Source organism: Pituophis catenifer, unplaced genomic scaffold (genome assembly GCF_029215685.1).
Source record: "Pituophis catenifer annectens isolate HBS135680 unplaced genomic scaffold, rPitCat1.0.hap2 SCAF_13, whole genome shotgun sequence".
NCBI classification, from domain to species: domain Eukaryota; kingdom Metazoa; phylum Chordata; class Lepidosauria; order Squamata; family Colubridae; genus Pituophis; species Pituophis catenifer.
Genome location: NW_027256893.1, coordinates 7751267 through 7864236, shown reverse-complemented (window position 1 = coordinate 7864236; position 112970 = coordinate 7751267). Strand labels below are relative to the sequence as shown.

General features: G+C 42.9%; 3 protein-coding genes across 5 annotated transcripts; 2 read left to right on the top strand and 1 right to left on the bottom strand.

Moving 5' to 3' along the window:
• Positions 1-20371: 20371 nt before the first annotated feature.
• On the top strand, positions 20372-56261 carry LOC139323734 (galanin receptor type 1-like). Its single transcript, XM_070953200.1, has 3 exons — positions 20372-21061; positions 36436-36501; positions 55944-56261. The coding sequence occupies exons 1-3, from the start codon at positions 20372-20374 to the stop codon at positions 56259-56261; spliced, it is 1074 nt and encodes a 357-aa protein (XP_070809301.1).
• Positions 56262-63259: 6998 nt separating this feature from the next.
• DDX28 (DEAD-box helicase 28) lies at positions 63260-65999 on the bottom strand. The gene has a single exon (XM_070952793.1). The coding sequence runs from the start codon at positions 65982-65984 to the stop codon at positions 64305-64307; it is 1680 nt and encodes a 559-aa protein (XP_070808894.1). The 5' UTR covers positions 65985-65999; the 3' UTR covers positions 63260-64304.
• Positions 66000-67593: 1594 nt separating this feature from the next.
• DUS2 (dihydrouridine synthase 2) lies at positions 67594-95809 on the top strand. Of its 3 annotated transcripts, none has more exons than XM_070952736.1 (16): positions 67594-67630; positions 69857-70014; positions 72016-72061; positions 72685-72776; positions 73626-73669; positions 76376-76436; positions 78429-78476; positions 80286-80351; positions 80534-80604; positions 80839-80925; positions 82095-82263; positions 84427-84548; positions 85592-85735; positions 90344-90431; positions 92183-92256; positions 95262-95809. In XM_070952736.1, the coding sequence occupies exons 1-16, from the start codon at positions 67594-67596 to the stop codon at positions 95491-95493; spliced, it is 1539 nt and encodes a 512-aa protein (XP_070808837.1). In that variant the 3' UTR covers positions 95494-95809. The 3 variants fall into 3 exon arrangements, with proteins under 3 accessions (XP_070808837.1, XP_070808839.1, XP_070808838.1); XM_070952738.1 differs by having other exon boundaries at positions 67601-67760; positions 72019-72061; XM_070952737.1 differs by having other exon boundaries at positions 67601-67760.
• Positions 95810-112970: the final 17161 nt, after the last annotated feature.

Below are 112970 nucleotides of genomic sequence, written 5' to 3'. Positions count from 1 at the left end.
ATGCCCGTGTGTGTGCCTGAACCCCCAAAATGCAATGCGTGTGTGGCCCCTGCACCTGTGCCCCCTGCATGCATGCCCCCACATGCACCCCTCCCCCTTCACATGCACGTGGCCCCCCACATATGCCCCAGCCCTCCCACATGTGCATGCACATGCCCTGCCCCTGCACATGCGCATGCGCCCCCCCACACCTACATGCGGCCCCCTGCACATGCCCCATGCCCCATGCATGTATGGCAGAGACCTGAAGATCTGAAGACTAGCTGGTTGGTGGGAGGCGTGTGCGCATACGCAGCAGAGCTGAACTGGGGCGATGGCTCACGTGTCCAGAGAGAGGGCTCTGTGTGCCACCTCTGGCATACGTGCCATAGGTTCACTATCATGGCCCTAGACTAATCAAAGTCCAAAAATGCTAGAGAATTCCTGGAAGGCACGCATTCAGACAAATCGGCCATCAACAGGCACATAGAGATAAACAACATCTACATACCATTCAAAAGAGATAACCAAAAAGACGAAAAGGAAACAAAGAGACCAAAATACCTCATCGCCAGCAGTTAACACCCAGATAATTACCATTGATTAACACCAAGATTAACACTTGACCCACAACCAAGCTGTAAAGAACATGCCAATCAAGAAACTACCAACTTAGGCAAGAATCAAACAGTAAACCACAGCCTAATCACCAAGACCACTCCCACCAACACTGATAGGGTAATCCACTTGTATGTAAACCAGTGGTGGGTTGCTCCTGGTTTTGACTGGTTCACAAGAACTGGTAGTAAAACCGGCGGGAGGCTCCGCCCACTGACCCAGACATCATCAAAGTTGATCTGTGTACACAGGCACAATGCAAACCGGTAGTAAAGGTAAGTAGAACCCACCCCTGATATTTATTTATTATTTATTTATTTCTTTAAATTTCTATACCACCCTACTCCCGAAGGACTCAGGGCGGTGAACAGTCAGAGGATAAACCACATAAATACAAAAATTTAAAATAGAATAAAAACGAATTAAATAATTTGGCTGAATTTAAAATACCCCATAATTTAAAAACAAATTTACATTTACATTTAAAAAGGGGAGAGGATTTAGGCCAGGCCAGCTTGATGAAATAAAAAAGTCTTAAGCGCGCGACGGAAGGTGCGCAGATCCGGGATCCGCCGTATCTCCGGGGGGAGCTCATTCCAGATTGTAGGTGCCCCCACAGAGAAGGCTCTCCCCCTAGGGGCCGCCAGTCGACATTGTTTGGCTGACGGCATCCGGAGGAGCCCCTCTCTATGGGAACGTCCTGGCTGGTGGGAGGCTATTGGTGATAGCAGGTGGTCCCATAGATAGCCAGGTCCTAAGCCATGGAGTGCTCTAAAGGTGATAACCAAAACCTTGAAGCGCACCCGGAAGACCACCGGGAGCCAGTGCAGCTCGCGCAGGAGAGGTGTTACATGGGAACTCCACGTCGCTCCTATAACCACCCGCGCGGCCGCACTCTGCGCCAGTTGGAGTCTCCGGGTGCACCTCAAGGGGAGATATAAACAGAGAGCAACCCCACACCCTTCTAGTACTAATGATCTTACCTAGTCAGGTAATGAAATGTCTGCAAGAAAGCAACCAAGTTCAGAGAGCACCAAGGACTCCACTCACTGGGGTAATCCAGTATTATTATTATTATTATTCCTTAAGGGCAGCTGGAAAGAAGAGAAATCTGAAGATTTTTCTTCACTCCATCCAAGTTCATCTTGAAGACTGCTTCAGGGGGGTCTTTCCATGCCTTTTAGTCACCTGGCTAGACACAAGAAAGATGTTAGGCAGGTAAGGGTTGAAAGATGGAGGAAGTGAATGTGAAATACTTACGATATACCATCTTATTCTCATCTATAATAATAATAATAATAATAATTTTATTGTCATTGTACGTGTATACACAGTATACCCATACAAAGAAATTCACTTCAACACTCAAAGACCAGGTCCAACACACATAACAATCCACAAACACCCCCCCACCCACCCACCACAAATTCCCCACACCCAAACCACCCAAACATCCACACAACAGACCATATACCTATTTCACAGAGCAAGTCTTGGAGGAAATATTCAGCCCCTGTCTTTAATGGGTTTCTTGGAACCTAAGAAAGAAAAATGTAGTCGCTTGCAAACTATTACAAGCAAGAAAGCTCACAGATTGTTTCTTTTTATTCAGCAAAATGGGTAGCCAATGGGTGGTTAGTAAGAGGATTAAGAAAATCCCCCCTCCCAATGAATTGAGAGGTAAATTTTTGTAAGTTAATTCCTTATTCCTTTCAATAAGGAGGTTAAATAAATCTGCCTTTTGTTGTCAGCAGTTGTTTAGGGCTTAGCACTAACGTTCTTCCACTGTTTTTCTTGGCTAACAAGCAAGGAGGTTAATCCTTTCCTGCTTACTATTTCATATACTCCTCAGAGACACGTGCTCCTTCTCATGCCTCCGATTGGGATCAGACAGGTTACCTTCCATGAAGATAATTGCCCATCTCCATCAGGCGGGACTCGGGCAGCGTGCCTTTTCTGCTGTGGCTCCCTCCCTCTGGAACAGGGGTCACCAACCTTTTGGATCCCAGGGATCACTAAATTCATAATTTTAAATCCCGCGGACCACTAATATGATATGCCTAATGACCTGCTGGGTGGGTGTGGATAGGCGGTCATGTGACTGGGTGGGCGTGGCCAACTCGATGTCACTCATGTCAAGGGGCATCTCGCCAGCCTCTACTCACCCCCCCCCTCCCAGCCACTCCTCGCCTGCCCACCCGGGCTCCTTAGGGCTCCAACAGGAAGCAGTTGTTGGAGCTAAGTAGCCACCATGAGAAAGAGTTGGCAAAACAGCTGGCTCAGTTCAAATTAGATCTGGCCGAGAAGGAGGCCCAGCAGAAGCACCTCACTGAGGACTATGAGCATAGGCTTTCTAAGCAGAGGGAAGACCTGCGGGAGTGCAAGACCAGGTACCAGTGCCTGGAGGCTCAGCGGGCTGAGATGGTCAGCCAGTTCCAGGCCATGAGGCAGTCCCACTGGAACGAGGCCCTTCGGCTCTTCGCCACCAGCGGTGCTTCCCTCCAGCCTTCACCCAAAGCCCCACACCAGGAGGCTGAAGCAGACTCTAAGTTGGAATTTTTGCTCCAACCCACATAAAAAGACCCCGAAGGGGGAGATTCTCTGCAGCAACACAAACGTTCATTGCACATATCTGTCCCAGGGACCGTAGTTTGAGGGTCCCTGATTTAGTGCAATATAAAAAATGCAAATAATTTTTCTGCGGACCACCAACATTTTCTCACGGAACACCCGTTGGTGACCACTGCTTTGGAACATCCTTCCCCCTGGGGTGTGGTTAGTGCCATCTTGGTTAGCTTTCTGGAAGACCATGTGACGACACTGCAGAAGACCATTGTTATTTGTAGGAGTTTAGTGACATGGCTTTGATTTCTCCTTCTCATTAAGAAAAGTTTAGAGCTCATTCTGCACTCATCACCTGCTTGTTTTTCATTCTTACTTGCTGAATAAAGGAGAAATCAGAGGGTGTCTTCATATAGCTCCAAAGCTGTGAATGTATCAGATTTTTGATTGGGTGGGAGACCATTAGAAAACCCCGGGGGCTATAACCTGGAGTCACTTTCAACTCAAGCACACCTTTATACAAGAGTTGGATGTCCATTGACTATTCATTTTGGAAGAAGGAGAAGGAGAAGGAGAAGGAGAAGAAGAAGAAGAAGAAGAAGAAGAAGAAGAAGAAGAAGAAGAAGAAGAAGAAGAAGAAGAAGAAGAAGAAGAAGAAGAAGAGGGAGAAGAAGAAGAAGGAGAAGAAGAAGGAGAAGAAGAAGGGTGATACCAAGTTCAAAGGGTTAATCTAGGATGAGAAAGATACAGTTGAAGCCCCCATTCAACTATGAACTCGGTGGGTAACTTCGGACCAGTAATTATAACTTAGCATTCCTTACTAAGCCAAAAGCAAGGATAAGTGTAATCCTACAGGAAAGATGGAACATAAATGTAATTTTATGGGGCTTACATGAGAGAATCCAATTTGTGACCGAAATTTGCTATTCTAAACCTCCTTCCTTTATTTTGTTGCATTTCATGAAATCCCCAGAAAATGGCTCACTGAGCGATGAAGTGGTTTTTTTTTTCCTCCCTGCCGACAAACACCTGATTTTGCTGCCAAAGCCGGTTCTTTGGCAGCACACTCCCCAGATTTGAATGGGAGCAACTAGGAATGACCCACAATGACCCTCAAACTACTGTGTGGGAAGAGAATGCAGAGGATTGCAATTCTTAAAAGAGCATCTGGAAGATCTGGTCTCCCTCTTTTCCTATCACTATTTGTATTTTTAGGTACAGTGTGTCTCTGTTTTTAATAGCACTTTTTGGAAGCATTTCTTAAACTGGGCACATTAAAAATGCTTAGTATTCTATTTCTTAAGCAATGGGTACGCAGGAAGTAATGAAGGAAAGGATCAGACACACTCTCCTCATTTGGAAAATCATTTATTCTCTTGAGTCCACCTTGAGTCTCTAGTTTTTAATTATAGATGATACTACATAATCATTTAGTTTGTAATTTTGTTCCATATTTTGGCATCTCTATTCCGCAGTTGGAGGAAGATGTAGAAGGTGGACTCCATAAAATTACTGAACAACCGGGAGGGAAAAGCAATCTTCTCTAATCTGGTACCTTCCAGATGTTGTTAGGTTACCACTTTCATCATTCCTAGATAGCAAAATTACAACAGGAAGTTTATCCACGGTGGTGCAGTGGTTAGAGTGCAGTACTGCAGGCTACTTCTGCTGACTGCCGGCTGCCTGCAAATTTGGCAGTTCGAATCCCACCAGGCTCAAGGTTGACTCAGCCTTCCGTCCTTCCGAGGTGGGTAAAATGAGGATTCAAATTGTTGGGGGCAAGATGCTGACTGTGTAAACTGCTTAGAGAGGGCTGTAAAGCACTGTAAAACAGTATACAAGTCTAAGTGCTATTGCTATTGCTATTGCTATCCTCGCTTGCTTGGATGGAGGCCACATTATGGGAGATTGATAATAATGGGGTCGTTTTGGAGCAGGGATTTCATTCAAGAAAATCACCAGCACTTTGTGATCTGTCCAAGGTCCTGCAATCTTTTCTTTTTGACTTCTGTGCTTTTCCTAAACTTTGGAATTATATGGATTGTCAATCCCACGGCTGTGCTAAACCGTGCCTCTTTTTAAACTGGATTTGCTATACCAGCTACAATGGCCAATCCTGAAACTATAACCCCTGGTTAGCCATGGGTTCACCAATGTTTATTAGCATTTTGCATTAAAGAAAAAGCTAAACAAAGCATATTATGAATATGGGTTTTGCATAAACCAAGCTTGGATATACTTATTCTTAACCACAATGGAAAAGAGAAAGGAAAAAAAAACTTGTACAATATGTTCAATCAGGTCAGGTAAAAACTATCAGGCTGGATTTGTACAATGTACAAAGCTTAAAAAAAAATAACAAGAACAAAACAAAGAAATGACGAACAGGGGAGTAATCAAATCCTGGTGTAAATTGTTATTTTTTTTCTCATCAACTGAACCAAGCAGGGAAACTGATTGATAGTTCTGTGAACTCCACAGCAAAAAGTGGCAATTTAAATGCATGTAATGTCTGCCCTCTGAAGTACATTCCCCCTCTCACAGCAAAATGTCACTGCCCCCAACTCATAAAAAGCAGAGATGAAGAGACAATGTTTTCCCATCACTGGAGGCCTTTAAGCAGGAAATGTGGGCATTGATTTCTGCTTTAAATTATTTTCTAAAAAAACCCCAAAAACTAAAATCCTTTCAAAAATCTTAATAGGTTCAAAATGTTAATGATGGCCAGTCATTAGCTGGATGGATGGATGGATGGATGGATGGGCGGACGGACGGACGGACGGACGGACAGACAGACAGAAAGACAGAAAAACAGAAAGAAAGACAGAAAGACGGAATGTATCTGTCTCTTGTCTAGTTGCATTAATAGTTTGCTTATTTTGATTGATGATTTAGAGAGAGGAAGCGAGAGAGAGAGCCATAGCAATAGCACTTAGACTTGTATACCTCATCACAGTGCTTTACAGCCCGCTCTCTAAGCGGTTTACAGAGTCAGCCTATTTCCCCCAACAATCTGGGTCCTCATTTTACTGACCTCAGAAGGATGGAAGGCTGAGTCAACTTTGAGCCTCAGGTCAACCCTGAGTCAACCTTGCCATGAATTTCATCAGGATCGAACTCATGGCAGCGGGCAGAATTAGTCTGCAATACTGTCTTCTAACCACTGCACCACTATGGTTCTTATAGAGAGTTAAAGAGATAGAGAGAGGGGGGGAAGGAGGAAGAGACAGATAGACAGAGAGAGAGACAGACAGACAGAGATAGTATTTATTTATTTATTGGTTCGATTTATATGCCGCCCTTCTCCGGAGACTCAGGGTGGCTTATAATGCGTTAAGCAATAGCCTTCATACTTTTGTATATACCTGCTTAGTAGGGCTTTCGGCCCCCCCTAAGCGGTGTTCTTTTTTATACAAAGTCAGCTTATTGCCCCCACAATCTGGGTCCTCATTTTACCTACCTCAGAAGGATGGAAGGCTGAGTCAACCTTGAGCCTGGTGAGATTTGAACTCGCAGTAATTGCAGGCAGCTGGCAGCTAAGTGCTACTTAACAGCGCTTTAGTCCGCTGCTCCACCAAGGCTCCGCTGCTCCACAAAGCATGTAGGTTGGTCTGTCATCTAATTGCATTAATAGTTTCTTTGTTTTGATAGATAGATGAGAGAGACAGAGAGAGAGACAGAGAATGAAGAAAAACAAAAACAAGAAAAAGAGCGATGCAATTATAAGAAAATAAATTGTATACATGGGGGTTCTTACACATATACTGTATAAGTGTATATGTATGAATGTTTAATGTAACTGTTTCAATAAAACATTACTTTACTTCAATGTAATTGTCTGTATATAATCCTGGCCTACAAACAACTCATTCGTAGGGCATAAATAACATCAGGTCTCCAATCCACTGGATATATGAATTATAGTGGAAATCATTATATTTGCCTTTCCAATGTTGAGGAAACATTTTGTTAATAATAAGCATCTGAGGAACCTATGTCCATTGTTCAGTTGTCAAAGTCAATGTAGCAAGCATGTAGTAATTGGTTTAAGAGAAAAAAATTCAGTGATTTTGGTTTTGTTCTAACATAGGATAGCAAATATAGAAAGAAACTGCTCTCCCCAGCTTTATTATGCCAGAAGCATTTGAATTTCTATTTTATTCAGAATTTTTTTTCTCTTTTGCAGACTGTATACAGGATTGTTTATTAAGAAGCAGAGGCCAAAGATTAAACCAACATGTCATTTTATCTCAGTCCGACTCGAATGCTTTTCCCAAAGAAGTATAAACTGTATTCTTTAATGTACGTACTAATGTGCGTAACAGACTCAGTTTTGCAATATTCAGGATAGGTGGATTTTCCGCTGCTGGAAACCACTGTTTTTAAAAAGGATTTTTTTTTTCAATCTCTGAATTCTATGGAAAAGGAATAATAACAAAGCAGAAACAAGCTGTCAAAAGAAAAGCCTTTTATGGCCTCTTATTGAACAGAACAGAACAGAACAGAACAGAACAGAACAGAACAGAACAGAACAGAACAGAATAGAATAGAATAACAGAGTTGGAAGGGACCTTGGAGGTCTTCTAGTCCAATCCCCTGCTTAGGCAGGAAACCCAACACCACTTCAGACAAATGGTTATCCAACATCTTCTTAAAAACTTCCAGTGTTGGAATGTTTACAACTTCTGGAGGCAAGTTGATTAATTGTTCTAACTCTCAGGAAGTTTCTCCTTAGTTCTAAGTTGCTTCTCTCCTTGATTAGTTTCCACCAGTTGCTTCTTGTCCTGCCTTCAGGTGCTTTGGAGAATAGCTTGACTCCCTCTTCTTTGTGGCAGTCCCAGATATATCGGAACACTGCTATCATGTCTCCCCTAGTCCTTCTCTTCATTAAATTAGACATACCCAGTTCCTGCAACTGTTCTTCATTTATTTTAGCCTCCGGTCCCCCGGTTCTCTGAACTACTCAAAATTTCCACTACCGGTTCTCCAGAACCTGTCAGAACCTCCTGGATTTCACCCCTGCCCATAGTCCTTCTTTTCATCAAACTTGACATATCCAGTTCCTGCAACCGTTCTTCATATGTTTTAGCTTCCAGCCCCCTAATCATCTTGGTTGCTCTTCTCTGCACTCTTTCTAGAGTCTCCACATCTTTTTTACATCGTGGCGACCAAAACTGAATGCAGGATTCTAAGTGTGGCCTTATAAAGTGGTATTAACACTTCACGTGATCTTGATTCTATCCCTCTGTTTATGGATGTTTTTTATTTGCAAAAACATTGGAGTGTTCCTTAGCCTTTCTAAATTGATGTATGGCTCACGACACTGTCCTTTCTTTGTTTTTTCCATTCATTTCCTATCAAAAATTGACACAAGTTTGGGCAAATGTTGGGGTAGAATGTTAGCTGAAGAGGTGTAGACTTCAACTTCCAGAACTCCTCAGCCAGCATTGCTGTCATCTAGTGATTGGCTGACTGGGGAATTCTGGAGTTGAAGTCCACACATCTTCAAGTGCCCAAGGTTGAGTAACATTGCACAGTTGGAACCATTTGTACAGGATCTCCTCAGCGGGTTTCAGTTTTGGCCGCTACCAGTTCGCTCGTGGGCGTGTGGGCGCTCGCACGCAACGCTTCTGCGCATGCACAGAGATGTCGGGGCAAGTGGGCGGAGCCTCCTGCCACCACCGCTACCGGTTCGGGGCAAAGCGGTAGCAACCCACCACTGGATCTCCTGCTAAAACAGGTTGGACTAGAAGACCTCTGAGGTCCCTTCCAACTCTATTATTCTATGTTCTGTGTTCCATAATATTTACTTTTTAACCCTCTTCTTCACCCCAGGAAACCCAATAAAGATGCTTTTTTTTTTTTTACAAAAAATATTTTTTTGGAGATTTTTTTCAATACAAATTTTTTTTCCAAAAGAAGATATTATTGTCACAAATAGATTTGTCAGTGTTGACTTAGGGGAGATAACATACGTTTTTGTGCTGATTTACATTTTTTCCCAATGTTTTTGTTTAGTTCTGTTTTGTCTCGATTCAATTTTTTTTTCTCTTTTGGATTGTGGATTTTAATCTTTTGAATCAAATAAAATTATTTTGAAGGAAACCTATGGCAAACCTAGACAGAATATTTAAAACCTAGACAGAATATTTAAAGGCATCACCTTGCTGACAAAGGTCTGTATAGCTATAGGTTTCCCAGTAGTCATGTATGGCTGTGAGAGTTGGACCATAAGGAAGGCTGAGCACCGAAGAATCGATGCTTTCAAATTGTGGTGCTGGCAGGGGTGAGCTTCAAAAATTTTAGCAAGGGATTCTCTGCCCAGTTGCTGGGTGGGCGTGGCCATGGTGGGCGTGGCCTAGTCGGCCTCCTGCACCATGGTGGGGGAGCATTTTTGTCCTCCCCGGGCTCCAGAGGCTTTTCTCGAGCCTCCTGGAGGGCGAAAATGCCCTCCCTAGGCTCCAGAGGCCCTACCTGAACTTCTAGTAGGCCTGTTTTTTGCCCTCCCTGAGCCTCTGCACCAGTGGTGGGTTTCAACTTTTTTACTACTGGTTCTATGGATGTGGCTTGGTGGGCGTCTCATGGCTTGGTGGGCGTGGCTTGGTGGGCGTGGCAGGGGAAGGATACTGTAAAATCTCCATTCCCACCCCACTCCAGGGGAAGGTTACTGCAGAATCCCCATTTCCTCCCAATCAGCTGGGACTCGGGAGGCAGAGAATAGATGGGGGCGGGGCCAGTCAGAGGTGATATTTACCAGTGCTCTGAACTAATCAAAATTTCCGCTACCAGTTCTCCAGAACTGGTCAGAACCTGTTGAAACCCACCTCTGCTCCGCGCATAGCCTGCCCTTACCTGAATCCGTAACGGGCCGCGTGGGGACTCCTAGGAAGGGCGGGTGGGCGGGGCCAGCCAGGAGTGGGATTTGGGTGTTCTCCAAACTGCACAGAATCTTAGCTAGAGGTTCTCCTGAATCCCTGCAAACCCCCAGCAGCCCACCCCTGGCTGCCGGAGAAGATTCTTGAAAGACCCTTGGACTGCAAGGAGATCAATTCAGTCAATTCTAAAGAAAATCAACCCTGACTGTCCTTTAGAAGGAGAGATCCTGAAGCTGAAGCTGAAACACTTTGGCCACCACATGAGAAGAGGAGGGCTCCTTGGAGAGGACCCTCATGCTGGGAAAGATGGAAGGAGAAAGGAGAAAGAGGACGGCAGAAGAGGAGATGGTTAGATAGTGTCACAATGAATTTGAGCACACTCTGGGAGACAGTGGAGGATGGCAGGGGTGGCTGGTGTGGTATGGTCCGGGAGGTTGCAAAGAGTCAGACACAACTTAGCAACTCAACAACAACAAGCAAAACCTATGAGAAAAGAACGGTTGCGTGTCTGCCATCTTGATCTTTTCAGACACATCTCCCTATGCACACCCCTGCTCCGAGCTTAACAACAACGTAAGTCATAGTAGACTAGTTAGCAGCGGTACAAAAGGAAGCACATTTTAACTTAATGAGATTGCAGCAGATGTTAGATGTCCTTCTAAAGTCACTGCTGGCGCAGAAAGGTTTGAACCGCCAACCTCAAAAGAAAGATCCCACATGGAAGAGCAGCAGCAGCAGGAGAGGGAAGTACTGAATATTCAGTTTCAACATCAGTGGCAAGTCTTTTGTTTCCACGTCCTCTGAACTTGCAGTCAGGCTGCAAAACCCAGACTGCTTTTTGCGGCTGCTGTTTGATTTCAAACCTCGCTTGTCAGGTTTCACTAAGAAAAGTTTGATAAGACTGGGAAAAGAGCCACCGGCAAGCCGGGTTCTTAACGTGTCAAATTCCTCTCCTATTTGGGAAGTAAAAAGATTTGTGCCCTTTTCCCCCACGCATGATTCACGGATGCTTTCAAAATAAACCTTTGCACAAGAACAATGTGAATGACAGCAAGCTGGGGTTATTTTTAAAGCTAAAGTGTTCCTCGCATTTGTCATCTGCCATTGGTTGCAAAGAAATAAAGGAACCTTGGAGAGGGGGAAAAAAATCTATGGGGTTTTTGCAAAATCTCTGGTTAAGGCTGGGCAAAGATCTTGGCTACTTAAAAAAGCCATAATCGGATATTGTTATTGTTGTTGTTTCTTTTATTCATTAAATATGAAACTCAGTCAACCGAACATTTAAAAATGTATCACAAATATCATTGACTGGTGCTGATGGTTGATACTTTTCATTTCATTTTTCATTTTTTCATTTTATTAGATTTATAGACCGCCCTACTCCCGAAGGACTCAGGGTGGTGAACAGGCACAAAATAAAATGCATAGATACAAAAGTTAGAAACATAATTAAAACCAGATTAAATAATTTAGCCCGAGACAATTAAAAATCCCACTAATTTAAAACAGATTAAAATTTTGATTTAAAAGAATTTTAAAACAGGGGAGAAAATCAGGCCAGGCCGGCTTGCTGGAATAGGAGGGTCTTAAGAGCACGGCGGAAAGTGCGCAGATCCGGGATCCTCCGTATCTCTGGGGGGAGCTCGTTCCAGATAGTGGGTGCCCCCACAGAGAAGTCTCTCCCCCTGGGGGCCGCCAGTCGACATTGTTTGGCTGACGGCACCCGGAGGAGCCCCTCTCTATGAGAGCTTACCGGCCGGTAGGAGGCTGTTTGTGGTAGTAGGCGGTCCCGTAAATAACCTGGTCCTAAGCCATGGAGCGCTCTAAAGGTGGTGACCAAAACCTTGAAGCGCACCCGGAAGACCACCGGGAGCCAGTGCAGCATATAGCAGCATGTAGCATTAGTGGCTGGGAAATGTCAGACGGCCCTGGCTCTATCTCTGTGTCCGATGCAGAGCATCCATCAGAGACTTCCACAGACTCCAGAGCTGGCCCAAGTTCCTCCCCAACCTCCTTAATTTTGTCCGAGTCTGCTGCTAGCTCTGCTGGCAGCTGGCGGGCCACAACACTCCTCTCCTCTCCTCTCCACAGTTTATATCTTCTTACTGAGTCCTCTGAAGGTTGATCTTCTGCCAGGAGTATCCACTTGACCATTTCTTCATTGCCTCAACAAATATATACTGTTGTTTTTCCACTCAGGCCCCGTGAAGTGGTTTTATGCATGATTTTAACAGGTTTTTGAGAAAGCCCGATGTTACTTTGCCCATAATCAAATTCAGAGAGGAGAAGAAAAGCTTTGTTGAAACGCAAGCACTTGGCACTCAGGGATATAAATAATAACCTAAAAGACTCTTATAGTAGTGGTGTAACTCCCTAATTGACATCTGTTTTGGAACGGTAGGTTGACCCAGCTAAAAAAACCTGTCTTGATAGTCTGTCCGAGAAGCCAAAGAGACGTGTGAGGTCCTTGACAAAATTTGGACTTCATTCTCTTAACCTTCAGGTGGTTAATGTTAAGGAGCTTTGTTTTTTTTATATATATATATATAAATTACACAGAAAGCTTTGTTCAAAGATAGTATAGGAAAAAAAAGACAAACGTGTGAGGTGGAATTAAGAGGACAATTATATCCCTTTTCAAGGATCTCTTCCGAAAGTTAACATGGTTCAGGATTACGACTGAACCATACAAATAACAATCTCTTCAGTGCAAAACAGCAGGAAGATTTGTTTTGTCTGCCCTGAATATTCTGTCAATTGCTGGGTGACTCAAGCACCTGCAGCTTAAAATTACTTCCCGTTTATATTCTGTTGATCTACTACAAGAACTCCATCTTCTGGTGGAGGAGTAGAAAGCCAACTAGAATGAAATGCAAGATAAAATGATTAAATGATCATTGGAACAAAGCAAAGAAATCCCAATAATCAAGACTAATGGTAGAGATACTGGAGAGATTTTTCTGTGCTGTTCTTTAGCCATCTCCACAAAATCATCCAGGGAGATAAAATGTATATTATTTCATGGTTATAAGCTACCAGTTGCTGTACAAAATACAAAAGTTATTCCCATGCAATACATTACCTCAATAAATAAATGCAAACAAAAATATCAAGCACTATCAGGATAGGAATCTGCCATTTTCCTCTTTTTTTTTATATGACAGATTTCAATGTCTCTGCTGTTGTATTGTTGATATACATATGAATTCACATATGTGAGTTCATGTGTATACTTTTTTCCAGATTTCTCCTGCTCTGATTTCCTGATTGATTTTTTAAGGAGAAGATGGAGATAATTTTTCTGCTAAAGATCCACAAGAGAGCTAAGAGTACAATTTGTAATAAATTGTTCTGGATAGATTAACTAGATAATGATAGATAGATGATTGATCGATCGATCGATATAGATAGATGAGAGAGAGAGGGGGGGGGAATGCAACCTTAGAATCCAGTCCAAATTTAGGGATAGATCAGCTCCTGTCAAAGAACAACATCAATACATGTTTCCCCATCAGAAGCTAATATTACAAATTGTTTGCTTGTAAAACTCTACAGGAGTGTATGTCTGCCATGGGAATACTGTGCTAGCATTAAGATAAATAGAAGGGAAAGAAGGAAGGACATAAGGAACAGGAACAGGAAGGGAAGGGAAGTGATGGAAAGAAGGAAAGAAGGAAGGAAGGAAGGAAAGGAGGAAGGAAAGAAGAAGGAAGGAAGGAAAAGAAAGGGAAGGGAAGGAAGGGAGGGAGGGAGGGAGGAAGGAAGGAAAGGAAAGGAAAGGAAAGGAAAGGAGGAAGGAAGGAAGCAAAAGAAAGGGAAGGGAAGGAAGGAAGGAAGGAAGGAAGGAAGGAAGGAAAGGAGGAAGGAAGAAGGAAGGAAAAGAAAGGAACAGGAAGAGAAGGGAAGGAAGGAAGGAAGAAGGAAAGAAGGAAGGAAGGGAAGGAGGAAGGAAGGAAGGAAGGAAGGAAAAGAAAGGGAAGGGAAGGAAGCAAGAAGGAAGGAAGAAAGGAAGGAAAGAAGGAAGGAAGGAAGGAAGGAAGGAAGGAAGAAAGAAAGAAAGAAAGAAAGAAAGAAAGAAAGAAAGAAAGAAAGAAAGAAAGAAAGCCACTAGATGGTCACCAAGAAATACAGAAAGTTGATGTCCTTTTTTTGTCATCTAGTGAATATCTCAATTTTTTTCTACTAAGATCTGGTTGCTTTGTTATGGTTGCTGATAATGTCATGGTGATGTCCTTAGACCGCACCAACTGATTCTAAAACATAATGCTTTTGATTCTGAGCTTGAAGCCTGAACAGGTTTATAAAAGCGCTGGTGCTCCCTCAATAAAGATTGTTTGCCATGTTACGGACTTGGAACAAGCATCTTTCCCTTGCTGCTGTGAAACATTCAAATGACTTCTGGATTTGGTTGTCAGATAGTTTGCCCTCATTTGTATTTCATGCATTGTGATTTTTGAGGCACAGTCTTTAATTATTTTTACTCCAAGCTTGAAGGCTGAAGGTTGAGGGTGGAAGAGAACGTTCCCTCTCTTTGACATTCAAACCAAAAGTATACAAGTGGGAAGTGTTGAAAAAGATGGAGAAAGACAAAGTTTGCAAAAGAAGGAATCAAATAAAAAGAATAAAATGAAAATGAAAAGAAGATGGAGTATGGTTTTTTTTTCTTACTAGCTGGTTGGTATCCTGATCACCCAGCTCTACAATCTGGCTTGCAGACTTCACTTGCATCTAAATAAATATAATAAATAAATAACTGCCAATATATTTATTTAGATGCCCAAGAACAGCTCATGCAGGTTGTAATCATAGCAGGTCCAATAGTAACACCAGCCAAGGGTGTCTACTGGATTTGTGTGTGTGCATCAAATAGTCAAGATGGTGGCCAGAACTATAGGATCAAAGAACTGTTAATTTTTAGTGTATGTTGAGTAAAAGAGAGAGAGAGAGAGAGAGAGAGAGAGATGAAGCTTTGATTCGGGTATGCCTAGTTTAATGGAAAGAAGGACTAGGGGAGACACAATAACAGTGTTCCAATATCTCAGGGGCTGCCCCAAAGAAGAGGGAGTCAAGCTATTCTCCAAAGCACCTGAAGGCAAGACAAGAAGCAACGGGTGGAAACTAATCAAGGAGAGAAGCAACTTAATCAGTGGAACAACTTGCCTCCAGAAGTTGTGAATGCTCCAAACACTGGAAGTTTTAAAGAAGAGATTGGACAACCATTTGTTGAAATGGTATAGGGTTTCCTGCCTGAGCAGGGGATTAGACTAGAAGACCTCCAAAGTCCCTTCCAATCAGGGGTGAAATCCAGCAGGTTCTGGAGAACCAGTAGTAGAAATTTTGAGTAGTTCGGAGAACCGGTGGCGGGAATTTTGAGTAGTTCGAAGAACCGGCAAATGCTGGCCCCAGAGTGGGGTGGGAATGGAGATTTTGCAATATCCTTCCCCCAGGCGTGGGGAGGGAATGGGGATTTTGCAGTATCCATCCCCTGCCACGCCCATCAAGTCACACCACACCACGCCCACCAAGCCACGCCCACAGAACCAGTAGTAAAAAAATGTGGATTTCACCACTGCTTCCAACTATTCTATTCCTATTCCTATTCCATTCCATTCCATTCATCTTCTAGTCAGAACTTCCACCTTGACTTTTTGATCTTCTCCTCATGGACATCCCTGCACCATCTCTGGATTTCTTTGATTTGGTGCCTGCTCAAAATCTGTACCGAAGCATCCTTCTCTAGTAGATAGGAAGACAATGACCTAACAACCCCCTTACAATCCATTCGCCGTTTTGTTTTTCCTTATAGTACTCTTCCATTTCTTTTCTTTTTGACAGGACCAAATATAATGCAAAGCAAATGTCTCAAAAGCCTTTCTTCCAAGCTTCGTCTATTAGCCTTCTGCCCCGGTTCCAAATCAAAAAACACTGAAGATGGAGAAGGAAGGCTGACTCCTTGAGCCAAACCACTTGGGATTAATCCTCCAAAAATCTCGCTTCCAAGCAGATGCATGTGTAGGTTTGAACTGTTAGATGCTACCTCGTCCATGAAATTAGTCTGCAATGCTTCTGCTATCAACGAGCTGGCAGAAAAATTGACTATCATTTTAGTGTTGTTTCTTGTATCAGAGGGAATCGTTCAGGGGGAGAATCAAAAGAAAAGATTCGCTTCTGAGTTTTGCGGAGTGATGGAAATTAAAAACGAACTCTTGATCTGCTCCAGGGTAGCTTATGTTTTGCCACATATAAGGGAAAAGAAACTCAAGAAATAATCCTTTCAGACATCGGAATATTTATTAGCGGAGTTCGCATAAGATACTTTAATTACTCCTTCCATACTTGGCCATTGGATTTGGCAAACCATTATTATGCTAATCAAGTCAAGGGGCACCTTTAAGGAAGTGGACTCCTTGCTGACATCTTCCATCGTCCCAGAAATTCATTCAAATTCAAATCTTTATTGTCAGAGTACAACATGTGTACAATGAGATTGGCTTCTGGCAAGAAATTTGTGCACCCTTCGTGCAATTCTCCCCAACCCAATACAACTCACAGTGAAAGACAGTAAAAGAAAAATCCGTAACCCAGTGAATCCAACAAACACACAATCCTATTGCATCGTATGAACTTATTGCACATTGCACCGGCCCCGCAAGTCCATCATACTATGTTGTTGTAAAGTTATTTTCCATTCAGGAGTCTGACAGCTCACGGATAAAAACTGTTCTTCAGCCTGTTTGTGCGGCTGCTTATGCTTCTATATCTCCTTTCCGATGACCAGGGTGTGAGTTTTTCCCTGAGGATTTTCCTCACTCTTCTAAGGCAGCGAGCCCTAGGAATCTCGTCTAGTGGTATCAGGGGACAACACATTATGTTTTGTGCTGGGCTCACCCCACTCTGTAATGTTTTTCTATCCTCACCTGTCAGGCCGGCATACCACACCGTGGAACTGAGGAAGTGGAGTCTCTGTTGGGCCTGTTCTCCCAACCATCCCAGGAAGTATTTACAAGACTTCCTGATCACAACAGTCTCTGTTCCAGGAGTGAAATGCTCCCGGTTCGGACCAGATCGCCCGATCCGGTAGCGATGGAGGTGGGTGGTTCGGAGAACCGGGAGCAAAAATCCCTGCCCCCCACCCCATGCCCAGCTGAGCCGCACAATCATCAGAGGCTTTTTTTTTTTTACTTTTAAAAGCATTTTTTTTCTACAACCTCTTCAGACGAAAAAATGCTTTTAAAAGTAAAAAAAAAAAAAAGCCTCTGATGATCGTGCGGCTCAGCTGGGATCGTCAAAGGCTTTTAAAAGAAAAAAAACCCATTTTTCTTTTAAATGCCTCTGATGATCCAAGCTGAGTTGCCTGCATTGTCAGAGGCATTTAAAAGAAAAAAAAGCCTCAATTCAGGTGTTTTAAATTAGAAATAATCTTGCATCTCCTCTTTATTCATTTCCAATTTTAAATTTTCTACCCTATTTTCTTTCATCTATATTTGTACTGATTTTCTTTTCCAGCCATTGATACCACTGGTGCCACACAAGATAGTATTCACTTTCTTGCTTATCCTGGAGTTCCAGTGTCAATCTATCCATTTCGGCACACTCTGTTATCTTTGAGATTAATTTGTCTTTGGTTGGGAGTTGGTCTGATTTCCAATTTTGCACGAACAGTAACCGTGCTGCTGTCAGAATGTGTATGATGAGATATTTTGTCTCTTTGTTGTGCTGTGTTGTTATCATTCCAAATAAAAAGAATTCTGGAGTGTTTTCTACTTGTTGATTTATTATTTCTTCAATAGTTCCCTTTATGTCTTTCCAGTATTGTTGGGCCTTTATACATTTCCACCAAGCGTGGTAGTATGTCCCCTTTTTTGTTTTGCACTTCCAACAGTGCAACAGTGTGGGGAGGCATTCGGGTATATTTTGGCTAATCTATATTAATTTACAAAGCAATATATATTCTGATGATGACCAAAACATATATGTAAAATATGGTGTGGGTAGGTAGGTGGTGGGAATCTGTTTGTCTTTGTAATGTCTTTGTATTTTTTGTATTGTCTTTATATCTTTGTTTAAAATCCAATAAAAATAAATAAATAAATAAATAAAAGAAAAAAAAGCCTCTGCTGATCAGGCAACTCAGCTGGGATCGTCAGAACCTTTTGAAAGCATTTTTTAACAACCCATTCGCCGAAGAGGTTGTAGAAAAAATGGTTTTAAAAGTAAAAAAAAAAAATTGGCCACGCCCACCGTCACATTACCCCCTCCCACCAAGCCACACCCACAGAACCGGCAGTAACAAATTTTAGAATTCACCACTGCTCTGTTCCCACTGATCTAGTATACAGCCTTGGGTGTTTAACAGTAACAGAGTTGGAAGGGACCTTGGAGGTCATCTAATCCAACTCCCTGCTCACACAGGGGACCTGTACTAGAGATTCGAACCCTTGAACTGCCGACCTTTCTGATTGACAAGCTCAGTGTCTTAGCCACTGAGCCTTGGGGACTGCAGCCAATCAGCTGGAGAGTAACCATCCTGGTTGGCAGAAGGGGGTCAAATGTGGAATTAGGTAGGACTTGCTACATAGGCACAAGAGGGTTAGGTCTGACTCTCCCTCAGTGCCTTAGATGCCTTAACTGGTTGTTCCCATTCAGGAGAAAAAGCTACCAGTAGTCTTGATCATCATTTCAGACTCTCTGCTTTCATGGTTGAAGAGAGGTTTTCAAAAGTCACTTTCTCCCAAAGCTGTTTCCCTTAGGAAAAGGTAGGACTCTTGCGACATGGAAGGCTTGTACGAGGCCAGCTTATTAACAGATACATATTGAGGATCAAACAGGGATGTGGTGGCTCAGTGGCTAAGACGCTGAGCTTGTCGATCGAAAGCGTCGGCAGTTCAGCGGTTCGAATCCCCAGTGCCGGGTAACAGGGTGAGCTCCCATGACTTCTCCCAGCTTCTGCCAACCTAGCAGTTTGAAAGCACATAGAAAAATAGAGGCCACCTTGGTGGGAAGGTCACAGCGTTCCGTGCACCTTTGGCGTTGAGTCATGCCGGCCACATGACCATAGAGATGTCTTCGGACAGCGCTGGCTCTTCGGCTTTGAAACGGAGATGAGCACTGCCCCCTAGAGTTGGGAACAACTAGCACATATGTGCAAGGGGAACCTTTACCTTTTATTGAGGATCAAAGCAGGCTGAGACATAAAGCTTTCCCTTAAGGTGGCATCTTCCTCTAGCAGTCATTATTCCATCGCCAGCTTGCAAACACTTCTTGTCTACTAAATGAAAAAGACAGATTTTAGTCCCCTGCAGTAATTATCGTCTGCTAGTTGAACTGTTTTTCTACAGCATCTCCCTATCAACTTCCTCGTTAGAGGCCACCAGTTTGATAAAGCCATCAAACAAATCCTTACAACAAGCTGACTCGAGAGGAGCTTTTGAGCATGTTCAGTTAGAGGAGGAGCACATCTCTAGGATGGGCTGAGTCTCCCACAGACTTCAGGGTCATCTTGACCCTTTCCAAAAAGTGACTGTTGAATTGTAACTGCACACCAAGCCAAGGTCATCTAAACCAGGAGTCTCCATCCAACCTTGGCAACTTTAAGACTTGTGGACTTCAACTCCCAATTCTGGTCTTAAAGTTGTGAAGGTTGGAGACCCCTGATCTAAACCACATTTGGGTCATGTGTGAATTCAGTTGCAGGATCACAAGGCTTTCAGGATCTGGGCAACCCCACCTTCCTTGAAGTCTACTAAACAAGCAGGTTGGGGCAGGATGCACATAGCAGTGCAGAACCAAGTTTTAGCAGTGTCTTCTGGTTTTGATTTGCACCAGAGACCGGGAAGTACGGGGAGAAAACAATACTTTCAAGCATCTCGTGTGAAAACTCATACCTTGTGTTGTGTTTGCTTAGTAAGAGTCCTCTCCCCTCCCTCAAGCTACAGAGTGAAAAGAGGAGGAGCTGGAAAGCTGAGCCAGCTGCTCTCCGTCCAGCTCACTCACTAGCTTTCTCGGCAGCATTGCTGGAAGCAGCAGCCCTCTCTTTATCTCCAAGGGTTGATGAACGGAGACTCCAGTTGACGATCTTGGCAACCACCAAAGAAAAGCAAAGTCTTCAAGATGCCCAATCAACTGCTGGGACTTTTGAATGAAATGCTTTTTTACTGATCACCATGGAGAAGATCTTTGAAGTCAGACCAAGCATATAGAACCCATCAAGATTTCCATCCAGGCAGGGGAAGAAGCTTTGATCGAGAACTTCTACAACTTATAGGCAAAACATACAGATCCATTATTTCCCGGGAAACATCCCCCCAAAGTGGGGCCATCCCCTCAAAAGAGCCCCCATGGAGGAGGTAGCAACCAATGTCACCTTTTGCACCACTGATATGGTTTTCAAGCAAGCCAATGCTTCTACTTGTTGGCCAAGCATCACAGGAGGTGGACCAGAGACAGTAATTATCCCCGTGCTGTTTGGACTGATCTTTCTACTGGGCATGGTGGGGAACACACTGGTGCTGGTGGTACTTGGCCGTCTCCCACCAGGTGGACGTCCATCCCGCAGTGCCACCAACATCTTCATCCTCAACTTGAGCATTGCGGACTTCTCCTTCCTTCTCTTCTGTGTCCCATTCCAGGCCACCATTTACTCCTTGCCAGAGTGGATCTTTGGTGCCTTTTTCTGTAAGTGGGTGCACTACCTCGTCATGGCCACCATGCTCGTTAGCATCTTCACCTTGGTGGCCATGTCGGTGGACCGCTACATCGCTGTGGTCCATGCTAAGCGCTCCCTGTGCATTCGAAGCAAGCGCAATGCCACTCTTGGGGTGGGCATCATCTGGTTCCTCTCTCTCCTCTTTGCCATCCCCGTGGCCGAGCACCAGGAACTTTTAAATGGGCACCAGCAGGCACCCAACAGCTCTTTCTGCTGGGAACACTGGCCTGGCAATCCGGGAGCCAAGCAGATGTACAAGGTGACCATCTTCGTGGTGGGTTATCTACTACCGCTGGTGCTCATCACGTGCTGCTACACCAAGGTGGGTACCAATGGGGCAAGAGGGGGATGGAGGTAGGAGATAGGTATTTTCAAATTGGCACAGCTAGGCTCTCTGTTTAAGCCAGCCCTGCTCAATCCCAGAACTTCTTTGCTTGCTAGACAAAGATTGAGTGCATGGATGGTATATATGATCCTTCTCCCAAGCATGTCCATAAAACACTCTCTCGCCATTCATTTATCCCTACGAGTCTATACATGACTTGAACTAAGAGGAAAGCAAGAATGAGTTAAATCCTCTGGTCATTTGACACAGCAAACCCAGCTTCCAATCTCTTTCAGGTGGGTCTCATACTTGAAGCTAAACCAGATAGTTTACTCATAACATCAGGCTTGGATTTCGTGCACCTCAGTTCTTGTAGATGGTAAACTTATAGCTTAGTAGTGTGTGAACCAGCCAAAGTGCTTATTTTAAACTTTGTTTAAATTAAACTTGGGTATATAGTATGATGTACAAATCCAGTACAAATCAGCGGCTAAGACGCTGAGCTTGTCAATCGAAAGGTCGGCAGTTCAGCGGTTCGAATCCCTAGTGCCGTGTAATAGGGTGAGCTCCCGTTCCTTGTCCCAGCTTCTGCCAACCTAGCAGTTCGAAAGCACGTAAAAAATGAAAGTAGAAAAAATAGGGACCACTTCTGGGGGAAGGTAACAGCGTTCCATGTGCCTTTGGTGTTGAGTCATGCCGGCCACATGACCACGGAGACATCTTCAGACAGTGCTGGCTCTTCGGCTTTGAAACGGAGATGAGCACCGCCCCTAGAGTCGGGAATGACTAGCACATATGTGCAAGGGGAACCTTTACTTTTTACAAATCCAACCATTAACACAAGCCATTCATCTATGCAGCACTGTGTGAATGTCTAGGGGTTTCAAATCAGCCGAATCTGGGAATTTCCACGATATAAAATGTTTTCTACTGCTGAGCGACACATCCACCCACTCCAATGATCCTGCTAAGTTTGTGCTAAAAACTAGACAAATTCAGAAGTCTACATTGACCTGGGTAGAACAGTTAGGCAGCTTTTAAATCTATATTCAACCTAGGGACCATCTTTCCTATCCTAAATTTCTTGCCAGAAGCCAAATTTCACCACTATGATTTCTTCTAGGCACATCTGTATTATCCACCGAAGTAACAGAGTAAGGCAAAAAAAAAAAAAAGATAAAAAAAGACCCTTTTTTAGTTTTAAGATCCAGAATCGTATTGTTCAAGGAACATTTTTAAAAAAACATTTAGAAACCCAGAGAAAGAAAATCTGAACATATCTGCAATCAGACGATAAGCAGATAATGGAGATAATGCTATTTGATTGTCTGATTATCATTTCATGAAATGCAAATCCATCCTTCTCATTTTACTCTATTTCCCTCTAATTGATTTTTTTCTTCCTCTTCTAGTGATCAAGGTTAATATTTAATTTGTGGAAAGGGATTGTTTTAGGCTAATACGGATGTTTGCTTGTCCCAGTTCCAATTAGTTCTTGAGAGAAAAAAGCAAGATAAGAGAGAGGGAGTTTCCCCTGATGTACTTCCCCAGACTGAGATACCATGAATGTCTATTGCAGGGGTCCTCAAACTTTCCCTCTCCCTCTCTGTCTCTCTCTATATATCTCTCTTTCTGTCTCTCCCTCTCTCCCTCTGTCTCTGTCTCTCTCTGTCTATCCCTCTTTCTGTCTCTCCCTCTCTTTCTCTCTCACTCTCTGTCTCTCCTTCTCTTTCTCTTTCACTCTCCCTCTTTCTTTCTGTCTCTCCCTCTCCTTCTCTTTCTCTCTCTCTCTCTTTCTCTCTCTCTCTCTCTCCCTCTCCTTCTGTTTCTCTCTCTCTCTCTTTCTCTCTCTCTCTCTCTCTCTCTCTCTCCCTCTCCCTCTGTTTCTCTCTCTCTGTGTTCATCTATCTCTCTTTATCTATCTTCTGGAGGCGGGGGAGGTGAAAAACAGGCTGTTTTTGCCCATTTTTTGGCCTCCTGGGCATCTGTGAGCCCTGTTTTTCATCTCCCGCACCCCCAGAACATCTCTGCAGGCCAAAATTGTTGGCCTTACCTTTCAGTTCCAGCCCGTGGGGCTAGCGAGGGTAAGTCCTGCACTCGGCCAAAGGGTGGGTGGGGTAATGTGGATGGGACAGCCTCGTGGTCCTATGCGGGCTGGATTAATGGTTTTGGTGGCCCACGGGCCGTAGTTTGAGGACCTATGGTCTACTGGTATGAATAACATAGGAAAAGGGGATAGTTCCTAGCGTAAGAAATTTGTTAGTGCTAGAACAGGGGTGTCCAAATCCACTAAGACTTGTGGACTTCAACTCTCAGAATTCCTCAGCCAGCTATTTAGAATTCTGGGAATTGAAGTCCACAAGTCTTAAAGCTGCCAAGTTTGGAGACCCCTGTGCTAGAAGAAGAAAAATTCCCAGGAGAAGATACCACATTTACTCCACTTCTCATTTGTCATGATTCTCCATTCTTAACGGAGCCAGCCCAACTTTTAGACAGAGCACTATTTCTCAACCTCAGCAACCTTAAGATGGGTGGACTTTAAATCCCAGAATCCCCCCAAGCCGGCATGGGGGATTCTGGGATTTAAAGTTGTTGAGGTCAAGAATCGCTGTTCTATTACAATAATTAGCATTCTTGGACTCCCTACTGTGCCTATTTTTTTGAGCTGGCCAATGTTGAAGAGCTGACATCAATTGTGAAAGCTTCTTCGAGTGAAACTAGCAGAATCGAGGTGGGATTCTGTTGAGTTTCTTTCTTACCTTTGCTTCACCCTCCGGAGTGTGGAATTGTTTCTCCAACTGTCTCCTTAATGGTTCTTTCCTATCAAGGTCTTCTCTAATTCCTTTTGCAGTTGATGGCTTGGCCCCAGCTTCTCTCCCTGCCTCAGTCCTACCTAACACTAGGGGAAATCTGCAGGGTAGACTATATAGCTGTAGCACTTAGACTTATATGCCACTTCACAGTGCTTTACAGCCCCCTCTAAGTGGTTCACAGAGTCAGCATATGGCCCCCAACAATTTGGGTCCTCATTTTACCAACCTTGGAAAGACGGAAGGCTGAGTCAACCTTGAGCCTGGTGAGATTCGAATTGCCAAATTGCAGGCAGCTGGCAGTCAGCAGACGTAGTCTGCAATATTCCACTCTAACCACTGCACCACCGTGGCTCTTGCCATTGTCCTTTCCTCTTGATGAAAGGTAGAATGTAAATCTAGTAAGTAATACCCTGTTCTATCAATCTTCTCCTTAAGCCTGTACCTAATTAGCTTATAAATCAGTTTCACTAGCATCAAACTGTAAAGCCCATTTCCAAAGTGTATTCAAAGAGTCAAATCTCTGAATATAACACAGCACACTTTTAAGGAGGGCAAAAGTTTCCTCTCCTGCCCGTTTTCTCCAGGAAGGGCCTGGTATCCCCTTTTACCTTTTAGGTTACCTTTTAAGTCTTAAATTCCTATCAATTTTAACTGTTTGGGTTTATCTGGGTTATGGGGGCAGAGAAGCCTGCAAAATCATCAAACTAGTATTCCATTTATGGAACCTGTTGTTCATGAGCCAAAGGGGAGGAAGGAAGGGAGGGAGGAAGGAACAAGGGAGGGAGGGAGAGAGGAAGGAAGGAGGGAGGGAGGGAGGGAGGGAGGGAGGGAGATGAGAATGAGAAGGAAGGGAGAGAGGGAGGGAGGGAGGGAGGGAGAGAGGAAGGAAGGAAGGAAGGAAGGAAGGAAGGAAGGAAGGAAGGAAGGAGAGAGGGAAGGAGGGAGGAAGGAAAGGAGGGAGGCAGTAGTGGGATTCAAGTAATTTAACAACCGGTTCTCTGCCCTAATGATTTCTTCCAACAACCAGTTTGCCAGACTGCTCAGAAAGTTAACAACCGGTTCTCCTGAAGTGGTGCGAATTGGCTGAATCCCACCACTGGACGGAGGGAGATAAGAAGGAGAAGGAGAAGGAGAAGGAGAAGGAGAAGGAGAAGGAGAAGGAGAAGGAGAAGGAGAAGGAAGGGAGAGAGGGAGGGAAGGTGGGAGAAAGGAAGGAAGGAAGGAAAGAGGGAGGGAGGGAAGGAGGGAGGGAGGGAGATGAGAATGAGAATGAGAATGAGAATGAGGAGGGAGGGAGGGAGGGAGGGAGGAGGAGATGGGAATGAGAAGGAAGGAAGGAAGTAGAAGGAGGAGGAAGGGAAGGGAAGGGAAGGGAAGGGAAGGGAAGGGAAGGGAAGGGAAGGGAAGGGAAGGGAAGGGAAGGGATCTCTCCAATGGGAAACTAAGCTGGAAAAATCTCGCCACCTCCCTCGCCCCAACCAAAAGAAAAAAATAAATTAGGTTTGAAGCAGGTTGCCACAGAAATAAAGAGACAGAAATAAATCATCTTAGTTCGCCAATGCTCAAGACTGTAACACCGACACTCCTGATTTGGTACCAGTGATGCCACATGCCTCGTGAGAACATTACATCGATAGTGTAAATTATGTGTTTCCATAAGGTCATCCTTTGTGTCATTAGCTTGATGACATCGTGGCATATATGACATCACTTCCCTCCCTCTTTACCTTCCCAGACCTGGGTTAGCTCTGTACCTGAAGGAAAGGGATGGGGGGGGTGTTGTCACATGGACTCTACGAATCCTGTGTTGGGACTTCTTTAGCAGAGGGTTTACCATAAACTAAATACGATAAACTTCCAATTCCCTTCCAACCGCAGTAGTAACTTAGGAATTCAAATGGGTTCCTTCTGCGTCACTGCTTTGAGTGAGCCCGCCAGCGAGGGAGATAATAAACGCTATCGTTAATAGATGCATTTTCTTTTAATTAATTGACATAAGTACTTTAGTCTCCCAGATCTCATGGTTAAGTACATTCATTGCTTGGTTACAGTTAGTGCGGTAAAACTCTTGTTTTTCAAAAGGTTAATCTAAATTTCGTTAGAGAACAGGGTACACGTTTTCTCCTCCTAACAGTTTACTAATTTTTTTTTTTTTTGCAAAGATAAAACATTGCCGACAGAATGAAGCAAGGCACTCTTAAATAATTACAAGCTCCTGAAGATAAAGGCTCAACTGCTGTTTACAATAACAGTGCAAAAAAAGTTGCATATTGCAAAGACCACTGACGCTGCGAGTGTCGGCCGTATTCCTATATTACTGGTAGTCCTCGACTTACGACCACAATGGAGCCGAATGTTTCTGTTGCTAAGTGAAACATTTGTTAAGTGAATTTTGCCCCACGCATCCAAATTCTGATCATATGACTGTGGCAGTGGTGAAATGCCAAATTTGTTACTACCGGTTCTGTGGGTGTGGCTTGGTGGGGAGGTAATATGACTGAGTGGGCATTGCCAACTTTTTTTTTTACTTTTAAAACCATTTTTTCTACAACCTCTTTGGCTGAAGGATTGAAAAAAAATGCTTTTAAAGCCTCTGACGATCCCAGCTGAGTTGCCTGATCGGCAGAGGCTTTTTTTCCTTTTAAAAGCATTTTTTCTACAACCTCTTCGGCCGAAGAGGTTGTAGAAAAAATGCTTTTAAAAGCCTCTGATGATCCCAGCTGAGCCGTGGGATCATCAGAGGCTTTTTTTTTTACTTGTAAAAGCATTTTTTCGGCCGAAGAGGTTGTAGAAAAAATGCTTTTAAAAGCCTCTGATGATCCCAGCTGAGCCGTGGGATCATCAGAGGCCTTTTTTTTTTTTTTACTTTTAAAAGCATTTTTTCAGGCAAAGTGGTTGTAGAAAAAATGCTTTTAAAAATTAAAAAAAATTGATGATTGCGCGGCTCAGCTGGGCAATGGGGGGAGGGGCGGGGGGCAGGGATTTTTGCTACCGGTTCTCTGAACCACCCACCTCCATCGCTACCGGATCCAGTGATCCGGTCCGAACCGGGAGCATTTTACCCCTGGACTGTGGATATGCTGCAACAGTCATAAGTGTGAAAAAAATGTTCATAAATCGCCTTTTTCATCGGTCATTAAATGAACTGTTGTAAGTTCGAGGACTACCTGAATACTTAATAGGACTAAAGGATGGTTCTTGCAAGAGAATCATCGAAAAGAAGTTAATTCATCTTAAATTGGATTCTTAAATCTTGCCAAAACCCCGACTCACTCAGGCACACATCTAAATTAATTTCACGTAGTCACCTAAATCGCTTTTCAAGTCACTTGACTTGAGGACCACCAACTGCTTAGAATTTAGTATAAAATGTTGAGAAATTTCACACCAAACACAGTACTTGGGTAAAAAGAAGGACAGGGATGGAGAACTCATGCAAATTTTTTTAGGATTCTTGGACAAGCTCTCAAGAATCTTTCAGGATCTGAACATCTTTTAAATATTTTGCCTTTCTGGTTTTCTGATTCCTTTAAATACAACAATGGGCACTATTTCGAGAGGCAGTGTTGTCTATGCTGAAGTTTGGGAATATCTTTTTAAGAAAGGATTGAGGTTTTTAAGGGAAATAAATAAAAACAAGTTCTCCATATGGGGCATTACTTAAACATATTGTATTATTGAGTCTGTCATCTGCACCTCTATAACTGTCTGGTTTGGTTTTGCAACCCAACAAGACAGACACAGACTTCAGAGGATAATTAGAACTGCAGAAAAAATAATGGCTACCAACCTGCCTTCCATTGAGGACCTGTATGCTGCACGAGTCAAAAAGAGGGCTGTGAAAATATTTACAGACCCCTCACATCCTGGACATAAATTGCTTCAACTCCTACCCTCAAAACGACACTATAGAGCACTGCACACTGCACAGACACAAGGACAGTTTTTCCCTGAACACCATCACTCTGCTAAACAAATAATTCCCTCAACACTGTCAAACTATTCACTAAGGCTGCATTACTATTACTATTAATCTTCTCATCGTTCCTATCACCCATCTCCTCCCACTTACTACTGCATGACTGTAACTTTATTGCTTGTATCCTTACAATTTATATTGTTTCCTAGTATGATTTGATTGCTTATTTGTACCCTATGACTATCATTAAGTGTTGTACCTTATGATTCTTGACGAATGTATCTTTTCTTTTATGTACACTGAGAGCATCTGCACCAGACAAATTCCTTGTGTCCAATCACACTTGACCAATAAAGAATTCTATTCTATTCCATTCCATTCCATTCCATTCCATTCCATTCCATTCCATTCCTTGTGTCCAATCACACTTGGCCAAATATTCTATTCTGTCCTTGTCCTTGTCCTTGTCCTTGTCCTAGCCCAGGGGTCAGCAACCTGCGGCTCTGGAGCCGCATATGGCTCTTTCATCCCCCTGCTGCGGCTCCCTGTCGCAGGTCGGCTCCACAATTGATACGACTTTCGGTTAGGACAGGTAGAGGAAAAAGGACACCGTGCTAGGAGGAGACTCTATGGTGGGGGAACCGGACTTCCGGTCAGCAGAAGAAAAAGGATGCCATGCTAGGAGGAGACTCTATGGTGGGGCAACTGGACTTCCAGTCAGCTCCAGAATTGAATGGGGGACTTCCGGTTAGGACCTTTGTGGCTCTTTGAGTGTTTAAGATTGTCAACCCCTGCCCTAGCCCTAGCCCTAGCCTCATTCCATTACATTCCATATGGTACAAAGACAAAGGTTTTCTCTTTCCTCTCTACTAATATTTGCCTGGGTTTTTGCCCTATCCAGATAGGGGAGCACTGACAAATAAGAAGGCTGAAAAGCAAGACCTGATATTTAAGCCATGACATATGCATTTTAAAATCAGTTGTAAAGATGTAAAACTTTTCCACCAATGATAAATCAACATTTAGAAAAAAAAAATAAAATTTGGGGAAACCAGTCATTTATGCAATAGCTTTCACAGATATAAATATGTTTATAAAGTTGCTTATAAAAACAAAAAGTTTGGTTCATGAAGCTGAAAAATATAGTTTATTTGACAGGTATATAAATGCACCTATTTATCAATTTTTAAAAATATTTTATTAAAAATGGAGCTACAAGCTGCTATTTCTGTAGAATGGAACCTCTCTCTGTTTTTTTTGTTGTTTTTTTTTGCCTAGTTCAGGGGTCAGCAACCTGGGGCTCTGGAGCCGCATGTGGCTCTTTCACCACTCTGCTGCAGCTCCCTGTCACTCAAAATATACATCACAACCGCCAATGTGCAACACCCGCTGGCACGCAATTTATTGTGCTTTTCAACCCCCGGTAGGCCAACCATGGATAAATCCAAGAAAAGAAAAGTTTCAGAAGAAAACAGTACGTTTAATTCAACTACATATGGTAGTTTTTTGGCTGCTCAAGAAATAGTAAGGTAGGGGAAGGGTTTTGTGGCTCCCGGTGTTTTCTTTTCTGTGGGAAACAGGTCCAAATGGCTCTTTCAGTGTTTAAGGTTGCAGACCCCTGACGTAGTTATTAAAAGAAGGCAGACAAAAAATGAATGGCATTGTAGGAAAATGAAGGACTTTGCATTCTAGCTGTGGAATCCTAAGTGCTGATGTTCAGCCAAGGTTGAGAAACATTGTTCTAAGTCCTTTAAAACTAACAAGTAGGAAATAATTCAGGATACCCCTCATTTCTATCTCTGCCTAGATTCCACTCCATTCATAGAGCCCTAAGAATCTTGCCGAGTTCTCAAAGCACAATCATGGTTTTAATCTTGATTACCCAACCCCTTGTTGGGGTTCCAAAAAGACTGAAAAATAAGCTAACCAGATGAATCAGCTCCATACACCGTGCTTAGCTAAAATTCTAGGACTCTTAAGTAGAGTCTTGAGCAGAGGTGGGGCTGCTCAGGGGTTCGGGAGAACCTCTAGTTAAGATACGGTGCAGTTCAGAGAACCCACAAATCCCACTCCTGGCTGGCCCCACCCACCCCGCCCCTTCCCTCCCAGGAGTCCCCACGCAGCCTGTTCTGGATGTAGGTAATTGCAGGGCATGCACGGAGGCTCGGGGAAGGCGAAAAAACGGGCCCACTGGAAGTTCAGAGGGCCTCCGGAGGGCCTCCAGAGGGCCTCCGGAGCCTGGGGAGGCTGTTTTTGCCCTCTCGGGGGCTCGAGCAAAGCCTCCAGAGCCCGGGGAGGGCAAAAATGTCCGTCCCCCCACTGTGGTGCAGGAGGCCAACTAGGCCACACCCACCATGGCCACGCGCCCCCCCCAGCAATCGGGCAGAGAACCCCTTGCTAAAATTTTTGAAGCCCACACCTGGTCTTGAGAGGTTAATACAAATCCTACTAAGGCTAGCATTTTTTTTCCCTTTTTTTTTTACCGTACCCTTGTCTTACACCATTTGTCTTTGATATGTAAATTGGTTGGAAATAAAGCTGGCTTTTTAAAAAAACAAAACAAAAAAACCCTCTTCCGGATTTCCATTTTTTTCCCCTCCACTTTGGTCTGATGTTATGTCTGGAAGGAGAAAGCAGCATTACCCTTTCACAAGTCTACCATTTCACTTTAAAAAAAAAAAAACTCCATCCTTTTTCCATTCCACCAGTGACCTTGTGTAAAAAACAAAAAAAAACACATAACAGTTGGGTGGAGATAGCCTTCCACGTAAATTGAGCGTGGGTGAGACAGTCTGGAATTACAGCGCACAGAAAATGATCCGTGGTCCTCATTTATCCAAGAGAAAGTCCATCCTGCAGATCAACCCTTTGTTGTTACGGGCAGCCCATGAAGGCACAAACCTCTTAAGAATTTAGCGTGACGTGTTGAGAAATGTCACACATCAAATACAGTAGTTGGGTAAAAAAGGACACTCGTGCAAGATTTTAGGATTCTTGGAGCCAGGAACCTTTCAGAATTTGAACATCTTTTAAAGGTTTGGCCTTTCTGGTTTTTAGAATTAAAAAGGTAAAGGTTCCCCTTGCACATATGTGCTAATTGTTCCTGACTCTAGGGGGCGGTGCTCATCTCCGTTTCAAAGCCGAAGAGCCAGCGCTGTCTGAAGACGTCTCTGTGGTCATGTGGCCGGCATGACTCAACGCCAAAGGTGCACGGAACGCTGTTACCTTCCCATCAAAGGTGGTCCCTATTTTTCTACTTCCATTTTTTACGTGCTTTCGAACTGCTAGGTTGGCAGAAGCTGGGACAAATAACGGGAGCTCACCCCGTTACACGGCACTAGGGATTCGAACCGCTGAACTGCCGACCTTTCGATCGACAAGCTCAGCATCTTAGCCACTGAGCCACCGCTTAATTTAAATACAAAAATAGGCTCCCAGAGTCTTTGATAAGTCCCCGCAGTTCTCTTGGCAAGATTTTGGAGATGATTTTTATTCACTGGTTTGTTTGTTTATTTAATTTATATCCTACCACCGTTATTTTTATAAACAACTCAAGGCAATGAACATATCTAACATTCCTTTGTCCTCCTATTTTCCCCACAACAACCCTGTGAGATCCGTTGGAGAGAGGGGGGTGGGAGAGGGAGAGGACCCAGTTGTGGGGGCAATAAGCTGACTTTGTATAAATATACAAAAGGATGAAGGCTATTGCTGAGCACATTGTAAGCCGCCCTGAGTCTTCGGAGAAGGGCGGCATATAAATCAAATTAAAAAAAAAAGAAGGGGAGGGAGAGGGAGAGAGAGATCCAAAATCACCAAGCTTTTATGGCTTTCCCCTGGTGATTGGCCCAAGTCAACTAACCAGCTTTCATGGTCAAGGCAGGACTGGAATTTATAAATTTGTAGTCTCCTGGTTCCTAGCTTGGTGCCTTTTTTTTTTTTAATTTGATTTATATGCCGCCCTTCTCCAGAGACTCAGGGCGGCTTACAGTGCGTTAAGCCTTCATACTTTTGTATATTTTTACAAAGTCAGTTTATTGCCCCCACAAACTGGGTCCTCATTTTACCCACCTTAGAAAGGATGGAAGGCTGAGTCAACCTTGAGCCTTGGCGAGATTTGAACCTGCAGTAATTGCAGGCAGCTGGTCTTAATAACCAGCTTAATAACAGGGTGCCTTAGACCACTGTACTACCAAGGCCTTGACCTGTAGGAAGTTAGCACCCACCCCTCTCCTAGGAAAATGAGAAGTTTTAGGAAATATTAAAAGGGCAGAATATTTTCCCTAAAAGGGAGGCAGAAACTCACTCCCCACCACCTTTGTCAATGGGCCATTAAGGCCTGGGCCAGTCTATTCTACATAACAAAGATTTACCTCCTTCCGGCCGAGCCATAGTAGGAATTGCCCAAAGCCCTTTCATTACGTCATCACCCAGCAAGGCTCAACCAAGCCTAGGACTCGGGACATCCTACAGAGTTGCCCCTGCATGGTCCCATGGGAGTCTGACAACCTATCAGAATACAAGCTCAAATTCAAAAGCCCAACGGAGGGCATAAAACCGGGGCACTCTCAGCATCTCTTCCTTTTCCCCCATCCCCGGACCTCAAACCACGTGGTCCAGTGGTGAGATTCAAAATATTTTATTACCGGTTCTGTGGGTCTGGCTTGGTGGGCGTGGCTTGGGGGTGTGGCAGGGGAAGGATACTGTAAAATCTCCATTCCCACCCCACTCCAGAGGAAGGTTACTGCAAAATCTCCATTTCCTCCCGATCAGCTGGGACTTGGGAGTCAGAGAATAGATGGGGTCGGGGCCAGTCAGAGGTGGTGTTTACCGGTTCTCTGAACTACTCACAATTTCCGCTACCGGTTCTCCTGAACTGGTCAGAACCTGCTGAAACCCACCTCTGACGTGGTCCTGTCCACCATTAAAAACCATCTTCCCAAGCGGCCTCCATATTTCCAGTGTCTTTCTCCCCACTTGGAATTGGACATTTCTTCCAACAGACACTTAGACCAAGCTGGTTTGGCTATTGTCTTCTTCTGCCTAGGGCCAAGAAAGAAGGACTCACTGACCCAAAGTCACCTCCTACCTTCTAATCAGTGGGGAAATGTAAAATTTGTTACTACCGGTTCTGTAGGCATGGCTTGGTGGGTGGGTGGGTAATGTGACTGCGTGGGCGTGGCCAACTTTTTTTTTTTTTTTAACCTTTAAAAGCATTTTTTTCTACCACCTCTTCGGCTGAAGAGGTTGCAGAAAAAAAAATGCTTTTAAAAGCCTCTGATGATCAGGCAACTCAGCTGGGATCATCAGAGGCTTTTAAAAGCATTTTTTTTCCCCTACAACCTCTTCGGCTGAAGAGGTTGTAGAAAAAATGCTTTTAAAAGCCTCTGACGATCCCAGCTGAGCTGCGCGATTTTCAGAGGCTTTTTTTTTTTTTTTTTACTTTTAAAAGCATTTTTTCAGCCGAAGAGGTTATAGAAAAAATCCTTTTAAAAGTTAAAAAAAAAAGCCTTTGATGATTGCACGGCTCAGCTGGGCAATGGGGGGGCCCAGGAATTTTTGCTACCGGTTCTCTGAACCACTCACTGCCATCGCTACTGGATCGGGCGATCCGGTCCGAACCGGGAGCATTTCACCCCTGCTTCTAATCCAGCACTACCCCAAGATGCTTCTTGGATGATTTTCTAGAATAGTTAAGTAGCCCTCTTGTGACCTGCAAGAGTCAAATCCAGGGAAGATCTCTCTTTGCTGCCCGGGCTTCTCAGCAACGGATCATTTGGGCCTAAATGGTATTAATGGCACGAAGGCAGTTAATATCTATTTTCCCTGTGCTTCCTCAAATGTAAACAGCAGGTTGAAGGTTGAGCAGATCAGCCCTGAGGAGCAGGGGGGAGAGGAGGAGAAGGTAGCTTGTCTTTTTCTCACTTATATACCAAAACCTGTACTTTTTAAAGCTTCCATGATTTTGAACGAGCCCTGACAAACTCAATTTGGAAAGGTGATCTAGAGTAGTTTGAAGTAATAGAGTGGTTTTTTTTTTTCCTCCAAGGGCAGCCTTCACTACAGAGGCCTCTTTTGCAAATGGAGGTAGGGAAAAGAATCCCCTTTGCATAAACAAAACAGATGCAGGTTAATTAGCACAATGTTATGTCAACCCTGAGTCAGAGAAATAGGATGCCTTTCAAACAGGAGATAAAATGATTCCATTAAGATTAGTGGCTCTTGACAGATGTATCCTCCTGAAGCTGAACAGTGATCTAAGGTGAGGGCCATCAGCTTGTTAGAGGGATTTACACAAAATGTTGAACTAATGTGGTCCAAGATTTAGTGGTTGTATTTGTCCAGCTTCTCTTCTCTTCTCTTCTCTTCTCTTCTCTTCTCTTCTCTTCTCTTCTCTTCTCTTCTCTTCTCTTCTCTTCTCTTCTCTTCTCTTCTCTTCTCTTCTCCTCTCCTCTCCTCTCCTCTCCTCTCCTCCTCTCCTCTCCTCTCCTCTCCTCTCCTCTCCTCTCCTCTTCTCTCCTTCCACTTCCACTTCCCTCCCCTCTTCTCTCTTCTCTTCCCTTCCCTTCCAGCTTCTCTTCTCTTTTCTCTTCCCTCTTCCTTCCCCTCTTCTCTTCTCTTCTCTTCCCTTCCCTTCCATCTTCTCTTCTCTTCTCTTCCCTTCTCTTCTATCTTCTCCTCTTCTCTTCTCTTCCCTCTTCTCTTCTCTTCCCTCTTCTCTTCTCTTTTCCTTTCCTTCTTCCCTTTCCTTCCCTCTTTTCTTCCATCTTCTCTTCTCTTCTATTCCCTTCCCTCTTCCCTCCCCTCTTCTCTTCTCTCTTCTCTTCCCTTCCAGCTTCTCTTACCTTCTCTTCCATCTTCTCTTCTCTCTTCCCTTCCCTTCCCTCTTTTCTTCCATCTTCTTTTCTTCTCTTTTCTTTTTCTTCTCTTCTCCCTTCCCTTCCCTTCCCTTCCCTCTTCCCTCCCCTCTTCTCTTTCCTCTTCTCTTCCCTTCCCTTCCCTTCCCTTCCCTTCCCCCGAAAAACTAGCTTTTCCAGTTAATTAAGCATTTGGTATACTATGTAGTTTGCTGTAGTGGATAAGGCACCAGGCTAGAAATCAGGAGACCATGGGCAGTCACTTTCTCTCAGCCCTAGGATGATGGCCAACCACTTCCGAAAAAACTTGCCAAGAAAATGGAGATTTTGCAATATCTTTCCCCTGCCACGCCCACCAAGCCACGCCCACAGAACCGGCAGTAAAAAAAATTGGATTTCACCGCTGGGCCTTGGATTTTGGACACATTCTTTAAGCCAATATCAGGCACGAAGAATCAGCTCCACGTGTGAAGGTCCAATTAAATTAATTTATTGCTACCTATGCCTATGCACATGAATATTCTTAACCAACCTGCTATGAACTAGATAAGAGTCAACAGAATTCAAGGTGGGCTTGGAGTTAGTTCACTTGTGGCTATGTAGAGATTCTAAGCTGATCCCTTTTTAAATTCCATCCTCAGGTTCTGCCACTTCCTCTCCAGAGGTGGGATTCACTTACCTTCCCTACCGGTTCACAAATGTGAGCACATGCACAGAGGTGGTGCATTATGTCTGGGCAGGTGGGCGGAGCCTCCCGCAGTCGCCACTACCGGTTCGCGCGATCCAGAGAGAAGCAGTTGAATCTCACCACTGTTCCTCTCCTACATTAGTCCATTTGAGCTACCTTGATTTTAAAAAATGGTTGCCCTACGGTGTTCCGTTTTGCCCAGTTGAAGGTTACAGATAGACAAACAAACTGGAGAGTTTTAGTAGTATATAAGATAGCTAATATGTAGTGCAGATTCTTAAAAATATCTGAGGGGCTATAAAAATTTTTAAAAAAGCAAAGGGGTTACACAGTGATCTCATCTGAAGCTTGATCAAATTAGGGGGAAGATTATGGAGTCTGTCATCTGCACCTCTATAACTGTCTGGTTTGGTTCTGCAACCCAACAAGACAGACAGAGACTTCAGAGGATAATTAGAACTGCAGAAAAAACAATGGCTACCAACCTGCCTTCCACTGAGGACCTGTATACTGCACGAGTCAAAACGAGGGCTGCGAAAATATCGACAGACCCCTCACATCCTGGACATAAACTGTTTCAACTCCTACCCTCAAAATGACGCTATAGAGCACTACACACCAGAACAACTAGACACAAGAACAGTTTTTTCCTGAACACCATCACTCTGCTAAACAAATAATTCCCTCAACACTGTCAAACTATTCACTAAGTCTGCATTATTATTACTATTAATCTTCTCATCGTTCCTATCATCCATCTCCTCCCATTTATGACTGCATGACTGTAACCTTGTTGCTGGTATCCTTACGATTTATATTGACTGTTTCCTAATATGATTCGATTGCTTATTTGTACCCTATGACTATTCTTAAGTGCTGTACCTTATGATTCCTGACGAATGTATCTTTTCTTTTTATGTACACTGAGAGCATCTGCACCAAAGACAAATTCCTTGTGTGTCCCATCACACTTGGCCAATAAAGAATTCTATTCTATTCATTATTCTCCTGCAAGCTCCAGGAATGGGCTGGGGAAAAAAACAATTACTTTCTGAAATAAGGCAACATTTTCTTTCATTCTTTCTCTTTCGTAGGTTTTATATCACCTTCATAAAAAAGTGAAGAATATTTCCAGGAAGTCAGAGAGATCAAAGAGAAAGGTAAATCCCAAGCAGCAATTACTAAGCATTGTAGATCAGGGAAGATACTTTGCGTTTCACAAAAAACTAATCAAAATGTGGTACGTCTGTTTCTATGAGAGATGATGCCTATGGGAGGGAGGGAGGGGGACCTGGTGTGAAGGACAACAATGAGGTGGCAGTTTCCCAGAAAGGAGGGAGCATATTCTAGAAAGGGAGGGGCGGGAGGACAAGAAACAGACCAGCCCAGAGATGGTTAGGAGACAGAAAGATTCAAAGAGCCACTTCCTAGGATATATTCATTAAGGTGAGAGTAGTAAGCATTTAGTCTGGCAAGATTCTGTCTCTTATATGTAAGCAGATAAGAGAACAGAACCCTGTTTGAACAGTTTGATTTAGTGGTTAAAGCACCGGACTAGAATGCAGGAGACCATAAGTGCCTTGGTAGTACAGTGGTCTAAAGCACCCTGTTATTAAGAACAGCTGCCTGCAATTACTGCAGGTTCGAATCTCGCCAAGGCTCAAGGTTGACTCAGCCTTCCATCCTTTCTAAGGCAGGTAAATTGAGGACCCAGATTGTGGGGGCAATAAGCTGACTTTGTATAAATATACAAAAGAATGAAGGCTATTGCTTAGCGCGTTGTAAGCCGCCCTGAGTCTCCGGAGAATGGCGGCATATAAATCAAATTAAAAAAAAAAAAGTCCTGCCTTAAGCCATGAAAGCCAGCTGGGTGACTTAGGGCCAGTCCCCTCTCTCTCAACCCAACCCACCTCACAGGATTGTTGTTGTGGGGAAAGTAGGAAGAGGAAGGGTCAGTGGTGGAATTCAATTTTTTTTACTACCGGTTCTGTGGGCATGGCTTGGTGGCAGGGGTGAAATGCTCCCAGTTCGGACCGGATTGCCCGATCCGGTAGCGATGGCGGCGGGCAGTTCAGAGAACCAGTAGCAAAAATCCCTGCGCCCCCCCCCAATGCCCAGCTGAGCCGCACGATCATCAGAGGCTTTTTTTTTACTACTTTTAAAAGCATTTTTTCTACAACCTCTTCCGACGAAAAAATGCTTTTAAAAGTAAAAAAAAAAAAGCCTCTGATGATCGCGCGGCTCAGCTGGGATTGTCAGAGGCTTTTCAAAGCATTTTTTCCTGCAACTTCTTGGCTGAAGAGGTGGTAAAAAAAATGCTTTGAAAAGTCTCTGATGATCCCAGCTGAGTTGCCTGATCGGCGGAGGCTTTTCAAAGCATTAGAAAAAATGCTTTGAAAAGTTAAAAAAAAAAAGTTGGCCACTCCCACCCAGTCACATTACACCGCCCCCCACCAAGCCATGCCCACAGAACCGGTAGTAACAAATTTTACATTTCACCCTTGCTTGGTGGGCATGGTGTGGCTTGGTGGGTGTGGCAGGGGAAGGATACTGCAAAATCTCCATTCCTATCCCACTCCAGGGGAAGAATACTGCAAAATCCCCATTCCCACCCCACTCCTGGGAAAGGATACTGCAAAATCTCCATTCCCACCCCACTCCAGGGGAAGGATACTGCAAAATCCCCATTCAGAGGTGGTATTTGCTGGTTCTCTGACCTACTCAAAATTTACGCTACTGGTTCTCCAGAACCTCTCAGAACCTGCTGAATTTCATCCCTGGGATGAAAATCTGGGTGCGTGTTATACTCTGAATGTAGCCCTGCCCAGCCTCGCAAATGGAGACTTCGGAGGCTGAAAGAAGCTTCTGAAAGAAGAATCAGTAAAGGTTCTAACCAGTCTATGTTAACAAATCTGGAGAATGACACAATAACCAACAGATCGGAAGAGGTTAATCTACATACTAATACCAAAGAAAGGAGATTGAACAGAGTACAGATAGTCCTTCAGAAAAAAAAGCCTCTGAAAGAAGCTTCAGAAAAAAAGCCTTTTTTTCTGAAGCTCTGTTTCGGAGGCTTTCAGAGGCAGAAAAAAAAAGCACGGCACAGAGCACACAACCAAGGAACCTTCCAAAATTCACCTCTGGAAACAACTGATTGGGGGTATTCCGGGAGGCCAATCCACCCACCAATCAGCTTTTTTCTTATTTTCCTTCCCAAAAACTAAGGTGCATCTTATACTCCGAAAAATACGGTACATAATCCCGGTAGAACCTTTATTGTGCAATCAACTGAATTTTCATGTAAGAAACGCATGGAGGGTGATAACTAGCGATATTTTTTTTTCCCTGTAAGCGAGTCAACGGTTTGTCTTCTCACAGGCATTTAAGGCTAAGGGTTTTCATGCTGTGCATATTTAAAATTTCTGTGAACTGTTGTTTTGCTGTTTTGCAGCCAATTAACAAGATGACCTTGTTTAATCAAAGTTCTGAGCCCAGGTGTCTTTTCAAACAAGGTTTTTAATCAGTTTATCATCCTTTATTCACCAAATATTACAAGTAAAATCAACGTTAATTTGAAATACTGACACAAGGAAGATAAACGTACAGTTATAAATAATAGTAAAGTTCCAAATTATTATTTTTTTATTTTTAAAATTGCAAGGAGTTGGCTGGAGGGCTTATTTGTTGGTTGCTTCGGATTAACCCTTTTAAGGACTGAGAGCATCCTTCAATACGCATCACACTTGTAAGAATATAAAAAAAAAAGATACAGGGCTTTGCTTGAATGTTTACGATCTTTATCTTAACTTTTTAAACATGCATACCCTTCCCACAGGAGTGGGTTCCACTTACCTTTACTACCAGTTCGCAGTGGGATCACGAGCTGGTTCTCTCACTCATGACTGTCTCACCATCCCCACAGTCACAAACATGAGTCACTTACCAACCTTGGCAAAAAAAAGTCATAAAATCAGATGTGAACCACTTAACAACTGCCTTGCTTAGCAATGAAGATTCTGGTCTCAAATGTAGTTCTAAGGTGAGGACCAGGGGTGAAATGTAAAATTTGTTACTACTGGTTCTGTGGGCGTGGCTTGGTGGGGGGGGGTAATGTGACTGGGTGGGCGTGGCCAACTTTTTTTTTTTTAACTTTTCAAAGCATTTTTTCTAATGCTTTGAAAAGCCTCTGCCGATTAGGCAACTCAGCTGGGATCGTCAGAGACTTTTCAAAGCATTTTTTTTACCACCTCTTCGGCCAAGAGGTTGCAGAAAAAAATGCTTTGAAAAGCCTCTGACGATCTCAGCTGAGTTGCGTGATCATCAGAGGCTTTTTTTTTTTTTACTTTTAAAAGCATTTTTTCGTCAGAAGAGATTGTAGAGAAAATGCTTTTAAAAGTAAAAAAAAAAAGCCTCTGATGATCCTGCATCTCAGCTGGGCATAGGGGTGGGGTGGGGGGGCACAGGGATTTTTGCTACTGGTTCTCCGAACCACCCGCCGCCATCGCTACCAGATCGGGAGATCCAGTCTGAATCGGGAGCATTTCACCCCTATAGGTAAGTCGCGCTACCCCGCCCCTCCAAAGCATGCTGCGCCAGCCCCACCAGACTCACGACCTTACCTTCCCCGCCCCTTACAGGAGTCCCCCTCCCCCGCGCACCCCATTTTGGCTCCCGGGGCTGCAGGGAGGCTTGCTAAGGCCAAAATGGGGCATGAGGGGGGTGCCTAGCAAGACTCCCTGCAGCCCCCTGGAAGCAAAAATGGGCTGTGGGGGGGGGCTTCAAGGGAGAAAGAAACAAAGAAATCCTCACTGTTTAGGAAGATGCCCAGGTGCACTGACCTTGAGTTGAGAGCTTATTGTAAATCCTGCACTAGCTATCCTTGCTCAGGCTAAGCTACAAAACGTTTTTCCTCACTGTTTGGGGATCCCCAGGTGCACTGACCTTGAGTTGAGAGCTTATTGTAAGTGCCTGCACTAGCTATCCTTGCTCAGGCTAAGCTACAAAACGTTTCAAAACTTCTGGCTTTTCTTCCTCCTACCAAAGACTTTCTGGGGTTCTTCACAGGAAGGGAGATAGGAGAAAGGGAGGGAGAAAGAAAGAGAGAGAGGGAGGGAGGGAGGGAAGGGTAAACCCTTTTACTCACACTTCATCCTCACTGTTTGGAGATCCCCAGGTGCACTGAGCTTGAGTTGAGAGCTTATTGTAATTGGCTGCTAGCTATCCTTGCTCAGGCTAAGCTAATCAATAGTGGAGCTCTAAGAATGCCAGATGATCAATGGGCATGTTTTGAGTTTCAAAACATCTGAATTTTCTTCCTCCTACCAAAGACCTTCTGGGGTTCTTCACAGAAAGGGAGAAAGAAAGAAAGAAAGAAAGAAAGAGAAGAAAGAAAGAGACAAAGAAAGAAAGAAAAAGAAAAAGGGAGAGAGAGAGAGAGAATGCAGGTATCTCTTAACAGAGGCTTGAACTTGCCTGAAATTAGATCAAGCCCTGCATCACTTAACCCAATGTATCAGATTAAATTGTTACTGAATTATTTTTGGTATATATACTACATTCTCTTGTGTAATTTAGTTATAGTGTAAAACTAGTCTATTATGTCTCAAAATAAAAGGGAGATCAAAAATCCAATTAGTGCCATGTAAATTCTGGAATCCCCAAAGACCTTTCCCATTGTATTTATTAAACAAATTTATATACAGTGACTTTGTAACTTTCGTGTTCCTTTCATGTAGTTCTCAATGTGTCCATCTCCTTGCTACTCTCTTTCCTCCACCAAAATTCTATTATAAATAATATTACCACACATTACAGCTCTAATTTTGTGTATTTGCGCCAGTAATTTTCAGAAAAAGATTTATTCCTCTCTTACATAGTTATTTAGAAGTAGTTTCATATGTCAGTTTACTTTTACTATTAAAAAAATAGTAATTTTGTTGCATTATATGACTGCAAAAGCCTTTTAGCAGTTTCATGTAACAGGAAATATCCAGTAACAATTTTGAAAGTAGTTCTCATAGCCACAAACACCCTCACCCCAAAAAGACAGAGAAAGAGAGAAAAAGAGAGAAAGAAAGAGGAAGAAAAGGAGAGAGAGAGAGAAAAAAAAACCCTCTGTGCTTTTATTTTTAATTGCTCCATTATTTATCATGTGTTAATATTTTACACTGTCCCTACACCTAGAATTATTTTACTGGCTTTCTTTTGCCCAGGGCTACCACATATTTTTCAGAGATTTACATGCATTCAATGTCTATAGTCCAGGGCATAAATATGTGTGTGTTTATTTTGTACATCAGGTTGCATAAGTCCATCTTAATATGCTATTCCTGGTATGTGATGTTTTGTATACATACAGAGAAAGAAGCACTCTTGTGATCTTTGACTTTTACACTTGCTGTCAAACATCAGCCATAATTACTGTTTTTGAACAATATGCACGAATGGCTATTTTATATGTGAAATTATGACTGAAATATTTCTGCACCTATATTGGTTCTCACTGTTAGGAAGTTTCTCCTTAGTTTTAAGAGAAAAATTAACTTCTTTCTTTATTCAGTTTCCATCCATTGCTTCTTGTTTTGCCTTCTGGTGCTTTGGAAAATACATTGCCTATACATTCTTTCTGGCAGCCCCTTAAAAACCTGTTGCCTATCACACTCTTGGGCAAAGCATGTGAGCCATTTCCTCCTTTCAGTGGTCCATGAAAGTACATCTATAGTATGTAGATAATAAAGTTGAAAAAAGGTGAACAACATTTTTACAGAACTGTAGATACGTTGAGGCTGTGTGTGACAAGGAATGGTTGGGAAGGGAGGGGCCAGGTGAGGGACCCCTTGACGTGAGTGACATTGAGTTGGCCACGCCTACCCAGTCACATGACCATCAAGCCACTCCCACCGTCACATGACCAAGCCACGTCCACAAAATAAGCCACACCCACAGAACCGGTACTAAAATATTTTAGAACCCATCCCTGGTCCAGATGTTCAGATTCACGATGAGTTTGCCTACTGAGCTTCTGTTCCATAAAGGGAAGGTCTGTGCAAGTGAGGACACTTTCAGCCCTCAGCATCAGAAGACATTGGTGTCTTTGGCCCAATGATATATGTAGTCCTCGATTTACGACCACTATTGAGCCCAAAATGTCTTTTTTTGCTAAGTGAATTTTGCTCCATTTTCTTTTTTTATTTTCTTTTATTGATTTTCTATTAAATACATTTCTTAGTGCTTAATAAACATTGTGTTGTCTGGGTATTTAATTTGCTTAACAATACAAATTTACATTCTTAATCTCACTCCACCCCTCTTTTCCAACCATTGGTAAAATAAATTCCATGCTTGATAATATTCCATGTCCTCTTTCTGTTTCATTTTCAATGTCAGTCTATCCATTTCTGCACAATCTTCTTGACTATTTCTTCATCTCCTGCAACCTTCATAAATATGAGCCAGTTATCAAGCATCTGAATTTTGATCATCTAACTATGGAGATGAGGCAATGGCCATAGGAATGAAAAAGGCCACGTTTTTCTCATCCGTTGTAACAGTCAAATGGTTGTAAGTAACTAATACCACTCTATAAAGCCTCAGTAAGACCACACTTAGAATATTGCGTCCAGTTTCGGTCACCATACTATAAAAAAGACATTGAGACTCTAGAAAGAGTGCAGAGAAGAGCAACCAGGATGATTAGGGGACTGGAGGCTAAAACATACAATGAACGGTTGCAGGAATTGCGCATGGCTAGTCTAGTGAAGAGAAGGACCAGGATAGCAGTCTTCCAATATTTGAGGGGCTGCCACAGAGAGGAGGGAGTCAAGCTGTTTTCCAAGGTACCTGAAGGCCAGTCAAGGAATAATGGATGGAAACTGAACAAGGAGAGTTTTTAGTATGAGAAAAAAAAATAGAATAGAATGACAGAGTCGGAAGGAACCTCAGAGGTCCTCTAGTCCAGCCTCCTGATGGAAACTGATCAAGGAGAGATTCAAGCTGAAAATAAGGAGGAATTTTCTGACAGTGAGAGCAATCAACCCATGGAACAAAAGTTGCCTTCAGAAGTTGTGGGAGCTCCATCACTGGAGGCTTTCAAGATGGACTGCCATCTCTGTCAGAAATGGTGTAGGGTTTCCTGCTTGGGCAGGGGGTTGGACTAGATGACCTACAAGCTCCCTTCCAACTCTGTTAATCTGTAAAGTTAAGGACTACTTGTATCTCATCTGCAAAAGGATGATCTGAGTGCACAGTAACAGCAGCCTTGAGTCTGTTTCTCATCAAGAACAAAACTATTGAGAGTCCAAAACATCCCTCAAAAAGACTGAGGCAGGTGATAATTCCAAGGAGGCCTCATTCTTCCACTCTGTCTGGATTCCTTTGGCCACCAGGCCTACTTTTAAAAAAGAAAAACAGGAAACTCAGACACTCCTGCTATTTGATGACTGATGTAATTTAAAATAATTTGCTCTTGTATATGTATTAGACAGCAAATCGGTTTTCCATCAAAAGCATTTTTTTCCCCCCTGGAAAAATTCTGGCCATTAGCTGTTGAGTTCCTCCTCCTATAATATTATGCTCAGCAATACGATAATTATATCATATTGATGGATATAAATGGGGCATAATGCAGGGTTTGTACATTTAACTATAACAGATATAATTGCTACTAGACTGGTTCACTGTAGTAGTTATTTGTCTGTGGAGATTCTCAGTCCTCCAGGTCATGGTTGTCCCAAAGGTGCTTTTTCAAAAGGCATCTGGACTTCGTTTTTCCTTGAAGATGTTTCACTTATTTATTTATTTATGTATTTATTTATTTATTTATTTGTCACATTTTTATGCTGCCCAACTCCCGAGGGACTCTGGGCAGCTAAGAACAAAGAATAAAACAATGCAAACTTCTCATCTAAGAAGCTTCTTCAGTTCTGATTGAATGGTGGAGAATGGAAGGATTTATATTCCTTGCAGTCATCTGGTCCAGGGGTGGGTTCTAATTTTTTTTACTACCAGTTCTGTGGGTGTGGCTTATTTTGTGGGCGTGGCTTGATGGTCATGTGACTATCAATTTAGGTGACCATTATTTAGGATTTAGCAGAGGTACTGGTCTACCAGTCTTTTAACTGCTTGCAGAGCTGTACCAATCTACCCATTTATTTTTGCAGGCACCGGTCTATACATTTATTTTTGCAGGCACCGGTCTACTCATTTGTTTTCTTTTAACACAGCTGTAGGGCAGTCCTTTGAAGCCCTGCGGCAAGAGTTTAAACAGTTTTTTTCCCTCTAGCCATCAGCTGGGACTCAGGAGGCAGCAATAGATTGGGGGTGGGGCCAAATAAAAGGTAAGAATAACACGGGCGGCGGGGGGCAGAACCGGTTCGGTGACGTCATATCATCACCGCTACTGGCTCGGTGGAACCGGGAGGAACCCATCGCTGATCTGGTTGTTAGCACTCTTTCTGAGAGTCGTTGAGGCCACTTCAGGGGTGAAATGCTCCCGGTTTAGACCGGATCGCCCGATCCGGCAGCTGGTGGTTTGGAGAACCGGTAGCACAAATCCCTACACCCCCACCCCCATGCCCAGCTGAGCCACGCGATCATCAGAGGCTTTTTTTTTTTACTTTTAAAAGCATTTTTTTCTACAACCTCTTCGGCCGAAAAAATGCTTTTAAAAGTTTTTTAAAAAAGCCTCTGATGATCACGCGGGATCGTCAGAGCCTTTTAAAAGCATTTTTTCTATAACCTCTTCGGCCAAAGAGGTTGTAGGGGGGGGGAAATGTCTTTAAAAACCTCTGGCAATCCCAACTGAGTTGCGTGATCATCAGAGGCTTTTAAAAGCATTTTTTTAACAACCTCTTCGGCAGAAAAATTGCTTTTAAAAGAAAAAAAAAGCCTCTGACGATCAGGCAACTCAGCTGGGATCGTCACAGCCTTTTAAAAGCATTTTTTTTTCTACAACCTCTTCAGCCGGTTGTAGAAAAAATGCTTTTAAAAATTAAAAAGTTTTAAAAGTTAAAAAAAAAAACCACTTGGCCATGCCCACCCAGTCACATTACCCCCCCACCAAGCCACGCCCACAGAACCGGTGACCTGAATAGTGCAAATGGATGTGGAACTTTCTTGGGGCTGCTGAAAGGATTGTGTTGTAAGAAGGTCCCATGCCCATTTGCACTATTCAGGTGACCCTGAGGGCACAAATAAACCTCCAAGTGGCCTCAATGTCTCTCAGAAAGAGTGCTAACAACCAGATTTAACCAAATTTAACCTTTAAATTTCTTTTAAATTTTACATTTCACCACTGGGCCACTTGGCGGTTTATCTGTGCCCTCAGGGTCACCTGAATAGTGCAAATGGGTGTGGAACCTTCTTACAACACAATCCTTTCACCAGTCCCAAGAAAGTTCCACACCCATTTGCACTATTCAGGTGACCCTGACGGCACAGATAAAACCTCCAAGCGGCCTCAACGTCTCTCAGAAAGAATGCTAACTACCAGATTTAACCAAATTTAACCTTTAAATTTCTTTTAAATTTTACATTTCACCACTGGGCCACTTGGAGGCTTATTTGTGCCCTCAGGGTCACCTGAATAGTGCAAATGGGTGTGGGACCTTCTTACAACACAATCCTTTCAGCAGTCCCAAGAAAGTTCCACACCCATTTGCACTATTCAGGTGACCCTGAGGGCACAGATAAAACCTCCAAGCGGCCTCAATGTCTCTCGGAAAGAATGCTAACGACCAGAGACTGCAAGATATATAAATCCTTCCATCCTTCACCCGTCAATCAGAACTGAAGAAGCTTCTTGGATAAAAAGAGAAACGTTTATCTTCAAGGAAAAATAAGTCCCGTTGCTTTCTGAAAAAGCAATTTCTGTGGGACACAGAAGTTACTTTGTGGAGGAACTTCAACATGTTCACATTTTCAAATATATCCTCTAGTCTAGGTTGAAGTCTGGAGATGCCTGGTAAAATCCTGTAACTGTATACCTGGTAACGATAAATATACCCACAGATAAACGTGGAAGTGTTCCTCACAGTTTTTCTTAGCCACGTAGACAAACTGCCCTGTCCTGTATTGGACTATGGCAGCGGTGGGCAACTGTGGCCCTTTTACAACCTGTGGACTTCAACTCCCAGAATTCCTGAGCCAGCCAAGCTTGGCTGGCTCAGGAATTCTGGGAGTTGAAGTCCACAGGTTGTAAAAGGGCCACAGTTGCCCACCCCTGGACTATGGTATCCATCTCTCCTCACCTCACAGCAGGGGTCGGTTTCACCTACCTTTGCTAATGGTTCGCTCGCGCGTACACCGCTTCTGCGCATGCACAGATCATATTTGATGACCTCCGGGCCAGTGGTGTGTTTCAACATTTTTTACTACCGGTTCTATGGGTGTGGCTTGGTGGGCGTGGCTTGGTGGGCGTGGCAGGGGAAGGATACTGTAAAATCTCCATTCCTTCCCCAATCCAGGGGAAGGTTATTGCAAAATCCCCATTTCCTCCCGATCAGCTGGCACTTGGGAGGCAGAGAATAGATGGAGAGGGGGCCAGTCAGAATTTTTACTACCGGTTCTTTGAACTACTCAAAATTTCCACTACCGGTTCTCCAGAACTGGTCAGAACCTGCTGAAACCCATCTCTGGTCTGGGCGGGTGGGCAGAGCCTCCCAGCGCAGCTGCTACTGCGAACCGGTAGTAATGTAGTAAGTGATGCGAACTGGTAGTAAGTGATGGATATTGTAAATCCAGCATGCTTGGAAACAACCAGAATCAAAAAGTGTCACATGTAAACTTAGCAATAAGCTAACCACGATTTGTAGATTAAAAAAAGAAATGTTAATATTGGTTCATTATTTATTTATTTATTTATTTATTTTATTTTTTAAATTTTTATACCGCCCCCTCTCCCGAAGGAGTCGGGGCGGTAAAGAGCCAAGATTAAAAAACATACAATATAAACATTAAAATACATTTAAAACAAAATTAAATCCCTAATGGCTTTCCCCAATTTAAAACCCCTTACCCATAAAATTCTGCTATCTGAGGGATGCTGGGATTTGAAGCCTGAGTTATTAGTTCATTGGTAGACAAACAGCCAAATAGTAAACAACAGCCTAATCAAGGAACCAACAAAAACATACCACCAAAACTGACAAGGCAAGCCACTTGTGTATAAACAGGCATCACACCACTCTCCCTTCTAGCACTGATGATGTTACCTAGTTGGGTAATAAAATGTCGGCAAGAAATCAACCAATCTCAGAGAGTCCCAAGGAGCCCAAAAGCATGTCTCTTAATTTCCCTGAAGATGGATTTAGGGGACAAGATACACAACATCTTCCTTCCGTTCTGAATTCAGTTGAAATCACTCTCGTCTGTGGGGAGAAGCAGTTGCCATCTCTTATAGTAAACCATCAGAGACCTTCACATTACGGTCTCCTTCTTTTCTCACTCACGCCGCCTAAAAATTAAGAAGCCAGTGAGAATTGAGTGCCTGCAGTGTAAAACAGAAAAACAACAGTGCTCTCTGCTAATTGGCTGGGGGAAAAAAATATTGGCTGGTGAATTTGGCAAGAAATGTTTTATTCTAATTGCCGCAGCGCGAGGCCAGAGGTGTGCAGAGCTACTATTTGAACCGACAGCTTTCAAACCTGGCCAGGTTGTTTTTACACAAGTGGCCTCGTTCCCAGTGTTGTTTTTACCCATAGGCTAGGATCGAGAGGTATTGTGGGGGAAAAGCAACATGATAATGTTGGTTCATGCAGGAACGGGAGTGGGTCTGTTGAGTAGTAAAAGCTCTCCATCTTCTTTGGTTGAGATCACTCGGGCAGGAAGGGCTGATACAGAGAGTAGATCAGGTTGGGGACAACAGTGCAAAAGAGGGGGTGGGGTGAATCTTTTTTCCCAAAAGCTCTTTTCCAGGGGTGGGCTGCTGGGGGTTCGCAGAAGTTCATGAGGGTGTTGTGGCTCCATTACATGAGCCTGTGTCATCGGCAGGAGAGGACTCTGAGAGTGAAGAAGAGGAGTTGGCAAGGCCTCCCTTTCCAGGACCCTCCTCTCTGGCAATGCCTTCAGTGTCCGCCGAAGGGCAAGAGATAGGGCCGGGGCCAAGCACATCCACGCAGCCACAGATGGACAGTGATGAGGGTAATGAGTCTTGGCTGGATCCACGCCAGCATCGCAGAGATAAGCACGTGCAACAGAAGAAAAGGCATGCCCGAGATTAGGCTGAGTCACTGGACCACACCCCACAGGATATAAAAGGGAGTGTGGTGGCCAGTCAAACCTTGTGACGAACAAAGCTGAAAGCTTCCACACTATTCTGCATTGCCGGACTTTTGCTATAAGACTTAGCTGGATATCTCTGGACTTGATTAACTCCGTAATTATTGAGCTGTTTCTTTTGCTGTATCAGAAGTGGGGAGAAGTTATCTCTCCTCTTTGTAAATAATAAACTCTTGGCAGGCAGCCACTAGGTTGTTGCCAAGTTCCGTTATCTTAAGGAAAAGGATTTTGCCGGCTGGTTTGGTCTTTAACTCTTGAACGTCTGTTGGTGTGTGTGCGTGGGGTTGGGGACAGAACAGAGGGCCTCTAGCTAAGATTCTGTGCAATTCGGAGAACCCCCAAATCCCACTCCTGGCTGGCCCCTCCCATCCCGCCCCGCCCCACCCCTCCCAGGAGTCCCCACGCGGCCCATTTTGGATGCAGATAAGTGCAGGACGCACGTGGAGGCTCAGGGAAGGCCAGAAATGGACCAACCAGAAGTTCAGGAAGGCCGGAAACGGGGCCGTTTCTAAGGTGACCAACTTTTCTACAATGAGAAGGAGGACACAAATAAATTGAAGAAAAAAAAATATTCACTGAGAAAGAAGTGAATCTAACGCGTGCGTGGGTGCCGTGTCGTGTTTCAGTAAGAAGTAAACAAAGCCACTTGCACACGGCGCTCTCTCTCAAAACAATACTCCTGTGCGGAGCACATGCGTCTCATTATTGCATCTCCCTGCACTGTACCGAGCCTTGACGAAACGTCATGTCCAATACAAATACGTCACATTGCACGCAACGGATCGGATCGGCATCGATCGAATACGGAGATTTACAGATTAGTCTTCAAATATCGAAAAGGAGGACATGTAGGAGGACACTTTTCGAGAGAGGACAGAACTTACAAAAGGACTGTCCTCCCTAAAGGAGGATGATTGGTCACCTTACGTTTCCGGGCTCCAGAGGGCCTCCGGAGCCTGGGGAGGCTGTTTTCGCCCTTCTGGAGACTTGAGGAAAGCCGCCAGAGCCCGGGGAGGGAAAAACGCCCCCCCCCGGTGATGGTGCAGGAGGCAGACTAGGCCACACCCACCATGGCCATGCCCACCCAGCAACCGGGCAGAGAAACCCTTGCTAAAATTTTTGAAGCCCACCCCTGCTCTTTTCCCTTTTGCATCTTCTCGCCTTCCCAAATATCAAGTTGCAGAGAAGGAACCCATTTTTTCTTTCCAAAGGTCTAAATTCATCATTTGCAGAGGCTGAAGACAGAAACCTGGGCTTGTTAGCTTTATTTCCGAGCACTTATTCGTCATAGACAGATGGCTTCCTTGGACAATGCTGTCATCTGCCGGGGCAGGATTGTGACATACGAATTCCAGATCAGACTCCAGGGATTTACAAATAAGGAAGGGATTTAAAAAAACATCAGATCATTTTTGCCCCTTTAGTCTAGTATTGCATATTCTGGCTGGCCGTTTTATTTAAAGGTTTTAGCGACAGAAGGGTCTTTTACAGGCAGGTCTAAAAGGTTGAAATCAGGGGTGAAATGTAAAATGTGTTACTAACGGTTCTGTGGGCGTGCCTTGGTGGGAGTGGGGGTAATGTGACTGGGTGAGCGTGGCCACCTTTTTTTTTTTTAACTTTTCAAAGCATTTTTTCTAATGCTTTGAAAAGCCTCTGCCGATCAGGCAACTCAACTGGGATCGTCAGAGAGGCATTTTAAAGAATGCTTTGAAAAGCCTCTCTGACGATCAGGCAACTCAGCTGGGATCGTCAGAGACTTTTCAAAGCATTTTTTTTACCCCCTTTTCGGCCAAGGAGTTGCAGAAAAAAATGCTTTGAAAAGCCTCTGAGGATCCCAGCTGAGTCGCGCGATCATCAGAGGCTTTTTTTTTTTACTTTTAAAAGCATTTTTTCATTGGAAGAGGTTGTAGAAAAAATGCTTTCAAACGTTAAAAAAGCCTCTGATGATCATGCGACTCAGCTGAGCATGGGGGGGGGGGCAGGGATTTTTGCTACCGGTTCTCCAAACCACCCACTGCCATCACTACCGGATCGGGTGATCCGGTCCGAACCGGGAGCATTTCACCCCTGGTTGAAATAGCGGCCAAGTGGCCTGGATGAACGGTTGTAATTTGAGGAGTAATCGCAACGAACATCAGTTCGTTTGGTTTGTGTGTTGGCCAAGGTTACACTTCAAAGAGCCTTGATAGTACAGTGGTCTAAGCACCCTGTTATTAACACAGCTGCCTGCAATTACTGCTGGTTCGAATCTCTCCAAGGCTCAAGGTTGACTCAGCCTTCCATCCTTTCTAAGGTAGGTGAAATGAGGACCCAGTTTGTGGGGGCAATAAGCTGACTTTGTATAAATATACAAAAGTATGAAGGCTATTGCTTATGCATTGTAAGCCGCCCTGAGTCTCCGGAGAAGGGCAGCATATAAATCAAATTAAAAAATAAATAAATAAATAAAAATCTGCCCCAAGATGTGGCTGTGTCTGATTCTGATCGCTTTCTCTGGAGTTTTTCTGCCAGAAGGTCCCTTTCCTCCATCACCTCCCACCCTTCCTCTTTGCCATTTGCGTGGCAATTATTTAGTCAGAGTTACCAAAACAAATCTCAAGGCAGAACCACTGAAAGCTATTCAACAAATGACTCAGAGGTTCTGGGTTTTCTTCCACCCCCCCTTTTCCTCCTGCCCCCCCCCTCCAGCCAACCACTGAATGCATTCAGGACAAAATACTTTCTGGACGTAACCAAGAGCTGTGTAATTAGAGTATTTTCAATAGCACTTTAGTCCTGGAAGTGCTAATGTAGGGCTGGTACCTCTGCGGTAAAGTTTGGGTGATGAATCAAATCCAGACCTGACCATAATTGTCAGCTCCCAGAAAGTAAGTAGTGTTAAAAGGACAGTGCAGATAATAGCTTTCTATTGAACAGGGATGTTCAATTTTTCCCCTCTCCAAATTTGTCAAGGGCTAAGATGTGTGTAGCACGTGCGTGAACCGCAAATGAGCTCACCACATTTTCATCTAACGTACGACGCAGACGCAAATGGTGGGGCGGGGGTTGGGTGGGATGAGATCCTGCTTCAGTGTGTCAAGTCAAGCCAGACAGTAGGGTTACTGAAATAAACCGCAATTGGGTTCAACTAACTTTGCACGGTGTTGGGTGAACATAGTCGGTTCCTTCTGAATGTATTGATAGTGCTCTTTAGAGTGTTCTGAAGCAGGGGTCACCAATCTTTCGGACCTCAGGGACCACTAAATTCACAATTTTAAATCCCGCGGACCACTAATATGATCTGCCTAATGACCAGCTGGGTGGGCGTGGCTAGGTGGTCATATGACTGGGTGGGCGTGGTTAAACTCGCTCACATCGAGGGGCGCCTTGCCAGCCTCTACTCGCTACTCAGGGGTGGGTTCTAAATTTTTTTACTACCGGTTCTGTGGGCGTGGCTTATTTTGTGGATGTGGCTTGGAGGTCATGTGACTAGGTGGGCGTGGCTAGCTGGTCAGAGTCATTTCTGGAAGGTCCTCACACTTACGACCAGTCTGCGCACTTACGACCCAACTCATTTGTTTGCTTTTAACACTGATCAGCTGTAGGGCGGCCCTTTGAAGCTCCGCGGCAAGAGTTTAAACAGTTTTTTTCCCTCTAGTCATCAGCTGGGACTCAGGAGGCAGCAATAGAATGGGGGTGGGACCAAATAAAAGGTAAGAATAATGTGGGGGGATGGGGGGGTGGAGGGCGGGGGAAGAACCGGTTCGGTGACGTCATATCGCCACCGCTACCGGCTCGGCCGAACCGGACTGAACCGGGAGGAACCCACCACTGTCGCTACTCCTCGCCTGCCCGCCCAGGCTCCTTAGGGCCTCAACAGGAAGCAGTTGTTGGAGCTAAGCAGCCACCATGAGAAAGAGTTGGCAAAACAGCTCAGTTCAAATTGGATCTGACCTAGAAGGAGGCTCAGCAGAAGCATCTCACTAAAGACTAGAAGCGTAGGCTTTCCAAGCAGAGGGAAGACCTGCGGGAGTGCAAGGCCAGGTACCTTGATGCTCAGCAGGCTGAGATGGTCAGCCAGTTCCAGGCCATGATGCAGTCCCACTGGAACAAGGCCCTCTGGCTCTTTGCCACCAGCGGCACTTCCCTCCAGCCTTCGCCCAAAGCCCCGCACCAGGAGGCTGAAGAAGACCCAAAGTCGGAATTTCTGCCTCCCTCCAACCCACACAAAAAGACCCCGAAGGGGGAGACTCTCAGCAGCAACACAAATGTTCATTGCACATATCTGATCCAGGGATTGTAGGTTGAGGACCCCTGATTTAGTGCAATATAAAAAATGCAAATAATGTTTCTGTGGACCACCAAAATTTTCTTGTGGACCACCAGTTGGTGACTGCTGTTCTAAAGAGCCATGGAAGAAAAGGTGCTGCACAACAGCCAGACAACTCAGGGTGTTTCATTCACTACCATTTCTTTGGAGCTCCTGGCAAGTTGAAGAGATGTGGGTTGGTCTATCTTTTTCTCGTTAACTCTCTTAATGTTTATTCAATAAAATATTTTGGGTGCTTCACCTTGGTTTGAGTCTACTACAGTCTCCAAATCCTAAAAAACCTACTAACCGCAGATGTCCACCAATGACAAAGAGGTGTCATATTTTCAAATTTCACATTAAGAGCCGAGGTGACGCAGTGGTTAGAGTGCAGTACTGCAGTCTACTTCAGCTGACTGCTAGCTGCAGTTCACCAGTTCAAATCTCACCGGCTCAAGGTTGACTCAGCCTTCTATCCTTCCAAGGTGGGTAAAATGAGGACCCAGATGGTTGGGGATATGGTTGGGATGTTTTAAATTTTGGGCCAAAGTTGTGCCAGGCTTAAAGTTGCCAAGGTTGGAGACCCCTGTTGTAGAAGGTCAAGCACTCTTTAAAAGTCAACAGAAAGTCATCAACCATAGAAGGGAAGAGGATGTGAACTCTCCAAGGTCCTTAAAACTTTAGAGTTCTGTTTAATAAACGGGCCCATTTGGGGGAATCATGGAATACATTAAACAAGTGTTTGTGATACTGTTGGAAGAAAATATCAATCTGGGTTCAGTTCCAAGTGGGGAAAAAGACACTGGAAACATGGAGACTGCTTGGAAAGATGGTTTAATGGTGGACAGGATCACATGGTTTGAGTTCCTGAATTGAAAAGGGGCAGAGATGCTGAGCGTGCCTTGGTTTTATGCCCTCTCTGAGCTTTGAACTTCCTGGGGCACAGGAAGAGTATCCTGATTGGTTGTCAGACTCCCAGGGGGTGGTCGTCTTAGCTAGCCTTGCTGGCTGATGTAATCTTCCCAGGTGCCATGTGGTGAGTTTCTGTTGCTAGATGGGTCCTATTGTGTTGCAGATGATGGTCCATTGACAAAGGTGGAGGGAATGAGTGAGCTTGGCTGAGGCCTTAATGGCCCATTGACAAAGGTGAGGGGAGGCAGGAAGCTGCTTTGTCTTTAAAACATGTTTCTCTATTTCTCATCCAGGGAAATATAATATTCTGCCTTTTTATTATTTCCTAAAATATTTCATTCTTCTAGGAGAGGGGTGAGTGCTAACTTCCTACAATACTCAGGAGCCTGAGTGGCGTAGGAAGCTAATGCCTCCTACTGAGGCAGCATTTAACATCCAGCTGCCTGCAATTACTGCGAGTTCAATTCTCACCAGGCTCAAGGTTGACTCAGCCTTCCATCCTTTCTAAGGTGGGTAAAATGAGGACCCAGTTTGTGGGGGCAATAAGCTGACTTTGTATAAAATATACAAAAGTATGAAGGCTATTGCTTAACACATTGTAAGCCGCCCTGAGTCTCCAGAGAAGGGTGGCATATAAAAATAAATAAATAAATAAAAAATACTCAACAACTTTAAGACATGTGGATTTCAGTTCCTAGAATTCCCAGTCAGCATGCTGTCCACAAATCTGAAAGTTGCTGGGGAAGGTGAGAGATATTGCATTAAACAGTAAAATGAACAGATTGGATTCACAGACAGAAGTGTAAAAAGAACCTAACTCAAGTTATCACTAATTGAGTTTATCACACTGCGAGAATCTGTCTGCTAGATGTGAAATCAACCTGCTTAAGCATGTTCTATGAACCCAATCTTAGTAAGTGACTGTTCCGTAACTTTTAAAGATTTTTATCCTACCCCTCATTCATTCAGGGCTTCAAGTCCTATTTTTCCTTACAACGTAATAAAGTAGGTTGATTTGCTAGGGAGCGATTGGCCCAAAATCACCTAGTTAAATTGTTTGGTTGAGGGGGAATTAAAACTGAATTCTCCCCAATTCTAATCCAACACCATAACTACTGCGCAACACTTAAATTTATCTTTCTCTCTGTATATGTGTGTGTGAGAGAAGGGAGAGAGGGAGAACAACAGACTGAGATTTCTTGATGGCTTCACGTCAGGACTGTAAGCACTGCCAGGAATACAATTAAAACAGCAGAACAATTAAACAAGATACAAGAAAACAGTGGTGGTTTTTTTTCCAAAATGAAAATGTTCAAGCTCATTTGAGGGATGAGAACACTTGCGATATTAATCTCCCAACTCTCTGCAGCAAAAATAAAATTATGTTTGCTGTCAATCTGTTACGAGCCCAGTTTAAGAACTACATTTTTTTAAAAAAACCTTTTGATGGCTGTCAGGTTGGAAACAGTTGAATGTTGGCAATCCGACTGTTGCCCATCGCTTGAGATATAGTTAAACAAAGCTTGGCATATGCCCATGATGGCGAACCTATGGCACGCGTGCCAGAGGTGGCACGCAGAGCCCTCTCTGTGGGCACATGCACCATCACCAGCTGCTATTCTGGTTTCTGAAAAACGGCCTGAAAATGGCTGAAAAATGGGCAGAAAACAGCTCAAAAAATGGCCAGAAAATAGGCCCCAAAACAGCCTAAAAATGGCCCCCAAAATGGCTGGAAAATGTCCCCAAAAAGATCCCAAAATGGCCTGAAAACACCTCAAAAAACAACAAAAAAAAAACAGGCCAGGGTTTTTTTTGGGCCAAAAACAGCCTGAAAACTGCCCAAAAAGGGCCTCAAAACAGCCCGAAAAATGACCTGAAAATGGCCCAGAAAACAACCTGAAAATGGCCCCAAAAATGGCCCAAAAAACAGTGTGTGTATGTGCTGGCCAGCTGGTTCAGGGTTCTGGCACTCTGGCGCGCGCAGATGCATGCATATTCCGGTTTGGGCACTCGGTGCCAAAAAGGTTCGCCACCACTGGCATATGCCATCTTTGTAAAAAAAAAAAAATGATGATGTGCGAGTTGCAGTTTTCACAGTTTGTCTCTCCAAAATTTCTTTCCTCGCAGACGGCGCAAACTGTCCTGCTGGTTGTTGCTGTCTTCCTGATCTCCTGGCTCCCACACCACATCATCACAATGTGGGCCGAATTTGGGCAGTTCCCCCTGAACAATATCTCCTTCACCTTCCGCATCATCTCCCATTGCTTGGCCTACGGGAACTCCTGCATCAACCCCATCATCTACGCTTTCCTCTCGGAGAATTTCCGCAATGCCTGCCGTCAAGTCTTCACTTGCAAGTTCCTCCTTCAGCCGGCCCCTGCGGACAAGCTGGTGAGAGTTCGCATGGAGAATTTTTCCACCACTCACTCCACAACCAACGTGTGAAAGGGAAGCCGAAACTTAAAGTAGTACGGGAAGAAAAGCAAACCGGTGGCCATGCAAAAGTGATCAGAAATGGGTTTATCTTGGGAAAGCTGGCCTGAGCAGGTCATTCATCATGTTCCTCAGGGTGATACTACCCATCCATCATATTTACCATGGTGATATTATTCATGAGTCAGGTACATAATTATTAAATTACCCATCTCTCATGCTCACCATGGTTATATTACCCATCCCTGATATTCACCATGGTGATATTACCTATCCACCATGCACACCACGGTTATATTACCCATCTCTCATGCTCACCACGGTTATATTACCCATCTCTCATGCTCACCATAGTTATATTACCCATCTCCGATATTCACCATGGTGATACTACTCATCCATCATACACACCACGGTTATAGTACTCATCTCTCATGCTCACCACAGTTATATTACCCATCTCTCATGCTCACCATGGTTATATTACCCATCTCTGATATTCACCATGGTGATACTACTCATCCATCATGCACACCACGGTTATAGTACTCATCTCTCATGCTCACCACGGTTATATTACCCATCTCTCATGCTCACCATGGTTATATTACCCATCTCCGATATTCACCATGGTGATACTACTCATCCATCATACACACCACGGTTATAGTACTCATCTCTCATGCTCACCACAGTTATATTACCCATCTCTCATGCTCACCATGGTTATATTACCCATCTCTCATGCTCACCAAGGTTATATTACCCATCTCTCATGCTCACCATGGTTATATTACCCATCTCTCATGCTCACCAAGGTTATATTACCCATCTCTCATGCTCACTATGGTTATATTACCCATCTCCGATATTCACCATGGTGATATTACCCATCCATCATGCTCACTATGGTTATATTACCTGTCATGGCCACCATGGTGATATTACCCATCTGTTATGGTCGCCATGGTTATAGTACTCATCCGTCATGGCCACCATGACAATATTACCCATCCGTCTTGTTCACCATGGTTATGCTACCCATTCTTCGTTGTCACCACTCTGACTTTTTCAGCCCTAGTCCATTCGTGGCTTAGAAAGGATAACGAGCTGCTTCTCATATTGCCTGAAGGGAAAGTTTCAATGTTCTGGAAGGTACTAATTTCTACCTGCTGCCTGCTACTGAAAAAGGCAGTGAAAAGGAGACCCCCCAGCACAGCAAGCCCTCTTAATGTGGCTGCTACCAAGCCCTAGAACCCTTCAGCTCACAGAAAGCATCTCCATTTTTTTTTTTAGGGTGACGGTTGGTGCTTTTGTGTGTGCCACTACTTTTCAGAAAGTTTGCACCGAAGTAAAACCGTCCATGCCTCAAATCGTGCAAGGTTGTGATGCCAAGCTTTATCTTGCTTTGGAAAAATTGATTTTGCACTTTTCATTATTGATATGTGTTAATTTATTCTGAAGTCATGGAAAGAACAAGAGGGACCATGGCACTTTGCTTTTTGCTGACTGTTTGAAATCTATTTCAGCCACCACCCTGTCTTGGTCTGAATATTTTCGAGAATTTCATTGCAACCCAGAGAACTAAAAATGTAAAGAGCATTGTAGGTTCAGGAACGGTGCAAATTCCAAGCTGTCTTAAACAGGAAAAGTACATTATAATGCGTTGTTTTTTTGTGTGAAAGAAAGACCACTTATTGCTTTCTGATTTGCAATTAGCCATCCCTCCCCGAAGTTCATTGGAATGTAAACAAAATATGGAGAAACACCCCTAATGAACGAAGCACTGCCGGATACTCTGAAATTAGGAAGTGCTGGAGAACTGTCAAACTATGCAGCACAAAGGACACAATTTGAGGGTTTCCACACCAAATGCAGTCCCTCCATGCCCTGAAAGTGGTTTACCTAGTAGTCCTTCAAAATCGGGGCAGCTGCTACCTTGAGCTGCTTCTGGATGCGTGGATAACTCCCAGAATCCTCCATCAAATAATGCCTTTGTAGAGATATCATAGAGCTGAGATTCACATATCTGCGGGAACATCCCGACCTGGGTAGGAAGGAAGACATGATGAGAAGCGATGGTACTAATTGGGTTATTTCATTTTGATTAACTGTCAAAGTCAATGAAATAACATGGTTTAGATCAGAGGTGGTATTCAGCCGGTTCTAACGAACCAGTAGCGGAAAGTTTGAGTAGTTCGGAGACCTGGCAAATACCACCTCTGGCTGGCCCCACCCCCATCTATTAACTGCCTCCCGAGTCCCAGCTGATTGGCTGGGTATTCTTTTGTTGCCCTGCACAGGAAAACGGAGCTGGAAAGCAGGTTAGTGGGGTGGGGAGGGAATGGGGATTTTGCAGTATCCTTCCCCCAGGAGTGGGGAGGGAATGGGGATTTTGCAGTATCTTTCCCCTGCCATGCCCACCAAGCCACATCCACCAAGTTACGCAATGCCCATCAAGCCACACCCACAGAACCGGTAGTAAAAAAATTTGAATCCCAAGACTGGTTAAGATCCTGGGTCTGTCGCAGGGGTGGGTTCTACTTACCTTTACCACCGGTTCGCAACAGGATCGCTCGCTCATGCGCCTTGCTTCTCCGCATGCGCAGATCACTGATGATGACATCCGGGGCAGTGGGCGGGGCCTCCCGCCGATTTTACTACCAGTTCTTGTGAACTGGTCCGAACCGGGGGCAACCCACCACTGGTCTGTCGTCTTTTGGGGAAGAATGTTTGGCACATCGCTGGAAGTCTACGAGAAGACCTTCTCTGGAAGAACATAGATGAGCTGTAGTTGCTCAGGTGCCGAACAAGATGGACCACAGCAATCCATGATGAATCATGAACTCTGAATTTCCTTTTTTTCACCACTAGATCATACAAGCCTTCAGACTGGATCCAACAGCTTGGAATGGAGACATGTTCTTTCCCCCCCCCCCAGCATTTAAACTGTGGGTTGTCCACATGTGGCCAAACACCATCTGGGTGTAAAGGAAATTCCATCTGGGAAAACTGAAGTTTAAAACTGAGCCTCAAATGCAGTTTACCACACTTGGTTGCAAGTTCCATCTAGAACAGCATAAAGACAGATGAGAGAATGTGCTTTTATACGTAACACAGACACTTCAGTTTGGCCAGATTTAGAATTGTGGTTATTATAGTATTATCTTTGAAACGTTGAAGAAGTCAAGATGTATTTTTCTGTTCAAAGCTGAACACTGCAGCGTTGGTTAATGTTTGTGTCCGGATATGGTTTTGTTTGGTTGTCAAAGTTACTAATTGTGTATTGTTGGAACCCTTAGTTTAGAAGCCAGTGGGAATCCATTGTTATTGTATCGCACTACTGATGTAAGATGTTAAGTAAAGCATTACTGATTACTTTTACTGTGATGGGAAAAGAACCGTGTGCGTCTCGTCTATCTTTGCAAATTGGAGCACACTGCATTAAAAACGTCCCGTTTCTCAGCTGCTAAACAGTTACTATTCTGCTTATCGGCAATGCTTGCTGTAGTCTGGTCCAGCTGAGATATTGGTCCGATTCACATGGCAGTCCAAGTCATAATGTGGCTTGTTTATTGTTGGCTTATCATGCTAAGTGAATCCAGCCATGATGGCTTGTAAATTGTGTTTTATGTTACACAAGTCCAGTCAACTGCAGAGTTGCCTTCTCCCTCGGCAAACTGTAACTGGGTCAGCATTGTGAAAATCAAGGTACAGGCAGTCCTTAATTTTATGACCATAGAATTAAGAATAGGGTTGGAAGGGGCCTTGAAAGTCTTCTAGTCCATGGCAAGAAATCCTGTACATTCTCAGACAAATGGCTGTCCAATCTCTTCTTAAAAGCCTCCAGTGATTACCCACAACTTCTGGAGGAAAGCTGTTCCATTAATTGCCCTCATTATCAGGAAATTTCTCCTTAGTTTCAGGCTGGATCTCTCTTTAATGAATTTCCACCGATTACGTCTTGTCCTGCGCTCAAGTGCTTTGGAGGATAGGTAGATCCCGTCTTCTCTGTGACAGCCCCTCAAGTAAGACCATAATAGGAATGATAAAATTTGTCGTTAAGGGATGAAATCCTTAAGCAAGGCATCGCATGACCCCACTCGATTTTATGCCCTTTTCCCCCCCATGAGTATTGCTGAGCACATTGTAAGCCGCCCTGAGTCTTCGGAGAAGGGCGGCATATAAATCAAATTAAAAAAAAAAAAAGTGAATCACCATGTTGTTAAGTGAGACATCATGAGACTGTGACTTCTGATCTTTTCTGCTGGTTTCCCCATTGACTGCGCTTGTCAGAAGCCAGCTGAGAAATCGCAAATGAGTTACATGACCAGAGAGATACTGCGACAGTCGTAAGTGTCTGATGTACTTTTTCAGCACTGCTGTAACTTTGAATGGTTCCTAAACAAATGGCTGTAAAGTCGAGGACTACCTGGAAAAAGAATTTCTAACCTGCTCGGGCAGGTGTAAAATAAACTGCATTTAGAAACGTTTAGAATAAGGAAGTTGAAATATAGTATACATATATTTGTATGCTAAGCCAGTGGTTCTCAATCTTTTATCACGCAACTCCCTTTAAATATCTTTTGTGGCCACGGGCTCCCAAGACTTAACTCAAGATTTAAATCATAACATTTCTTCGTGGACCCCGTGATGACATTGCAGCCCCCCCCCACTCCCCGGGGTCCACAGACCACAGGTTGAGAACTGTGCTAAGCTATGAAGATTGATGGATTGCATAGCAACATATCAGAGGTGAAATCCAGCAGGTTCTGGAGAACCGGTAGCAGAAATTTTGAGTTCAGAGAACCGGCAAATAGCATCTCTGGCTGGCCCCAAAGTGTGGTGGGAATGGAGATTGTGCAATATCCTTCCCCCTGGAGTGGGGTGGGAATGGAAATTTTGCAATATCCTTCCCCAGGAGTGGAGTGGGAATGGAGATTTTGCAGTATCCTTCCCCTGCCATGCCCACCAAGCCACGCCCATAGAACCGGTAGTAAAAAAATTTGGATTTCACCACTGCAACATATCATGTGATACTCCAAATCTACAACCAGTCTTGCTGAATCCCAAGTGGTTGTAGGTAACAACAACCCTTCGGTTCCTAGAAACTTAAAATTGCAGCACAAATGTCAACACGACATAAATCTTGGTTGGAAAGTAAGGTTCAATAACAACAACAACAACAAAAATCAGATGCCTTAGCTTGAAGTGAACTGTGGCTCCTGTTTTAATAAATTTTGGTAGCAGGAAAAGGGGTTACCAGACTACAACAAACAAGCATAGTTCTCCTCCTACAATGCTTGACCAAGAATGAAGTGAACCTCTGATATATTGTTTCCTTGATTTATGATCTGCGTAAATCACAAGGAGTACAGCTTGACCTAAAAAAGACTTGACCTTGTGCTAGATTAGAAAGGAATCAAGGGTGTATTTTTTTTTGTAGTATTGTTACCTTTGTGATCTAAAACAACATGGAGTTCTTGTGTCTAATTGGTAAAATGGTAGAATGTAGAGAGTTAGGGTTAATCCCAGTCAGTATTAAAAATGCTCTTTAGTTTTATTTTATTTTATTTTATGAATGTAGAGGTTTTCTTAAAACCAAACTTTCGTTGCTGCTTCAAAAAAGTCTTTTTAATCCCATACAGGACAGACTCCGTTAAGATTACTTGTTAAGTAGCCATCACCTTGATACCAATACAGTGACTGGACAGGAACCAGAAAGCCAAGGAACAGAAGAATATAGTGGTGAAAAATCCCCCAAACCCTGCAGGATACGTCTTTGAAATTTCTCAAGTATTGCTCTTTCTGGTTTTATTTCTGTATCTTTAATAGCAACCAAGCAGAGTGGCTGTATTTGCACAGTATGCTCTGCAAGAAACTAAGTTTGCAAGCATACTCACAAGCCGAGTTTTAAATACAACCCCAGCAACCAGCTGACTTTCAACTGAGATTTCAGGTTACACCATTCATCCAGGGGTGAAATCCAGCAGGTTCTGACAGCTTCTGGAGAACCGGTAGCAGAAATTTTGAGCAGTTTGGAGAACCGGCAAATACCACCTCTGGCTGGCCCGAGTGGGGTGGGAATGGAGATTTTGCAATATCTTTCCCACAGGAGTGGGGAGGGAATGGGGATTTTGCAGTATCCTTCCCCTGCCACGCCCACCAAGCCATGCCCATAGAACCGGTAGTAAAAAAATGTGGATTTCACCACTGCATTCATCTTTAAGTCAGATGGTGCAGTTCAGATTTGCTACAGGTTGTGGCATCTGAATAAAAAAGATGCAAGAACTTGGCCATTTCTGATTGCTATGGGTGGAGTAAATATGCTTGCTAATTACGCTGTGAGAAAGTACCACTATGCCTGGATATCAGACATTTGCATTGCTCTTTTATCCTTTCCGAACCATTTTCCCAGTTAATTGGAAATGGGTCTATGACAATTTGCCATGGCCAACCTTGCTACAGGACAAAGGATACTGCAAGAGTTACACTGATATCAAAGAAGTGGTGGGATAGAATAATTACCAAAAGGATGCAAAAGGAGGGACAGAATGAAATGAAATGTGAAGGACAAAAATTAAAATAATTTTTTAGTTATTTTGAATAATTAAATTGTCCCGTGGCAAGTTGTCTGTTCTGATTGGAAATAGCAGCTGCTTTGATGTAGATCACATGAAGTCAACAAGTCTTAAAGCTGCCAAGTTTGAAGACCTCTGCACTTAAGAGACCTTGGATATTACTGCTCATGGTGCTGCCGTGTCTGCCTCTGTACTCTTCAAGGTAAGCTGGATAGCTGCAAATGTCCACATCACCTACTCAAAGCTCTCGAGACAAGCTCAGAGGCACTTCTTTCCCTTGTTAACATTTGTGTTCTGGCACTGAAAGCAAAACTGCTATGGATCAAGCCTCCTGGTGAGGTTCAGCAGCAAAAGTAGATCTAATGCTAAAAAAAAAAACCCCAATAGTAAAAAAACAAACAAACCCTGATACGAGTCAATAGAGTGGTTTATAGCAGGCATGATAAAGACACAAACAATGATTGTAGGAACTTGGGAAGAGGTTTGGTTTTGGGTTGGAAGAACTCGAATACCATAAAATGGTGGGACATTCAACTCCATTACATTTCTTGCAGCAGCTTTGCTGTTCCACAAAATTAAGCCACTGACTGGCATCACAAACTTATAATGTGGTCTGTAGAAACCTCAAACCAGAAACCTGCCCATATGAGCAATGAGTATATGATCCATTGGACTATAATAGTCCAAACAAAATTAAGGATATACAGGTAGTCCCTGACTTATGACAATTGAGGCCAGTTTCTGTTGCTAAGTGAGACATTTGTTAAATGAGTTTTACCCCACTTTATGACCTTTCTTGCCAGTTAAGTGAATCACTGGAGTTAAGTTAGTAACACGGTTATTAAGTGAATGGGGTTTCCCCATTGACTTTGTCAGAATGTTTCAAAAGCGATCACATGACCCCAGGACTCATGAGTCAGTTGCCAAGCATCTGAATTTCAATCACGTAACCATGGGATTGCCGCAACGGTCATAAGTGTAAAAAATGGTCATGTCAACTTTTTTTTAGTGCCGTTGTAACTTTTAATGATCAGTAAACAAACTGTTGTAAGTCGAGGACTAGCTGTATACAATTTTCTGAATTCAGAATGGAATAACTAGTATGCACTGAACTGCTTCTGGTTTCCAGGAAACTATCAAATTGCACCTGGAATGGCAGAACCTAGAGGGGGTTTGGCATGGCTGAGGACCAGACCATTTTGTACCTGAACTGCTGGATTTTACCATTTGTAGAATAATATATAAAAATCAATTTGGACAATACAAAACATACATTAATATGTTGAATAAATCTGGTGAATAAAGCATGCTCCATGTTTTTATAGGATAGCTGCAGTTTCTGACTGTTCCATGTCAGCACCCATATATTAGCGCACTTTTATTAAGGAATTGAGTGGTCCAAAATCAAATACACAAAATGTCTGAAATATATTAGGAACTGCTTCAAACATTAAATTAGGTCCTCCAGGCAAATTCAGAATTTCTTCTTTTTACGCAAAGACTCCTTAACAACTATATCTAGTCCTGGGAGTGGACTTTTTTTGCGAGCTGCCGTTTCTATTTTCCGAACAAGATCTACATCCCACCTATGGGTTACAAAACTGACCGCAGTCCCAAGGAATTTACTGCCGATGCGACCGATTCGCCCCACCCGATGCAGGTAATCTGGCAATGTTAAAGGGAAGTCGTAGTTAATGATGAGCTCTACATGAATGGTGTCCAATCCACGGGAAGCTATATCAGTAGACAACAAAATGTCAGCCTCGCCTCTCTGAAAGGCATTAAATATGCCCGCTCGTTCATCTGCTGCTATTTCTCCCTGCAGGCGTAAATGTTTGATGTTATGGTCTTCTAAAATGTAACTCAGCCAGTTAACAGTGCAGGCTCTGTTGCAGAAAATAATAACAGCTCCAGAAGATGAACCTCGCTCTTTGAGAAGTTGTAGCAGCTCTGCTGCTTTGTTACAACCTTTCAAACGTACGAATCTTTGCTTCACGTGAGGCTGAAGACAATGCAAACTCGAGCCGGTCAATACGGTGAAGTTGGAGAGATCGGCAGATTCACTCAACATCTGACTTAGCCCCTTTGGAAGAGTAGCGCCCATAGCCACCAGCTGGGCTTTGGGATCCCAAACCTCATCCCTGTCTTTAAAATTAGGGTCCAGAAAAGCTTGCTGGACGACATCCTTCAAAAAAGCATGTTGAATTATATCTTTCACCAGATCGATGAACGAGGCATCCAGCAGAGTATCCACTTCATCCAAAACCAAGAAGAGCAATTTCTCCAAAGACAACACCTTCCTCTTCAGGGCTTTGCTCAGAGCACCTGGCGTGGCGATCAGGAGGTCAGTGGAACCCTCACGGATCCGGCGCCGAACCACAGCCGTGCCCCGGCCTCCGCCGATCTCCTTCACCTGCAACTCCAAAGGATCAGCCAAGAGGGCAGCAACCCTGCACACCTGCCCCGCCAGTTCTCGAGAGGGCACCACCACCAAAGAGCGCGGAGAGGTCGCATAAGGGCCGTCCTCTGGGAGCTTTGGAGCCTGCAAGAGCCGCTGGAAGAGAGGGAGCAGGTAGGCCAAGGTTTTGCCGCTGCCAGTTTCAGCCCCGCACAGAGCGTGGCCCCCTTTCAGCAAGGCGGGGATGACGCGCTGTTGCACCGGCGAGGGCCGCGAGATGCCCAGCACCTCCTGCAAGGGGGCCTCCAAGCGAGGCTCCACGCCCAGCTCGAGGAAGGTGGACGGGGCGTCGTCGTCGCTCCGCTCCCGAGGAGTCTCCTCCCGCGTCCGCTCCAGCTGGAAATAATCCCCCTGGGACAAGCGGTGCTTCCAACCGTCCGACACCAAGCGCGGCCTATCCAGGCGGCCCACCGTGTGCCGGGCCGCCTGGCTCAATTCCTGCCTCCGGGTCCGCAGCAGTAGCTTTTCCCCGAAGGAAGCTCTGCCCTCCGTCTCGGCGCTCCCGCCTCGCTCCCGCTTGGACGCCGGACGCTCCAGCCTCAGCTTCCAAGCGTGGGGGATCCGCACCACGCGGTCGTCGGGCGGGGACGCTCCGGAGGCCTGGCGCTGCGGACAGCCGCGCACGGCCAGCGGCAGCCATGAAGGTAATCGGGCGGCCGTCGCGGGTCCACGAATTCCCCACATTAAGAGCGCCATGATGGAGCGGGAGAACGCGACGGTCGCCTATGGATGACGTGTAAAACGGGCGCGGTTTTTAATGGCCTGGCGGTGGAGGGCGCCCCTCGATGACGTCAATGACGCCCATGCCTCCTGTTGCCTTTTTAAGGCGAGGCGTTTAAAAACCATAGACTATAAAAATGTAGAGGAGCCTCTCTTTATATGAAAGGATAATGTTTCACTTTGGGGCATTTATTAGGATTGTTTTCATAATTTTTATGATGGTTTTCAGAAGCTTTATGATGGTGTTCATAAGAGGAGGACTTGAGACTTACAGTAAACATAGAGATCAGCTGAGAGCTATTATCCACGCATGGGTTAACTTATGCGATATTTATTTATTTATTTATTTATTTATTTATTTATTTATTTATTTATTTATTTATTTATTTATTTATTTATTTATTTATTTATTAATTATTTAATTTGTATACCGCCCTTCTCCCAGAGGGGACTCAAGGCAGTGAACAGCCAAAATTAAAAAACATACAGATACAAAAGTTAAGATAATTAAAAAAGAATTAAATCATTGGCTTCCCAATTTAAAACCCCCAAATCCATAAAATTTAAAATTCCAATTAAAAACCATTTAGGCTAGGCCGGCTTGGTGGAATAAAATTGCACCTTGTCAGAACTGGCCCGCCAAAATATGAGGTGGTGGTTTATAGGAATAGCAAAAAATTTCTTTCCACCAACCGGATTTTATCAATTCGGTTCGTAACCCTAAAAAAATTGAAAAATTTAAAACGTGGGACATTCCCTATGACCATTATAACAGCGAGACAAGCGAGGAGGCACGATTTTATTGATGTGAGAATGATCCACTTAATGTGAATAAAGTAGGAATCATACAGGGTCAGTTACATGAACACTAAAGGACCCTCTCTATTCACATTATTATAAGGGAGAAATGTCCTTGTTTGGAGATTATATTAAAAAAACAGCTAAATCTCATTATTAGTAATATATCTTCTGATGAGGCCTAGCTGTCACGGAAGGATAGCCACATGGAAAACACCTGAGGGGTCTCACTGTCAAAGACACAAGGACATGTATGTTACAAAGAGTTACTTATTACCTAAGGACAGCAATAAATCTCCTGTATTAGTAATTACAGAACTGAGGAAGGTTGTCTAGCTAAAGATAATCTTATAAACTAGACAATAATGGTTTAGTAATTAGGAAGTGTCAATTATCATATAACAAGTGTATGTTAACCATATATGGAAAAATGCATGTGCTCACCAAACCCTTTGTCTTGGAAACAAATATAAGCAGTTGTATCAGAGCTTTCCGGGGTTCAGAATTTCAGGTACAAATCTGGCTCTGAACCTGCGCAATAAACTGTATCTGGCTGACCCAGGAATGTTTTTCAGTCTTTCATTCCATAACACACTGAACGTTTAGGTAAGCATAACTGTACAATGTTCATTCGACAAAAAAACCCCCAACTTTGGCGTTTGTTTACACGTGGGCATCTCTACACTTTCCTATCTCTGTTTCGAATCTGGCGAGGGGGGAGGAGGGGGGAAAAAAAGTGCAAGGCCATGACGTCATATCTCGTCGCCTGGCGCATGCGCGGCAGCGAATGAAGGCTGTCCCCGAGCGATGGGAACCGGCGCCTGGTGAGTTGAGCTGGGAGACGCTTCCGAGCCGAGCCGTCCCATGCCGGAGGGAAGGGCTGGAGCTCCCGCGGGACAGGCTGGGTCCAGCAGAAGCCCCTGCAACGCTTCCGGCCCAGGGCAGTTGTCGGAGGTATATAGGTTCTCCTGCTTGAGCAGGGGGCTGGACTAGATGATCTCCAAGGGCCCTTCCAGCTTTATTCTAATTCTAGTAGGGAAAAAGAGGAGGTGGGAGTGTTTAAATAGGTTCGTTATTTTGAGTTACATATAAAAAAGTGGCATGAAAAGATAGTAAATTCAGTGAATGGCATGTATGGGATCTGAGCAGGGGGCTCGACTAGATGACCTCTAAGGTCCCTTCCAGCTTTATTCTATTTTAATTTTAGCAGAGAAAAAGAGGAGGTGGGGGTGTTAAATAGGTTCGTTATTTTGAGTTACATATAGAAAGGTAGCATGAAAATATAGTAAATTCAATGAATGGTATAGGATCTGAGCAGGGGGCTGGACTAAAAGACCTCTAAAGTCCCTTCCAGCTTTATTCTAATTCTAGTAAGGAAAAAGAGGAGGTGGGAGTGTTTAAATAGGTTGGTTATTTTGAGTTACATATAAAAAGGTGGCATGAAAATTTAGTAAATTCAGTAAATGGTATAAGATCTGAGCAGGGGGCTGGACTAGAAGACCTCTAAGGCCCCTTCCAGCTTTATTCTAATTCTAATTCTAGTAGGGAAAAAGAGGAGGTGGGGGTGTTAAATAGGTTGGTTATTTTGAGTTACATATAAAAAGGTGGCATGAAAATATAGTAAATTCAGTGAATGGCATGTATGGGGTCTGAGCAAGGGGCTGGACTAGAAGACCTCCAAGGCCCCTTCCAATTCTCTTAATCTGTTATTCTTAAGTGAGCTTGGATATTGAGTAAAGGGGGCTATGATGCCCCCTTTCATCTAACGTTTTAGGGGAGAAAATAGGGTATGTGATCAAGACAGATGAAGCGATTTAGGCAATGACAAAAAATTAGAAACATGTTTTATAAATTTTATTGCAGTTTCATTGCAATGAATGGGAGGTCTTTAAAAACAACAGCAGCAATGGTTGTCTTATAACTCAGTGCCCGGATTGACATGGCAGAATCCAGAAGTATTACCTAGGATAGTGGATTTGTATGTAAAACCAAGCCATTAATTGAAATTTGCAACTCGGTTTCTATGTACAGGTAATCCTCAACTTGTGACTGCAATTCAGCCCAAAATTTCAGTTGCTAAAGAAGACAGTTGAGTTTTGCCCCACTTTGCGACCTTTCTTGCCACGGTTGTTAAGTGAATCACTGCAGTTTTTAGTAACACAGTCAATCTGTTCAGTCAATCTGGCTTCCATCATTGACTTGTTGCAAAAGGGGAGTCACATGACCACGGGACACTGCAACTGTCATGAATACACCCTGGTTGCCTGGTGTCTGAATTTTGATCATGTGGCCACACAGATGCTGCACAGTTGTGTAAAAAGAAGTCATCAGTCACTTTTTTCTGTGCCACTGTTAACTTCGAACAGTTGTTAAACGAATGGTTGTAAATCAACTACTTGTGTGGATTCAGCCATTTTATCAGAATCAAATCTTAACTTGGTTACCGTAAGTTCTACATAGAACAAATGAATTAAGCTAGGGTTGGGTGCTGTATCTGACTCTGATGGTTGTTATAAGTGCAACAGATGGGTTTTATTTATGCAAAGAATAATCTGATTGGACAGTTTTTATCAGGGGTGAAATGCTTCCGGTTCGGACTGGATCTCCCGATCCGGTAGCGATGGCGGGTGGTTCGGAGAACTGGTAGCAAAAATCCCTGCGCCCCTCTACCATGCCCAGCTGAGCCGCACGATCATCAGAGGCTTTTTTTTTTTTTTTTACTTTTAAAAGCATTTTTTCTATAACCTCTTCTGACGAAAAAATGCTTTTAAAAGTAGGGGAAAAAAGCCTCTGATGATCGCGCGGCTCTGCTGGGATCATCAGAGGCTTTTCAAAGCATTTTTTTCTCTTTGGCCAAAGAGGTTGTAGAAAAAATGCTTTGAAAAGTTAAAAAAAAAAAGTTAGCCCCACCCACCCAGTCACATTACACCCCCCCCCCCACCAAGCCATGCCCACAGAACCGGTAGTAACAAATTTTACATTTCACTCCTGATTTTTATGCTATTTCAATTCAGTGGGACTTTAACCTTTGAATGTATTTTTCCTCCCAGTTTCCTTTCTTCCAGCTGATTCCAAAGACATCATGCCAATGAACCGCATAGCTCTCAGTTTCACAAATAAAACAATACTGGCGCCAATGGTTCGGGTTGGGACCCTGCCGATGAGACTACTGGCTTTGGATTATGGTGCCGATATTGTATATTGTGAGGTAGGGGACACGGGCGTTTTCATCTCTTTCACATTTTTCTCAGGAGATAATAGAATAGGAATAGACTAGATGGCTTTATTGGCCAAGTGTGATTGGATAAAACAAGAAATTTGTCTCCGATGTATAAGCTCTCGGTATACATACAGAGTAATATAATCATAGGATACCAATAGGAGAAAGTAGTAGAAAAGATGAGAAGGATAATAGTAACACAGCCATACTAGATGGCTAAATATACACTTAGATATAAGACAGTACTCTGGTAACTGCGTGTTCAGCAGAAGGAAAAACCTGTATTTGTGTCTAGTTGTTTTGGCATGCAACGCCCTATAGCGGCATCTTGAGGGGACAAGTTGAAATAGTTTATGTCCAGGGTGTGAGAGTTCTGTATATATTTTCTCAGCCCCTTTTCTCACTCGTGCAGCAGTAGTGAAATCCTACTGGTTCACAGCGGTTCGCACGAACCGGTAGTGATAAAAGCTACCGGTTGGTCCGAACCAGTATTTCCAACGATCAGCTATGCTGCACTATTTATATTCGCTAGAAAGCAGGAAATCCTGCTTTCTAGTGAATCTAAATAGCGTGGCACAGCTGTTCTTCCCCTCGCTGTTCTACTTACCTTGTTAAGCGTCCTTTTAGAATAGAATAGAATAGAATAGAATAGAATAGAATAGAATAGAATAGAATAGAATAAAATAGAATAATAGAATAGAATAGAATAGAACTTTTTTATTGGCCAAGTGTGATTGGACACACAAGGAACTTGTCTTGGTGCATCTGCTCTCTCGGAGTACATAAAAGAAAAGATACATTCGTCAGGAATCATAAGGTACAACACTTAATGATAGTCATAGGGTACAAATAAGCAATCAGGAAATTATATCAGTATAAGTTGTAAGGATACAAGCGTAAGGATACAAGAGAAGAGAATCGAGTATATAGCTCCTTCACATAACTTTAAACCATGATTGAGAATTGCATTTGAGCGTAACTCTTAACATTCTAATAATTCTTACGTTAACCTTGTAAAGTAAATCATGTTATGTTTGGCTGATAAGTGACGTCTCTTATGAGTACAAATAAGCAATCAGGAAACAATATCAATATAAATCGTAAAGATACCAGCAACAAGGTTACAGTCATACAGACATAAGTGGGAGGAGATGGGTGATGGGAACGATGAGAAGATGAGAAGATTAATAGTAGTGCAGACTTAGTGAATAGTTTGACAGTGTTGAGGGAGTTATTTGTTTAGCAGAGCGATGGCGTTCGGGAACAAACTGTCCTTGTGTCTAGTTGTTCTGGTGTGCAGTGCTCTATAGTGTCGTTTTGAGGGTAGGAGTTGAAGCAATTTATGTCCAGGATGCGAGGGGTCTGTAGATATTTTCACAGCCCTCTTTTTGACTCATGCAGTATACAGGTCCTCAATGGAAGGCAGGTTGGTAGCCATTGTTTTTTCTGCAGTTTTTCCGCACAAACTTTTTCCGCACAAACTTTTTCCACACAAAGCATGTGTTTGGTGCGAACCGCGCATGCGTGGGCAGCAAACCGATGCCAGTCCGCGGAGGATTTCACCACTGCCGTGCAGTATACATAATGTATACTAACCACTATGTAGTAATTCATAGAGGGAAATACTCTGAGCAGAGTTCACAAGTAGGTTGCTAGATGCCATATTTGAAGCGTTTGGGACTCTGATTGTAAAAGTTTCTTCAGTATTTACATAATTAGTTCTGTCTTGGCAAATGGCAGAATCGACCAATACTAACTGGGAAGAGAGATAGGGAATTTCCAGAGCTGAAAACTAGTCTTGAAATATCTCAGAAGACGGCAGTGACAAGCCACGTAGACATTGTTGCTAAGAAAACAGCCTGGATGTCTTTCCCTTTTTCTCTATACTAAAGGAAAAAGGGGGTTACTTTTTTTAAAAAATGTTTTTGTTTGCTTTATTTTTTTCTGTTGGGATAAAATTCTTTGGTAACCTCTGCCTTGTTCTTTAAGGAGCTGATTGACATAAAGATGCTTCAGTGCAAAAGAGTTGTAAATGGCAAGTATTTAATTCGATTATCTGAGTGAAAAATAAAATGAAAAAAATCTGTTTTTCCTAACTGGTAGTTTAAGACAGTGATTAATGCTGTTTATTTTCCTTAGATAACGTGCTTGTTAAAGAAATTAAAGTGTCTTTGGTGAAACTGAAATTAACACCAGTAAAAATGGCAATAATTGGTTGGTACATATTTGCATATGTAACCCATAAACCTTTCATCAAATGATGGTATAGATAATTAATTATTCCAGCTGTAAACGAAGCTAAACATGTATATAATAATACTGACCTGTTGTTCTTCCTTATGACTCATCTTATAAATTGCTGGCATGTTTAACTTTATTTATAGATCATTAAATGTATTGTTTTTGACACTTATGTAAAGGATCCTTGCTTTGGAAGTATTCCAAACTTCTGTAAAAGTGCCTTAGCCAGCAAATTTAATAAAATTGCAAACTGAACTTTCAGCATGGATATCATGTTTTAATGCCTGGCTGCAATCAGTAGTGATGATCTAAGAAGTAAAATCTTGAATGGCAATATGGGTGTGTTATTAATTATTTAACAATCTGTTAATTAAGTCCTTAATATAGGGTTTTTTTTTCCCTTCTGTGTCTTCACAGAAATCCTCGGAACTGTGGACTTTGTTGCCCCCAATGAGAGAGTGGTGTTCCGGACTTGTGAAAGAGAAAAAGACCATGTTGTCTTTCAAATGGTATGAATCTGCATGATTTATAAAAGCAAAACCAACTGCTAAAAGTAAAACAACTGCTACAAAAATGTCGTAAAGTTGGGTTGATCATGTGGAGAGGAAAGAGGAAAAGAAAAGAAAAGAAAAGAAAAAAAGAAAGAAAGAAAGAAAGAAAGAAAGAAAGAAAGAAAGAAAGAAAGAAAGAAAGAAAGAAAAAGAAATTAATTTCTGTAGGTAATCTCTTGTTTCCCTGACCTTTCCCCCACCTCTCACAAAGTAGAGGGAATGAGAGAAAGAGTTTTCAAGAGAGTAAGCTATTTGTGTAATGTGGCTTTGGCTCCAAGCCACGGACTGTAGCATAATTGCATTGCTTTCAGTGTGTACAAGACAGGAAGCAGGCCTGTGAGCCTTTCAAAGGGCGGGGAAGTTGGACAACAAAAGCTGAAGGTATGTACCTAAGTAGTGGTTTGAGAAGAACAGGCAGAGCTGGAGAGCGGAGTTAAGTGAGTCATCAGTCTAGAATCGTTATGTTCCCACAAATGGTCTAAGTCCAAACCCTCCTGAATTCTGTTAACTCTTATCTGGTGCCGATTTAGTATTGAATTTTATTTGACTAAAATTCTTATGCATGACATAGTCATTTTTCTTTCCAGCCATAAAGTGCAGTTGTGGTCATGTGATTTCCCATTTAACGACTGCTTTGCTTAACGACAGAGTTACCTGTCCCTATTTAGGGTTTTTAAATGAGGACTACCTATATTTTTTTAATGTATATGTAAGCACTTTGGGGAGCTCTTGAACTGAAGAATGAGCTAGAATAATCTTTTTAGAAAAGTAATCTTGTGTGGTTTTTTTCCCCTCACTGTTGTTCAGGGCACAGCTGATGCTGAGAGAGCCTTGGCAGTAGCCAAACTTGTGTATGTATCTGTCAGAATATATTTACATGCATGCTACTTATGTATTGTACTTCTTCGATGTTAAGTTCAAACCAGGGGTGAAATGCTAAAGGTTCGGACCGGTTCTCCTGAACTGGTAGTAAAAATGCTACCAGTTCAGGCCAACCGGTATTTTCAATGATCAGCTGGGTGACGATCAGCTGTGACGCACGATTTATATTAGCTAGAATTGTCAGATTTCTTGCTTTCTAGCTAATCTAAATCGCATGGCACAGCAGATCCCCCCCCCCCAGTTCTACTTACCATATTTTTTGGAGTATAAGACGCAGCTTAGTTTTTGGGGAGGAAAATAGGGAGGGAAAAAATCTGCCTACCAGGTATTCATCTGGCTAGCGTCCTTAGTCTGGTCAGCTTTAGCACATTAGTTTGCTGGTTTTTATTCCCTGCTTAGGGATCAAAAACAGCTTCTAAAGCACAGCTGATCTTTGGAGAGAGAAGCAATGAGAAAAGCAGGTGAAGCTCAGAAAATAGCTTCACTCGCTAGCGCCTCATTAGGGCTGAAAAAAAGCTTCGAAAAAGCTACATTCGGAGTATAAAACACACCCAAATTTTCAGCCTCTTTTGGGGGAGGGGGGGAGTGTGTCATATACTCAGAAAAATACAGTACCTTTGCAGACTCGGAAGGCTTCAAAATGTTTTTTAGCGGTGCGTGCGCATGGCCCAGATGTGCATGTGCGCGCAAAGCGCGCGCTAGGTAGCAGTCTCACAGAACCGGTAACAGACTTCAGAGGATTTCACTGCTGGTTCAAACAATTCTCATCAGCTTATACGTTATATAAACAAAAGTGAAAACGTCCCCAGGGAGGTTAAAACCAATTCTAGCAATGCTAACAAAACTACATCAGCTCCTTCCTCCCTCCAAAACAGGAGTGTCAAATTCAAGGCCCGGGGGCCGGATCTGGCCTGTGGGGTGTTTAGATCTCGCCCGTGGGGCTGCGGTGCCTCTGCCAACGAAACTGGAGCTCGGGAGGTCCATGTGGGGCCCTCCCAGACTGCCTTTTCAGCTGTGAGAGCTTTCTGCAGCCCTCTGCCAGTGAAAAAGGAGCCGGGGGGGCACAGATGCTCCCCCACCGAACTCCGTTTTCATTGGCAGAGGGCTGCAGGAGGCTGTCGCAGCCGAAAATGGAGCTCGGGAGCCTGTTTTCACTCGCAGAGCAATCAGGCCTCCACAGGCGCTCCCTGACAGGAGGGATGTCAAACTGGCCACACCCACCCCGACCACCTGGGGTCAAACACAACCCTGATGCGGCCCTCAATGAAATCGAGTTTGACACCCCTGCTCTAAAACCACAAAAATGACAATAAACAAAGACGCAAAGAAAGTTAAAGTGGGATCTAGTATAGACTTAATTTTATTGGCATATACCTTTACCAGTTAAATCTGCCCGGGTTGCAGTTCCAATCCACATTTCCATTGGTATAATGTTTATTTCTTTTACATTTTGCATATCTCAGGATTAAAACTTGACAGTATTAGTTTGGCATAGTATTTAGAGCAGGGATGTCCAGCCTTGGCAACTTTAAGACTTGTGGACTTCAACTCCCAGAATTCCCCAGCCAGTCTCAAGTCTTAAAAGTTGCCAAGGTTGGACAACTCTAGTGTAGAGCATTGGATTAGAGCTAGAGAGACCCAGGTTAAAGGTTTCCCTCAGCCATGGAGTGTCTTTGGGTCCATTATGCTGTACAAACCTCATAAAATTGTTTGGTGGCTAAGGTGAGAAGGGAAAGTACCGTACTTACATTGTCTGCCTTGAGCTCCTGTTGGATGAAAAGATAGCATTGATCTAACTAATACCGTGTTTCCCTGAAAATAAGACCGGGTCTTATATTATTTTTTGCTCCAAAAGAGGTACTAGGGCTTATTTTCTGATAAGGTCTTATTTTGGGGAAAATACGGTACTAAATGCATCCATCTGGCTGACAATCTTAACTGGGGCTTATTTTGGGGGGTAGGTCTTATATAATGAGCATCCTGAAAAATCATGCTAGGACTTATTTTCCAATTGGGTCTTATTTTCGGGGAAACAGAGTAACACCCACAAATGTATTCTTTTAGCAAGGAAATTATGGGTAACTAGGACTGGTGATAGCCTAAAGCTGCTGTTTATTTATGCAAAGTATTACTTTCTTGAGTTAATTAGAAGAACCATTTAGAAACTGCTTGTTGCTGTTTCTTCAATAAAAGCAAATTAAATCTTACAGTAAATCTGAAAATTATTTTCCTAAAGTTTTAAAATAAATGCACAGAATCAAAAAATGCACAGTAAGAGATAACTAATGGTAATTTAAAACAGAGTTGTGTTCTCTATGGTGAAGATGCAACTTAAGTATGGCTTGTTGTGACTCTTATAAAATCAGCAATTGGAAACTGATTCGGAAACTGCTAGTACATGAGCTGTATCTGGTTTGGACAAAGAGAAATTTTGATCCTTCTGACAATGAACTTGAGATAAGCAACCACATAAACTAAGACAATGCGAAAATAAACAAACTGAAGCAAATTTTCAAGAATAAATGATGATGGACTAAAACAATTGCTTTGCATCCCATTGTTTCAGCCACTTGTAAGTCGCTCTGAAAATGAATTGCTTAATACCATTTGGGTGTGTCTAAATGTTAAAATCTCTTTATGCATTTGTGATTGTCTTTTTGCCTTGTCGTTTTCAGAGAGGAGGATGTTGCTGGCATTGATGTCAACATGGGATGCCCCAAAGAATATTCCACAAAGGTATGATTTTTGCCCATCGGCAGTTCTTTTTGAATCATATTGATAGATGCCTCCGCTTTTATGAATGTCTGCATAACTTGGATCATCATTTGAATGTTGTCATCTTTCTTATTCATTTAATCAAAGGCTCTAAAAGTATGAAACGCCTTTTTCTTTCAAGTGTTCTGACCTAGGCTTCTCAAGAGCATGAAACAGATTCCGTGTCCCGACAAAAACCCCTTTTTATTAAATTACTGTGAATTCCTCTCATTCACATCCAGCAAAGTCTTTCAAGGGAGAATTTACAGTCACAGACCTTATCTGGCTTGGAGAGCTGCCAGGCCGATATCTTCAAAACTTGGCAAGAAATCTCTGAGAGTCACAAACCAATTAAGTGAATTAAATTCTCTCCTGCAAACTCCACTCCCCTTTTGCTCCTCTTTTATTCCCTCTGGGAGGGCCACTCATTGTCCACCTGTGGCCTTACTCCCAAGTCGACCCTTGTTCTTTAGCTGTTCCCTTCGTCTGGCAACTCTGCGCATGCGCACACTGGGAACAGGCTCCAACTGTTTGTCTGCCTCACTGATGTCTGACTCCGAAGGCAACTGAAAACTGGCATACGGTCCTGGCCCCCTTTCTGCCTCCGACGCAGAGCCCTCATCAGAGCCTTCCCCAGACTCCAGGACTGGCCCATGTTCCTCCCCAACCTCCTCACTGTCTGAGTCTGCTGCCAGCTCCACTGGCCGGCCACAACATCAAGCCTTTGAAATGACCCCCACACAGGAATTTGCAGGCTGTAAATACATTTGTCCTTAATTGAAAGAATTGTGTGTTGTGACATAGTAGCTAAGTACATTAACAGAAACCTTGTGTCCAAGAACAGGAAAACAATTTGGGGTTTTGTTTTTTCCTTTTAGAATTGACATATGAATAAGTTTGCTTGCTTGTTTTTCTCTCAGGAAGCCAGAATCCCAACCAGAGTTTTTGTGTTTCAATTGTGTCATATTAAGGAAGTGACCTCAGTATTTCTTGCTTTTGAACCTAACATTAGACCAAGATTGGTTGAAGCCATCCTGATACATTTGGCTGGTTTAACAGTGCTGACCACTTCCTTGTTTTGACCAGTTACATTCAAACTAAGCACCCCTTTTTGCACACTAAAAGATGTGAAATTCTAGCTTACTCCAGCTTACTCTGCTGTCCCGTTGACTTCCTGATTCACTTCTGAGTTATTGAGAAGTTATGAAACATATCTTACACTATTTGTTTTTTCTTTGAAGACGTTTCGCTTCTCATCCAAGAAGCTTCTTACCGTGTTTCCCCGAAAATAAGACCCTGTCTTATATTTTTTTGAACCCTGAAATAAGTGCTTGGCCTTATTTTTGGGAGGTCTTATTATTTTGGGGCGCGTGGAGCAAGATGGGACTCCTCTTGCTGTCTTACCTGATTTCCAGCTCTGCCTCGGGGGGGACCGGCTGCGGGGACCGGCTGTGCATGCGTTTAAATATTTTCGGGGAAGGCTTATTTTCAGGGAAACGGGAGATGAGAGGCGAAATGTCTTCAAAGAAAAACAAAGTCCAGTTGCCTCTTGAAAAAGCACCTTTGGGACAACCATGACCTGGAGGACTGAGAATCTCCTGTAGACATCTCTTGTTCTACTTCCCATTCATTTCCTTGTATTTTCACGTTAATGCATGATCTGGTAATATGATCGGTGTCTAAGTAGGAAAGGAGTGAGAGGCCTCCCTGCATGATTCTAAACTTTCCACCAGACAAAAGAAAATAAAGTTAATAGACTAATGTAAAATGTATCAATAATTTTTTTAAAGCAAGACAACTTCGGGCTATTTGTATTTTACTCCTGTGAAGAAGCAGTTGGAGCCTAAGTTCACACTTGGTGCTGAATCCTAATGAATGGTTGTAAGTTGAGGACTACCTGTAGAACCTCCTTGAGATATTTTGAGCTGCCGAGATGATGAACGAAGGTCTTTTTTTTGTGTGTATTTTCCCCAGGGAGGAATGGGAGCAGCCCTCTTGTCTGATCCAGACAGAATAGAATCTGTAAGTATGCAGAGTGCCCTGCTTATTATTTTCTGTGGTTATTTATAAAAAATAAAAGCAGGTGGAGGTTGGAGGAACTGAAGGGGGTTGCAAAAGGTAGCAGGGCATGAGAATGTTGAGTGGAGTTATGTCAAAAGTGTACAGGTGTCACAACTAAATGATTTTTCTTTTTTGGCTCGCTTTTTGTTATCCCTGTCTCTTTTTTTTCTCCTTTCATCATTCCCCTTCTCTCCCCTACCTCCCCCCCTGGGTTTATGACAACTCAATCCAGGACAATTCATCACGGCCAACTTGCTGTGCCCAACTCGACCCAGGACAACTTGCCATGGCCAATTCGCCACTGTCAACAATCCGACTAACGGACCCAATAAAAGCAGGCCTCCTCAGAAACTTTAAAAATCCAGAAAGCAAAACTTTATTGAGTACATCACTTCGGCACTGAAGAAAAGCAAAACCAACTCTTAAATTTTCCTGCGCAGCCCTGCATAGTTAAAGATGAGTTTCATCCCCTCCTCCCATAGAACGTAGTCACATGGTCCAGTTGGGAATCAGCCTTTTGTTTTGATAACAGTCCACATCTTGGCAGACACCTGCAGAAGTGTCCTTGGCCCTCACGATTGAAGATTGTAGCCTTCACATTCCATCTCCCCCTCCACTAGTTGTTTGGCAAGTTGAAAAGCCATCATAGTTACAGGAAGCTTAAGCATTTTTCAATCTTGACAGCCGCAGAGCAAGAGTTACACTGATATCAAAGTAAGAATAGAATAGAATCATTAAAGAAAGGATGCCAAAGGAGGGACAAAATGAAATGCGAATGACAAAAATTAAAATAATTTTTAAAATAATTTTAAATAATTAAATTGGATTGTTGCATTGTCCTGCGGCGAGTGGTCTCATTCTCCTCCCCCACACCCCATGGGAGCATGTACAAGTTTCTTTTTCTAGAATAATTCTTGATGCATCTGAAGAAGTCGGCACTGTTCCCTGAAAAACTCTTAGCCTTGTATTTTCCTTGGCAGAGTGATGCATTGTTGGGTTGGGGTTTATTTTTGGCTTGGCAGTAACAATTATAAGTGTTTTTATAATAAGGTAATTATAAAATTATTATAAAATTATTATAAAAAGTGTTAATTATAATACACTTTATAATTAAAGCGGCTCAGTGGCTAAAACGCTGAGCTTGTCGATCGAAAAGTCAGCAGTTCAGCGGTTCGAATCCCTAGTGCCGTGTAACGGGGTAAATTCCCGTTACTCGTCCCAGCTTCTGCCAACCTAGCAGTTCGAAAGCACGTAAAAAATGCAAGTAGAATAATAGGGACCACTTTTAGTGGGAAGGTAACAGCATTCCGTGTGCCTTTGGCATTGAATCATGCCAGCCACATGACCACGGAGACGTCTTCGGACAGCGCTGACTCTTTGGCTTTAAAACAGAAGCCCCCTCATTTCTGTTTTAAACTAGCACATATGTGCGTGGGGAACCTTTACATTTACCTTTAACACTTAATGGCACATGGGAACGTATTCAAGCTTCCCCTGTTCCTAATTCAGTGCTTGTCTGGAGGATCAGGCTGAGCCCAGAAAGATTTGTATACAGCTTGCAGGTAGAATTGTGGACCTTGTTCGTGAGAAAAACGCAATAGGAAATCATTTTAAGAGTCATTTAGCTTATTTATTATTTGGTTGAGAACTTGTGGAAAGATGACTCTTCCTAATGGGGAAATAATCTTTTGCAGTATTCACCTACGTTTTCCAAGCAATCATTCTGCATCTCTGGTTCTTAAAAAACTGCTGTTGTTTCCTGTTCTTTAGATTCTGACTACGCTCATCAATGGTGTATCTAAGCCAGTCACCTGCAAAATCCGAATTTTGTCATCGGTAAGAATATATTACAGTATTTCAGATATCGCATGTCTAAAAAAAAAAAAAAAACCCTATCCCTAAAAAAAATGTGCATACTTATTGTGTGAAACCTCATCCACATTTAGTTTCAGAAAAGTTAAGTAACAAACTTGGGGTGAGTGTTGAATGTTTCACCCCCACCCCCCAATCATTTTCAGGATGAAGAAACACTAAGATTGGTAAAGAGGATAGAGCAGGCTGGAGTTGCTGCAATTGCCGTTCATGGAAGGTAAATAATTCTACATCTGAAAAGAAAAAAAAATATTGTGAGTCCTTACATCATAAAACCCTTTGAGCTGGAATTGGTAGAACAGGCTGTACTGCAAAAAAAAAATCCATGATGGTGCAGTGGTTAGAATGCAGTATTGCAGGTTAACTCTGCCCACTGCCAGGAGTTCGATTCCAACCGGCTCAAAGTTGACTCCCCTTTCTTGCTAATCCCTGATCTTTTTCATTTTTGAAGGAAGAAAGAAGAGAGGCCTCAGCACCCTGTCCACTGCGACGTGATCAAAGCCATCTCCGAGGCAGTTTCTATCCCAGTAATAGCCAAGTAAGTAGAACAAATTCACTCTTAAGGCAGGCAAGTCCAATCTTGGTGCAAACAAGCTGCACGGATTGACAAAGCGCATTGTGAACATAAATGTTGCTTCCTCTGCAGTTAAGCAGAGTTTTGGACATCTGCTATATAGATAGCCCTTGTTTTTCCCCCCCAAGTTTTTTATTTATTTATTTATTTTTTTACAAACATATCAATGCATGAACAGTGTGGCGTCTGAGTGTCATACATTCTAATATGAATAAAACTAGTAGAATTAATCATAGATATTACATTCAATCAACTTATATATTTCTATTAATAATACACATTTTGTTGTGACCCAGGCCCGCGTAGTTGATATTAAATGCAAAACAGTTCCAAAAAACAAACAGATTTTATTAAAACAGCTGAGAATTAACTCATTCTCAGCGTATTCTAAATTAAATGAAAGTAAAGTCCTCAAAACACCAGTCTTTAGTTTATCGCTGACCTCTGAAAACGACGTTGAGAGATTTGCTTCTTGTTTCACTGTATTCATTTCTTGTCGGTGTCTTCTGCTTCTGAACTTTTGCCAAGAAAAGCCTTTGGTAGTTTGCCTAATTATCCCAAGGTCGGTGATAAACTGTGGAATGGTGTTTTGAAGAATTTGCTTTAATTTACTTTGGACTATGCTGAGAATGAGTTAATTCTCAGCTGTTCTAATAAAGTCTGTTTGTTTTCGAACTGTTTGTATTTAATACTAACTACTTGGGCCTGGGTCACAACAGCCTGCGGTGTCAAACAACACGGCAGTTCGCTCGCGTGTGCCATCTGCACATGCGTGTGGCATCAAAAACACAGCGATATAGGGCGGGATTGCGTCCAGTCACCACTACTGTTTCATCCGAACTGGCTGAATCCCACCTCTTCACCAACTAATCTCAATGTCATAACTCTCCTTCCATCTCCCACAGCATCCCGATACAATCCCTGATGTAGCTTCCAGGATAGGAAGCGAAAAGTCTTGTTTTTCCTCAAAAAATAAAAATAAAAATCAGTCTGGTTGCTTTTTCAAAATAAAAACCGCTTTTGGTACAACTGTGATCTGGATAATTGAGACTCTTCATAGACACAATATCTAACCTGCCATTTGCACCATGTTCGTGCTGGTGCTAATGGAAATCATCTTTTTCTTATTTCAGTGGAGGATCTCATGATTTCGTCAAAGCGTATTCTGACCTTCGGATCTTCCAGGAGGCAACCTCGGCATCTTCCGTAATGGTGGCCCGGGCTGCCATGTGGAACCCCTCTGTCTTCAGGAAGGAAGGACTTTTGCCCCTGAAGGACGTCATGCAGGAATATATCAAATACGTATGCATCCTTGATAGCAGTCTCTTAGGAAAAACAAAAATCTTAATTATGTCTTGTGTGCAATCTCATGAAACCGTGGACCCCCATTTTGGGGGGTTTCATAACTGCAGATCCTGCAGCCCTATACCGGTACCTACGGCCACAACTGAGACCAAAATGTATGTTTTTAACTGAGACATTTGTTATGTGAGTTTTGGCCCATTTTACAACTTTTGTTGCCACATTTGTGAATGTGGAATCACCGCAGCTGTTAAATTAGTAACACGGTGGTTAAGTCAAACTTCCATATGACAGCTATTGTGGTTTAAGCATTAGGGTATTTGCCTGGCACTTGGGAGGTTCTCATCTGCCCTCAGCCATGGAAACTCCTTTGATGTTTTTGGGCCAGCCCAGCCTGTTTTATAGGATTATTGCTGTAGGGCTGAGGAATTCTAGGAGTTCCTCAAGTCTTTAAGTCCACAAGTTGTCATCTTTTCCTCCTCCATCTTCTCTGAATCTTCACGCCGCCCGGGTTCAGGGCTCAGGATCCCGGACAGCACCCCGGTATCCAGAGAGCTGGTATGTTGTTTAATGCAGATTCGGGTTAACGTCAGAGTTCCAAGTAACACCCCCAACTTAAGAAGACTGCAAGGCTTGAAGTTCCTCAAAGTTCCATTTTATTAGAGATGTTATATTGGCACATCTGGGAAAACCCGAATCTGAAAGCTTCCAGTTTTCCCCATCCAAAGAAAAGTTCAAGTCCCTGCCCAACACCCACATGTCCATCGCATGGTCCAATCCAAGCACCGTCTCAACTGGGGATGCCTCCCAGTTCCAGCCTTCCAGGTGCAGAGCAAGATGTCCTTGACTCTCTTGAGAAAGGAATGTTATTATGATATATATATCACCCCTGCTTCATACAATCCCCCCTCCCAGTTTCCCACAGTAGTAAACGTGGCAGGTCTGAAGATCCAACGAAAAAGATGGCTTCCAGGCCTGACACAAGTCTTAAAAGTTGTCAGGTTTGGAGATCCCCTGTTGTAGGGAAAAAAGGAGAAGAAGCTCTCTGTAAGTCTCCTTGAGATCCTGAAGGAAAGGTGGCATATAAATCTAATCAGAAATAGATATTGTATTGAAGGGAAGTCTGTCCTTAATGGAGTAATTGTTCCCCATCTGTCAGCTACACAGTTTATTCAGTGTCAATCTCTGATACAGGAGAGAGATGACTTCTTTAGTACCAGGTTTCTCACATACTGTATTTTTTGGAGTATAAGACGTACTTTCCCCCCCCTCCCCAAAAGAGGGTGAAAATTTGGGTGCGTCTTATACACTGAATGTAGCCAAAAACGTGAGGCACGGAGGCAGCGATGGTCTGTGGCAATACCTGCAGCCTGGAACAGCTGATTGGGGTATTCTGGGAAGCTAATCCACCTTCCAATCAGCTGCTTGTACTGAATCAGGCTGCAATAATGTGCTGAAGCTGATCTGGCTGTTTGCTATTTGCTGCAAGGACTCACATCCAGAAAGCACACACAAGTAACTGATTCAGCAGGATTCAATGACTTCTCTTTATATATAATATAACACATGAAGTAAATATACAATACCAAAAGCAGGTTTTCCAACGTGGTAGTAAATTCAAGCAAAACACAAGCAGAGGAGAGGAGTTTCAGTTTCAGTTTTGAGCAGCAGACTAGTTTACAGTTCAGCACAGACTCAGAGCTGCAGAGATAAGCCACGCCCAGGCTCCTTGCTGTCTCCTTGTTGCTCACCCAGCAAATACTGTTTCAGTTTCCAAACAGTCCTCAACTTTGTCACACACTGACAAGACGCTAGCCAGATGAATACCGATGGATGCTGGTAGGCAGAGGCAGAATTTTTTCTTCTTATTTTCCTCCCCAAAAACTAAGGTGCATCTTATACTCCAGAGCGTCTTATACTCTGAAAAATACGGTATTTTAAAATTTCCTGCAATTCAAAAGAGTTGGAAATCTGCCTTTCTTGAAATGAACGAGAATTGGGTTTGAAGGACTTGCCAGGCTGTGTTAATGAGGTCTAAAATGAATATGGATATCTTCTTTTACAAAAAGTTAGAGACGAAATTTGAACTATTTGAACTTTCTTATTCTAAAACTTTTCTTTCTCCATTGTTAAAGCGTTGTTACTCATCTTGTTTTCCCTTAGGCAGTGAGATACGATAATCATTATACCAATACAAAGTATTGCTTGTGCCAGATGTTAAGGGAGCAATTAGAAAACGCACAAGGAAAGAAGCTTCACGCTGCACAGTCTTTACAGGAAATCTGGTAAGGGCGTTTTCATGCTTTTTACTTTAATTAAAGTGTCCCTGGATAAAGCCAAAAGCGTAAAGTACAGCAAAAATGCAAATGTATTAAAATATTCATTAAAAGTTTTTAATATAAAAACTTGGCACTTTTGTTTACATCTTGTTTTAAAGCACGCTAACCGCCATTGCTGGAAGAAAATCTTCTACTATTCTGTTAAAATAATTCTAATCTTCATATCACTGGTGGAATTTAATCTTACTTATCTTATTCATCTTATACTATTCAAAGTAATATCAAAACCTAACGTAAAATTATCAAGAGTTCTTTTGAACACCACTTGCTCTATTTGTTTATTTGTTAAATTTATATGCTGCCCATCTCGCTGTAAGAGGCAGTTTACAACGAAGTAAAAGCAACAAGGCAAAACATTAAAACATTAAAATCATACATATTAACATTAAAATTGATGTTAGTTTTTTTATCGGAAAACCCCTAAAGACCTGAAAAGCTTAACTGTAAGAGGTTGAATCTACGTGAAAACAACATTTTTATTCAACACCGCTCAGAAGTAAGTCTTTAAGGAAGCCTCTTCCCAAGTATAGTAGTGGCCAAAATTGTGGAAACCTTTTGGGAAAAGTGAATTTTTTAGGTTTGATGGCTAATAATGCCACTTGGTTTTTTTTTTTTTTTTTTTTTTTTTTGGAGTTTCCAGATAATTAAACCTCTTTAGATAAATTTGGATGTTTTTTAATCTTTGAGCCTAAATTACTTAATCTGTTTCTTAATAGTTTTTAACTTCTATATGTATTTGTATTTATTATGGCTGTTCACCGCCCTGAGTCCTTCGGGAGTAGGGCGGTATACAAATATGAAAAATAAATAAATAAATAAATAAATAAATTATATTCCACTGCTGGAATGGCCTGAGAATAGCCCAGACCTTAACCCAATTGAAAATCTATGGAGCTGACTAAAGAAACTTGTGAGTCAGAAGCGGCCCAGCAATAAAACCCAGTTAATAGAAGCCATCATTCATTGATTTTTTTTTCTTTTTTCATTAGTGAAGTTTTCGAGATGAGTAGTTTTTTCCAAGAAGCATCTGATTTACTGGAGAAGAAAAAAGTTTCGCTACAAGTCAAGAGCCCAAATAATGATGATCACACTGAAGACACAGATGTCATCAAGATGGCAGTTAAGTTTGATAAGTAAGTGAGATAATTAGCATCCTCTGTTTCTTTTAAAGACTGAACATTGAGAGAGCTTCTGGGTTACACTAAACCATAGGCTGTTTAATCTTGGTTTGATAAGGCACAGTTGCCTGTGTTCAAGCACCACATTAAGCCGCGATTTTAATTGCACTTTGCTGAGGAATATATCATTGAGTTGCGTTCACACAATAACACAAGTGTGGTCTTGCAGTGTCAAATTAGGCTCAAACCAGCACAGTTTGCTCCAAAGTTAATTTCTCCCGTATTTTATGGAGAAATCCCAAAGTTGAATCCCAAAGTTGCCCATATTAAGGAAAACTAATGAAAACCGCTGATATCTTAAAATCAGCCTTTGTAAAATGTTGATAATAAAAATCTATTGCAAAGGTCAGGTTGAAATATACTGTTACTGAATATAATATGAATATATTATGACCATGGAAAGGATCTTGGGCAGGGGTGAAATGCTCCCGGTTCGGACCGGATCACTCGATCCGGTAGCGATGGTGGCGGGTGGTTCGGAGAACCGGTAGCAAAAATCCCTGCGCCCCCATGCCCAGCTGAGCCGCGCGATCATCAGAGGCTTTTTAAAAACTTTTAAAAGCATTTTTTCTACAACCTCTTCAGCCGAAAAAATGCTTTTAAAGTACTTTTGCTTTTAAAGTAAAAAAAAAAATGCCTCTGATGATCGCCCTGCTCAGCTGGGATCGTCAGAGCCTTTTAAAAGCATTTCTTCTACAATCTCTTCTCCTTAGTTCTAAGTTGTTTCTCTCCTTGATTAGTTTCCACCCATTGCTTCTTGTCCTGCCTTCAGGTGCTTTGGAGAATAGCTTGACTCCCTCTTCTTTGGGGCAGCCCCTGAGATATTGGAACACTGCTATCATGTCTCCCCTAGTTCTTCTTTTCTCTTCACTAAACTAGACATACCCAGTTCCTGCAACCGTTCTTCATATGTTTCAGACCCCTAATCATCTTTGTTGCTCTTCTCTGCACATACTGGATACTAAAATAACCAGATTTCTGCTAAACTGCCTGTCGGGTTTCGATGCTATCTCAAAATAAATGAACTTCCAAAAACTGCCGATCTTTAAGGAAATTTTCTCTTTATTCGAGCACAGCAATCTGATCCTGACTGTTTTCGTGGTCAGTACTGACCTTTGCCCCCCAATCCCTCCCTTTCCGATCCCCAATTCTCTGCTTCTCATTGGCTATCTTCCAAGTCACTTTCCTGATTCCTTCTTCGCCAGGTCACAGGAATGTCTCCCCCCTCCCCATCTCCGAGGAGACCGAATCTTCAAAGGGATTTAGCAGGCAAAAGTTCAGGCTTCTCCTCCTTTTTCTATGTCAGTTCTGAGACGCTGACACTGCCGACTTGCTTGAATAGTGGTCCTTACAGTCTCATAAAGCTAGGGTTGAGTTTCACCATGATGTTTCATTACCTTCCATATGTCGGGAGATTCTCATTCATCCAGGTCCCAAAGATGTTTTTTGAAAAGGCAACTGGACTTTGCTTTTCCTTTGAAGACGGTCCTTCCAGCTCTATTCTGATAGATTGATTATTAACCTAAGAAGCAGTCATAAGACTGGATCAACAGTTGATCCAAGAACTTTAACAAGTCAGTAGATTTGAGATGACCTTTTCTGATGTAGATCAGTGCTTCTCAGGTTCAGCAACTTTTAAGAACTGTGGACTTCCAACTCCCAGAAATCCCCAGCTTACAACAGTGGCCAAAATTATGGAAATCTTTTGGGAAAAGTGTATTTTTTAAAACTAGCTAATAACACCACTTTTGTTTGGAGTAGTACCATAAAATTATATATCAATGGAAAGATAATTTAATCAAGAATGTCATGCAATAACTTTTATGAACGGTTGGCTATTAGAATAGCAGTTACGGTATAAAGAAGAAAAGTGAAACAGGTAGAAAAAAAACGAGATATGCAAACATGATCACCATAGAAAAAACAAGATATACAAAAATGATCACCATAGAAAAAACAAGATATACAAAAATGATCACCATAGAAAAAACGAAATACACAAGAATAATCACCATAGAAAAAATGAGATATACAAAAATGATCACCATCTCAGTTTATACTTTGTTGGGTAACCTTTAGCATGAATTACAGCCTTACAACGTCTTCCCATGGAGTGAATCAAGTCTTTGAGTTCTGCAGCTGTTATAATGTGAAACCAAGATTGAAGGATTGCTTCTATTAACTGGGTTTTATTGCTGGGTCGCTTCTGACTAACAAGTTTCTTTAGTCGGCTCCACAGATTTTCAATTGGGTTAAGATCTGGGCTATTCCCAGGCCATTCCAGCAGTGGAATAGGATTATCTTGAAACTCCAAAAAAAAGTGGTGTTATTAGCCATCAAACTACAGGCACTACTGTAGCATGCTTCTACACCTCTTAAAATTGGTGAGCTTGAGAAACACTGAGATGGACTACTGAGGATCATTAGGGCCACATTCAGTCCATCCTGGGCAAAGATGCTTGGCATTCATTTTTTATCCTTGCAAAAATTGCAAGCCAAACTACGTGAAAAGTCCTGGGTGCGTTCTTTAGTATCTCCAGTTTAAAGGACCAAGTAGGAAGTGATTGGCTTGTCCCAGGGGTTGGCAACCTTAAACACTCAAAGAGCCACAAAGGGATAGGATAGGATGGAAGGGACCTTGGAGGTCTTCTAGTCCAACCCCCTGCCCAGGCAGGAAACCCTACACCACTTCAGACAAATGGTTATCCAACATCTTCTTAAAAATTTCCAGTGTTGGAGCATATACAACTTCTGCAGGTCCTAACCTGAAGTCCCCCATTCAATTCTGGAGCCGACTGGAAATCCGGTTCCCCCACCATAGAGTCTCCTCCTAGCGTGGCATCCTTTTTCCTCTGCCAACCGGAAATCCGGTTCCCCCCCACCATAGAGTCTCCTCCTAGCACGGTATCCTTTTTCCTCTACCTGTCCTAACCTAAAGCCCTATCAATTATGGAGCCGACCGGCGACAGGGAGCCGCAGCAGAGGGATGAAAGAGCCACATGCGGCTCCAGAGCCGCAGGTTGTTGACTCCTGGCTTATCCCAAAGGTGCTTTTTCAAAAGGCAACTGGATTTTCTTGGGTTTTTTTTTTCCTTGAAGAGGTTTTGCTTCTCATTCAAGAAGCTTCTTCAATTCTTCTTCTTGGATGAGAAGCGAAACCTCCTCAAGGAAAAATAAAGTCCAGTTGCCTTTTGAAAAAGTACCTTTGGGACAAGCCAATCACTTCCTTCTTGGTTTTGAAAAAGCACCTTTTGGGTTAACCTCCATAGTTCCACTGCCCTCCCTATGATTAGGATAATCAATTCTGATCATTCGTTTCTTGGGTTAATTTTTTTCAGTCAGCCCTTCGGGGTTGGACCAAATCAAAAAACAGATTTCACAGGAGCACTAGAACTATATTTTCTTAATAGACTGTAATAACAGTCTCTTGCAAGTCTGAATGTAAGCTCTCCTTTTGCTTAAAAAGGTAAAGGTTCCCCCGCACATGTGTGTTAGCCATTTCCGGCTGTAAAGGGCAGTGCTCATCTCCGTTTCAAAGCCGAAGAGCCAGCGCTGTCTGAAGACGTCTCCGTGGTCATGTGGCCAGCATGACTAAACGCCAAAGGTGCACGGAACGCTGTTCTCTTCCCACCAAAAGTGGTCCCTATTTTTCTACTTGCATTTTTTTTACTTGCTTTCGAACTGCTAGGTTGGCAGAAGCTGGGACAAGGAACGGGAGCTCACCCCATTACGCGCCACTAAGGATTCGAACCACTGAACTGCCGACCTTTCGATCAACAAGCTCAGCATCTTAGCCACTGAACCACCGCATCCCTCTCCTCCTGCTTAGGACCCAGTAAATCTATCTTATTCTAAAGCACTGACGTTCCTGAATATCAGCATCTCCTCCAGGGGTGGGTTCTACTTACCTCCGCTACTGGTTCGCAACAAGAGTGCGCGCATGCACAGATCGTTCATGATGACATCCGGGTGGGTGGGCGGAGCCTCCTGCCACCATTGCTACTGGTTCGCATGCACCGGACCGAACCGGGAGCAATCCACCATTGATCTTCTCATTTCAACTCTTTTTCACCTCTCAGAAGAGCAGGACTAGCAGAAGCTTCTTCCCGTCCTCTAGTACAGTGTTTTCTGAACTTGGCAACTTCAAAATGTGTGGACTTCAACTCCCAGAGTTCCCCAGCCAGGCTGCCGACTTGAGAATTCTGGGAGTTGAAGTCCACACCTCTTAAAATTGCCCAATTTTAAAAACGTTGGTGTAACAGATTGGGCTGTTTGTTTATTTATTTATTTATTTATTTATTTATTTATTTATTTATTTATTTATTTATTTATTTAAATTTCTATACCGCCCTTCTCCAGAATAGGACTCAGGGCGGTGAACAGCCAGAGTAAAAAACAATACATACAAAATTTAAAAACAATTTAAAATAATTAAATATTATTGGCCGTAAATTAAAATAACCCAATTTAAAATCAATTTAAAATTAACTCAGGCCAGCTGTTGAAGATGATTGCAGCCCCTGGCCTAGAGTGAGTATTTATTGTTTTCTTTTTTCCTCTTCAGACGAGAGTATCCCCCACAAATTACCCCCAAAATGTATCTTCTGGAATGGTGCAGGAAAGAGAAGCTGATTCAACCTGCTTACGAAACAGTAAGATGCCGCACGGCAAAATTCATTTGTTTTAAACCATACCTTCCTAAAGGGAATCTTCTTCTTTTATACATACATATATATCTATACCTATATATCTATACCTATATATCTCTATCTCTATCTCTATCTATTTCTCTATCTATCTATCTATCTATCTATCTATCTATCTATCTATCTAATCTATCTATCTATCTTAACTCTAGCTATCTATCATCTATCATATATCTATCTATCTATCTATCTATCTATCTATCTATCTATCTATCTATCTATCTTAACTCTAGCTATCTATCATCTATCATATATCTATCTATCTATCTATCTATCTATCTATCTATCTATCTATCTAATCTATATCTATCTATCTATCTATCTATCTATCTATCTTTGTTTATGTAAGTTTTCACGGGTATATATGTGTGTACAGTTAATATCTCGGGTTTCTTCCCGTGTAATTGTAAACATATCCTTAAAAGGGTAGTAGCGACATTTTGACGAAATCGCATTCATCATCTTCTGGCTGAAGTTCTCGGTTTGATGCTTAAGGGCAAACTGTGTGACCGTAACTGACGTTTTTCTATGAAAAGAGGCAAAGGTGTATTCTGATTGGTCGACAGTGTTGTTGTATTCTGATTGGCTGATGACATAGCCAAACCGAGAACTTCATCTAGAAGATGACGAATGCGATTTCGTCGAAACGTCGCCATTTCCCTTTTAAGGATATGTTTACAATTACACAGGAAGAAACCCGAGATATTAACTGTGTACACACACACACACACACACACACACACATATATAAATAATTTTATTTATGATTTTTTCTTTAACATCCGTAAGTGCTTGGTGAACAGTGTATTGTCTGGGTCAATATACTTTACATACAATTCTAATAATAATGATATTACCATTTAAATATACATAATCGTATATTTTTCAGCTAACATTTGTGTATACATAGTAATTATATGTTCTATTATATTTCAGTATGTGTAATACTATCTCCCCAATTTCTACTTTCTCCTTTTTTTTCTAACACTTAATAAAATAACCACCATGTTAAATCTATCCTTCATCTCTTGCCCTTTTTAGAATTTTAGAATTTCAACTCTTATTAACTTTTTGGTGAATCTTTCGTGCTTCTCCTCTGGTATCTTGTAATTCCTTTTATCCCGTTTATTTAATCGAAATATTTCCTCTGCCACAGCACCTATCTCTTGCTGTTGGATCTGTAGAGCACCTATCCGCAGTTCCCCCATCGTTCAAAGGGAATCTCCTTATGCTTTATGAGTTTATGAGCACAATAAATATTTGATTTGAATAGGGAACCTTGTCCTCTTAAAACTTTAGCTCCAATTGCAAGTTGGGGGTCTGTGCAAATATTTGTTATGTGTCTGGGGGAATTTTGGCCTGGTCTGCTTGCACACTGGGCCCAAGCATCTTCTTGTACCACAAGCTGCCTTTGAAATCCTCCAGCTTTTCAACCAGCAGTTTGCTCTGCCTTCTGGAGGAGCAGCTGTTCAGGAAAACGAAAGAACCCAAAGCCCCTTTGAATGTGGTGGGCCAGCTGCCTTAAGCTTCTGGATCCTGGCTTTAAACTGTGGCTGGTTACTCCCAGCCTCGAACGGAAATGTCGCACCTGTTGGGGATTTGATAGCTTCGCCAACATTTCCATTCTGACGCCCATTGAATGGATCGCTCGCGTTGACGTCAAATCCAACCGTCCTTCGTTTCTCATCTTGCTTTAGATCGAAAGACCGCGGGATCGACTGTTTGGTTCGGTTGTGACGGTTGCTGGGCAAAAATACAGCTCAACGTTATGGTAAGTTGCTTTTGGGGAAGTTGTTTTTTTTTTTTTTTTTTCAAGGGGATCATTTGCTAGAGAGAGTAAAGTTGTTCATGACAGCTCGGAAAGAGAGAAGTAATGTTGGTATGGTACTTTTAGATCAGGGATATCCAACCTTGGCAACCTTAAAGACTTGTGGACTTCAACGCCCAGAATTCCGTGCTGGCTGGGGAATTCTGGGAGTTGAAGTCCACAAGTCTTAGATGTTCTTGTGGGTGATTAATTCACATGCAATGGCTAAAAAAGCAGGACACACACTCCAGGTGGTCCTTTGACTTATGACCACAGTTGAGCCAAACATTTATGTTGCTAAGTGAAACATTTGTTAAGTGAATCACTGCTGTTGGTTAAGGTAGTAACAAGGTTGTTAAGCGAATCTGGCTTCCCCATTGACTGTTGTGACCTAGACTTACTGAGTCATTACAAGTCCCAATTAGTCCCAAATAGACCTATTTTATTGTAACAGTTTATTCCCAGCTGAGTACTAATTAGTTGCAAAACAAGCCCTTCGGAAGAAGTCCTTCAGGATAATCACCAACTTTTATCTTCTTTGACACCCTGCCAAAGGCCTTATTGGCAAAGCCCCACAAAGTTCAGAAACAAACAAGAGACATCGACTGGAAACAGAGTTAGCAACGTTGCTTTCCTGCCAAAAGGTCCCAAGTGCCTTTGTTTCTCTTTTAAGCCTTATGGGAGGGGGCAATCATCTCCTGGCCTTACTCCTGAGTCGTCCCTTTTGCTTTAGCTGCTCTTGCCTTCTGGCAGCTCTGCGCATGCGTGCACTAGGAACAGGCTCCTCCTGTTCCTCTGCCTCTCTGCTGTCCAACTCTGGGGGCTCCGGAGTCAGCGCATCACTCCCAGATGGCCCTGGCTCGCTCTCTGCCTCCGATGCAGAGCCCTCGTCAGACTCCATGACTGGCCCATGTTCCTCCCCAGCCTCCTCACTGTCCGACTCCGCTGTCAGCTCCACAGGCTGCTGGCGGACCACAATATTGACTTTGCTTGTCAGAAGGTTGCAAAAGATGATCACATGACCCTGGGATACTGCAACCGCCATAACTATGAACCACTTCCCAAGCATTTGAATTTTTGGTCACGTGACCATGGGGATGCTGCAAAAGTTATAAGCATGAAAAACAGTTTTAAGTCCCTTTTTTCAGCACTGTTGTAACTTCAGACGGTCACTAAACAAACTGTTGTAAGCCGAGGACTACCTGTATGGAAAATGTCAGGTTATTGCTCTCTGTAATGCCTGGAAACTTCATTCCATTTTTTAAGTAGCCCAAATTTGGTTACTTTTAACTACAGTTTGTTGAAATGGACCAAGCAAACCCTAGCTCAGGAAAGCATATATTTTAAGTGACCATGATAAGCTCAAATATAGTTTAGGGTTCAGGTGACAAGCTAAGCTATGTTTTTTTCTAAAACCAGCAGATGTGCAGCTGTGTGAGAGGAATAGAATAGAATAGAATAGAATAGAATAGAATAGAATAGAATAGAATAGAATAGAATAGAATAGAATAGAATAGAATAGAATAGAATAGAATTATTTATTGGCCAAGTGTGATTGGACACACAAAAAATTTGTCTTGGTGCAGGAGCTCTCAGTGTACATAAAAGAAAAGATACATTTATCAAGAATCATAAGGTACAACACTTAATGATAGTCATAGGGTACAAATAAGCAATCAGGAAACTATATCAATATAAGTTGTAAGGATACAAACGTAAGGATACAAGAGAAGAGAATCGAGTATATAGCTCCTTCACATAACTTTAAACCATGATTGAGAATTGCATTTGAGCGTAACTCTTAACATTCTAATAATTCTTACGTTAACCTTGTAAAGTAAATCATGTTATGCTTGGCTGATAAGTGAAGTCTCTTATGATTTGGAAAATTCACGGCAGAAGTTAGATTCAGGAGAGAACTTCACAGTTTTCCACTGGGTTGAAATAGATGGTAAGGTAATTTCGTGGTACTTTTGTGTATAAGTATAAGTAAGTATAAGTATAATTTTATTTCTATACCGCCCTTCTCCCGAAGGACTCAGGGTGGTGTACAGCCTATTTAAAAACACAAGACAAACATCAATTAAAAATTAAAAATTATTAAATAAATTCGGCTCAATTTAAAATACCCCAATTTAAAATTATTATGTTGATAGCCCGGCCTGGTGGAACAACAGGATCTTCAGTGCACAGCAAAACACCCGGAGGTTGGAGATTTTACGTATTTCCGGGGGCAGTTCATTCCACAGGGCTGGGGCTCCCACAGAGAAGGCCCTCCCCCTGGGTGTCGCCAGCCGACATAACTTGGCCGATGGCACCCTGAGGAGACCATCTCTGTGGGAGCGAACTGGCCGGTGGGAGGCTATTGGTGGCAGAAGTCGGTCTCGAAGGTACTCGGGAAAAGGAAGGAACCATCTGCCTATCCATTTCAGAGAACGACTGACCGAGTGCCACAGGCCTGTCCAGTAGAGTTGTCTGGTTACAACTTTCCGTGAAGATCGGCTATAAACACTTGGAAGCATCTGCTGTGCTGGCATATCTTATGGCCTTGGGGTGGCGAAGGCAGTGTCCCATTTGGGATTGTTCTGACTTAAGTTATGCTGAAGTGTTCAGCATTAGATTCTCAGTCATCCAGGCCCTGGTTGTCCCAAAGGTGCTTTTTCAAGAGGCAACTGGACTTTGTTTTTTTTCCTTCGAAGACGTGTCGCTTCTCATCCAAGAAGCTGAAGAAGCTTGGATGAGAAGCGAAACATCTTCAAGGAAATGCCGAATGCAGAGTTTTGAGTTTTATGTATACAGGTAGTCCTTGACTTACAACTGTTCATTTAGCGACCGTTTGAAGTTACAACAGTACCGAAGGAAGTGACGTCCATCCAGTCCTCCCACTTACAACTCTCGCAGCGTTCCCACGGTCACAAGATCAAAATTCAGACTCTTAGCAACCATATTCCCGTCTTCTTCTTTTCCAGGGAAAAATCCAAGAAACTAGCAGAACAAGCGGCGGCTATTGCCTGTTTAAGAACTCTGGGCCTCCCGGAAGGCAAACGCGACGAAAACCCCAACCACACCTTGCTTAACAAACGCAAGAGGCCAGATCGGGAACTTTTGAACTGTGATGAACACAGAGACAGCTTTGCGGTCGATGCTGTTTGCAAAAAACCTCATTTTCTTCCCAAAGAATCCCTTTGCCACAGTTCCTAATGACCACACTACTCTCACTGGTGTTTTACAACTATGCAGCTCTCCATTCCCACCCAAATTTCTCTGCCCTTTATTTTTCTTGGAGGCAATCAGATGGAACAGGTAAATTTGAATTTTTGAATCCCTATCCCTTGGGATAGGCATGGAATCTCTTACCATTTTTATTTTGCACCTTTTTCACTGGGACAATTAATTCTTTTGCGCCAGGGGCCTCGACTTTTTCTGTCTCTGGGACTCACCGAGCAGGCATTCCTCAAATTCTTTATTTCAATTGTCGGCCCTCTCGCCAGATCATTAAACCTTGCAAGATATCGTCTCTCTTTACTCAAGCATCTACTCTTCTTCAGCCAAAACCTCGCGACATACGTGATTGTTTCAAGGTCTTTTAAAATTTAATTGTGGTAGCTTTGCACACACTGCAGGATTGGGGAGGGTGTAGTCACCCCTCATGGCGCCTGCAGACCAGGGGTGAAATCCAGCAGGTTCTAACAGGTTCTGGAGAACCGGTAGCGGAAAATTTGAGTAGTTCGGAGAAATACCGCCTTTGGCTGGCCCCAGAGTGGGGTGGGAATGGAGATTTTGCAATATCCTTCCCCCAGGAGTGGGGAGGGAATGGGGATTTTGCAATATCCTTCCCCTGCCATGCCCACCAAGCCACGCCCACAGAACCGTAGGGAAAAATTTTGGATTTCACCCCTGCTGCAGACGCCACACTGCTGACTTTGTCTAGGGCAGGGGTATGTAATCTTGGCAACTTTGAGACTTGTGGACTTCTGGCTGGCTAGGGAATTCTGGGAATTGAAAATTGAGAATGGAAGATGGAACTCTGAACCGTTCTGATTGGAACTTATCTCAGAATGTAGTACCCTTTCCCCCCCAAAAAATAAGACACCCCCTGATAATAAGCCCAATCGGGCTTTTGAGCGCATGGCAATAAGGCCAAGCGTTTATTTCAAGGTTCAAAAAAATATCAGACAGGGTCTTATTTTTGGGGAAATACGGTACTTTGTTTGCAGCTGATTCTTTTCTAGGGGGAAAAAATGGGGGAATAGCAGCAAGCAAAACGTACAGCTTGTTTAATGCCAATTCCCCCAATTCTAATTTTCTTACAATATTTTTTTTTTTGGTTTCCAAAGTTAAAATGCAAAATGGGGCGTTGGGGGGGAAGAGAAAAAATGAACTTCCACTGCAAACAGAGCAATGAAATAATAGTAATAAAAACGTATGTTACAAAAAGTAACAGATGACAACTAGCCGTATTTTTCGGAGTATGACGCACCTTTTTTCCCCCAAAAAAGAGGGTGAAAATCTGGGTGCGTCTTATAAATAGGCTGTACACCGCCCTGAGTCCTTCGGGAGAAGGGCGGTATAGAAATAAAATTATTATTATTATTATTATTATTATAATCGGAAGGTAGCCCAGCCCAGCTTCTCAAACGGAGGTTTCAGAGGCTGAAAAAAGCATCAGAAACGAAGATTCAGAAAAAAAGCCTCCAAACAGAGCTTCAGAAAAAAAGCCTCCAATCAGAGCTTCAGAGCTACCTGTCTTCCTTTTCGACTTGTGGGGGGGAAAAAGAGGGTTCCTGCCCATTAGCTGGAGTAGATTCGGGAACAAGGGAAAGTTGTTGTATCCATTGTGCACATTAGAGGGCAGCACAAACCGCAGGCTCTCCATCCTCACAGCCATGTGTGCCGTTGTTACGAAGCGGCAGAGAATAGCAGGAGTTCTCTGGAATTCTTGCAGCCAAGGGACTTTCAACCCCAACCTGCATGATAAAGAACGGAGCTTCTCAGTGACGTGGATGTGGTGGCTCAGTGGCTAAGATGCTGTGATTGTCGATCGAAAGGTCGGCAGTTCAGCGGTTCGAATCCCTAGTGCCTTGTAACGGGGTGAGCTCCCATGACTTGTCCCAGCTTCTGCCAACTTAGCAGTTCGAAAGCACGTAAAAAATGCGAGTAGAAAAATAGGGACCACCTTTGGTGGGAAGGAAACAGTGTTCCGTGCGCCTTTGGCATTGAGTCATGTCAGCCACATGACCACAGAGACGTCTTTGGACAGCGCTGGCTCTTCGGCTTTGAAACGGAGATGAGCACCACCCCCTAGAGTCGGGAACGACTAGCACATATGTGCGAGGGGAACCTTTACCTCTCAGTGAAAACACCTGTAAATTCTGGATTGTTTACTTGATTCCTGTTTGTAAGAATCCAGCTAGTCCAGCATAGAAACTACATAGTCATCCATGACGTTATTTGCAGTCTTTATTTTCAGGGATGAAAGCCGGGTAGCCTCAAATAAAGCGCTATCGATTTTAATTTCTGCATTGCTTTTTAGAGATCCTGGGAATTTCTTCTTACAGAATGGACATTTTATTAACCAGCCGTATGCCGGTTTCTGAAAGCCACGAGGATTGTCTTTTGAACAATATTCCCTGTTGGAGAGTATCAAAAAAGAAAAACAAATAAAAAAAACCCCAGCCTAATCAAGGAACCGCTAAGATCACTTCCACCATCATTGACAGGGCAAGGCGCTTGCTTATAAATAAGAAAGCAAGCCCTTCTCCCTTCTAGCACTGATGATGTTACTTATTGGGGTAATGAAATGTCTGCGAGAAAAAAGCCACGTTCAGAGAGCACTAAGGACTTTATGGCATTGATGACATAACCCACTTGGGTAATGAAATGTCTACGAGAAAACCACTAAGCTCAGAGTATTAAGGACCCAATGGACTACTACTTCCTTCTCCTCCTCCTCTCCACAAACCCTACCCCCTTCTAGCTCTGATAACGTTACCAAGATAACGTCTGCAAGAAAACAAGCTCAGAGAGCACTAAGGACCCAACAGGCTTCCTCCTCCTCCTCCTCCTCCTCCTCCTCCTCCTCCTCCTCCTCCTCCTCCTCCTCCTCCTCCTCCTCCTCCCACAAACCCCATCCCCTTCTAGCATTAATGATTTTATCTATTTGGCTAATGAAGCGTCTGCAAGAAAACAACCAAGCTCAGCACTGAGGACCCAACAGGCTTCTTATTCTCCTCCTCCTCTTCCTCTCCACACACCCCATACCCTTCTAGCACTGACGACGTTACTTAGTTGGGTGATGAAAGTTCTGCAAGAAAACAACCCAAGCTCAGAGAGCACCAAGGGCCCCGCCGTCAAGATTTTTCTGGATTTCCTTTTATTTCCCCCCTAATCTTTTTTTTTTTTTTAAACCTGCCCTCTTCCGTTCGAGCTGGCACAGAGTTGGCACCTCCATGCTTTGCAAAAGAGCTCCGTGCATGACACGCCTGCCATGTCCTCGTCCTCCTCTCAGGACACTCGTGGGCACCTCCAAAAGAAGAGTCTTGAATGCCCCTTGACCTTAGATACTCCTGCATTCGGGACTTCCTTCTCCGGAGGAGATGTTAGCAGAACATATTTTGGAATGTCCCGGGCATGGAGCCGAGCCTTGCCCTGGAATGTCAGGCTTAATGTCGGACTCGATGCTGTCGGAATAGCAGCGGATCCAGTGCTTCCCTGGGACTCTGGCTCGGAGAGCACTGTGGCTGTGGCTGCGGGACAGCTCAGCTGTTCCGTTCCAGACTTCAGAAATGCTGTGCTGGTTGTTTCTTTTCCTTTTTAACTTACCCCCCTCCCCCCACCGCGGCCTGCAGTGAATGCACTTTGCAGGATGCTTTTCAGCAAGTCTTTAATGTCATGAAAAACAGGTGTTCGTTCCAAGGCAACATTCATTGACAAAAAGGGGTTTTGTCACCCTATCAGGAAAAAAAAAAAACAACCCAGATGTCCGGAGATGCTGTCGTGCTAACTTGAGACCCAGAAAGGGCTCCGTTAGTGGGCGTGATCTGGGGCTGGCACCAACGTCGTCTTTGCCGGGTGCACAGGCTTCTGTGGGAGCTATTGGTCTTTCTGCCCTCCCCACCCCCGTCTCCCCTCCAGCCAAGGCAGAAGACGGGAAGAAGGAACAAGTTCTTCCGAGGATGTGCGCTCAGAGGACTTCTGTGCGTATGGGAAGAACCAAGCTGCCATTCGGACTCGCTTCCTCCTGCCTGTGTCAGTCCTCCAGAAGCAGATTACATGCAAAGATGCTCCATGATTTAAAAAAAAAAAAATAGAACAGGAAGCTTAAACGTTTGAATGTTGAACCATTTCCCAGATTTGAGTGAACGTTGAGTTAGGTTCTATCTTGCTGTGTCAAGATGTTGTCCTAGTATACTATTCAGATCACGGGAGCTCTTCGTCTTCATGGCGGTTGGTGTATGACAGTGTTTTAAGTTAAATATATCATAAGGAGAAATCCTGAATTCGCATACCTGGCAGGCTCAAACACAGAGACAATAGAGTAGAGTAGAGTAGAGTAGACTAGACTAGACTAGACTAGACTAGACAATCGAATCGAATAGGACAGGAATAGAATAGAAATGGAATGAGAATAGAATATAGAATATAATAATAGTAATAACTTTATTGTCATTGTACGTGTATACCCAATATACCCATACAACAAAATTCACTTAACACCCAAAGACACAGATCCAACACACATAACAATCCCCAAACACACTCCCACCCACCACAATTCCCCACCCCTAAACCACCCAAACATCCACACAACAGACCAAGTAATGCTGTCCAACAGCTCACTGTTGTTGGCCCTTTAGTTCATTGTTGAGTGCAATTATAGCTCTGGGATAAAAACTATTCAGAAGACGTGTGGTCCGAGTTTTAATTGTTCTGAATCTTCTGCCAGAAGGCAACAGTCCAAAAAGATTGTAAGCAGGATGGGAAGAGTCTCTAAGAATGTTATGCAACTTCCTCAAACAGCGAGATTCGAAGATGTCGTCCAGGGCTGGTAGCTGGAGCCCGATGATATTCTGGGCAGTTTTAATGATTCTCTGTAGAGCTGTAGGGGGTTACCATTCAGCTCACACTTGGCTGATCTTGGAAAAACCCAACAGGGTCAACCTGGTTAGCATTTGCTGGAGTCCTACAGAGAACTCTTCGAGTGGCTTGCTAGAATGAGAGCTTCTTGGATGAGAAGCGAGACATCTTCCAAGAAAAACCAATACCCAGCTGCCTCGTGAAAAAGCACCTTTGGGACAACCCTGACTTGGATGACTGAGAACACATGATTGAAATTCAGGAGTTTGGCAATTGGAATCTATTTATGACCGTGGCAGCCTCCTGAGATCCTAGCCAGCTTCCAAGAAGAAAAGTGAAAGGGGGAAAACTGGATTTGCTTAACAGCCATGTCTTTCACTTAATTATAGTGATTTGCATAACAACCAGGGTTAAAAAAAAAAAAAGGACTTAAAATTGAGTGTGACTTGCGTAACAACTGCTTTTGTTACCAATGGAAATTTATTTATTTTTTTATTTTATTTTGTTATTTATTTCATCAAGCATGTATTAGATAACAGATATAAGTATAAACAAGGTTATGAATATATAAAATGGATACAAATAAAAGGGGACATTAGGACAGGGATGGAAGGTACGTTGGAGCACTTATGCACGCCTCTTACAGACCTCTTAGGAATGGGGAGAGGTCAACAGTAGACAGTCTAAGGTTAAAGTTTTGGGGGTTTGGGGAAGAAACCACAGAGTCAGGTAGTGCATTCCAGGCATTGATCACTCTGTTGCTGAAGTCGTTTTTTGTTTTTGTTTTTTGCTTTAATTTATATGCCGTCCTTCTCCGGGCGTTAAGCAATAGCCTTCATACTTTTGTATATTTATACAAAATCAGTTTATTGCCCCCACAATCTGGGTCCTCATTTTACCTACCTTTGAAAGGATGGAAGGCTGAGTCAACCTTGAGTCTGGTGGGATTTGAACTAGCAGTAATTGCAAGCAGCAGATGTTAATAACAGTGCATTAGTCCACTGTGCTACCAAGGCTCTTTTTTTTGTATTTTCTACAATCGAGTTTGGAGTGATTTACCTTAAGTTTGTATCTATTGGGTGCTCATGTATTATTGCAGTTGAAGCTGAAGTAGTCATTGACAGGAAGGACATTGTGGCAGAAAATTTTATGTACTACGCTTAGATCAGACCGAAGGCGGCGTAGTTCTAAGTTGTCTAAGCCCAAAATTTCAAACCTGGTGGCATAAGGGATTCTATTGCGAGCAGAGGAGCGGGGGACTCTTCTCGTGAAATATCTCTGGACTCGCTCAATTGTATTAATGTCCGATATGCAGTGCGGGTTCCAGACAGATGAGCTGTATTCGAGAATTGGTCTAGCAAAGGTTTTGTATGCCCTAGTTTGCAGTACTATGTTACAGGAGAAGAAGCTTCGCAAGATTAGGTTAACAACTCTTAATGCCTTTTTGGCAATGCTGTTACAGTGAGCTTTGGCACTTAGATCGTTTGAGATGAGTACTCCAAGGTCCTTGACAGAGTGAGGGTCGTATACTAGGTCATATCCGCCCAGCTTATATTTTGTGTTCTGATGCTAATTGTCCTAAATCAAGGACTACTGTAAAGTTTCTTTTTTTTAAATACACACAGTGGCTTGCTTTCGCTTACTCTTCCATCGATTGTGCTAAAGCGGCCTTCCACCTCAAGTTCATTTAAGTTAATCGAGCAGGATGGGAGCTGCATATTTTGGAGCGAAAGCCGAGCTCTGTCTTTTGAGTCTCTGCAGGGTTTCTGCTAGGCTGCTGCTGGCTTCGGTGACGCCACCGGAGCAGCTTTGCGTGAATGGCCTTGGGAAAATTAAGCTCCTGGGTCTGAGCCTCACTAGGGTGTTGAGTTCAGTTTGTATGCATGACTGGGAGCTGCCTTCCCTGCCAACTTTCAAACTTTGTAAAAAAAAAAAAAAAAGTTGTGCCAGTAAGCAGAGGCTGCTATTTTTTTCAGAAGTGTTGGAAGTAAAATATGTACTAGTATTTAACCACATTTCTGAATTAAATTACGGTTGGAGTACATGGAAAGAAACATGGAAAAGAAAGGAAAAGGGAAAAGAAAGAAAAGAAAAAAGAAAAGAAAGAAAAGAGGAAGGAAGAAAAAGAAAGAAAGAGAAAGAAAAGAGAAAGGAAGAAAAAGAAAAGAGAAAAGAGAAAGGAAGGAAAAGAGAGAGAGAGAAAGGAAAGAAAAAGGAAAAAGAAGGAAGAAAGGAAGAGAAAGGAAAGAAAGAAAAGAAAAAGAAAGAAAAAAGGAAAGAGAAGGAAGGAAAGAAGAAGAAAGAAAGAAAGAAAGAAAGAAAGAAAGAAAGAAAGAAAGAAAGAGCCTTGATAGTACAGTGGTCTACGCACCCTGTTATTAACACAGCTGCCTGTAATTTGCTGCTGGTTCGAATCTCTTCAAGGTTCAAGGTTGACTCAGCCTTCCATCCTTTCTAAGGTAGGTAAATTGAGGACCCAGTTGTGGGGGCAATAAGCTGACTTTGTATAAATATACAAAAGGATGAAGGCTATTGCTTAACGCATTGTAAGCCGCCCTGAGTCTCCGGAGAAGGGCGGCATATAAATCAAATTAAAAAAAAAAAGAAAAGAAAGAAAGAAAGAAAGAAAGAAAGAAAGAAAGAAAGAAAGAAAGAGAAAGAAAAAGATAAATCCAGTAAGTGGGTCCTTTGATGAGAATCTAGAACAGTATTTCTCAACCTTGGCAACTTGAAGATGTCTGGACTTCAATTCCCAGAACACATTTCACATTTCAATTCCACACATTTTTAAGTTTCCAAGATTGAGAAACACTGACCTAAAAAGTGGCAAGGAAGAACCAGTGACTACTAAGAAAAACAGAATCATTTCTCCTTTGTATAATAACCCAAGGCCGCCAGTTCAAACCCTGCCCTTCCTCCTGTAAGCCACACTCGCTCAGAAGTTTCTCGACAAGTTTGGAAGCGGATTTGAGAGTCTCCGGTTCCTGCCAGTCAGGCTCCTGTATTCTTCAGCGACTACAGGGTTAACCCTGAAGTAATACCTCCTTCCCGAGCACTTCTGTTTATTTGCTTATAACGAATTACACACAGAGAGCATAGCTTGCCAGCAGGGATTTTGCTGCATCCCTTGGTGACAGCGAATACTCCGTGAGCAACTAATTGGTCCAGCAATTCCCAATTGAAAAAAAAAAAGTGTGTACTGTAGTCAGAAACTGCTTGGCGTGTTTTGGCACAGCAAACCAGGTCTTTTGTGCGTTAAGCCACTTCTCCCTCAAGATTGTTTTCAACCCTTTTTACCTAACTTTGTTTTAAAACCCAAAGCTGGGTTGCCCAACTGGATCAATTTATAGATGATAGATAGATAGATAGATAGATAGATAGATAGATAGATAGATAGATAGATAGATGGATGGATGGATGGATGGATGGATGGATGGATGGATGGATGGATGCATAGACATAGACATAGACATAGACATAGACATAGACATAGACATAGACATAGACATAGACCAGGGGTGAAATGCTTCCAATTTGGACCAGATCGCTCGATCCGGTAGCGATGGAGGCAGGTGGTTCGGAGAACCAGTAGCAAAAATCCCTGGCCCCCCACCCCCGCCCAGCTGAGCCGCACAATCATCAGAGGCTTTTTTTTTACTTTTAAAAGCATTTTTTCTACAACCTCTTCGGCCGAAAAAATGTTTTTAAAAGTAAAAAAAAAAGCCTCTGATGGTCGCATGGCTCAGCTGGGATCCTCAGAGGCATTTAAAAGAAAAAAACCCATTTTTTTCTTTTAAATGCCTCTGACGATCCAAGCTGAGTTGCCTGATTGTCAGAGGCATTTAAAAGAAAAAAAGTCTCAGCCGATCAGGCAACTCAGCTGGGATCGTCAGAGCCTTTTGAAAGCGTTTTTTTTACAACCTCTTCGCCGAAGAGGTTGTAGAAAAAATGATTTTAAAAGTAAAAAAAAAAAAAAATTGGCCACGCCCACCCAGTCACATTACCCCCTCCCCAAGCCACGCCCACAGAACCGGTAGTAACAAATTTTAGATTTCACCACTGATATAGATATACATATAGATACATAAAATGTCTTAAATTTTGCATTCGTGACACAATAAAAGTATCTTACAATTTTGTATTTTCCTATTAAAAGGGCCTTTTTTAAAAAAAAGTCTTATAAAAATCATGGATATAACATCAATGATCATTTAAAATCAGTTGTCAAAAAACATAACCTGAGCCAGTTCGGTCTAGTGATGAAGGCACCAGGTTAGAAAACAAGGAGACCATGAGTTCAAGTCCTGTCTTAGACATGAAAACCGGGTGGATGACTTTGGGCCAATCACAAATCAACGGTGAGTTCTATTCCCACCTTAGCCAGAAAAGCCGGGTGGGTAACTTTGGGCCAATCACCAGGAGATGGTGAGTTCTAGTTCCACCTTGGGCATGAAAGCTGGCTGGGTATCTTCGGGCCACTTACTCTCTTTTTTAACCCAACCCACCTCACAAGGTTGTTGTTGTGGAGAAAATAGGAGGAAGAAGTATGAAGCATGTTTGCCAATTTGAGTTATTTATAAAAATAATGATAAAAATTTACTAAAGATGGCAACATATAGTATGTATCCATTTAATCAAGTACTTCTTCATGTCATGTAAAGCAGGGGTGTCAAACTTGGTTTCATTGAGGGCCGCATCAGGGTTGTGTTTGATCTCGGCCGGCCGAGGGGGCATGGCCAGCCTGACGTCACTCATGTCAGGGGCGCCTGTGGTGCCCGAGTGCTCTGCCAGCAGAAACGGGCTCCTGAGCTCCATTTTTGGCTGCAATGGCCTCCTGTAACCCTCTGCCAGCGAAAACAGCTCGGGAAAGCCACCGGCAGCCCTCCTGAACTCTGTTTTTGCTGGCAGAGGCACCACCAGCCAGTCCTTCACTGTTTCCAGGGCGGCCCTACAGGCCAGATCTCAACCCCCTGTGGGCCGGATCTGGCCCCTGGGCCTTGAGTTTATTTATTTATTTAATTAATTTTATTATTCATATTTCTATGCCGCCCACTCTCCGAGGACTCTGGGCGGCTTACACCAAAGACAGTATACTAAATAGCATATTGCCCCCAACAATCTGGGTCCTCATTTTACCCACTTCGGAAGGATCTAAGGCTGAGTCAATCTTGAGCCGGTGAGATTTGATCCGCTGATCTGCTGAACCAGCAGTCAGCTGAAGTAGCTGCAGTACAGCACTCTAACCACTGCGCCACCTCGGTTTGACACCCCTGATGTAAAGCATCAAGATTTTTCACCACTGATCTCACCACTGCTGACCAACCTCCATTCTGGCATGTACCTACTTCTTAGCCTCTTGCTAAGTTTGGAACTGAGGTAGCACCTATCTAACAGAATTGGAAGGGACCTTGAAGGTCTTCAAGCCCAACCCCCTGCTCAGGCAGGAAACCCTATACCATTTCAGACAAATCCCTGCAACCTAATTTAAACCAGATTAGGCTGTTGAGTGAATCACTCTACTCGGGATGATCTTTGAAGTTTCTTCAACCAATAAAGGATGAAAACCTGACCTTCTCAAAAGTTCTTGGGTGTGCAAACCCTAGAATTCCCACCCACCACACCTGGTATTCCGAGAACTGATGACAAATTCTGGGTGTAGCAGCTGCGTGCCTTGGTATTTGGATAGGGTTCAAAACTCTGTTCATGCACAGTTCTTGGGACGTTGACTCACAACTCTTCTCACAACCCTGTATCTCAATGTTCTCAATGTTCTATACCAGGGGTCTCCAACCTTGGCAACTTTACGACTTGTGGGCTTCAACTCTCAGATGCATACACTGGCTGAGGAATTCTGGGAGTTGAAGTCCACAAGTTGTAAAGTTGCCAAGGTTGGAGACCCTTGTTCTACATTAACAAGATAATGGAAGAACTGTCAATTTAAAGGAGCCAGATGAGTGTTAAAAATATGTTTGTGTTGATGTGGCTTCCGCATCAGGAAAAGATGGCTTCCAGGGCTGACGGGGCTGGACCTAACAATGTCCCCCCCCCTTTTTTTTTTTTTTTTGTCTGCCAAAGTCCTCTGAAGGACTTTGTTTTGCTGGGAGAGTGTTAGATGTTGTGAAAGGTTCATGCAAATGTATTGGATGATAACGCCGATAGAGGCTGTCTTGAGTTTGGGTGTAGCTGGAAATGGTTGCTTTCCGGAAGCAAGTGAGGAAGTCGAGAGTGACCGAGTTGTCAGCTAAGGGAGAAAAAGAGGAAGCAGAAACAGTTTGCTTCAGTGGGAGTGAAATGTGCTTCTTTAGATCCGCCTATTTGTAGATGTTTTGAAGTTTCCTTGAGGAAGCTAATCTAAGCCAGTCAATGTCAGGTACAAAAGACCAGATCCACACGTGAGGTCCAGTTAAATTGATTTATTGCTAATCATGCCGATGCACAGGAATCTATTCAACTAACTGTTAGCACCTGCTAGGAGGTAGATAAAGGTCCATGGAGTTCAAGGGAGGTTGAACTTAGTTTGCTTGTGGCTACATAGCGATTCTAGGCTGATTCCTCTTTTAACTCCGCCCCAGGTTCTGCCACTCCTTCTCCTACAGTCGAGGGAACCTGCAAATAGATGGAGCAGTGTGGGGCTTAATCAGTGGTGGGATTCAGCCGGTTCGGACCGATTTGGGGGAACCGGTTGTTAAATTGCTGGCTGGCCCCTCCCTTCCCCACCCCGCCCCTTCCAGGAGTCCCCACCCACCACATTTCAGATCCCAGGTAAGTGCAGGGAAGCCTACCAGGCCCAAAACGAGGAATGGGGGGGGATGCAGCGCACTCCCCCCATGACCCATTTTTGCTCCCGGGGGGGTGCAGGAGGCCAAGTGCTGCCTGTCACACCCCCTGGCCATGCCCACCATGGCCACGCCCACTCAGCCAATCATTAGGGCAGAGAACCAGTTGTTAAATTATTTGAATCCCACCTGGGCTTAATCATTATAGATTAGAAGAGAAACCAACCCCTTTTGTGGTAGCGCTGTGTTCCCAACTATCATGTGCCTAAATGAAGTCAAGGCCATCTAAGCTAAGAAGTCTGGGTTCGAAGACATCAGGAAGGTCCTTGGTTGGGGAAGACTTTGTCCGAGTATGAATAAGCCACCTCCAATTGCTTTGTTCATTGTCTTCTGATGTAATCAGATATGCAGTATCTTCTTTATAGGGCAAATACATAATTTCTTGGTTTGGTCATTATGTACCTGGAGGAGGTTGAGATACAAAAGGAATGGAGGTTGTTGTATATAATAACAGTTTAGAAAACAATTGAGACAAAAAATTCCTTGACAATGTATGCTGGAACATGGATGGATGGATGGGTGGGTGCTTTGGTAGATGGATGAATAGACAGAGAGAGAGATGGAAGATAGATATGGAAGATATGAGAGAAAGAGAGAAAGAGATGGAAAATATGAAAGATAGAGAGATGGAAGATAGATATGAAAGATATGAGAAAGAGAGAGATGGAAGATAAATGTGGAAGATATGAGAAAGAGAGAGATGGAAGATAAATGCAGGAGATATGAGAGAGAGAGATGGAAGATATGAAAGATAGATGTAGAGATGGAAGATAGATACGGAAGATATGATAGATAGATAGATAGATAGATAGATAGATACCATGTTTCCCTGAAAATAAGACCCTGTCTTATATTTTTTTGAACCCTGAAATAAGCGCTTGGCCTTATTGCCATGTGCTCAAAAGCCCAATTGGGCTTATTATCAAGGGATGTCTTATTTTCGGGAAAACAGGGTAGATAGATAGAGAGAGAGAGAGATGGAAGATGGAGATATGGAAGATAGACATGAAAGAGAGAGAGAGAGAGAGAGAGAGAGAGAGAGAGATACCACATTCACTAACAACTTGGGCGTTCATAGCACGTTGCATAAACCAATTGTATCCCAACAACATCTGACAGGAGGGGGCTGCATGAAACTTATGGGTTGGAGACCAACAAATTCTTTAATGGATCAGTTTCCAACTTGTTGCTTTTTGAGGGAAGGTAACTTGGGAGACCCTGGTGATTTGTTTGCAAGAAAACCTCAGCACCCTGCGATATGTTGCAGAAATGTATGGCATGGACTATGGGTCAGCCAACCTTGGTGCCTTATATTCCCTGAATCTCCAAGACCCAAATTTACAGTTTTCATTGAAGCAAAATAGAGAAGAAAGTGTGTCTTCCAGTTGTTGTTGTTGTTGTTGTTGTTGTTGTTGTTGTTGTTGTTTTAAGGGTTCTGTCCACTCACACTTCTCTCTCTCTCTCTCTCTCTCTCTCTCTCTCTCTCTCTCTCTCTCTCTCTCTCTCTCTCTCTCTGCCTCTCCAAACGCAGCTAAATCATGTGACACATAAATAAATCAAGGGCAAAATGAGCTGTCCTAAAAAAATTTGCCGCGTTGCTGTGATGCAGAACATTCTAACCTCATCCTGTTTAGATGTACAACACAAACCCTTTTGCCCCAAGTTGCAAAGTCCCCATCCAGGATCTTGTGTAGGATGAGGCTGAGAACAGCTCGCCTACACACTTCACACCCGTTCGGGGAGAAGCATTCTTTTGTTTTGCTGATGCGCTGTGTGTGCGCTATTTTTTTTTTTTTTGCTGACCCAGTGCTGGTGAACAGCGATGGGTGTGTTGATGGATACTTTCAACCAACTGACTCACGCAGGGTGGATTTCTTCAGTTGAATAAATAAATAAATAAAATAAATGAAGAGGTTGCCAAAGCTTTGGATACTGGGAGGTACGTAGTGGACATACTAATGTTGGCTGTAAATCCCAGCTCACATCTGGTGATTTTCACCGAATGGTGGTTTCGCAGCTAGCCTGATCTACTCAAAGCTTGGGTGGGTTAGATAGAAATGGGCGACCACCTACTGAAAGCCATATGAACCTTCTCACCATTATCTATAGACCCCTCACATCCTGGACATAAATTGTTTCAACTCCTACCCTACACTATAGAGCACTGCACACCTGAACAACTAGACACAAGGACAGTTTTTTCCCAAATGCCATCACTCTGCTAAACAAATAATTCCCTCAACACTGTCAAACTATTTACTAAGTCTGCACTACTATTAATCTTCTCATCATTCCCATCACCCATCTCCTTCCACTTAACGACTGTATGACTGTAACCTTGTTGCTGATATCCTTACAATTTATATTGATATTGCTTCTTGATTGCTTATTTGTACCCTATGACTATCATTAAGTGTTGTACCTTACAATTCTTGATGAAGGTATCTTTTCTTTTATGTACAATGAGAGCATATGCACCAAGACAAATTCCTTGTGTGTCCAATCCCGCTTGGCCAATAAAGAATTCTATTCTATTCTATTCTATTCTATTCTATTCTATTCTATTCTATTCTATTCTATTCTATTCTATTCTATTCTATTCTATTCTACTCTACTCGCAGAACGGGATGAGCTTCCGTTACTTGTCCCAGCTTCTGCCAACCTAGCAGTTCAAAAGCAGATTATAATTATAGATGATGGTATATTTATGGTAATTAATAAGTATTGGAAAGGTAAATTTGTATACAAGAATCTGTAAATATTTTCTATTTTTACTCTCTGATTATTGGCGTATATATATATATATATATGGATATTTTGGCGATGTTACACTGTGATAGAAAAATTATTATATATTTGTTTTTGATTTTATTTAATAAAAAATGCAAGGAGAAAAATAGGGACCACTTTGTTGGAAAGGTAACAGTGCTCCATGTGTCTTCGGCATTGAGTCATGCCGGCCACATGACCATGGAGACGTCTTCGGACAGCGCTGGCTCTTCAGCTCTGAAACGGAGATGAGCACCGCCCCTTAGAATTGGGAACGACTAGCACATATGTGCTAGGGGAACCTTTACCTTTACCTTAAATGAATGGTTATAAATTGAGGATTACTTTTACCCCAGAGGACTTGCTGCCATGGAGAAGACTCAGAAACGAACGGATTTTTTCCCCTTGCCCTCTGAAGTAAGTCTAATGTGGCCATTAACTCCTCTTATTTTTGAGTAACTTGAGAAACAAAATTTCTGTAGCTTTCTTTAGGAAGAGGGTGGGTGGGTGATAAGGAAGCTGCACAACTCCATTAGCTTCCTCTATGCCAAAATATCTCTGACCACATCTTCTAACTCCCACGCCAGGGTAGCTGTGAGCCTTCAGCTTGATTAAGTTTAAAAGGTCATCTTGTTGTCAGATCTCTGCAGATGCTTGCAGATGTTCCCGAGCTGAAACCAAAATAGGCGATCTGAAGAAGAAGAAGTACCGCAGCAACAATATCACATGAATAGGGAAAGTCCTGGAGGGGTCTTTTAAAGGCCCACCCTAAGCAATTAATCCCTCTCCCCAAATTGTGACCACCAGATGTAATCTTGAGTTTTAAAGATGTCATCTGGCCCAGAGCAGCAAAATATCTGTTTTCAGTTTGGGTGTTCAAATGGAAGGCCTTTTGTTGTTGTTAATAGATAAAGAGTTTTAAATATTTTTATAATGTTATATTATAAAGACAAATTCCTTGTGTGTCCAATCACACTTGGCCAATAAAGAATTGTATTGTATTGTATTGTATTGTATTGTATTGTATTGTATTGTATTGTATTGTATTGTACTGTACTGTACTGTACTGTACTGTACTGTACTGTACTGTACTGTACTGTATTCCATTCCATTTCACTCCACTCCACTCCACTCCACTCCACTCCACTCCATTCCATTCCATTCCATTCCATTCCATTCCATTCCATTCCATTCCATGGCGTTTAAAGAAAAAAAAATAGAGAGAGGTAGAAAAAGAAACAAATTACCCACCAAAAGCATAAGGAACCAAACTAAGAAGAAGAAGAAAAGAAAAGAAAATGGAATTAATGATAGCAAACGAGAGACAAAAATGGGGAAAGGAAAATTATAAAGCATCTCAGCACATCACCTATATGGGAAAGTATTACACAAGGAAGGAACATTTCAGATTGAAAAGAAAACTAGACTATTGTTGTACAATGTCACGAAGCCTGGAATAATAATAATAATAATTCTTCCATTTCTTGAAAATAAGTTCCTGAAAAAATAAATTCCACATTTTTGCATGTAATTTTACATTAACATTTATAGCATTAAGAGATTTCCCTTGTAAAGAGGCACTGAAGGGATTTTCATAACATCTAAGAAAAAGGAAAGATAATAAAATTGTAATTTTCTGTGGAAAAGAAGGAAGTCCTAAATTTCTAAAGTTTAGTTTTGTTCTTTTCCCCTTTTTTGTTTCTTGCACCTTTCTTTCTTTCTTTCTTTCTTTCTTTCTTTCTTTCTTTCTTTCTTTCTTTCTTTCTTTCTTTCTCTCTCTCTCTCTCTCTCTCTCTCTCTCTCTCTCTCTCTCTCTCTCTTTCTTTTTTCTTTTTTCCCTCTTTTTCCTTTTCATTAGTCTTTTATTCTGTGTAAACATTCTTAATTTTTAGGTTACTTTCTGTTAAGTCAACCTTAAAGGAAATCAACCCAAGTGTCCTTTGGAAGGACAGATCCAGAAGTTGGAGCTCAAATACTTTGGCCACCAAATGAGAAGAAAGGACTCCTTGGAAAAGACCCTGATGTTGAGAAAGATGGAAGGCGAAAGGAGAAAGAGATGGAAGAGGATGAGATGATTAGATATTGTCCTCAATGCAGTGAACATGAATTTGTGCAAATTCCAGGAGACACGAGCACAGGGAAGAACGGGGGTGCTGGCCTGCTGTAGTCTAAGGGGTTGCAAAGAGTTGGACATGCTTAACGACTGAATGACAACAGCAGACATGGCTGAGAAATATAAATTGGCCAGCTAGTCTCTATGCCTGTTAGCACCTCATTTATCTGTACCTTGATAAAATTGGGGCAAAGTCACTGATCTCTTGGAAAAGGGGGATTGCCTTGCTCCCCATCAAATAAGCTGGATTTTCACAGAACCTTGTTAGCAGATTTATTAAAAGGTGATCATCTTGAGAGCCCCTTGGTCTGCAGGGAGATCAATTCAGTCGATCCTAAAGGAAATCAATCCTGATTGTCCTTTGGAAGGACAGATCCTGAAACTGAAGCTCAAATACTTTGGCCACCACATGAGAAGAGAGGATTCCTTGGAGAAGACCCTGATGCTGAGAAAGATGGAAGGCAGGGGTGGGCTGCTGGGGGTTCGCAGGGGTTCAGGAGAATCTCTAAGATGGCTTCCTCGGGGTGCCATCAGCCAAACAATGTAGGCTGGTGACCCCCAGGGGGAGGGCCTTCTCTGTGGGGGCAGCTACCCTATGAAACCAGCTGCCCCCTGAGATAAGGAGAATCCAAGACCTTGGTGCCTTCCGCCGTGCCCTTAAAACTTTCTTTTTTCATCAAGCCGGGCTGGCTTAACATATTTTTAAATTTTAAATTTTTAATTGGTTTGTCATTTTAAACTGGGGCCAAATTAATTTATATTCTTTTAATTGTTCTTAATGTTTGTATTGTATATTTTTATCTGGCTGTACACCGCCCTGAGTCCCTTGGGAGAAGGTGCGGTATATAAATTCGAAATAAAATAAAAAATAAATAAGATTCTGT

What these genes read in the sequence shown, in the direction of transcription:
- DUS2 (XM_070952736.1), top strand. Translation starts at nt 67,594, where the DNA reads ATGAAGGCTGTCCCCGAGCGATGGGAACCGGCGCCTG. An exon ending in ACCATGTTGTCTTTCAAATG is followed by an intron (nt 72,777 to 73,625) that starts GTATGAATCTGC and finishes ACTGTTGTTCAG; the next exon opens with GGCACAGCTGATGCTGAGAG. An exon ending in AAATACAGCTCAACGTTATG is followed by an intron (nt 92,257 to 95,261) that starts GTAAGTTGCTTT and finishes CTTCTTTTCCAG; the next exon opens with GGAAAAATCCAAGAAACTAG.
- LOC139323734 (XM_070953200.1), top strand. Translation starts at nt 20,372, where the DNA reads ATGGAGGAGGTAGCAACCAATGTCACCTTTTGCACCACTGATATGGTT. An exon ending in TCACGTGCTGCTACACCAAG is followed by an intron (nt 21,062 to 36,435) that starts GTGGGTACCAAT and finishes TCTCTTTCGTAG; the next exon opens with GTTTTATATCACCTTCATAA. An exon ending in CAGAGAGATCAAAGAGAAAG is followed by an intron (nt 36,502 to 55,943) that starts GTAAATCCCAAG and finishes CTTTCCTCGCAG; the next exon opens with ACGGCGCAAACTGTCCTGCT.
- DDX28 (XM_070952793.1), bottom strand. Translation starts at nt 65,984, where the DNA reads ATGGCGCTCTTAATGTGGGGAATTCGTGGACCCGCGACGGCCGCCCGA.